This window comes from Oryzias latipes, chromosome 18 (genome assembly GCF_053564925.1).
Source record: "Oryzias latipes strain Hd-rR chromosome 18, Olatipes_Hd-rR_3.1".
In the NCBI taxonomy this organism is placed as follows: domain Eukaryota; kingdom Metazoa; phylum Chordata; class Actinopteri; order Beloniformes; family Adrianichthyidae; genus Oryzias; species Oryzias latipes.
Window position 1 is genome coordinate 4,686,745 of NC_136254.1, and position 144,179 is coordinate 4,830,923.

Consider the following 144,179-nt stretch of genomic DNA (forward strand, 5'->3'; position numbering starts at 1 on the left):
ACACTTAATCTATGAAACTAAAACTTCAAGTAATATAGATAAAACAGAAAACGTAATAAAATAAGACAGAGAAACCCTTCTAAAGTGAGGACCAAAAATATAATTTCCTTCAGTTCCCTCTCTTGGCCTCATGAAGTGAGGCCACACAAAAAATAAAAACACATCATCACATCATGCAATCAAAACATATCGGCATACATTCAGACAGAAACATTCTTGTATATTATAGTATAAAAAGTATAAAATATAAAAAGAGAGCAAAGACAATCAAAATAACACTTCCTGTAAGAAAAGAACACCTGGAATTAAGGGGAGAAATTGAGACATATTAAGGCAGAATCAAAAATCACACAGGCAACGAAAGAGTAAAAATAGAAATGTTAAACATGACATCAAGCCTAATTCAGAAAATTTCTTCCATGTCCTCCATGGGGGTCCCATCGGAGAAGCTGCAATTCATATGGCCCACATAAATAAGAATAGCAATATTCTTAGTTAATATTCTTAGTTAGTTAGTTAGTTAGTTAGTATTGCAACAAAATCCAAAAAGTCATTCAGGGCCTTGACCACTCGTGTCCTCCTCCTGCATGTCCCACAAGCTCTGGCAAGCTTGGACCTGGCCCCCTATGGACTTCTGAATGAGCCTGGTAATTATTCCATCTGACACATGTGATACAACAGAACGTTTGAAAAGAGCTTGGGGTGTCTCCCCAAGATGAGTCTGCTGTGGATCTAAATATTGATTAGGGTTAGGGTCAGAAACTTAAAAAATAAAACAAGATCAAAAGACAATAATAAAATAAAACAATGACAAAACACGACAAGACAAGAATAAAAATGCACAGAAGAGATGTGATGGAAATGTCCACCACTTTGTCCTCTCCATAGTCTGCTTCTCCTCGTGCTGTTTTCATGGAAAACATAGGTGGGAGTATGCAAATTCAAGATAAAGACAAGTTTATTAGGGGCTGTCGTCTAATGACCCATGTGGTGGATTCTAACTCCACCAGCATTCCTTATCACCTCAGGACAGTGTGGTAAAACCCCTTCATCCTCGCTGTGGATGAGATAACCAGATGAACAGACACACAAAGCTCTAAAAGGTAAAAAGGTCTATCAAAATTAACATTTAAACCTTCTTTCTAAACAAATACATTCAAACGATGATAATTGAAACAAAGATAATTGAAACCATGATAATACTAAAACAATTTCCTGCAACGAATCATTAATACCTCCTTTCCACCCTCTCTTGGCCTGGGGGAAACCCCAGGACACTAGTTGGGTGAAACCATGCAGATCTAAACAAAGATAAGGCATAAATACACAAACTAGAGCAATTGAAAGTAAAAATATAGCAAACAGTTTTGTGCACCGGTAAGGTGAACAAGCTGTTTGTCCACATTCCTATGGAAGGCAAGATAACAACAGAAAGAAATGGAACCACGTATTGTCATTGCCTTACTGCCGTAAGGTTAGTCACACCCTCGTCATTTATCATCAACCTCAAGGGGTCCATGTGTTTCACAAAACAAAGAAGTGTCTACTACAACCACAAGAAAACCAACATGTCCAAACTATGTCCAGATGTTTATGCTGCAAATTAGACATCCTACGCTCTATATACATTGAACAACCTATGCTAAAAACAGTTCTGCCTAAAAATGAGACTTCCCTTCTGCTAAAGTGCAAATTCCTGTTGCATTTCAAAACTCAAACATACAACTGCAACAGAAGATCTGTTATTACTCACAGGCAGGTTTCAACAGTCTGTTCAGCTAGCTGCTACCCTCTAGTAGCACAATATCTTGTCAGAGAGACTGCAAACAGTGACTGAAAATGCCAGGAAATTTTATTAACACCTATGTACTAAAATGCGAATAACTGTCTGCTATTTTCACGTAATGGAATGCAAAAATAAGGGTTTGCTAAATCAATGGCAGTGAACAACACACATTGTTGAGCTAAAGTTGACAACATGCAATATGGATCAGGTCTTCTGTCTGCTGCGATGTTTGTCAATACAGAAATGGTCCAGAACTCAGGAATTTGTCGTTGGATGAACGGTTAACCTGTACATTTTTATTGAGGGAAGAAAGTGAACACCTGAAAAAACACAATTCTACCAATGTGTGTTGTTAATTCCCCACTTAGTCATAGGACTGAGTTGCAGAGCCTCATGACCAGGGGGTGCTAATCCTATGTGGGATACAGCTGTGTCTGACAGCTAGTATCATTGCATTTGTGAGTGTATGAATGCACAATAAGCTTCTCGCCCTCAGGGCTAATATATGTCAGTGTAGTTCAAATGCCACGTGTGGCCTTTTACCTGCTGAAATATTACCGTGTACTGTCAATCATAGAGTGTACAGGTCAGACCATTCGGAGGCGGAAATAGAGCTTTGAGGACAGGAGTCATGGCTTTCACGCCTGAAACCCATGAAACCACCTGGCGTTTCAGGGCCCTCTGGTTGTCTGCAGTGGGGGTTGGCTGTGGGGTCTGGCATGGCATCCAGTCTGCTGGCTCCTGTTTTTGACAAGACTGTCCCATCCCAACAGATTCACAGGCGTGTTTGGTGAATGCACGCATGACTGTTCCACCATCTGGTCAAAAGTCAGTCGGATGGTCTTTTGCAGGTTTTGAGGAGTCATTTGTTCATTTGTCAGAGCAGGTAGTGTCCACTAGAGTCATCAGTGGTTACCTCTCATCTTGGAAAAGACAATGGCTCCTGCATCATCAAGTGGTATTGTCCGACTTGCCCTGTGGTCCTCGCCACGGTGGAGGAGGGGCTTGGGGTGGTCGTGGGTACTGTTCATTTTTCCTCCAGACCCTCTGCCTCTGGGTCCATGCATTCTGCTGTTGGGTACCTCGTTGTGGGCTATCACATGCCCAAGGGTTTGGAGTGCCACAGATGCCATTTCCAGATGCTGCTAGGGTCTCCTGGGTGGCTCACGTGTCCCAGGGTTTTCACCATGTTCTCCTGTCCCCGACTTACGAATGGCTGAGCATGACACGTCACTTCTGCTGTCTCTGAGGGCATCAAAACTCAAAATTCATGTTATTATTTTTAAACACCATTTATCATGTGTGGATTTTTCAGCTGCTCAACTCCTCCCTTTCTCCTTTCTATTACCTGCAAATGTGCAGTAATACTTTACATGATTGAAGTAGTTATCTTAACCTCAGGGTCAGTCACCTCTGACTGGGCCCCCTTCTGGCTAACTGAGGTCCTTTTGGGGGAGGTGTGAGCATCTGCTCATGCTCTTGTATCCCTTAGGCAGAAGAATGTTCTGCATGAAGATTTATGAGGGTTAAGGAGGGGTCTGGACTTCACTCTTATCTGGGCTACCTTTCCTGCAAACATAAAGTTATGTGCTTCTAAGGACAAAAAATTTAGAAAAATCATTAGTGTTTTGTTCAGGCTAAATGCCAACACCGTGACTGCAAAAGGCAGTTGATCAGCGACAAAAGTCTATTCAAGAAAAAATCCCTAAATCTGTCTGTGACCAATATAACGGGTGCGGAGCAAAATGTTCAAAAATACACTTTCTTAGACACATTCTAACTGCTATTTATTCAGTTCTTTATCAAAAAGCAAGATCAATTGAGCATTACAGTTTAACATTAACACCCTTAGTTCGACTTGTCCTGAAGGGCTTGCTGGTCCTAATAAGAATCTAGATAATCGCTAAAAATAACAATCTGACCAATCCAAACTTTTCCTTAAAGCTGCAGAACCTACAATTGCTAAAATACAGTAACATCTTTATCTTTCAAACTTGAATGCAAACCAAAACTGAGTGCCTCTTAGTACTAACCACCACAGTTCATACTGTGGCAGCTGATCGCAAAAATTCTACAAAGTGTAAATGTTCTAACACACAAAATGTCCTTTATACTACAGCACTTTTATGACCTGCAGATCATCCTACCATCCTCCATGCCACAGATGGGAACTGCTTACAGAGGGGAAAAAAGGGGGGGTGTTACATGGGGGGTCATCATGTCGTGTAATTACTTCTTTTTCCTGCTAACAATTAAAACACTTCTCTTACACTGTCATAGAAGGCCTTTTTTGTTCAATGCTGTTGCTGAGCACTGTCCATGTTCTATATACAAAATTGTACACCTTTCATTCTGATCATCATGGGGATTAGGAATTCCAATTAGTGTAAAATGAATGTTACAACATTGGGTAATGGTTAAACCTCCTCAAATAGTTTTGGGTGGAGCTGCACTCTTCCCATCAACCCTCTGCTCTTTGTCACCTAGAAGATGACAGCACCAACTTCTTTCTGTGAAAAATGAACTGCTTAAACCTTTCTATTCTCCTAATTCTTTATTCAGTTTTCCTTATTTAATCAAAAAACACAATTCACACTCTAAACCACAACAGGTTTATTAAAACACAGACAATCAAGACGCAGACAATAACTTCTAACAATTTTCTCAAAACCAAACCAAAAGACAAAACAAATTAGGTACCTTACAGATAAAAAATAAACCATTTCACTGAAATGAATCTTTTCTAACTAGTGTTAATATTTCCCCTTCTCTTTCCTCATCTTTCTCTTATAACAATTTTCAAATATTCCTGATTCTGATTCAAACGAACAAAACCGCCAGTCATGAGCTTCACATTCAAACATTCACAGCTGAGCACTTCACAAAAATCCTAACGATCTGGGAAATATCAAAACAAACATACAAACAAAATCAAACATTGCAAAAATTCTGTTTTAAGGGAGTCTGAGTCTAAAAGAACCAAATGCTTATAACTAATTTCAATAAAACGTCTTTGAGCAAAACTGAACTAAATCTTGGTAATTAGGAAATACAAATAAATGAGAGAAAGATATTCAAAATACAAAAACCGAAATAATTTCAAAATTATTTTACACAAAATGTTTTAGACCGATGCTACCTTACCATGTTTTTGAAAAGATTTGGGGAACCTCCCGAGAAAGTAGTTTTCGTTCGACCAGAGACGGCTGCTGCATGCAGTCATCTCCTCGCCGTGGTGACAGAGGCTTCCGTCGGAGGCGCAGCGCTACTTAAAAACCTTTTTCTGCGAACTGAAAACCCACTGAAATTTGTTTTTAAACGACGTCTTACAACCGAGGTCATGACCACGCTCGATAACGACGATCCCCGCCATGATTTTACCGCAGATTAGATCCCAAACTCTAACTGTAAAAGTCTAGCGTGTTTCGCCATTACGATTTCCGGGGACGCCGGCTCGCCGGCCACGTGGTACTAACAAAGCCAATCATAGACATCGACACATTCGAAAGCAACTAAAACCTCCAGTCATTGGTTCATTCGACGTAAACAAGATGGCTGCGGCCATAGACACAATAAACAAGGAAATGTGGAAATAAAGTTTAAATTCACAGATTTCAAACACTTTTTCATCCCATTCTTTCCAAAATCTCATACATTCCATTCCATTCATCCACATTCAAGTCATTTTCACCGCTGTTGTCAAGTCAAATCGTCACCGTCGTCCGTCGTCGTATTGTCTGTTCCACCCCAGTCGTATTTTGTCCGGACAAAATGCATCATATACCTCATATTTGCCTTTGATGTTAATTTCGAATCCTTCTTTGGTCACTCTCCATCTAAAAAAATAATTTGTCGAGGCCGCTGCCCCGTTAGTGTCTTCCAAATTACCTAAACGCGCAAAAATTAGTTCCTAAACTACACTGTTTTTACGCCTTGGGCGTCTCTAGGACAAACAGACGGAACCTTATGCATTTTAAATACATTTCTTCAAACACAACCGATAAACCTAGGATACCTTTTCTGTACTGTTGTTGCACACTAGGTGTCACAAACTAACAGTCAACCATCCCTTTAAAGTTTGGGTCAACTTTTATTTATTTATTTATCTATTTATTTATCTATTTATTTATCTATTTATTTATTTATTTATTTCTTTATTTATTTTCGGGGGAAGCTCTACCGCCCACTCACTCGAGATCTCGTTCAATTTGAGTTATTCAACAATGAGATAACTTAATCAATATGCAGAATTTTGCAGCAGGCTTCTGCTTACCTGTTTTGTATGCGGCCGCGTGAGAAGTCGACCAAGTGGACGGGAGGAAGCGTGCCCAGACTTTACACTGAAAGTCTCAAAAAATACGAAAATACGTCACCGGCTCGATCCATGTACCGTTCCCCGACTTCACGTATCGGGTCACCAAGTTTGTAGGAAAATATCTTTCGCTCTGAGATTTTTCCACGCATGTTCTATTAGTCGGGAGAGATATAAGACCAAGATTCAGCCGGATAAAGTCACAGAAGGTTTATTCCCTAACAAAAGTTCTAAGACAGAATAAAAACAGATCTGGGTCCTCATTTTAGAAGGCCTTCAAAACGCAAGAAGTTACAGGCGTTTTACATGAAAGGCCACAAGAGAGAAGAAGACAATAAAATTATGCTCTGCTCAGACTTTTAAAGACAATTCGGGTTTCCCTCCTCCCGCGGAAAACATGACGTCGAATCTCCGCCCTGGAACACTTGCATTGGCTGATCGATGATCCGTCTCCTCCTTCAGCCAATCGTAGAGGGTCATTCTCCGTGACCAGTTCCTCTCCTCAGGGAATGACTTCAAAGGGACACCTAGTGTTGCAGTAAACTCCGTCCCTTCCTGTCCACAACAAATCAGATTGACAGCAGGAAATCCATGGAGGTTCTGGGTCAAAGTTCAGTCTTTTGTTCTTCTTGAGAACTGGACATCCAGATTGATTCTCACAGCTATAATCTATTCCTCGTGGTTTAGATTAGACATTTCTGCTGACTGCTGTTTGACCAATGCCCCGAGAGGTCAACATCCCCCTCCTCTGTAGGGGAAGGGGTGCAGCTGCAGTCCATAGGTCACATCTCAGGAATGTGAGGTCAGAATGCACACAGTTCTACACACTTAATCTATGAAACTAAAACTTCAAGTAATATAGATAAAACAGAAAACGTAATAAAATAAGACAGAGAAACCCTTCTAAAGTGAGGACCAAAAATATAATTTCCTTCAGTAACCACAGTGATCCATCTGGGTTAGCTCTTTATATTTCTAAGATCTACTTTTTCCTTAAGGCTGAATCCATTGGAAATCTGCAAGAAAAGTTCAGTCTCTGAGTCAGAAATGTATAAATCTATATTACTATAATAGCCTAGTATGCTGTATACAGGTTCAGCAAAATAAAATGTACATTTATGTCGACAGCAAATTATACGTACATCATGAAGCATGTTGATAATAGCCCTGCAGCATCATGCATGTCAACATGTGTATGATTAATGAAGCCCCTGCAGCATTAAAAGAAAAAAATTATAGTACTTACCTGTGAAATGATATACCTTCCTCCTTCATGGACTCAGTTCTCTGATTTTGGCAGTTGAAACCCAAACAATGAACTGGTATTATGCAAAAAATGTGTTCAAATGCATTCACTGGAGCAGTAACTTGACCTCACCAAGATGGCGGTGCTCTCCTCCCATGAGGAACCACGGGATGTCTCCTCTAGTGATATAACTCATTGGCTGGCTCTGTGCGTGCGAGTGTTGGGAATTTTCCGTCTTTGTAAGTTGATTATACATTTTTTATGTTTCTTAGGAAGTTGCTTAGCTGTTTCTTGTGTAGTTTAAAGTGTTTCTCACAAGCTGTGAATTAGCAATTGACCTGTCATACCTTCTTATGGAAAGCTAATGTCTGTGAACACATTTTTTCTGTTTTATTTCAGTTACAAATAATAATATGAGTATTGTTCAAGATGAAGATAAATTAAAGAAGCAACTCAAACCAACTTGGAAGTACTCGTATTTGTTCGCTGGCTGTCTAGCAGCATCAAGTCACATGTTGTGAAGACAGTACAGCGATCATGTGAACACTTGAAGATCAACCCAAGACTTCAAACATAGAAAGGAGCAGAAACCTAATTGGAGACACTCTTTATGGACAAGGATTAAGTGCTAAACTCCAGACTCCAGACGGAAACTGATTTAGCTGTGACACTTCAGGAAGTTGTGAAAATAATAGTTCAGCAGGGGAAGGCCATAGGTTTCACAGTTTTAGGTTCTTTGCTTTTGTGTTCAAGTTGTTTTTTGTTCTGTGGTGTTTTGAGTTTAACTTCCTGTTTTATTTTGCAGGTCTTCCTGTTGTGTACTTTGGTTTTGAGTTTTACTTTGGTCCCCATCTTTCCTGATTGAGTCACCTGTGTCTCGTCTGTCCTGTATGTATTTAAGTCTTGTCATTCCCTTCCTTCTGTGCTGGTCCAAAGGTTTTTATTAAGATGTTTCTGTGTAGCTTGCTGTTTCGAGTGTTTTCTAGTGTTTTGAGTTTTGCCTGCCAGTTGCAGTAGTTTTGTTTTGTAGTTTTGTTTAGTTTTTGAGTATTAAAGCTTCCATTCCCTGCAGCCTCCTGCCTCCTCTCCTCTCTGCGCCTGGGTACTTCCCTTTCCCCTCGTAACAATAGGAGAGTTGACCAACGCTGTACTGTATATGAGCTAACTACCCATAAAGCTCAGTTTAGTGGAGCTCACTTTACCAACAAATCCAAAGTGATCCCCAGATACACCTATCAGCCTATCTACCTAAAGTGTGAAGGAGTAGGACATATGGCTAGACAATGCACTGCATGGAGGAACCAAACCCGGACCAGTGCACCCACTGCTGCGGTACAAGGAAACAAGAACCCCCGGTTAATGGGAGTCAGGCAATGCGAGGCAAACCTGAAGGTTCACCAAAAATCTTAACCCAAGAAAGTTTCTTAGAAAATGTGGTTGGTAGAGATCCAAATAGGTGGCATTCCCCTGAAGGAGGAAGGTGTTGGTACTGACCCAGATAAAATAAATGCTGTTAAGGCCTGGCCAACTCCATCTCCTCTTAGGTTTCTGCAGCTATTACAGGAGGTTTATTGAGGTATTTTCACAGGTTGCAGGATCTCTTAATGACTTTGTAAATGCATGCATCAGACCAAGTAGCCCAGCCAAAGCTGACAGGCCAGTATGTCGTCAGGAGCGGGAGGAGGTAACAACATGGCGGCCTGACGGTCCTAGCTCGTCTCATGTGCTTTGGTAAAAAAGGGTTTGACAGATTTTGGTGCAGTACTGACATAGTCGGCAGCCAAGGCCAATCAGTTGTTCCAGCCTGCTTGGTCATCAGCATGTTCAGAGGCTTTTGAATTACTGAAAGACAGGTTGACCAAAGCACTCTTGCTGGGGTATGCAGATTTTAAACTTCCTTTTGTTCTGGAGACTGACGCTAGCAACCTTGGGTTAGTAGCTATGTCAGGTTAAAGAAGGAAAGAGAAGTGTTATAGCCTATGCGAGTCAAAGACTTAGAGGAGCTGAAAAGAATGACCGGAACTACAGTAGCCTGAAGTTGGAGTTGCTTGCATTAAAATGACGATTTATCGTATTTCGGGCAGATACTCGCTGCAGTGTTTTACAGGTAAATACCTAGGGCAGTTCAGTCAATTAACTCACCTGCTCTGCGTCCTATTTAAGCCCAGGTGCGCAGTTGTTCATTCTTTCTTACCTTCAGCGCTCATTCTTCGCCGGTCTCCGTGCCCACGGGTCTCCTTCTCTTTTGGCGTCTTGCTGTGTTCCCCCCGTTCTTCGGATGGATGATCCCCATTTTTCTGATGTGGGGTTTTCGTTTCACCGCGTCTGCTCTCCTTTTGCGGCGATCGGCGGGCGGCTGACGGCGCACAGCGCGTTCGTCGCGTGCATCTGCAGGGGGTGTGCTTTCCGCGATGTTCGGGATGTCCGTGGCCCGCGATCAGGAGCAGTTCGGGTCTTCTCGTCTGCCGTGGTCAGCCGAATTTCTACGGTGAGCGGCATGCGGTCCTTTTCCCGTGTAGTTTTCTAAGGCTGCGTTTTGCTTCCTGTTTACTTTGGTGACGTCATGCCCCTAAGGACCCTGGGAATTGTAGTTTTGTCTCCGGGTCCTTCATGATGCACTTCTGATTCCGTTTCTGCTGCGTAGTTCTGCGTCGTCCGGTTGTTTTTTCATGGGTTGTGGGGTCCTTTCTGTGGTTGTGAAGGCTGGCGGTCCTCGTTTGGACAGGTTTCTCATGCTGGCTGAATTTATTGTGGCTTTTAGCATTTGTTTTCTGTTGCTGTTTTGTTCTTTGGGAGCTGAGTGTGAATCTTTACTATCTTTAATTTGATGCTGGCTTTATTATTATGGTTGTTTTTCTGTTTATTTTCCTCGTTGTCGTAACTGCTGGTTAGTCAGAATGTGAATTAGTCTCTGTTGGACCCGTCTGTGCTCTGTGGACATTTTCCCTATGATTGGTCTCTCTTATGCAGCGTCTATGGCTCATTTTATTCACTCAGCGATCGTCGTTCGTTGCCCCCGCACGTTCTTCATCTGGTTCTGCTCCGCCTGTTTTTTCCCCGCTCTGTGTACCCCAGTGGGTCCTGCCCTGGCTTCAGGGACTTGCGTCAGTGATATAAGGCTGAGGATGACTGTTATCGCTGATGGTCTCACTGTTCTGCCTCTATGCCTCTCAGTGGCGTCTCTTAGCATTCAGTTGGCGCTCGAAGTGTTTGTCGGTTTACCTTTCAGCTGTCGTGGCAGTCCTCATAATATCTACCTTATTATCAGAAGCCCTGTACTGGATATTTGTAGGCGATGGGTGCCCTTCATTTTGCGAGTTATTGATGATTTCTTGGTGGCCAACTTTCCTCTGTATCCCTGGTCTTTTGAATCTCTGTGGAAAAAACTTTATTTTTCGAATCTAGGTTTCCACGTTGTCTATAATGTTTGGTCCTCCACCCGTCCAGATTTATTTTTCTTCTATGGATCTGGATGGTTTATTGGTGCTTGTCTCTCCCCATTATGTCATCTCTAGCTTTTGTGCAGCATGTCATTTATTCAATTTTTGGTTGAATATGATTTGTCAATGATTGGGCCACCTGACATTTGCTGTGGCTTTGGTCCTATGGTCATCCGTTCATCTTGTGTTCTGGGTAGTTCGATCCTGGGCCCCGTGTTCCTGTTCTGGATTTTCATGTTTTGCGTTTGATCTTTCCCTCTCTATGCTTGGAGTGGTTTGTGATGACTGTCGTGTCTTCAGGCTCCCTCCACTTGTTCTTCTGTGTCTGCGCCTTCTGGTTTGGGGGAAAAGGATTTAAGAAGAGTGGTTTGTGTTTGTCCAGCCGCCAGAATCCACAGCTCTGATGGTTTTTAAGGGGTCGTCCGGTTATTTCATCCTTGGAGATTATATCAAGGCTGTTTCAATAGTGAATGATAGTATTGTGTCATCGGTTGACTTGGTTAATGTTTAAATAACACCTTGAGCAATTTCTACCCTGACCGTAGGAAATATATCACTTGCGCTCTCTAGCTTAGTTCAAGAGTTAAATCTTGTGTCCACAAGTCAGTCTTCTATCTGCCTTGTTTAAGCAGATGACACCCTGCTAGATGCATTCCCATTTAGAGGCTTGTTATACTCTGCCTCTAAATGCTTAAGGTTCAGTCTAGGAAAAAATACTATCAAAACTTATGATCCCTCATGGCTCTCATGTTCTCTTTTGCAGTATCCAGACGCCTTTGGCTAATTAAAATTTCAGTAGTCTGTACTTTGTTGTCCACCAATTTGAGAACCACTAATATCAAATCCAGCCGAGCTGTAATCCTTTGCTACGTGGGATGTTGACCTTCCTCATCTACAAATCTCATTGGCTACTCTTCCCATCACCTACTCCTCGATGGCCTCCTGAAGGTGCGTCCCTCTGAAACTATCAAAGGTTACGTTTCTTATCATTGGAGTATATGAAAAAAAAAAAAAAATTGGTGTTAAGATTTCGTGCAGGTTATATATTTCACTGTTGGAATTTGTCATTATGGTGGTTTCTAGGGTGCGATAAATCCACAATGGGTCTTTACCTTAACTCTCTACTAAATTTCACTTTCTCAGATTTGTTCTTTAAAAGCACTGTTATTTCATTTATCTCAATCATTTTGAAACTGATCAGTTTCTGGGTTATTTGTATATTCTTGTCAAGACTAATACTGCTTTGTTTTTATCTATGCATCGCATCCTGAGCCTGCAAACCCCTACGCCCCAATCAGCTTCTCCGTTTCCAGGAAATGTCACCCATGCATTCCTTGATCTGGTGCTGCAACGACGACTGCTCGAAGTACCTATTGCGGCACTGAAAGTGACGGGGCGGTGGACCTCCTCTGCATTCCAATGACATTTCTGACTGAATTAATCAATGTCAACAGCAGAATGATTGTAAATTCTTCGATAATAGATGTTAAAAGAAAATTATAGCCAGGTGGAAACCTCAAAATTTAGGTTGTTCTAAGTTGTATCATAGTATGCGTGGAGCTCGAATTTGGTTCTTAAGCTCATTTGTTTGTAGTATGCCAATGAAGCATAGTAATTATGGGCGTTGAACTTGTTCTTAATATTTGGATGGAACCTCAATTAAATGATGTTCCTTGAGCGCTTATAATTGGTATGCCAAATGAAGAAAATTATGGCTATTAAGCTCGTTCGTTGTACTGTCGTTGGGAGCTTCGAAATAATGGATGTTAAGCTTGTGTGTATATATAGTTGCCAAAATGGAAGAAGTTTATGGCCATCAAGCTTGTTCTTAGTTTTATAAAAGTTTGAATAATGGCTGTTAAGCATGTCATACGCCATCGGAAGCTTTGGATTGGATGTTAAGTTAGTGTATCATACGGGTTGTTTGGCGGTTTAAATTATAGTTCCGCACAGCGTTTTGTGGAAGTGAGCTTACGTTCTAATCAGGTATGAGTAATTTTATGTTGGCTCCCCTTTTATTTCTTTCCCTCTCTCTTTCAGATAGTATGTTCCTCTAGTGGTTTCCATGAACGGGAGCGACCCTACGGTCAATGGTGCCGGGTCACACATAGCAGATCCACTAGATAGCATGTTCCCTTCGTGGCGCTGTACTCGAACGGGGGCGGCCCAACGGTCAATGGTGCCGGGTCACACATAGCAAATCCACTAGATAGCATGTTCCCTTCGTGGCGCTGTACTCGAACGGGGGCAGCCCAACGGTCAATGTTGCCGGGTCACACATAGCAGATCCACTAATTAGCATGTTCCCTTCATGGCGCTGTACTCGAACGGGGGCGGCCCAACGGTCAATGGTGCCGGGTCACACATAGCAGATCCACTAGATAGCATGTTCCCTTCGTGGTGCTGTACTCGAACGGGGGCGGCCCAACGGTCAAAGGTGCTGGGTCACACATAGCAGTCATACTGGGAAATGAAATGAAAATGGAATGCTGCCGAAAACACACCCCATTTTATTACACACTGATTATACATTCACATTTTTCTTCTTCTGGATGATTTTAGTGTTGGGGGTTTTGTTACCCGAAAGTTTTATGGAAATTTCTCATGGAATTGAACGGAGCCTTATGCCAAACGAAAAGATGTGAATGCCAACTTAAAGCATGTGGAAAATTAAGTATGTCAAATAGATATTTCTTACTGCAAGTGTTGTCTGACTGAAATGACGATTTATCGTATTTCGGGCAGATACTCGATGCACTGTTTTACAGGTAAATACCTAGGGCGGTTCAGTCAATTAACTCACCTGCTCAGCGTCCTATTTAAGCCCAGGTGTGCAGTTGTTCATTCTTTCTTACCTTCAGCGCTCATTCTTTGCCCCACCCTCCTCCCCGGCTTCCACCTGTGGGCTCCGTAAAGGGGGGTTTTGTTACCCGAAAGTTTTATGGAAATTTCTCATGGAATTGAACGGAGCCTTATGCCAAACGAAAAGATGTGAATGCCAACTTAAAGAATGTGGAAAATTAAGTATGTCAAATAAATATTTCTTACTGCAAGAGTTGTCTGACTGAAATGGGCAGTAACGGAAAATTTCAGGAGTTATCTGCTTGAGTCTAAGTTTACAATTCTGACTGACAACAACCGGCTATGCCATCTGTCCACTTCAAAGTTGGGGGCTACTCAGCAGCGCTGGATTGCTCAATTAGCTGTGTTTGAATTTGAGGTTAAGTACAGGCCAGGTCGTTGCAACTCAGCAGCCGATGCCCTCTCCAGAAGGCCTGGGTTAACTGAGTCAGATGCCAATGATGAGGACTGACTTTGATGGTTCTATCACCATCTGCAACAGTCTTAAAACATTTACCGTTATAGGCTCAGAGATGCAAGGCAAGAGTCCTATCAGGTGAGACAGTTGAATGTTGCAGACCCTGATCAGGAGGACAGTGCTACATTACTCATCAACACCCCGCACTCCCAAGTTACACAAAAATGGAACTCCAAACGTTCCAGTCATCTGACCCCACACTCAAAGTTTTAAAACAGTTCTGGGACAGAAAATAAAAACCTTCGTTTAAATAGAGACAAGCCCTGTGTACACCGGTATGGTCACTGTTGAAACAATGGTCCAGGCTGGTAGAGAAAGATGGACTCCTCTTTTTTGAAGTTAAAGATGTGAACCTTGGCACCTGTCATCAGTTGTTGCTACCTGCTTGTCTCAAAGAGAAGGTCCTAACCAGCATGCACAATCAGATGAGCCACCAAGGCATAGAGCTGACACTTGGACTCTTTAATCAACAATGTTTTTGGGGAGGTATGCATGAAGATGTTGAGCAATGGGTTAAAAATAGCCAAAGATGCATACTAAATAAACTGCAGCAACCTAAGGATCCTGCAGCTCAAGTCCCATTTCTAGCCACCTGTCCTCTTGAAGTGGTAGCTGTAGACTATACAACTCTTGAACGTGGAAATGATGGCCGTGATAAATGTCCTGGTGATTACAGATGTTTTCACTAAGTTCAGTCAAGCATTCCCCACACGAAATCAGAAGGCTGACACAACAGCTAAAGTTATACTTAAAGAGTGGTTCATGAAGTATAGAGTGCCAGAGTGCTTTCACTCAGATCAAGGGAGAACTTTGGAAAGTGCAGTGATTGCAGAACTCTGCCGGTTATACCGGGTGAAGAAGACCCACACCACACCCCATCACCCACAAGGAAACCCCCAGTGTGAGAGGTTTAACCGGACCTTGCATGACCTCTTGAGAACACTTTCCCCTGAGAAAAAAATACTGCTGGCTTAAACACTTAGCAGAACTTGTTTATGATTACAATGCCACCCCTCACTCGTCAACTGATCGAGGGGCTGCACGGTGGCGCAGTGGTTAGCGCTCTTGCCTCACAGCAAGAAGGCCCCCGGTTCAAGTCCCGGCTGGGGGACATGAAAAACACAATATCAATGGGGGACCTTTCTGTGTGGAGTTTGCATGTTCTCCCCGGTGCATGCGTGGGTTTTCTCCGGGATCTCCGGCTTCCTCCCACCGTCCAAAAACATGCTTCATAGGTTGATTGGCAACTCTAAATTGACCATAGGTATGGATGTGTGATTGTGAATATTCTACCCTGCAACAGACTGGCGACCAGTCCAGGGCATCCCTTGCCTGCGCCCAAGTGGCCGGGATAGGCTCCGGCAACCCCGTGAACCCGAAAGGGAATAAACGGTAAAGAAGATGAATGAAAAATAGCAAAAGACTAAGAAGATTAATAGATAAAAAGATTCATAATTTAAAAACAGTGGGTATGCAAAATGAAATAAAAATAAACAAAAACAAGAATTATAAAAAATCGCTTCTAAGATGCACTGCCAAAGAGTTGTATTGCCTGATGGCACGAGGAACAAAAGATTTCTTCAGTATTTCTGTGGAGCAGCGCTGGGACAGCAGTCTGTTGCTGAATGTACTCCTCCTGTTGGTGAAGGCCTCATGCAGGGGATGTGAGATATTCCTCATGATGGGCCTGAACCTGGTCAGAGTTTTCTGTTCTGCCACCTCCTCCACCAGATCCAGCTTAAGTCTCTTGATGATTCTGTTGAGCCTGCAGATGTTCTTCTTGCTGGTATTACACCAGCACACAGCAGCATAGAGGAGAGCACTTTCCACCACTGACTGATAAAACATGTGGAGCAGTATAGTGCAGATGTTAAAAGAGCGCAGCCTCCGGAGAAAGTACACCCTGGATTGGGTCTTCTTGTAAAGCTGGTCCGTGTTGGTAGTCCAGTCCAGCTTGTGGTCCAACAGAACCCCCAGGTATTTGTAAGTCTGTACCATCTCCACACTTTCTTCTTCTATGTGCACGGGCTGAGGTGTTCGGGCTTTCCTTCTGAAATCCAGAACCATCTCCTTGGTCTTCTGGATGTTCAGCTGCAGCTGATTCTCCCCGCACCAGGCCACAAAGTCCTCCACCAGCCGCCTGTATTCCCTCTCCTCTTAGATCCATAGATCCAATCTACGCCTCTGTGTTGTGCCTGTATCACCCCCAAGACAGTGCTGCGAGACAGCTCCCCTCCTCCATGAACCTGAAGCCGAGTCAGACTCTTAGGGCGGACCCAGTGAGTTAGAACCTGAGTTCTTGTTGATTGAACAGACCCATAAACCTATCGGTTCGAGGTTAGAAGACTTGGCCAGTCATTTAGAGAGCAACTACAGTAGTGAGGCTGAAAGTGAATCACTTCCTGATCTGGAAGGTGACAGGCCCATTGAAAAATCCTCTCCTGACTCGTAACCAGTGGGGACAAGGCAGAGTTCAACTGATGAACTCCAGACAGGGCCAGTACCAGCGCCGCGGCAGGGGGTAGAGCAGCGAGATGGAGACAAGCCCAAGCCATCCCCGCATAAAAGTGTCCGAACGACTGCCGCTAAAAGTAGAAACCCATTTAGGTTATCTATGACCGCATGTAAAAATGCTGTTTTACTTCCGTCTGATGAGCAGTCCCAGGTGTTAGCTGGAATGGTCCATTACACGTCAACTGATAACCAGGTCAAGTGAGTTACACTAATTTAAAATGGTTGATGCTGGGAAGGACCACTAAGTAGCACTGCTGTTTTTTTTAAGCTTTGTCAGGAAGTTTTTTTCCAGTGACTCAAAAATGGATTGTGGGCCTTTGTGGAGGTTATAGTTCTTAAAAATCTTACAAAACCAGAATAACGTGATCTGCAAATAGAGCGGAAGGCGTGTTCCTTCTAAAACTGGAATCACCACCAACCTTTTGGTCACCTGAAGCAGAGCCAGTGAGCACGTTCAGACTGAAAGAAAGCAGGATTCTCCAGCAGAGACAGCAAAAGTCAGACCTGCACAGCAGCAACAGTCTGAACAGAAGAAACTCTGAGAATTGATTTTAGTTCCTAGATTATTCACAGGATGTGGACAGAAATGTTTGACAATTTGATTATGGTTCTGTAAAAAAACATTAGAAATTGTTAGTAGAATGACTGTTCTTTTTTTAAATGGAACTGATCAAACAGTTTAACCTTCTGTTTGATTTCTGTTCTTTTTGAAACTTAAAGCTTTTGCTTTAATTTTCATTTTAGTTTGTGATATAAATTCCTTTTCTTATCTCGAAAAACTGTTGCATCATGGTCCTTCAATGCATCTGTTATGTTTAATGGATGAAATAAATGTAGAAATCTGAACCACCTGCTGATGATGACACATTTCTCTGATGAGACACAGAGCATTTGACAAATATGGTTCTTTGGTTTATAGATCATGATCTAATAGCCTTCTTCTCTAAAGTTCTCCTCTTTCTCATCTGCAGCTCCTCCTCTGTCATGATGGGCGTCACCAACAGGAAGAGAAGAAAGAAGCTGATTGGCTGAACTCACAGTGAAACCATCTGGTTGAAGGATCAGAGTCAAACCGGTTTCTGAGGAAGTGAAACTCTCACAGTCTGTGTGTCTGAGAGGAGAAATGGCGCAGAAAGGAGTGGATCTGGATGAAGAAAGCTTCAGCTGTTCCATCTGTCTGGATCTGCTGAAGGATCCGGTGACTATTCCCTGTGGACACAGCTACTGCATGAAGTGTCTTCAAGGATTGTGGGATGCAGAGGAGAAAGTCCACAGCTGTCCTCAGTGCAGGAAGACCTTCACACCGAGGCCTGTTCTGGGGAAAAATGTCATGTTAGCAGCTTTAGTGGAGCAGCTGAAGAAGACCGGACTCCAAGCTGCTCCTGCTGGTCTCTGCTATGCTGGACCTGAAGATGTGGTCTGTGACGTCTGCACTGGAAGAAAACTGAAAGCCATCAAGTCCTGCTTGAGCTGTCTGGCCTCTTACTGTGAGAAACACCTTCAGCCTCATTTGAAAGCAGCTGCATTGAAGAAACACAAGCTGGTGGAACCCTCCAAGAACCTGCAGGAGAACATCTGCTCCCGTCATGATGAGGTGATGAAGATGTTCTGTCGCACTGATCAGAAGAGCATCTGTTATCTCTGCTCTGTGGATGAACATAGAGGCCACGACACAGTCTCAGCTGCAGCAGAAAGGACTGAGAAGCAGAGAGAGCTGGAGGAGAGTCAGCAACAAATCCAGCAGAGAATCCAGGACAGAGAGAAAGAGGTGAAGCTGCTTCAACAGGAGGTGGAGGCCATCAATCACTCTGCTGATCAAAGCGTGGAGGACAGTGAGAAGATCTTCACTGAGATGATCCGTCTCCTCCAGAAAAGAAGCCGTGATGTGGAGCAGCAGATCAGATCCCAGCAGCAAACTGAAGTGAGGCGAGTCAAAGGTCTTCAGGAGGAGCTGGAGCAGGACATGGCTGAGCTGAAGAGGAGAGACGCTGAGCTGAAGCAGCTCTGCCTCACAGAGGATCACAGCCACTTTCTGCTCAACTACCCCTCACTGCCACCACTCAGTGAGTCCACCCCCTCAGCCAGCATCCATGTCCGTCCTCTGACATACTTTGAGGATGTGACAGCAGCTGTGTCAGAGCTCAGAGACAAACTGCAGGACATTCTGAGAGAGGAATGGACAAACATCTCACTGACAGTCTCTCATCTGGACGTTTTACTGTCAGAACCAGAACCAAAGAGCAGAGCTGAATTCCTCAGATATTCATGTCAAATCACACTGGATCCAAACACAGCACACAGATGTCTGTTACTGTCAAAGGAGAACAGAAAGGTGAAATTGATGAAGAAACCTCAGTCTTATTCTGATCATCCAGATAGATTTACTTATGGTTTTCAGGTTCTGAGTAGAGAGAGTCTGACTGGACGTTGTTACTGGGAGGTGGAGAGGAGAGGATACTGTGTTTGTGTAGCAGTCACATACAAGAACATCAGCAGATCTGGATATGAAAGTGGATTTGGTTTAAATGATACATCTTGGTTATTATATTGTCATCCAAACAGGTTCTCATTTTACCACAACAGCATAAAAACCTCCATCTCAGCTCCTGTTTCCTCCAGAGTAGGAGTGTACCTGGATCACAGAGCAGGTGTTCTGTCCTTCTACAGCGTCTCTGAAAGCAGGACTCTCCTCCACAGAGTCCAGACCACTTTCACTCAGCCGCTCCATGCTGGACTGTGGTTGGGTTATGGAGACACAGCAGAGTTGTGTAAAGTGAAATAGTTCCTGAAAGAAGTGAAATGTTTGTTTTCAGTGATTTCTCTGCTTTGGATCATTTAGAACTAAACGTTTAAACTGTTCAGATTCTGTGGAGAAATGTTTGTAGTCAGAAATAGAGAGAAATGAAAATCTCTAGAATGTGGATTGGAGACATTTTTGAACATGAATGTCAAACTTTTGGGAGTCAAATCTGTTTTCTTTTGGTTTCTTGGAATTCAAATTTCACACACATGTTTTTGTGTTGTTGTCATGGGAACTGAAAGAAGCTGCAACACAAATGGAATCAGTGAGGTCACAATCCCAGACTTTCTCTGGTTTGTTCTCCACAGAAACGACAAGAGAAGAAGCTGAAGGAGAAGATTGTGTTTGTGGAAAGAAGAACATTTACAACTTTGTTTTCTTTCTGCTTCATTTGACAACTTTGGATTGAGGATTTGTGTTTTCATGTCTCTGTTCTTCAGAGACATGAAAGTTATAGGATCAGCACAAAGCAGATTTAGAATCACTTTATGACAAATAGAATTCAGTTGCATGTTCTCCCCGTGCATGCGTGGGTTCTCCCTGGGATCTCCGGCTTCTTCCCACCGTCCAAAAACATGCTTCATAGGTTGATTGGCAACTCTAAATTTACCATAGGTATGGATGTGTGATTGTGGACATTCTACCCTGCAACAGACTGGTGACCAGTCCAGGGCATCCCTTGCCTTCGCCCAAGTGGCCGGGATAGGCTCCGGCAACCCCGTGAACCCGAAAGGGAATAAACGGTAAAGAAGATGAATGAATGAATGAATTCAGTTGAAATGTTCGTCAAACACCATCGTCCAATCAGTGATGTCCAACAGTTCCTATCGTTTCTAGTTTCTTCTTTTTTTTTAACATTTCCTTTAGATTTCTGGAAATGACTTTTATTTCCTAAAATGTTTAATTTTTATTTTGTTTAATTTTTTAGGAATTGTGTTTTGGTTTCTGGATTTTTGTTCTAATTTTTGTTCTTATTTTTTTAAAATGTTGTGATCTTTAAAGTCCAACTCCAATCATCTTCTGATCTACTTCAGTACAGTTTAGATCCTGATTCCAGCTCAGACGAGGAAAACAAAGACGTTCATGGATCTATTTGTCTGTAAGTGGATGCATCAGAATGGAGCAGAGCAGGAAGCTAGTATGTTGTTGTATGATGTATGTTGTAGTTTCTGTCACAACTACAAGTTTTTTCAAACTGTATGTTTGTGCAGCTCCATATTCACAACGATTTGATTAAAGACATGCCTTGAAATGCGTTTTTAATCTTAATTTTCTTTACTTATTCTTTAAATATTTTTACTGGGATTTTAAGATATTGCTTGGTAATATTTAGACCTAAACAAATGTTCAAAAAACTTGATCAGTAGATGTAGACCAGGTGTGTCCAAACTCGGCCCGTGTGCAAACTGCGGCCCGCGGGTCTGTTTTTATTGGCCCGCAGCAAATTTTGAAAATATAATTGAATATGGCCCGCACATGGCGCTTGAGCTTAACTCTGTTGCATTTCTCAGTTTTAACACTAGATGGAGTCGGTCACAGAAAGGTGTGTTGCGGAGTGTGCGTGTGCTGAGCGGGGCGCGTGCCACGAGAGAGAGGGGGAGGAGCGCGTGCAGGCGGAGATGGGTATGTGAGCATGGAGCGGAGGTGTGGGGGGTCCATATATTGTGTGTTCGGAGGACGGAGCATTTTAATAAATAGAAGGTGTTCCCCTCAGAATAACTATTTGGAGTCGTTCTTAATACTCTCTTAATCGCCTTCGGCCCTGGAGGAAATCTCCCCATCGCTTCTGTCCACGGTCGGAAAGAGAGAAAAGCAAAGAGAAGTCCCGCGCAGGAAAGGTTCAACAGGTGCTTCTCCTTTAAACAAAATTAAGCAAAGAAGAATATTTACCACGAGTCACCAGAAATGGCAGCACCAAAGAAACGCAAGATATCAAGTTGAGTGTAGAAGATTTCAAACTTGGTGGGAAAATTAATATTTCTTTAAGGAAATCAACGGAAAGTGTGTCTGTTTGATTTGCACTGAAGATGTTGCTGTGATGAAAGAGTATAATGTCCGTGGACACTATGAGACCAAGCATCAGAGCAGCTACGCTTCGTATACAGGTGCCGAACGAGCACAGAAATTCAAGCACATGCCAGCTAGCCTGCGAGCTCAACAACAGTTTTTTTCCCCATCACGGTGAGTCAACACACGCCGTCCATCCAGGCCTGCTTCACTATATTCCTTGTGTAATTAGCAGCGTTACACAAGGGGTTGCTGCCTGCCTGTCTCTCCTAATAATGGCCATCACGTCTCCCCACAGGCTTCATAAGAGCAACAGTCTTAGGAAGTAAAGGAAGCTCCTATGAGCCATCTCCGTCTGACACCTACAAGGATGCTGTTTGCAAGGCCATGTTTCATGCTTCACAGAGATAGAGTGAACCTAAAAGGTGAAGAAAATGCATTCTGAACTGTGAAAAAATATTCCCTTTATGTAAAAAAGAACTTCTGTTTTTGGAATTTTATTTCTTTGTACATAGCTGCTGAAGGAATTTATTTTTTGTGGTTCTTATTTCTCCTAGGTTTTTATCTTATCTTTCTTTATTTCATTGAAGGTTTTCTTTCAGGTTTACTTTGTGTGTGTTCCAGTCATTTCAATTAAAAGGGACTTCCTGATAATTGCATATGTAAAGAGGTTTTGATGCTACAGCTGCAGACTCATCCCCCTCCAGGAGAAAACAGTCTTTGATCTTCTAAGACCATCTGGAAGCCTTAACTGTAGATCTGACATGGACCAGAATTAAATTATCTCCAGGATTCAATTCTAATCATGGGAAATCCTGAAGGTGCCAACTCGCATGAGAAGGACAAACAGTTGGGACTGACTGCCTGTGGAGAAGGATCCGGCGACTGTGCTGGACCCCCATGGGGACACAGTTGGTGGTCGGACGGAGGTCCGTCTGTGAAATAACCCCCCTAGACGTTTGAAGCAGGAAGCCAGGACCAAATGCTGTGATTCCAAATATGGACTGACGGAGGTAGGCAGGCTCCCTGCCAGCCAATCCGAGCGTCCAGAGGAGGAGGCTGAAACCGACATGTTAAAACAGCTGGACGGAGGAACTTTCGTTGTTCCCAACAGGCTGACACGTTAAGACGTTTGTAATTCGGCGCTGTGTAAGCTCTGAAACTTTGGGAACCCAGATGATCTGTTTTATTTTGTTTTACTCTGTTTTTAGAAATATTGTCAGGGAATAAATTTGTTAAACTTAATCCGGTCGAATCCCGTGGTTTTCTCCTTCTCGACTTTATTGAACATGCAACAAGGAAAGTAATCTCAAAGCGACAGATTATATTTTCCAACACTGCATATTTTGTCACAGAGTGTAATTTTAAAATGAAGCTTTTTAAATTGTGTTCGTTTAAAGTTATAAATTGTCCTCGGTGGTCACCCATAAGCCTTTTTTTGGTCTACTTTTCTGAGAAAACAGTCAACTCTTTATAAACTACAAAATCGTGCACTCTGCCAGTCAACCACACTAACGGCTACGTATGTAAAGATCTGCTGGCTTCAGCTGCTTAATAAACCCGTTCTGAACTGCCTGGTTGGAATGAGGTTTCATTATCTGAGTGAATGTTTCATTTTGACGTGCGCTTGTTTTATATGGCACAGATCAGCATCACTGCTCCCACTGAGAGCAACGTTCTCCACATTATAGGTGAGAAAAATACACAGTAATCATGTGTCAATATGTCACCTCTTGTGTGCGGCCCGGACCTTTGCTCATTTTTCTGTATTTGGCCCTCACTAAAAAACTTTGGACACCCCTGGGCTAGAGTGTCACTCCGCTTCTTCTCTACCTGTGCGTCAATAACGTGGCAGTTTAATATGTACACGTACGTAAAACAGCTTGCCAAATTTACATTAGGTACTTGCAAATTCTCTTACAATTTCGAGTTTCTCTAAAACCCATAGAAAAAAGAGCGACAACAAAAACTGCCTATGACTTTGTTCTTCTCCCGAACAAACACAGCTGCACCACGGGCTTCAAAAGAAGAAAACATTGCAGAGTGGAGTCAGGATGCAGCGGCTCAGTCTGAAGAGCAGTGAAATACACCTGAGTCACTATTTGTCTGAATTTTTTTCATAATCGTTTTAAATTTTCTCCCATTTAATCCTATAACTCGGATCACGGTGGGCGGGGCTAATCTCTGCAATTTGAAGCCTTCTGTTCACATTGATGATCAAACTTATTATTTGACTACAGTACAGAAGTTATTTGTTGAAAAAAAAACGTTTTTAAAGTACTTTTATTTGTGAAACAAATGCTTGAGCCTGTAAAATGGTTTGTACTTTATTTTCAATGTATAATAGAGTGTTTAATTGTATAATAATTGTAAAAAAAATAGAGGTTTCCACTTCACAGATTTTGTCTATCACGGGTTCTTTTTGGAACGTAACCCCCGCGAAAAACAAGCGTTTACTCAAACTGGGTCTAATTGTTTTTAACCGAATGTGCACATACAAGGTTCTGCTAGCCATCGGCGGAAGCACTGTTTCGGACCATTTTCTGAGGAATGTACCAGTTGAGCTACGTGAATGCGGTCTGCTCCGGACAGAGTGCAGGCGCCACAGGCAGTGCATGAGGAAGCAAGAGAGGGGGAAGCGCGGAGGCATCCGTTCGAGGCTAGCGGCTAGTCCTCTCCGAGTAGCTATCCCAACAATCACGCTGGTCAACGTACGATCTCTGGACAATAAACTGGACTATATCCGCCTGCTCCACACATCGCCCAAGACTGCGAGGTAGTGCTGTCTTTGTGGAAACTTGGCTGACAGACAACGTCCCGGACTGTGCCACTCTGACCGCTTCAGAGACAGCAGTGACACCAGTAACCTGTGGCGGGTCATTCAGACCATCACAGATTACAAGCCCGACCCACAGGCCTGCGACAACTCAACCCCTCTGCTGGACCAGCTAAACACATTCTTTGCCCACTTTGAGGCAGACAACAGCCCCCCAGCACAGAAGACTCCTCCCCCTCCCAGTGACCTGGTGCTGATGCTATCACGTGACAGCGTGATACGCTCACTGGGAAGGATAAAGCCACAGAGAGCCCCAGGACCTGATGAAATTCCTGGCTGTGTCCTGAGGAACTGTGCTGATGAGCTCACAGATGTCATCACCGACATCTTCAACCTCTCACTGAGCCAGGCTGTTGTCCCCCCATGCTTCAAAGCCCCCACCATCATCCCGGTCCCAAAGAAGTCATCTCCCTCCTGCTACGACTACCGCCCGATCGCTCTCACCCCCATTCTCATGAAATGCTTTGAGCGGTTAGTCTTGCATCACATCAAGTCCCCCCCCCCCCCCCCACACACACACACTCTGGACCCCTACCAGTTTGCATATGGGTCTAACCGATCGACCATCTACACATCCCTCCATTTAGCCCTCAGCCACCTGGAAACAAAAGACTCTCATGTCAGAATGCTGTTCATTGACTTCAGCTCCGCCTTCAATACAGTCCCCCCCCCCAGCAGCTCATCCACAAGCTGGACCAACTTGGACTCAAAACCTCCCTGTACAACTGGCTGCTGGACTTTCTGACAGGGAGACCACAGGCAGCTCGTGTCGGCAACCTCCAGCACCGTCACAATGAACACAGGGGTCCCCCAAGGATGTGTGCTGAGCCCCCTTCTCTTCACTCTGCTGACTCACCACTGCACCCCAACATCAAGCTCCAACCTCTTCATCAAGTTTGCGGATGACACAACAGTGGTGGGTCTCATCAACAACAACGATGGGACCCCCTACAGGAGTGAGGTGAGCAGGCTGGCTCTGTGGTGCAAAGACAACAATCTCCACCTGAATGTGGAGAAGACAAAGGAGATGGTTGTGGACTTCAGGAGAACTCACTCCCAGCACGCTCCACTGATCATCAATGGGGCTGCCATCAGGGAGGAGACTGCAAAGTCTTCAGGCCAGAACCAGCAGACTCAAGAACAGTTTCCTCCATCAGGCGATAAGGAAACTCAACTCCCTCCCTGCCCTCCCCCCTCTGCCCCCTCCACTCCCTGCTACAAACTCAGACTGAAAACATTTCACTCCTGTTCAGAACATCATCTTCACCAAAGACTGCCATCACAGACTCATCTACTTACTGTCCTCAGCACTGTTGTCACTTTAAACTGCCACTTTAACCATCTCATTGCTCTTTTGCACTGTTTAGATTGCTGTTATTCTTCTTATTTGAACTGTTATTTGATCTATTTTCTTTTATTTTATAAGCTGCTTGCACTGTGGGGCGAGAGGAAAGTAATTTCATCTGTGCTGTATGTCTTGTGTATGCAGCATATTTGACAATAAAGCTGACTTTGTCTTGACTTTGATGTCCACTCAGAAGGATGTGTTGATTTTAGAGTTTTTATCCGCTTAGGCATGTTGGTCAGAGTGGTCAGGGGAAGTGAACAGGTGTTGGAGTTGGTAGGTGTAGTTTTTGTCCTCTTCTTCACCGTCCTCCTCATCAGCCAGCAAGTGAGCCGTTACTTTCCGGCTGTTCCGGTTCGTGGAAGGCCACATCTATGATCCGTAAGATGACTCCATGAATGCACGGAATGCAACAGCATCCACACAGGGTCAGCAGGGCTGCAGAAACCAGTAGAGTGTGAGGTTTGTCTACAAGGCAAATGTACTGAAAGCAGAAACAGAGAAGGAGATGTCAGTGCTAAAGCTCCATTAGAACCAGGGAGGCCCTATTGCACCAGAATCATTTGAGGGCTACAGATATGCCATCACTCTCACTGATGAATTCCCGCCCAAACCTGCCGGTGAAACGCCACGGCTCCACCGGCAGAAAGAGTCCAGAGTCTGCGGGTGGACGCGGGTCTGAACCCACAAACTTACGTGTCTGTGCAGAGCCGGACGTAACTACAGCTGTTGGCTGACCGATGCCGCTGTCGCTACCCCATCTGTCCACGCATGAGCAGACACTACGTCACTTCCTCTTTGTGACTAACATCTCCACAGTTACGCAATTTAACTCAGATTTATTCCTGCAATTCGTAAATTTATGTATGTTTGTTGTTGTCAACCTGATAATTCGACGTAAAAGAAAAATCCCTTTCTCAACGTCCTCAACAGACAGCTCACTTCTGGATGTTCAGAGTAAAAGCTTCTCCTCTATTGGATGTTTTTTTTCCTCTGCAGGTTGTGAACCCTGAGCTGTCTGGAAATCACGCTGCTGTCAGTCTTTGATGGGAATCATTAGAAGTAAGTATTTTATATTGTAAAAATAAGCAAACACTTGTGGAGGAAAACGTTGTCACTCTTCTTCAAGGAAGGATGAATATCAGCTTATAACACAGAATGTATCAGTAAACGCTGTCGTACTAATATTAGTACTACTTATAATACTTAATAATACAGCTACTAAGCATTTCTATAAATAATAAGAAAAGCAACAGCTATTTTACAGATGATGAGGTCCGCTGCTGTTCAGCTGATCCGCCACTAGATGGTGCTTTTGTAACAGCCATGATTTGGTTCTGCAACCAGCATTGTCAGCAGCTGCTTCACATCTGGAGTCATTCTCCATCCAGTACGATCAGGACAAGTGTGATTTTCTGTTTGTTGCTAAAAGCCAACACAAGACAGACTGGACTCCATCAGAATTTGATAAACAGATGTCCTCTGAGTCACCGCACAACGTGACTGACAGCTGGGGCATTTGCCCTTCAACCCTGCAGCCACAGCTGTCTGCAGGCCCAGAACTGGACAGTTGTTGCTCTCAAAGCTAGATACCATTTATTTAACATCCCATCCCAATAGAAAGAAGGTTGACCACCATGGGTATCTGCTGTCCTTGTGTTTCTCATTTAGGGATTTTACAGAATCAGACATTTTGTTCTGCAGTGCTGCTTGATTTCAGCGGCTGGACGGCTCTGTTTAGCACATAGAAGGGTTTGATTCCCAGGGAGTGTGATGAGCTTCATCCAGTGTGGTTCTTTGGGCAAGACCCTCCACACTTCTACCTGCTTATGTAGCCACAGGGGGCCCGAGTCTGGGTCTCCCTGTGCCGGTCCCCAGTCTGGATAAAATACAGGTTTGTGTCGGGAAGCGCATCCGGCGTAAAGCTCTCTGCCAAAGCACCTGTGTGAATCTGTGAAAGCTAATTGGCTGTAGCGACCCCTTAAGGGATATGCTGGAAGGTGAGTGACTGCAGTGCTGCTTGAATTTCAAACTCAAGGATCCCATTTGTTGGTTGTGTTACCATAAGGAGTTCTGAACCTCTGTCATGCAAAGCATCAACATGATCTTAACTCATAACGTTCATCTATTTTTCCAGCTCAACAATCTCATATCAACAGAGGCTCCCTCACCACATTTTCAGAAGACCCTGTGGGAGTGTGGGGTAAACTCAGCTTCAGCTGTTCATCCATCTGATGATAAAAATGTTTGTTTTTGGTAAATCAGGATTCTCCTTTAGTCTGATCTTTCCTCCAGACAGGAAGCAGAGCTGGAGGTAGCAGAGATGAAGATGCTGAGGTTCTCTTTGGGAGGGAGCAGCATGGATCAGGAATGAGGACATCAGAGGGACAGCACATGTTAGAGGTTCTGGAGATCAAGTCAGTCTGAGATGGTTGGGACATGTCCAGAGGAGAGACGGTGAATCTATTGGTAGAAGGATGCTGAGTCTAGAGCTGCCAGAGGTCTAGAGGAAGTCCAGAGAGGAGGTTCTGGATGCAGAGAAGGAAGACATGAAGGTAGCTGCTGGTAGAGGATGCAGGAGACAGACGGAGGAAGCTGATTGGCTGTGGAGACCCTGAAGGGAAACGCCCAAAGGAAAAGTAGAAGTCTGATCTTTCCTCTGTAGGTGCTTATAGGAGCAGCAAATAAATCATTGAATGTTTCTTCCAGCTAATGGACAAGTGTTCATGCTGTGAGGACTTAAGGACTGCATCTGATAGGATTTTTTTTCTGCTCAAAATATTTAATAGGTTAAAGCTGCAACTGAAACAACCACGTGTCAGTAACCAGCAGTGAAGAACCCAAACATTCAAGAGACCTGGCTTATGTTTAACTTGAATATTTTGCTTTAGCTACAAAAAGTGTGAATGCTTCAAACCTGAGTCATTGCTGAAAATCTAGAAACAGTTCATTTGGGACAAAAAATTGAAGGATTTAAAGTTTCTTTAAACAGAAATAAAAATGTCTGAATCTCTTTACTGAAAGAGCTGCAACCCTTTGCTTAATGCCACAATAGATACAGCAGCTAAAGTTACCAAAAGCATAAAAGAAGATGCTGAACTCCAAGTTCCACTCATTCATCCACTCATCCGGGTTTTGGGGGCAGCAGTTTAAGCAAAGATGCCCGGACTTCCCTCGCCCTGCCCACTTCCTCCAGCTCCTCTGGGGCATCCAGACCAGATCCCAGAGCCACCTCAGCTAGCTTGATTTGAAGGAGATTTCTCCAGGTGACCAAGCTTCTAATCTTATCCTTAACCCTTGTGCTATCCTAGGCACTTTAATTTAGGGAGTGGGGTCATCTAGACCCACTAGACAGTGCGCTGAACCTTTTTCTTCAGTGATTTGTCATCATCACTAGTGTCCATGGATTACATGAAATCTTTCCACATTTATCCACCTTTGTCATGGTAGGGAGAACACGTCAATGGTCATCTTGACCCCATAGGATAGCACAAGGGTTAAGGCAAACCTTGTTCACCCTATGGAAGCTAATTTCAGTTTCTTTCATTCAGGACCTTGTTCTTTGGGTCATGACCCATTTAGAACTCTCCACCCACACAGAGAGGGCAAACTACTATTCTCTGGTCCAGAACCATTGCCTCAGACTCACTCCGCCTTCTCCATCAACGCTGACCACCATCATTTCTGCACGGTGACCCTCATCAGTGAACAGACCGTTGCTGCATCTTCCAGGTCACGGCGGTGTCTTGGTGTGGGTGGAGTCACCATCAGTCTGTCATTCCAGTCAAAGGGGTGGAGTCGGTTCTGATTGTTTACTCTGGAAACTTGAGTACCCCTCCCATGTGGTTGAAAGGGCCTGCAGCTGTGTGGCGTTTGTTAAACCAGGTCAGAGGTCATAGGTTCTGGTCATAATGTTGGTCTGTCACTGGGGGGGCTCCTCTATTGGGTCGGTCCCAAACTCTGACAGTAGTTCTGGGTCTTGATCCAAGTCTGCAGATGACACTTGGAGACAAGTTCACCTGCAACACCTGACTGTCTGCGACCAACGTGAATGCGCTGTGGTCTGGTGGAGCTGCTCGCCGTTCAGCGGCTGTTAGGAATATTTGGAAACAAAATAGTTAGAAACTCTCTTTTACATTTTATTACACTAACTTTTACTTTTTATCACATTAATGGTTTAAACTTGATTCACTATTTATTATCATCTTAAAATTATATTAGAAAGCACAGCCAAGACTATTGTCTCGTAACATTCCTTCAGCATCCTCCCCTTTCATCTTGTGTGTGTGTGGTGTATGCGCTCTGGCAAATGTCTGTGATAACCTCAGAGAGATCTGACACTTTAGGCCAGGGGTGTCAAACTAATTTTGGTTCGGGGGCCACATTTAACCCGTCTGATCTCAAGTGGGCCGGACCATAACATAAAAGCAAAATAACAGCTTTGTTTTAGTTTTTTACTCACTTTGAAAAATGCCTCAACCAACATAGTAGCCTAATCACTTGGGGCCAATGGATCTCAAATAAAATTAATTTCAATTAAAGAAAAGTTGTTCTATTCAAATGAATACAGACTGAATATTTTACATCTGACAAGCAATCCAGAAACTGTTCTTTATGGTGAGTCTCTTAGTGGTGCTGAATTTCATATTGTTTGAGCACTGCGATGTTGATGACATACAAAGCATTTGGATTTTGCATTCAGCTTCATGAAAGAAAGAAAAAACTCTGTCCATTTTTCCTGGAAGGCTCTTCACTCCACTTCACATTTGACAAAATTTTTTGGTCATTAGGGTGTCGCTAATGATCATCCTTATAGCAACATAACAGTGGTAAGGCTCATAGGGAACCAAAGTGCATCCTACCCAGACGCAGAGCTGTTATGTTTTGCTTTTGGCACGTGCAGAGATCAGCTGTTTCAACTGTTTTTCCTTTCCTTTGCTCCCCCTAGTGGCGGAATTGCACATTTTGGTTACTTCTTTAAAAAATCATAACTCGCCACAGGAATGGACTAGAAACTTGCTTTCTTTTTTAAACATCCTTGTGATTTTTACTCTTCATGTGTGGGCCGGAGTAAACCATCTGGCGGGCCAGATAAGGCCCGCGGGCCGTATGTTTGACACCCCTGCTTTAGGCTCTCTGACCTTCCAACATCTAGCCTGCAACAACTTGGGGGTGGATTTTTCACACCACTGTTCATCGGGTGATCTTCTGAATATGCAAATGCAGGGCTTATATGCCAAGCCCATTTTCCTGTTTTCTTTGTTCGGACTTTGATGCAGCAACCCTGTTCATCTGTCTGTAACCCTTTGTACAAATTTTTCCCTTTTGTGCGGAGTAAATCTTCACTGAAGCTAAGTTTTGCCTCTGAGTCATTATTCATTCATTTCTGTGTGCAAGAAACTGACGGGGTACGAACCTAATAATTTTATCAATACAGTCCTATCTAGCAGATCCAGTTTTTTCACATGGCTGTTAGAACTTGGAATGACTTACTGACTAAATCAGCTGTTTAGACCCACAGAATGTTGATGAAAGATGGAAAAGGTTTTTGGTTAGAATTGTTTGGTTTTGGTCCCAACAAGTACCTGAACACAGAGAGACATCATGAGGAAAATACTGAATGCAACAGTATCTTCAACTCTATGATAGCGGAGAACCAGTCTTTAGTCACTCAGTCATATGCAGGACGCTCCTCTCTGAACCTTCTTCACGTTGAGGTTGTGGGTCAGAATCGTCACCCGTAGAAAGCGCCTTACCTCCAGGAACCATCCAAATGAAGCCAATCCAGTCGCCGTTTTCCTGCTAAACGGACGTCGCCATGTTGGAGCCAGACGACTGAGGTTGGTCTGAGTCGGTCTGAGTCAATGTTTCTATGGCAACTACTGTCACCAATCAGGAGTGAGCTTGTTGGAAGTCCACACCCCTTCCCCTGAGAGTGGCTCGGTAGAATCTGTCAATCAAATATTTGAGGTGGGGGCAGCATGTGTTTGCAGACACCCCCAATGCACCCCCAAAAATGTGACATCCTTACCTTATCATGAGTAGTGTCAATCAAGCCACAAAGGTGCATCTCCTTAAATAAGTAAACAAACAACATAGTGGGAATTTTCTTTTGCCCCCCTGGGGCTATTGTGGTTCTGCAGGACAAATGTTGGGGCTTTCTCATCCAGCAGTAATATTTCCTGACAGGTAAACGGAGTCATTCCAGTGCAAAGCTGAAATAACTCTCACATCTGCTGTCATCCTCATGCGTGCTTCCTAAAAAAACATGAAAACGGCCCAGGGGCATCATGGGAAAACAGAGACACTGGAATCTGCAAACCTGGACTCCAACATGAAGAAGCTGTGGAAAAGTGTTAGAAAGGTCTTTCTTTTATTTTGTGGGTTAGAGAAATATTTCCAGAAGCTGGAAGGAGCTAATCTTTGCTTTAAGGTTAATATTTGTTGCCATGTGGACTTCCTGTATGTGATTTAGAAAAGTAATTCCTCCTTCCTGTCAAAGCTTTACTCTGTCTTCACCACACAGCAGGCTTCAGAAATGGAGAAAAAGGAAAGAAACGTCAAGAAGAAAGAACACAGAATGACACCAAAGATGTTAGACGACTATCTGTCTGTCATTTCCCACAAATGAAATCCAACCTGCAGCGGCCCACATGTCCACAGAGGAAGGCAGACCGAGACAGAGCTAGAGACTAATGAGTCCACATTGGACAGATCTGTTGATGCAGAAACCAAAACCCTGAACCAAATAGTTCTTCCTGCATAAATCAAGCCCACAGAATCTTCCTTTTTCTCTTTCAGGTCTGTAAACTTTCAGCTCAGTCATTTTCATCAAACTTTTTTCCATTTGATGCATTTCTTTTTCCCCAAGGTCTTTCCGATTGCTGTTGTTTTGGCTTCCTGTTGTCATGATCCTGTCCCAGTAAGTGACTTTTATGAATGAAAATCCTGGCTTTAGTTTAGTTTCTTCAGCAACAATCTGACTCATCACCAATCAAGCAAACATATTTCCAACTCCTAAAATTCGGAGTGTTTCAAACATGAAGCTGTGGAAAGAACAACAGGTCTTGTTGTCCTTTTTGTAGCAGCTGACAGTTCTCTTCAGGTGTGTTTCAGCAGCTGAATCCCCCTCCCTCATGAGAGCTGCAGCTTTAAAGGGCCTATACCATGTTATTCTGCAGCCTTTTACAGTGAACCATATCCATAGATGGGATAATACAGGCCTGTTACCTTTGGAACACAAAAGAACCATTTTTTAAATCAAATTTGAGTTGTTTTCCTGAACTCTTTTCCAACCTGGAAGTAAGACGATCCATCTCTGAGGCTCCGCCTTTTGCTTTGTGTGGGTCCCGCCCATTTCATGACGTCATCCTAAAGACGGCCTTGGCTGAGTGGCTTCGTTTCACCCACAGAAACTGAATATTATAATACACTTAAAAGCTCAAAAGAAAGATTTAACGTAGTATAGGCCCTTTAATGTCAATGATATTGTAGCCGGTTCCTCTGCAGGTGCGTTCCACGACGGCAGAAATGAGAGTGAAGACAATTGAAACGTTCAAGCCCTTTTATTTTTATGTTGTCAGACCAAAGCAGCGGCACTGCAACCAAAAGATGATGACACACAGTAATGTGATATACACAAAAACACTGAAAGAAACAGGTGAAACAATAAACACACTATATATATGAATGTGAAAACAAACACACACCATGAACAGTAACCCCAAGACACACCGCAAAACCGGAAACGGCCAAGTGTTACATCCCACACACACAAACACACACACACACACACGCACACACACACACACACACACACACACCCACACACACACACACACACACACACACACACACACACACACTCACACACACACACACACCTGTTCTCCTTATATACGCATCACGCCCGAACCAAATCCCCATTGGTCACAATATGTAATGACAATAATCCAGAACTTGATGTTTTAAGGCTGTTTTTGTTGTGATTTAATATGAAATGTTCACCTGGAGGCAGAATTAGGACATTTCTAGTAAATCTGTCCTTGTTTTCTCAGCATGTTTGAATTTGAGTTTACAGTTAGATGACAATAAAGACGTGTTCAAACCATTAATAAATTACCCTGAATTGCCTTTTCTTAAAACAAAAAAATCAGAAAAAAGTTCAAAAAATAAAACATCTAAAGTATTTCTCTGTAAAATAGTGATAGAATTTGTCTGGAAGTTTTTTTCCCAGTGACTCAAGAATGTATTCTGGGCCTGTGTGGAGGTGTAAGTTCTTAAAAATCTGACCAAACCAGAGTAACGTGATCTGCAAATAGTGCAGAAGGCGTGTTCCTTCTAAAACTGGAATCACCACCAACCTTTTAGTCACCTGAAGCAGAGCCAGTGAGCAGTTCAGACTGAAAGAAAGCAGGATTCTCCAGCAGAGACAGCAAAAGTCTGACCTGAACAGCAGCAACAGTCTGAACAGAAGAAGCTCTGAGAATTGATTTTAATTCCTAGATTATTTACAGGATGTGAACAGAAATGTTTGACAATTTGATGTTTGTTCTGGAAAAATATTAGAATTTATTAGTAGAATGACTGTTCTGTTTTTAAATAGTACTGATTTATTTATTTAACGTTCTGTTTGATTTCTGTTCTTGTTGAAACTTAAAGCTTTTGCCTGTTTTTCAGTTTAGTTTGTGATCTAAATGCCTTTTCTTATCTGTAAACTATCTGTTGCATCATGGTCCTTCACTGCATCTGTTATGTTTAAAGGATGAAATAAATGTAGAAATCTGAACCACCTGCTGATGATTACACGTTTCTCTGATGAGACAAAGATCATTTGACAAATATGGTTCTTTGGTTTATAGATCATGATCTAACAGCCTTCTTCCCTAAAGTTCTCCTCTTCCTCATCTGCAGCTCCTCCTCTGTCATGATGGGCGTCACCAACAGGAAGAGAAGAAAGAAGCTGATTGGCTGAACTCACAGTGAATCCATCTGGTGGGAGGATCAGAGTCAAACCGGTTTCTGAGGAAGTGAAACTCTCACAGTCTGTGTGTCTGAGAGGAGAAATGGCGCAGAAAGGAGTGGATCTGGATGAAGAAAGCTTCTGCTGTTCCATCTGTCTGGATCTGCTGAAGGAGAAGACTTTTGACGTCTTCTTGTCAAAGATTCAAAGATTTTTATAGTCATTGTATTTCTACAATGAAATTCTGTTGGCACTCAGTCAAAAAGAAGTAGGAGACATCAAAGAATAAAAAACAATATAAGAATATTAAAGAAAATCAGAAAATATATTAAGAAGTTTGAAATAAAAATGTCATAATAAATAAACAGCTTTATTGCACATTCATTTGCCCGGTAAGCAAACTGATGTTTGTCAAAGTTTGCGGGGATGTTATCTTTGATCTGTTCTAAGACGATCCTCTCAAAACATTTCATCATCAGCGGGGAGAGGGCAACTGGACGGTAGTCATTGAGTGCTGTGACAGCAGGTTTTTTGGGCACAGGAACAATGGTTGTGGATTTGAGGCAGGTGGGGACTGTGAACAGCTGTAAGGAGAGGTTGAAAATGTTAGTGAACACGCCAGCCAGCTTGTCAGTTCTTGTCAATAGGCGGCCTGTCACCGCATCCGGTCCAGCTGCTTTTGCAGTGCTGATCCTTTTCAGGGTGGATCTCACCTGATGCTGCTCAAGCGTGAGTGTTGGCTCCAATGAGTTATATCGCTGGAGGAGACATCACAGGATTCCTCATGGGAGGAAAGCACCGCCATCTTGGTGAGGTCAAGTCACTGCTGCAGTGCATGCATGTGAACACATTTGTTTTTACAAAATGCCAGTTCATTGTGCGGGTTTCAACTGCCAAAATCAGATAAAACGAGTCCATGAAGGAGGAAGGTATAACATTTCACAGATAGGTACTATAATTCTTTTCTTTTAATGCTGCAGGGGGTTTATTAATAGTACACGTGTTGACATGCATGATGCTGCAGGGCTGTTATCAACATGCTGCATGATGTACGTATAATTTGCTGTCGACATAAATGTAAACTTTATTGTTGTCACTCTGATCAGCGGAGGTGGTTTCCTTGTATGGAGTGATATTTCTGCCACCACGTTGCACACAAAACTTTCTAAGTTGTAAGTGAAAATATTAAATATTTGCTCTTCAATAACTTTTTATTCTGGAGCAAAATATTAGTAAAAAGTTTGACTTTCTTTAAGATCTGTTTGTTAAAACAAAATTAAAGATTTAAAGCACATATTATTTTATGCTTTAAGTGTTTGGGATCAGATGAACAGCAATAATAAGCAAAAGAATGATACCTCACCAAAGGAGACTCAGTGTCTTTAACAGAAGAAGCATTTTTAAATTTTATGTTAATTTTCACAGTGTCTTGTGTTTTAGAACTCGTCAGCGTTTGTCCAAATTAAAAAAAAAATTACTCATGAAAAAATGCTATTTTCTCTTCATATTACAACATTTATTGATGAAAATTAAACAATAGTTCAGATACAAATCTTAAAAAGTTTAACTTCCTGTTGTACGGAGTCGGAGCTCTGACATTTTTTTTCTGCTGCAGACATTTTAAACACGTTGGTCACTACACTGACATCAATAAATACAAAACTCTGTTTTATTTTAGCTGCTTTGCTGCTCCTTCTGGGTTTTACTCTGAGAGAATCGGGCCAGAATGGTTGAAAACGGCAGAATCCCGTACGAACAGAACCGACACAAAGTCCATGTCTGCCTCCAAGTATCGTCATTTTGAGAGACGCCTGATTGGTTAGAATCTGGACCAATCAGCAGCTGTTTGATGGAGTTTTTTATTTTTTTATTGAAATATAATCATTACACAACCACACAATGATGCAAGGCACAGCTCTATACAAAAACAAGGATAAACAAAACCAAACAAGAATGTACATATATATAAAAATATAAAAAACTTTCAGCATAAATTAAAATACAAGGCAAACAACAATCTGGACCCCAGATTTGTAACCATTCTGTAGCAGATTTACAAATGTCATCAATGAAAGGATTTGAGTGGTGAATACATTTCAATGATGATAAATACAGTCTGACTTCATTTTGAAAACAGGAAATTCAGACGATCTTTTTTCCACTTTTTCTTATGAATATATTTTCCCCAAATCAGGAGGATGTTCACTCATTTTGTTGTCTCTTTTGGCAACTTACTGTTATAAAACAAAATATCTTTCTCTGTGAATTGTATGTTGTTAATTTTCTGACTAAGCCACTTATGAAATTCTTGCCTGAATCTTTGGATCACTGGACATGAAAACAACAGGTGTCTGGTTGTTTCTGGGGCTACATGACAGAAATCACACGGATCAACCTCAAAGCCAAATCTACTTCTCAATGTCTCTGTTGATGGGTAATAATTGTTTATCATTTTGAACTGCATTTCTTTAATTTTGGTGACCACTGGCCATTTGATGAATTTCCATAGTTATTTTATGTTTCACTTTTCTATTAAAGTCATGGTATAATTTACCTTTAAAGGATTTGTTTACGTGTTTATTATCACATTTTCTCACTAAGTTTTATTTCTCCTATTACTAAATTTGGTAGTTTAATTTGAACATATTGTATAAAGCAATTGGAATTTCTCTGCAGGTTTTCTGAAATTCCTTGGTTGATAATTCAATATCATATTTACTTGCCGAGTCTCTTAACTGAAGAATTTCTCCATTTGAATCAAGAATATCACTTACAAAAAGGATCTTGTGGTCAAACCAATTCTGATGAATCATTGTCTTCCTGTTTGTGGTAATTACTCTGTTGTTCCACAGGGGGGCGCACTGAGGGGTGAAATTGTGGCTAAATATCATTTTCCAGTGGAAAAGTACTTGTTTGTGAAATTCTGAAATCTGTATAGGAAGTTTGGAAATTTCAAAGTCACATCTCAGCAAAAAATCTAATCCACCAACTTTTTTGAAGATGTTTTTGGGAAAATGAAACCATATTGAGTCAGGATTAGCCAGAAAGTCTTTTAACCATTTTATTCTAAAGGTTCCAACCATTGATTCAAAATCAGTCGTCTCTATACCTCCCAAATTATATTCCTTAAATATATTCCTTTATATTTTAAAAGCCAATATTTATCATTTTAATTTGCAACTTAGAAAGTTTTGTGTGCAGCATGGTGGCAGAAATATCTCTCCATAGCCTCGCTGTGTCCTGGAGCGTGCAGCGCCTCTCACATGAGCGCGCAGCAGCCTGCGTGCGCTCAGCACGGAGGACGATGCACGCGCGCCGTTACCAGCTGAACTCAATGAAGGCAATCAGCGCGTGAGCTGGAAACACTTCAAACGGCGTTTCACCGCCATGTGTAAGATCTGAGCTGGAGGACGGCAGCTTCTCTATCAACTTGGACGTTGAACTCAAACCACTGAGTGAGTGGGACTTGGACTTTAAAGAGCTGCTGGTAAACTCAATGCTGGACTCCTCTTTTAATATGTCACATTGTTGGATTGTTAAAGCAAAGAGAACAATTCATTGTTTTATAATGTCCTGCAAAGGTTTGTATTGAAGATGGTACATACTTGTTAGCCTGAAAAAGGATATAATTATTTGTAAAATAATGTACTTAAGATATACATTGTTTTTAAGTTTCCTACAATTTAACTGAGTTGTTGGTTTAATTTTCTTGGTCACAAATTGTTGGTTTAGTTTTCATCTAAATTTCTTCACCTGGTTTACCTTATGTTTGATTTAAATATACTGAACTGTTTTATTCTGTTTTGATTGTTTAAAGGTTTTTCCCCAACTGCCAATATCTGCTGCTACTGTTGCTAATAAAAACTTGGACAGAGTGAAATCCTGGGTCCAGTCCTGTCCCTTTACAAGTGTGGGAGCACGCAGTTCACAAATACACTTGACAATTGTGTTAAACCTATACAGCATACTAGGACTAGGCTGTTATAGTAATATAGATTTATACATTTCTGACTCAGTGACTGAACATTTCTTGCAGGTTTCCAATGGATTCAGACTTAATGAAAAAGTGGGCCTTAGCTATCAACAGAGCTAACCCAGATGGATCACTGTGGTACCAACTAGAAATACAGTCTGGATGTTCAAAACATTTTGTGGAAACACATTTTGATAAGACTGGCCAGACTGTTTGCTTGAAACCCGAAACCATACAATCTGTGTTACACAAATTGATCACTGACATGAATCAGTAAATCTATTGTTTTCCTTTGTGTTTTCCTTTTTAGGGTAAATCTATTGTTGACTAAATGTTGATTTATTATTAATTATTGACTTATTGATTTATTATTGATTAATCATTATTTTAATTTATTTATATATTTTTACCCTTTGTGCCCTCACTAGGATTTATGAGTAAGCCTGGCTGCAGCCTGCAGAAGTGCTTAACATCGTGGAATGCTGGAACGCTGTGGAATGTTAACCCCGCCCACGTTGAGCCCGTGCATTTGATTCCCCTTTGTCAGTGCAGTTGTGATTGCAGGAAAGGGGAAGAATCAGTGGAGAACATTTTGTCGTTGTGTATTGTATGAGGAAGAGAGGACAGCTGGAGAATAGAGTACAGTTGATAAAGGGTGAACGGCTGAGTTTGAAGAAGTTCTTGGGAGGGGAAGAAAATTTGAATGGTGCAATGGTTTTATTTATTTATTTTCTATTAGGTAGTCCCCCACTTTGACCCATACTCCAACACAATAGGTGATGGTAATGCACCTCGTGGTTGTTGCCCCCCCCCCCCCCCCCCCCCCGCCATTTTAACTACAAGAAGTCAGTGCAGTTCTTCTGTTTCCACGCGCAGAGAAAACGTCAAAATGGAGGGACGCATCGACAAAAAACGGTAAGTTAATGAAAACTCTTGTGATTATTGTTCGCTTTTCCACCACAATTATTCCATTACACTGCAGATGAGGCTATTTTGAATTTTAAATGTGTTTTTTTTTTTTTTTTTTTTTTTTTTCCTGCCTTTCTAATTACGTGGTTCAGGTTTTACACGAAGCTAGTTAGTTTTAGGTTGCTGCTCTCCTCTGGAAGTTTCTGTCAAGCTATTTGTTTCTTCCAATGTCGGTAAAACTTTGTTTCACCTGCATTATTTCTGTATTTAGAGACACGTTACGGTTTTAGTCGACGGTGACAAGCCAACGCTGAGAAAACAAAACGTTTTCTATTGTCCTTTTTTGCTGTTACAAGAAGGATGCAGAGCATGCAGTGGCCCTCCACATGGAAACCCATTCTTCCGTGAAACACAAAGGTACATCTAGTGTCAGAGTTCCCACCCTAATCCCTAAAAACTTTAGTTCAGGACTATCTGTACTGCCCTGGATTTTGTAAATTAAAATCTAATTCTTGAGCGTTTTGCAGGACGTTGAAGTTGGCTCCCGGTAATTGTTATAAAACCACAAGACCTGAAGTGCTCAAACCTGGATTAAATTATAATGTAGATAGTAAATAATACATTAAACACAGTTTCTGATTCAACTTCAGCGTCGTCCTTAGGCTTATGAATGCAAAGAGTGTAAGACAGAAGTAAATATTTTCCCGTCATTCCTCCATTTAGAATTCAGTCATCAAATGTGGCTTAGGATGCCGACGTACATCGCACTTTCACTGTTGCTATTGTCCAGCAACATTGGTCAATAGATCAGTTTTTAAAGCATTTGGGATCAAGAAGAAACGCCTAGATGGAAACCAGAGGCCAGAACAGTGACTCCATCACAGCACCTTCCGCCACCACCACAGCCCTCAGAGCCCCCATCGCAGCAAAAACAATTAAAGGAAAGATGTAAGATGCAAACAATTACTTGTCCTCATTGCAAATTGGATTTAAAAAAGAAACTTCACAATGCATTGCAGGAGGAAACACACACAGCATTTTGAATCAGTTTCCCAAGAAAGATTTTTACCCAGTCAATGTGTGGATGTAAAAAATGGTGTTGGCTGTTGAGAAATCATTCTGTGGTCTATCAAAGCCTGTACATGTTGTGAAGAAATCCTGGGGGGTGAGTCATAAAATTGTGTATGAGGTTGACCAGTGCCAGCTCAATAGGGACTTTGCCCACAGAATGCTATCCTGTGAGTGCCACCATGTCAGATCTTTACAGTACTGCCCACGAGCTGACAACCAACATGTCCCTCTATCTGAGGAGACCTTGGAAAGCATGGTAGAGCAGAAGTGGTTTGGGGAAGAGTGGAAGGCCAGTCTGTTGCACTGTTAACAAAAAAAAAGGCAGATGCTGAGGGTGTGCCCCTTTCGGTGCAGCTGTCTGTGGGTGGTCCACCATCAAAAATTCATATCTGTCTTTGACCCAAAAATCCCATATTATGGTAGATTGGGGTGATTGTTGCATATGACAAAAAAAAACAGCTGGCATTGTTCATGCTCTAAAGCAAGACAGTCCTGAAACCATAAAGCCATTGCAAAAAGGCACCTCTGTCACAAATGGGGGGGGGGGGTTGTTTCAGAAGGTGAAAAGTACTGAGGCAGAGTTACCTGACCAATCTCAGGATTCCAGCAAAGATTCAAGCAGCAGCACATTCAGTTATCCACCAAATGACAAGTCTATTTTAAAAATGCTCAACTACCTTTTGACATACAAAAAGCTTCCAGCAGAACTACCCAAGGCTCTCATTGAACAGTCTAGAGATGGGAGAACACACGACAGCTTTCCAAAATGCCTAATCCCAGCAGAAACTAAATGCGTCGAGTGTGAATACCCAAATCATAACCTCAAAAGCCAGGATCCTGACAAGCACAGGTGTAGTTGAAGGTAAGTACTGTTACAGGTCCATCCATCATCTTGTCATCTTGGGTGTGTTTCAGTACATGAGTCTTAATTAATTGGAAATTGCATATAACCAATAACAATAGTGTATTGTTTCTGTTTTAGGTGTATCAACACACAGAAAGTAATGTCTCAGGTGTGGTATGATATATCAATACCAGCGGTGGGAGGATGGCACCCACAACTGACCACGTAATCTTGTCTTTACCTGTGCCTCATGATGAGAAATGCTTTACAGGTGATTATATATTCTGATTATTTGCATGCTTGGAAAAATGTTAATTGAATAAAACTGTTTAATATGAAATAGAATCATATCACCCCTGTCATGTTAATTTATTTCAGACACACACGGCTGTCGGTAAAGTCATAGAAATCATCGAGACCACAGAGAGGGTGTCCTTTCCCAGCAAGGAGAGGGTACTTCATGCCTATCTTCACTTTGAGGCACTCACAAAACATGAATACACGTTGGCGTGCGTATCATGTGGATACAGTCCAGCTGTCGTTGGAATGGATCTTCACAAAAAAGGTGTCTTCAGTTTGCCAGGTGAGTTAATTAAGCTGTTATATTCCCTTATACATGATCATTTAAAACGTGCTCATCTCTAAGTTAATAATATAATATATTAATATAATAAATAATAATACTGTTTAACAGTGAGGGAAATCCAAAGCCACCCGGATGATTATGATGATGGTAATGTTGACATAGTGGACTTTTGGGATGCTGTGGCCAGAGAGATGGTAAGACGTGGTTTGATCCCAGGTAAGAAGTTTAAATACACAACAGTGTAAATACACAACAAGTGTCATGTTTTCTGCATTGTTGGTGCTACAAATGGAGAAATAATCACTAATACTCATCCCATTTGATCCCAAAGTTAGTAGGACGAACCCTTTCATTCTGCCCCCAAGCTATCATCACTGGTCACCATGGATTGGCCCACACACCAGTCTAGATCAGTCCTGAATATGAAAAATTAAAATAGCCAAGGAATGTAACAAAGAGGAATATGACCAGATTAACAAGGAGCGTCTATCTGATGAACTTCTTAACTTAGAGGTAAATTAATATGTGCAAAATCCACCTGCTGACCAAAAATGATCATGATGTATTTAGCAGATTCTTAAATAATTACTGTCTTTTCAACACAGGTGCAGGAAGTGAGGGCACTTTGCAAACATTTTAGTGTAGACAGCAAAGGCTCCAAAATGGATTTTGTCCTTAAACTGTGGGAGAAGATGTCTAATAGGTCCAACTACAACAAGGTGTTTGAGAAGGTTTGGGGTGCCTCTGGTATGTTGAAGAAAAGCTTATTTGATCTTCAAATTTTCCTTTACTACTTTCAGTTATGATGGTAATAAGTTTCTCTACATAGTAGGAATGCCATTTTATTTTTTTTACCTGTTCCATTGGACAACTGATGTAAACATGATATATTTGGTCTGTTATCTTACAGGTGGATGGGCTGTGATCACTTGTCCGTGTGGAGTTGGGTACTCAGTTAAGTTTAACCTTTGAGCGGAGAGTCCACGTGACTTTGTTGACATGTTGCTGTCATGGAAGCACTTCCCTAATGTTTTAGTCTATGACTATGAAGCGCGGGGACTGGCATTGCATGCTAACCGCAGGCAGCCAGGAATTTTTGGACCTTTCCATGGAAGGTTGCTGGATCCAACTCCACAGAACATCCAGCAGGTCTCAGAGGGCAAGGTTTTTGTAAACATGCCGTGGCTGAGATGTTCACAGATGCCAGCTGACAAGGATGGACACCCTCTCACCGCATCCTCACAGCATTTTGCTTTAAATGTTTTCCATCAAGGCAACAGCAAAGACGAAACAGACGCTCTAAGGAAACTTGCGCTTGTGCCTGAGCTTGCTGGACTGCCGGAGTGTCAGTAATTGCCATTTACATATTGAACAGAAAAATTGAAATTTAAGAACTAATTTCCATTTCATTGATATTTTTAGTAAACACCATAAATGAGCAGAAGGATGTCACCAGTATCCATGGCTTGTTACCTGACATTGCATACTGGGGTTAGAAACTTGTTGAGGAACAGGAACAAATGTTAGTTTACCTGCGGTTAACATCCACACACGCCTCCAACACGTTGGCAAGCTTTCCAACAAATAGCCACGTACTAATGGAGGCTTTTTATTGTAACCCCGTCCTGAGTGTGTTACAGACTTCACTTTAATCATTTGTGATTATTCTTTTTATTTTTATTTTGTCTGTTTATGTGAGAAAATATGTTGAGTTTTGCAGTGCCCTTGAAAATTTTCTTGACATTCTGTGATGAATTAGAAATTTTTAAAAGTTCTATTCTGGTTATAACTTACACAGGTTATAGCTTTTGAAGAGTTCTTTTTTTCCTCCACTAGTTGAACCAGGTCCTGGAAAAGCGCAAGAGTCCAAGAGACCACATTGCAATGGTGGACAACACGATTTTGACTCGTTCTAACTTTTGGAGTTTGGGTTTAGAACGGGATGTTGATGGGATGGTAGGCATAGAGAATACGCTGTGATAATTATTCATATAAAAATATTAGTGTTTTAATGTACAACCCTTGTGTTATGTACTCTATTAGATCCTCAACAGTTGTCTCAAGGTCATTGAGATGGTAATTAAGGTCTTTCAAGGAATTTAAGTTAAGTGACAATCACACTTTGTCCATTACAGAGAGTGGAGCATGTTTTTGCTGCTAACAGTCATGTCACTGCCACTTGTTGGTTCCCACCAATATCAGCAAACCCGATGGAGCACCTTCCGGTAATTTGCCACTTACTTACTTAGGGCCTGTGGTGGTGGTGGTGGTGGTGGTGGTGGTGGTGGTTGTTGTTTCTTCTCCCCCTCTGTCACTTCAGGATGATGCTTCACTAAAAAGATGCGATCTGAATCCATCTCAGAAGGTACTATTGCAGCTAGAGCTGTTGGACACATACAGTCTTTCTCTGCATGCCTTCAGCGTCTGATAAATTATTTGGGTGACCTGAGATGCCCCTTCAAATATAGTATAATATTGTATTTACCATAATTATAAAAGTTTAGGAGATGGGATGTCCAGGATCTCTTATTAGTGTATTTTCTATCTTTTCATTCTATTGTCTTTGTAGGGGAAGGTGACATGACAACCAGCAGTGGGACAGGAAGGAATGTATGGATCCTTCTGAACTCAACATTTGTTGCCATCTCCAGTATCTACTCTAAGAATGACCTTTTTCTTTGCAGGAAGAATATGCTTCACTACACGGCACCATTGAAACAGCCAAATGGTGCAAGTTGCAGTCCTTTAAAGGAAGATGTTCCCTGCCAGATGTTTTAATGGTGAGGGAGCTTTTCACTTTTTCTGTTCAGTGACTTTGAGGCCTTTTGTTTGGAAATTATGGACAGACAAAAATTAAAGGTGTATGTATGTTTTCAGGAACAATAAATCGCAGTGTCTGCTGTTTTTGTTTTTTTTCTATGTTTTATCTATATTTGTATGTCTATAATGCTATATGACTGTAGCATTACATTCCTTCATCTTCTATTCAGTTTCATTCTTTTGGGGTCATGGGGGTTCTGGAGCTTATCCCTGCCACTTGTGGGTGAAGGCAGGGAACATCCTGGACAGTTTGCCAGCCTGTTGCAGGACCCAAATCATACACCCATACACTCTCACATCACACTTATGGACACTTTAGAGTGACCAGTTTACCTATTAAGCATGTTTTTGGACAGTGGCAGGAAGGCCCGGAGAAAACTCACATGTCTAGCATGGGGTCAGGGGTTTTACTTTCCATGTTCAACCCACCTGAGACTATACACTCCTTGAGTTGTGTGAGAATGAGCATAAATGCAAAACGGTTATTACACAATGTCTGTGCAACCTAGGTGTGAAATTATATATTTTACATTGTTATATAATTTTCAATAGAACAAACCTTTGATCAATAAATGACAGGTACAGTTAAACTTTATTTCCAAGAGACTGTAGAATAAAACTGTTAGTCAGCAGCTTTGCTCAGTCTGCCCTTTTCTCCTGTAGCCATAAATAAAAGGGAGCTTTTTCCTAAAGAAAATGGATTGTACATATCCTAAAGGCAGTTAATTGCATTTATTTACGTACATTCAAACACACAAACTGGTGGAACTTCACATTGGTCGCTCGTAATGCATGCAGAAACGATGCACATCGCTCCACTGCCCGCACGCATTTTAAGTGCGTCCAAGGATAAGTCGGCCACACATACTTTATCCGGGTCTGTGAGGCCATATAAAAGGTATTAACTCCCTATTACATGCACATGGAAACTTGTAAAAGGCACAAGAAGACGGCAATCAGGGTATAAATTCCCTAATTCAATAATTGTTTTTTTTATTTAGCGCAATTTCAAACTACAGACGTCTCAATGGGCTTTGGACCGGTAATTGTAAAGTAAACATACAATCAAAAAGGGATCATGAATACATAAAAGGCATTAGAATAATACTAAACTTGAACAAAACAAACTAAACTAAACTGGCATTCCTGCCTCCCATTACAAACATGGCTGAGCAATATCCCGTCATGCATCACACATACCCAAGATGCATTTTGGCCAATTACCGTGTCCCTGTAATTGAGGTGTAACAAGACTAATGACTGGCTGATTGAAATGCATCTTGGGTATGCGTGATGCATCTTGGGATATTGCTCACATCCATCTTGGGCTGCAGCTATCGATTCTTTTTTTTAATCGATTAATCGAGCACTTAATTGATCGATAAATCGGATAAAACGATTTGTGTTTTTGAACAACCAAAACAAATCATGCATAACAAAAATGATGTGGCTGTAAAATGAACAAGCATTTGGCTTTTATTTCTCAACAGAGGTATTTATTTCCAAGTCCAAAAGTTTGGCTCCAAAAGTTAAGTGCCAAGTTGGCATTGCCAACAATTATAGAACAATGTACAGTTAAGTGAACTTACTGTAACATGTACTGTAAAACTAATATGAATATAAACTTAGTTTTTGCCTTCTTAATACACAACATTACAAAAAAGGATTGCACCTTCTGCAAATTTAGTTTAGTTAACTTGAGAACAAAACATGAATATAATATCAAGCCAAACAGGTACACAATGTATAAAAAATATGTAAAAACAATTATAAACAATTATAAATGAGCTGTAATCTCAAATCAAACATCAAAATGTACGTGTGTGAATGTGAGAGAGAAAGATTTCAGATTGATTCTACAACGGCTTATAGTTGCAATGGAGAAACGTCAACATATCCACATGCTCAGCACTCAGGCTTGCCCTGCGTTTTGAGGCAATGTTCCCAGCAGCAGAGAACAGGCGCTCTGAGGGTGTTGATGTTGCTGGGATCCCCAAGAAAGACTTTGCCAGCTGTGCCAAGGTTGGATATCTTGCCTCATTTATTCTCCACCATGGCAGTGGATTCTCCTTCTTGGAAATAGGCTGTTCACCAAAATACTCCAAGACCTCCCTCTGCACCGCTCTGCTCATCTGCTCGTCCTCATCATGATCCTCTCTTTCATCCTCATCCTCTGATGATCCCAGGATACTTTTCTGATGTGATCTACCTTTAGTGTGTGTAGCTGATGTGGTGGCAGTGGCTTTCTCTACCGTTACATGTGTTTGTTTTGAGTCCTTTCTGGCAGCTAGTGCCATTGATTGAATACTAGTTTGAACCTTTAACACTTCTTCAGCAGGCAAGAACTTCAGTTTTCTAAACCTGGGGTCCAAAGCAGCAGCCAGAAGGACAGGGTTGGGAGCACCAGATTCAGGTAGAAATTGATACAGCCCTTCCCACCTCTCCATAATCTGCTCTACAGCAGAAGCCTGAAATGCCTTCACTGGTGCAGTTTCAGGTTCTGCATTCAGTGTGGACTTTTTAAGGTTTTGGACCAGCTGTGGAAGGACAGAGAGGGTGAAATACTTTTCTCCACTAAAACATTCTGGAGCTCCTTCAAATGGCCCAAGGACCTGTGTCAACTCCTCACTGATGTGCCACTGCTCTGGCTTTAGATCCAGGTAGTGGTGTTTACCTCTTGGATTGACTGCTGGATCGGAGAGAACTGCAGTCACAGGCCATCGCTGTTCCAGGAGTCTTGATAACATGTGATACGTACTGTTCCACCGGGTACTGACATCCTCTATCAACATGTGTGGTGGCTTTCCCATCTGCTGTTGTTTTTCTTTGAGCTTAGTGCAGGCCAGTTCACTCTTTTTGAAGTGTTCCACTAGGCACCTAGCAGAACCCACACAACTAGCAATTGTTTTATTGTTTTTGAGTGTGCTCTGCACAACTAAATTTAAAGTATGCCCTGCACATCTCACAGAAGCCCACCCATGCCTCTCTAAGAATTCTTGCTGCTGCCACCACATTGGCGCCATTGTCATGGACAACTGCCTTTACCTTTTCAAGTGGAATCTCAAATTGGGCAGTTGTCTCCTCTAGCCAGTCTGCAATGTTGGCTGCAGTGTGTCTCTCTTCTAGGGGCATTGTGGTTAGGGAGAGGGACTTCATCTCCCAATCTTTCCCCAAGAAGTGGCGTGTCAACCCCAGGTAGGCCTCTGTTGCCACACTGGTTCAAATGTCAGTTGTCAGGGAAACACACTCTGTTTGCTTTAGGACAGCTTTCAATTTATCTGTAATGTCTCTGTGTTTCTTCTCCATCAGTTGTGTGAAATATGTTCTTGATGGCAGGCTGTATTTAGAACTGAAAGTTGAGATCATGTCTCTAAATCCCTTGTCCTCCACCATGTACAGTGGCCTCATATCGGTCACAAGCATTTTCAAAATGCTCTCTGTAAAAATGGCGGCCTCTTGAACAGTGCATGACTGAGCTGGGCGAACAAAGCTGTCCATACTCCGTTGTGAAGAGCTGAGAGGGAGAAAAAGAGGAAAAGCCATTTAATTTATGAATATGCACAACAGCTTTCATGCTGTATTCTAACCCCGATATCAAAGTAAATATCTGTTTTATGTAGATTTCTACACCTGCAGCATTTACCATTAGGCTGATTATAACGTCCTCCCCAAAAGTACGATTCGATTTGGAGAAGCAGGCCGTGTTGGAAAAATACACTTAACAGAGTTACATTAAACTTAATAGTTACATTAAGCTTTAACTATTTCAGTTAAAGCTGTTATAAGTTATACATATTACATATACTATAAGTTATAGTATGCAAGTGAGTTATAAAGCCATCTCATACGTGAATTTCTCCTTTAATATGTTATAATATAACTACTAGGTGGAGCTCTAAGCATAATCTATTCTGGTAGTTTAACGCTGAAGAAGAGCTGTAATGTGACTTGCCGTTGAACACGCAGTAAATGCTGACGCACTTTTTGTTCCGTGCATTTTAACTGAAAAATGAGTACTCCGAGTCTTTATTAAAAACCAACAGGCTGGGGAGTTACATTTTTTGTTGTTGTCTGTAACTATTTGGCAGACGTGACATACAAACAAGGTCTCGCAAAGACTGCAATACAATATTTGTTCCTCCATCACGTCCCGATGCATACAGTGAATGCATGCTGAAATTATTGTTGCGTGGCTACATAAAAGTTTAAGCATATGTGATGCATTGCTGCAATTGGTCTGACGTGTGTGTGTGTGTGCGTGGGTGCGTGTGTTTGTGTGTGTGTGAAGGGCTTCTTTTTTTTAGGCTACTCTCTTGCAATTGAATGTGATAGTAACGTTTACTACTTTAAAACGTCATCAAAGTTAAACATCATATCTAGTCAAACCGCATCACAACATCGCTACATATGCAGTATGGGATTAAAATCAGCGAACATCAATAGGCTTAGACTACGTTAACTTACCTTGTATCAGCGATGCTTGGTGAAACAGCATAGAGTGGATGTCTTCTGTTCAGATGCTGAAGCATGGAAGATGTGCTGTTGTGGTATGCCAGCTCTATTTTGCAGTAGAGACACTGCACCTTGTTCTCGTCTTTACTGAGTGTGTAATGATCCCACACTTCAGAAAATTTCTGCCGTTTATTTTTAGACCTATTCTCCGCCATCGCGCCAACTAAATTCTAAAAGTCTGCCAAATCTGCAGCTAATCCATCTCAAAACTCTTCACAGAATTTACTACACTGGACAGAGGATGTTCAAGATGGGTCTCAGTAACTCAGACATTTGCGAGCACTGTGATAATAATCTACCCGACAGCTACATGCACGCACTGTGGTTCTGCACTCCTGTCCAGGCTCTCTGGCAGCAGGTATGTGCCGATTTATCAGTCTGGCTTAAGGTTTCAATCACTGCCTCACCGTCACTTTGTGTGCTTGGTGACATGAGTGCCATCGATATAGAAGAAGGATTAGCTTCTATCATTTTCATAACTCTTTGTATTGCCAAAAAAACTATTTTAATAAATTGGAAAAACAAGAAAAATATAAACATAAGTCAACACAGAAATCTGCTGTTTGATCATATCAGCTTGGAAAAAATGTCAGCCCAAAGCTCAAGTAACTTTGAAAGAATTCAGTCTCTCTGGTCTCCTGTGGTTGACTCCATGACTTAGGGGGTGGGGGGGTTGGTCATCGCTGCTCCTTGCCCTTCTGCCGTGGTTTGGGGTGGGGGTCGGGGCTTCCGGTGCCTGGCGGGGGCGGTGGGGGGCTCCGTTGGTCGGGGGGTCGGGTCCGGTGCCTGGGTGGGGCGGGCTGGGGCGCTGCGTGGTCCTCTGGGCTTGGGTGTGGGGGTGCGTGGTGGGGGGGTGGGGTGGTGGTCTGGCTTGGCTTGGGGGGGTGGTCCCTTTGCCTGTGCTGGGGGGGGTTGGCGGGGGGCCCTGCTCGGGTGGGGGGGGCCCAGCGGCGCCGGATGGGCTGCCCATCTGCACCTGGGGCTGGGATCGGCCCTTCCCTGGCTCTGGGGCGGGACGGGACAACCCTCTCGGGGCCCCCGGTCGCTCTGGGTGTCACCCGCTTCGGCTGCGGGGTCTGGGGTGGGGTGGGGTGGGGGGCTTGTCGGCCCTGTCCTGTGGGGGGGCGTTCTGGGGGGGAGGGGGGGCCCATTATTAGTACGGGTCGGGGGGGCTAGCGGGTCGGGGTCTCCGCTGAGGCAATCAGTGGTTGCCTCGGCCGGTTGGCCTCCTCGGTCCCGTCGAGGCCTGACCAGAGCTCTTCTAGGGCCGGCGTCTGGGGGTGGGGGCCTGGGCTTGCTCCGGGGGGGGGCGACGCTTTCTGGCTCCTCTCTCTCTGTGTGGGGTGGGTGGTGCCGGGCCTGGGGTGTCGGCGCCTCCGGGGGTGGGCCCCTGGGCTGGGTGGCCCTGGCCCCTTTGCTGGGGGTGGGCTGGGGGACGGCTGTTTGACCACCGGGGGACAGTCTTCCAGCTGTCCCCAACTTACCCCCTTCCTTATATAACCTCATATTAGGGTGAGGGGGTGGGGGGTCTAGCCTGCGATGCGCCTTGGGGGGGGGCTACTTGGGAGTGGCCCCCCTCCTATGGTTGCCGTATGGAGTGGGCCCCCCCTCTTTCGGTTTTATTTGCACCTTAGACATGTAGGGTCCTTGGTAGGGGGGGTGCTTGGACATCACTGCAAGCAAGCAGCAGATGTCCTCCTGGCACCCTACCCGCCAATTTTAACCGCACCTTAGACATTTAGGGCCCCTTGGTGTGGAGGGTGAGGGGACATCACTGTGAGTAATCAGGAGATGTCCCCTTAGTGCCCTACTCGCCAATTTTAACTGCACCCCCCTTAGTACACACACCCCTCCCCCTTCAATATATACATTCAAACATAAACACACACACATGCACACAAACACCCTCTCAAACACCCATACACGCACACACATTTTACAAGGAAGGTGGGACCTGGGTCCATCTGTCCCCTACCCCTTCCCTGGTGGGGGGTGCGGGCCCCTTGGCGATGGCGGCCGTGTCCCTTGGGTGCCGGCTCCCTGGGCCCGGCGGTGCTCTCTCCGCACGGTGGGGGGGTTCATATTACACCTGAGCCGGGGGTGTTCGTGTCCCTGGGGGGTGGGTCCTGGTCCTTGCCCCTGGGCGCTGGGCCCCGCCAAACTTCCAACATGGCCGAGCCTGGTCGGGCCATATTTATAACATCCCTTGTGGGCCGCCCTTTTTTCCCCGGGGTTCCCCCCTCCTGGGCGGGGGCGGCGGGCCCCTGCCTTGCTCCTACCTGGACCAACCGTGGGCCGGGTGGGTGGCTGCCTGGAGTGCGGAGCGGGTCTCCCTTGGGGGGTCCTGGCTCGTACCTGGGGTCGGGGCGGGGGGATGCCCGGAACTCCTGGGTGGTGGTGGGGTGCTCGTCTGGGGCTGTGGGCGTCCCTCTCCGGTGGGGCCCTGCGTTGGGCTCTTCCGGCGCGGCGGGGGGCTGCTTTCCTGGCTGGGCTGGGGCGGCGCTCTCTTTCCCTCTGCGCCTCCCTGCTCTCTGGCTCTGGGGGCCTCGCGGCGGTCCGGCTGGCCCTGGCCTGGGTGGCGGTCTTGGTCGCCCGGGGGGCGGTTGTTCCCTGCCTGTTCCCGTGTGGCGTTGGGGGAATTCCGGCTGCCGCTGCTGCTGCGGCGGGGGTATGGGTGTGGGGGTGGCTGGGCGCTCCTCCTCCTTCTTTTCACATTCCACCATCCATTTTAGAAGAACATAAACACTCACCTGAGCACAGGTGTTAGCTCACCTTTGCACTAATAGTTTGCATGATTGAATGAATGAAAGATTTCACACTAGTTGGTTTAAAGGCATAGGTATGCGTTCGTGAACACTATCTGTTTTGTGTGCATGTTGACATGTGGACATTTTTGCGGCTAGCAGGTGTGTTGATAATATTTGAGTGTGTGTGAACAGGCCCCGCCCTTTTTGTACTACATTTGAACCGTACCGTAACGATAAACAACCAGTAAACCTGTCTGCTCTATGCTGCTTCATGGTCTTACCCCCCTTCCCCTCCTATTATCACCCTCCTACCCCCCCCTCTCTCTAACGTCCCTCTCTCTTCTTCCCCTCTTTCATTTTCCGTCCGGTCCAACACCAAAGATTTTCAAACATGATTGAAATTAATAAAGTTTGGCCTCAATTACAAAAGGGGTTTATTCAGACATACCTTTGGTTTGTCTGAAGATGAATAACCCCTCTTGTTAAAATAAAATATGTCCAACACAAGAGGCCCTCAGCTCTCATCTGTTTGCCTAGCTGTTGGACAGGACAAGTTAAAAAAAAAAAAAAAAAAAAAAAAAACTAAATTCTAAAGGTCCGTGTGAATAAAAGGTCCATGTGACGCAATCAAATCCCTGCGCCGCGCTTATAGTGCGCGTCACAGGAATTTATCGAGGCTTCGAGGCAGAGTTTTTGCCTCGAGGAATTTTTGTAATCGAGTAACTCGAATCGTTTCAGCCCTACATCCATGCCTGTGTCCGAATTAGTTCATAAAGAATGACATTATTAGCATGAGCTGAGTCATTTAAAGGCATGCAATCATCCTGGTGTTGCGTAATCCAGGCAGTGCTCCGCGTGCCCCGTTCCACCTGACAGACTGAGCCCACACCACCCCTCCCTTTGCAGCCGCGTGTGACACGAGACGGGAGCGCGGGGCTGCAGGGACGGCAGTTCACAGGTTTCAGGCTGTAAACTGTGATAGAACAGATAATAGGAAATCAATATTGGCACAGAGTTTTTTCCAAGTGGAGAAATTTGCGCTATGGACAATTGCCCGTATTACCTGTACCTAAAACCGCCATTACTGCGCGCCCCCCCTGGCATCGCATCGGCGCGCCCCACTATTTGAGAAGCACTGCTTTTGGGTGTCAACAGCGTGATGGGATGAGCAATGCAGGGATACCCACCATCTCCCACCATGTATCCTTCAGGTGGGTATGTTTTATTTGTGTAAATTGGGCTGTTGTGCAGAACCCGTGAATCATGGACTGATCCAGGATAGCCTACAAAAATGTCTAAAAATTTGGCATTCGAGTCACAAAAAGCCTGCATCTGAATGGAATAAAAAAACTTCCTGTTAAAGTAAGAAGCTGCATTTTCTTTTGGGGCCTTGCTTCTTTTGTGGCAGCCATCAATGCTCCCCATGACCTTTTGGAAGGCAGCAGACCCAGCGAGCTGCTAAAAACCAGAGGCGACTAACGGCAGTTCATTACTACTGGGAAGCCGGATGACCCTGTGCATCAGCTGAAGGATGCGGTCTGCCATCCTGTGGACAACGTGTGAGGAGTGTGAGGAACCCGAAGCTGCTCCACCAGATGCTCGATCGTCCTGCGGGTCAACCGAAAATCCGGTATTGTGTCAGACTGACCGTCAGCATAGGGGGGCCACGACGTGGAAGACCCTGTAAAATAGAACATTATTTCATCTTGGAAATTAAATCTCACTTTTTGAATGTTTCTATTTATTTTGATGTCTTACATTTTAGTTTATAAAGTATTTTTCAATGGTGGAAAATCTCATGTTATTTTGGCTGGGTTTTTGGGTTTTCATATTAATTTTTAATAATGAAAGTATTTTTGGATAAAACAAGTGTGCTGTAAATCTTTTTTCTAAATAAACTGCTATAGAATACTTTGTGTTGAAGGCTGATATGGTTTGACTCTGAAGAAAAAATACATGACTTTCTCTGAACTCATAATAGTGTTACATGGATTTAGACTATACAACTTGTACTTCAATGTTAAAAAAGAATGTTAAATTCTTGCCCAGTAGATGGCGTACCCCCCAAATGCTAAAGTTTATCTCAAGTTGTTCATGTCTGGCTAAGGCAGCCAGAGGAAATCTTCTGAATATGAGACGTCGGCTTGTCCTTGCTGCTGTGAGACGCCTTGTCCTCCTCCTTGCGGCCCTGTGCAGCATATCAACTTGTTTTTGGACTGATCTCACAAAAAACAATCCAATTATTGCCAACAGGAGAACGGCCAGATTAATATGCGCCATTTTCAGTAAGAACAAGTAAGTGGAATAGAAAGAATGCCTCCTCGCACGAGACAGTAAAGGGTTCAGTGGCGCCAAAATAAATATAAACATTGCCATGATGGACTAGTAACTTGCCGCTTTATTTCTGAACAAATACATTAAATCCACACCAATGCATCTGTCATTTTATTATTTATAAATCAGTCACATTTTCCATCATCAGAACACAGATTCATAAATGGTCTTCGTAAAATGTTTATATATGTATTTTTTTTACTTTGGAGTATTGGTTTCGTCCTAATCTGTATTAGGATCCGGTGGCTATTCCCTGTGGACACAGCTACTGCATGAAGTGTCTTCAAGGATTGTGGGATGCAGAGGAGAAAGTATAAGTAGTTCACCTCCAGACAGTGGCGGTAATGCGCCAGTTTGTTTTCTTGTCAAGCGCCAAATGAACAAGACCTGAAAGAGAAAAGTAGTGAGCATGGGTGTCCGAATTGCTTATAAAATCCAGAGAACTTTATAGTGCTGCACTATATAGGGTTTTAGTAGTTAGGGATTAGAGTAGGAATTCGGACACAGCCCATGTTTGTGATGCTATGAGTTAAGGCCGGTAGGCGAAGCAGCCAGCCTAATCTTATGATATTTTTCTCATTTTCATCGATGCAATAATAGATCGATCCTTCTTGCTTTTATTTGTACCCCTATTGAATGCTCACAGAGACACGGAAGTAGCGGCTTTTGCAGCAAGATGGACGGAGAGCGTACCAGGATGTGAATGTGAATGAACGTGATTACAGATGCTTTTGTGCTATTAAAAAAAATAAGTCTGATCTCTAAACATCCTCGGTGTCTTCAATGAAATGTAATGAGTCACACACACAAATGTGAATGTATCTGCTGTAAATCTATGACGTAAATAACAGGATAAATGATCGGCTAGTTAGTTAGCATGTAGCCTGCTAGCCTTCGAATGTAAAGCGACTGCTAAAGAGTATGTTAATGAAAGACAAGTCCTGAATATTATTATTCCTATATTCGACCCTAACTTCAATATCAGTTGGCTGTCTGTCTACCGACCAGCCAGCTGCCCGAATGCCAGCAGGACAAGCAAAGAGTTCTGCAGCTAAGCTAGTAATAGCTCTGTGTCCGATGAATCATATGGCAAAGTAGCAAGCTTAGGAATCATAAATCTTATCATATTTGTCTTATATTCATTGAGACAATAATAAATTGATCATTCTTGTTGTTCAGTTTCCTTTCTTGAACAAATCCGGGTCACAGAGACAATTGGTTAATGTTGTTGGATCCACAGCAGAGTTGTGTAAAGTGAAATAGTTCCTGAAAGAAGTGAAATGTTTGTTTTCAGTGATTTCTCTGCTTTGGATCATTTAGAACTAAACGTTTGAACTGTTCAGATTCTGTGGAGAAATGTTTGTAGTCAGAAATAGAGAGAAATGAAAATCTCTAGAATGTGGATTGGAGACATTTTGGAACATGAATGTCAAACTTTTGGGAGTCAAATCTGTTTTCTTTTGGTTTCTTTGAATTCAAATTTCACACACATGTTTTTGTGTTGTTGTCATGGGAACTGAAGGAAGCTGCAACACAAATGGAATCAGTGAGGTCACAATCCCAGACTTTCTCTGGTTTGTTCTCCACAGAAACGACAAGAGAAGAAGCTGAAGGAGAAGATTGTGTTTGTGGAAAGAAGAACATTTACAACTTTGTTTTCTTTCTGCTTCATTTGACAACTTTGGATTGAAGATTTGTGTTTTCATGTCTGTTCTTCAGAAAAAAGTTGTTTCTGATCATGTGACAATAAAAACCTCCTGATTCTTTTGTCTTCATTCCAGAGTTTGAGTGAAATGTGATGAAGAAAAGTGGGAATAATATGAGGGAAGAACTGAGGCAGTTTTCCTGGAACTCCAGAAATGACAGAGTTCATGTTTAGAGCAGAAACATCTGTCAGTCAGTCTGAGTCCTTTTAGCTTCATTATTGGTAGGATTATTATCAGCTCATGAGTTTCTAAATATGTTGGCCAGAGCTTTATTCCTGGTTGAACAGACCCAGAAGAAGGGTTAGGATTAGGCTAATCCGTGCCAACAACAACATTTAGCTTCTGTCTATGAAGACTCTCATTCATCCAGGTTGATTCCATCATATTAGTAGGTTTAGGGGCTGTCATCTCAACAAGTAGCTGTCTTTGTGGCGAGTGGTTTGGTTCGCATTGTCCTAAAGCGCCGTCCTGACGGGAGGAGGCTGAAAAGGCAGTGTCCAGGATGAGAGGGGTCTTTTACGATCCTGCCAGCCCGCTTCCTGGCTCTGGATAGGTACAGATCCTGAATGGGGGGAAGGCTGGAACCAATAATCCTCTCAGCAGATCTGATGATTCTCTGTAGTCTGTTCCTGTCGTGTCTGGTATCTGATCCAAACCAGACCGTGATGGATGCGGTAAGGACAGACTGGATTATTGCCGTGTAGAAGATGGTCAGCAGCTCCTGAGGCAGGTTGAACTTCCTGAGTTGTCGCAGGAAGTACAACCTCTGCTGAGCCTTTTTCCGGACCAAGTCAATGTGAGCGGTCCACTTAAGGTCCCGTGAGATGGTGGACCCCAGGAACCTGTGTGAGTCTGTTGAGGGGACAGTGCTGTTGAGAATTGTGAGTGGGGGGGGAGTGGTGGTGGTGTTCCTCCTGAAGTCCACTGTCATCTCCACTGTTTTAAGTGGGTTCAGCTCCAGGTGGTTCTGGCTTCTCCAGAGGACTGATCAACATGATCTTTGACTGACAGTAAAACCAATAAATGTTACTGAGTTGCAGTAAATCTTCTGTGAAATCCCAGACTGACAAATGTGACAAAGTGTGACAAAGCCGCCATCAAACAGCTGCTGATTGGTCCAGATTCTAACCAATCAAATCTCTGTATTTATCTAACATGGTGTCTTCTACCGAGGCTCAGAAACTAAACCAGCACTTTTTACCCTCAATTATGTCTTTTTGGATGAAGACGTTTCATTAATAAAAAAATCATTTTAACTATAATTCATACTTTCTTTTTTTAGCATTGGTTAATTTTTATTAAGTCAGATTTGTGAATTTATGGCTGAGGATCTCCTGAAACTGTAAAGTTTATCTGCTGAATCCACAGGCCTGTGTGTGATCTGGGAATCTTCTGGAGCAAAATATTCGTAAAAAGTTTGATTTTCTTTAAGATCTGTTTGTTAAAACAAAACAATAAAAGATTTTAAGCACATATTATTTTATGCTGTAAGTGTTTAATAAGCAAAAGAATGACGGCTCACCAAAGGAGACTCAGTGTATTTAACAGAAGAAGCATTTTTAACTTTTATATTAATTTTCACAGTGTCTTGTGTTTTAGAACTCGTCAGCAATTGTGCAAATTAAAAAAAGTATTCATGAAACATTTTTTTCTTCATATTTCAACATTTATTGATAAAATTAAACAATAGTGAATATGAATAATAATGAATAATGAATTATGAATATGATATTTTCCCCAAATCAGGAGGATGTTCTCTCATTTTGTCGTCTCTTTTGGCAACTTACTGTTATAAAACAAAAAGTCTTTTTCTGTGAATTGTATGTTGTTCATTTTTTGGACTAAGCCAGTTATGAAATTCTTGCCTGAATCTTTGGATCACTGGACATGAAAACAAACAGCTGTCTGGTTGTTTCTGGGGCTACATGACAGAAATCACACGGATCAACCTCAAAGCCAAATCTACTTCTCAATGTCTCTGTTGATGGGTAATTACTGTTTATAATTTTGAAATACATTTCTTTAATTTTGGGGACCACTGGCCATTTTATGAATTTCCATAATTGATGTGACAGGTGTGTCAGTTATTTTATATTTCACTTTTCTATTAAAGTCATGGTATAATTTATCTTTAAAGGATTTGTTTAGGTATTTATTAACACATTTTTTTCACTAAGTTTTATTCCTCCGATTACTAAATTTGGTAGTTTAAGTTGAACATATTGTATTTTCTACTAAAAGTTTTAAAGCAATTGGAATTTCTCTGCAGGTTTTCTGAAATTCCTTGGTTGATCATTCAATATCATATTTACTTTTGAAGTCTCTTAACTGAAGAATTTCTCCATTTGAATCAAGAATATCACTTACAAAAATGATCTTGTGGTCAAACCAATTCTGATGAAACATTGTCTTCCTGTTTGTGGTAATTACTCTGTTGTTCCACAGGGGGGCGCACTGAGGGGTGAAATTGTGACTAAATATCATTTTCCAGTGGAAAAGTACTTGTTTGTGAAATTCTGAAATCTTTATAGGAAGTTTGGAAATTTCAAAGTTACATCTCAGCAACAAATCTAATCCACCAACTTTATTGAAGATGTTTTTGGGAATATGAAACCATATTGAGTCAGAATTAGCCATAAAGTCCTTTAACCATTTTAGTCTAAAGGTTCCAACCATTGATTAAAAATCAGTCGTCTTTATACCTCCCATATTATATTCTTTAATTAGTTGAGATTTTCTGATGTAATGGGTCTTATTTTTTTAGGCGGCTGTGTCACGTCAAACTGAAACTTAATTTAGCGAAATCAAAGATAGAAAAAAAGGGAGATTAAACACAATGCATGCGGAAACATGTTTTGCAAACGAAAAAAAGAGTTTTCGAAAGCAAAAAAAAGAATCGAAAGCAAACTAAAAAATAATTGAAAAGCCAATATTTATCATTTTAATTTGCAACTTAGAAAGTTTTGTGTGCAACATCAAATCAAATCAAATCAAACTTTATTTATAAAGCACTTTTCATATAAAAATATAACACAAAGTGCTTTACATTAAAACAACAAAATATAAAAACAAGCAAGCATTAATAAATAAATAAATAAATAATAGGGCCCCCCTCCCCGTACCTAGCCCCCCACGCCTTTCACACCTCCCACTCTCTAACTGATGGAAAATGACAATGAAAAATAGGCTGTAAAACATGCTGAGCACAAAAACATGATGCGGGAAACGCTAGTACCGGTAATTGGAACCTCCCCCCCTGTGAACAGCCGCATAGACAGCCAAATGCAACATCACAGGCGGGGACCACTCCACCACAGCTAAGCGGTGATGCAGGTCCCCACCCAGAGCCGCAGTGGCTGAACAGCAGCCGTCCCAGAGGGAGAGGTTCTAGCTGAGGAAGCACCGGAAATAGAAATGAATAAAAATTGAGAATCAAAAAGTAAACATATTGATAAAAACGATAAAACATTGAAATAAGGTAAATTAAAATAACACGTTAAAAATCAGGTTCAAGTTCATAAAACAAGATAAAATGGATAAAGAAATAAAATAAAAATAGAAAATACATATAGATAAATAACAATAAATAAATAAAAGTAGTAAAATAAATAAATAATAAATAAAAATTAGCTAAAAGCCAGGTTAAAAAGATGGGTCTTGAGCTTTTTTTTAAAAGTATCAATGCTCTCTGCGGCTCTCAGGCCCTCTGGCAGACTGTTCCATAAGCGGGGACCATAGTGCTGAAATGCAGCTTCACCATAGGTTTTAGTTTTTACAGTTGGAATGGTTAACAGACCAGTGCCAGAGGATCTCAGGGTCCGCGAGGGTTCATATCTTACTAAAAGATCTGATAAATAAGAAGGCGCAAGACCGTTAAGACATTTAAAAACATGGTGGCAGAAATATCTCTCCATAGCCTCGCTGTGTCCTGGAGCGTGCAGCGCCTCTCACATGAGCGCGCAGCAGCCTGCGTGCGCTCAGCACGGAGGACGATGCACGCGCGCCGTTACCAGCTGAACTCAATGAAGGCAATCAGCGCGTGAGCTGGGAACACTTCAGACGGCGTTTCACCGCCATATGTAAGATCTGAGCTGGAGGACGGAAGCTTCTCTATCAACCTGGACGCTGAACTCAAACCACTGAGTGAGTGAGACTTGGACTTTAAAGAGCTGCTGGTAAACTCAATGCTTTTTGAATATGTCACATTGTTGGATTGTTGAAGGAAAGAGAAAAAAATCAGTGTTATACAATGTCATGCAAAGGTTTGTATTGAAGATGGTACATACTTGTTGGCCTGAAAAAGGATATAATTATTAGTAAAATATTGTACTTTGTTTCCTACAATGTAACTCAGTTGTTGGTTTTAATTTTCTTGGTTACAAAGTGTTGGTTTAGTTTTTAATCTAAATTTCTTCACCTGGTTTACCTTATGTTTGATTTAAATATACTAAACTGTTTAATTGTTCTGTTTTGATTGTTTAAAGGTTTTTCACCAACCGCCACTATCTACTGCTACTGTAAGCCCATTTTAAGCCTTATAATAAGGCAACACATGCAATGTGTGTCTATATTAGCTATATTAGCCTACTATCAAAATGACTAAGTCGCTACAAACACTTTAACGATCAAATTTAGAATTTAAAGTTATTTGCCCTGCAGTGCATACTGCGGAGAATGACGCGTCACGTGACTGCTCTGTTGTGCAAGTTCAACTTCATTAACAAATGAAATTCACAAAACTCCAACTTATTAAAACTTAATAGAAAATCAAATATTAATAGAACAATTCAAAATAAAGAACACAACAGCTCAATGAGGGTGATTATGGAAAGTCAGAGTCTTTATCCGTCTGAGAAGGACCTCTTTGCACCAAATCCATTCTTACTGGATCAGAGAGTGTGGTTGGTCATTCAGCTGGACCAATTGGATTTGAGGTTGGAGGAATTTTGGATCCAGTTGGTTCCTCTTCCAGACACGCCTCTCTTGGAGCCTCTGGAGCATCAGAAACAGAACTTCAACAGCAAACAGGGAAAAGTCCAACAGTCCAATCAAATCTACAGAACAGTTGCTGTGATGCTGGAAGCAGAATGTTGGAAAGGTGTGTGTGTGTGTGTGTGGGGGGGGGTGGGGGGGGGGTGGGGGGGGGGTGGCTGTGTGCAGGTTTTTCACAATTCCGTAATTTTTTTATATATTTGAGAGATTTATTGGTTGATTGTATATTTGCCCAAGGTCATATTTATTTATTTATTTATTTATATGAACAGTTTGGGACTCCATTCTCTTCAGCTGCTGTTTATAAAAAGGGGATAATGCAGACACTGTTTTTTTTTTTTTTTAATTAATTTACAAGCCATTAAAATGACCTGAAATCACATCTTCAGTGATGTGAGGAACATCTTGGGATGTGGACGCTGCACCACCTCCAGCACTTTTTGATACTTTTTGAGAGCAGAAGAAACTGTGGAAAAACATCATCATTATGTAAAACCAAAACTGCTAAATACAAATAAATGTACTCATTTATAAATAATAAATGTGAACACTAATTTGAGTATAAATGGAAATATAAGCATTTATACACTTCTCTATTATTTTGTATGTTCATAATTTTAAAACTAATACATTTGTCTTGTTTGTCATTTATTAATGAAAAGCTTAATTTCCTTTTTGTATTTGGCAGTTTTCATTTTCCATATTTCATGCCAATACAAGATTTTAAGACACATTCATTGTTGAAAAAGTCAGACTACCTGACCTGCTGTACAGAGTAACAGCAGTTTTTTTACTGACATAAACCGGAAAATTCAGAACGCACTAATATGTGTTGGCATAACAAAACCATAATGTGAGTTCAAACATTTATCAGCCATCATACCATCATCATCATTATTTACTTTTCTCTGCTCTCCGCCGTTTTTGGAGGTCATGTCTGACCTCATCTTAGATACTTGGGTATCAGAATTATTTTTGAATTTTCCATTGGAAATTAATTACGACAAACTTGGTCGTTTATGTGCAAACTTTACCTTATATCGATTAGTATTTTACGTAAATTGCGCAGCTCCACCGAAATACTGGATAATGTAAAAATAACTTACCTTGTGATTGGTGTTGAAGTTCTTCATCTTTTTTCAGCTCCTGATGGATAAAGTCTCTGTGGCATAAATTTCTCTTGTTACTTTGATCAATGTGACAAAATGCGCTTGTTTTTTTTTCTCCCCAACTTTATTGTAAATGCACAGTGTCAGGCTCAGACCCAATGATGTTGACAAATCGTTGCTAAGGGTGGTGTAACGTCATTATTTGGATTGCCAGATTGGTTCAGGTGTGTTGAGGGGGGGGGGTCATTTAAATGCAGGCAACATTCTTTTGCACCACATTTTGAGCGCACGTTGGTACGGAAGTGCTATGAAATGGGTTGCCAGATTTGGGTCTTTTTTTTTTTTTCTCTTTGTTTTTATTTCATGTTGCTGTTTTTCAAAATGACTGATTTACTTCATGAGGAGCTTTTTCAGGAGAATGTCTCTGTCTGTCAATCAGTGAAAGTGGGCGGGATCTAAACGCTCATTGGCTGATCCATGGAAATGACTCATATTCCTCGATACCCGCTCAGCAATGTTCCAGTCAGGGAGATGACATATTTCAGCGATATCTGCACGGCTTTGCTGACATTAGAGGATCAAATGGAGTGGCTTCTTTCACGTCCTCATCTCTCTCCGTACCGTCCTCATGCTGTTGTCTCCTAGATCCTCTTTACTAAAGTCTCACAACAACACATTAGGGCCGCTCTGAACATTTTGGAGAAAATGTAAGACTTTCACGCTATGGTTGTGAAAGAAAATGTGATAAAAGGCAGAGAGCCTGCAGCTCAAGGTCTGCCTGTCAAGGGCTGCCTGTTAGCCCCCCCGGCTCTGAAAAATGAAAGTCATGCCCCCAAGTGACAACCACACCCCTGAATACTGACCCCAAAGTGACTGTGTGGTGGTTCTGTTGGAGTCAGAGTACTGATTCCCCTCCAGATGCTGGGGGGGTGGGGGGGTGTTGTTGTTCCTAAAGAGTCCCTCTATCTGTTGTCTGTAGTTTTTCTCTTTCTTAAAGGGTTAACAGATCAGGACTCCTCTTTCTCATCTGCAGCTCCTCCTCTGTCATGATGGGCGTCACCAACAGGAAGAGAAGAAAGAAGCTGATTGGCTGAACTCACAGTGAAACCATCTGATTGGAGGATCAGAGTCAAACCGGTTTCTGAGGAAGTGAAACTCTCACAGTCTGTGTGTCTGAGAGGAGAAATGGCGCAGAAAGGAGTGGATCTGGATGAACAAAGCTTCTGCTGTTCCATCTGTCTGGATCTGCTGAAGGATCCGGTGACTATTCCCTGTGGACACAGCTACTGCATGAAGTGTCTTCAAGGATTGTGGGATGCAGAGGAGAAAGTCCACAGCTGTCCTCAGTGCAGGAAGACCTTCACACCGAGGCCTGTTCTGGGGAAAAATGTCATGTTAGCAGCTTTAGTGGAGCAGCTGAAGAAGACCGGACTCCAAGCTGCTCCTGCTGGTCTCTGCTATGCTGGACCTGAAGATGTGGTCTGTGACGTCTGCACTGGAAGAAAACTGAAAGCCATCAAGTCCTGCTTGAGCTGTCCGGCCTCTTACTGTGAGGAACACCTTCAGCCTCATTTGATAGCAGCTGCATTGAAGAAACACAAGCTGGTGGAACCCTCCAAGAACCTGCAGGAGAACATCTGCTCCCGTCATGATGAGGTGATGAAGATGTTCTGTCGCACTGATCAGAAGAGCATCTGTTATCTCTGCTCTGTGGATGAACATAGAGGCCACGACACAGTCTCAGCTGCAGCAGAAAGGACTGAGAAGCAGAGAGAGCTGGAGGAGAGTCAGCAACAAATCCAGCAGAGAATCCAGGACAGAGAGAAAGAGGTGAAGCTGCTTCAACAGGAGGTGGAGGCCATCAATCACTCTGCTGATCAAAGCGTGGAGGACAGTGAGAAGATCTTCACTGAGATGATCCGTCTCCTCCAGAAAAGAAGCCGTGATGTGGAGCAGCAGATCAGATCCCAGCAGCAAACTGAAGTGAGGCGAGTCAAAGGTCTTCAGGAGGAGCTGGAGCAGGACATGGCTGAGCTGAAGAGGAGAGACGCTGAGCTGAAGCAGCTCTGCCTCACAGAGGATCACAGCCACTTTCTGCTCAACTACCCCTCACTGCCACCACTCAGTGAGTCCACCCCCTCAGCCAGCATCCATGTCCGTCCTCTGACATACTTTGAGGATGTGACAGCAGCTGTGTCAGAGCTCAGAGACAAACTGCAGGACATTCTGAGAGAGGAATGGACAAACATCTCACTGACAGTCTCTCATGTGGACGTTTTACTGTCAGAACCAGAACCAAAGAGCAGAGCTGACTTCCTCGGATATTCATGTCAAATCACACTGGATCCAAACACAGCAAACAGAAATCTGTTACTGTCAGAGGAGAACAGAAAGGTGACAGTGATGGAAAAACCTCAGTCTGTTTCTGATCATCCAGACAGATTTACTGATTATAGTCTGGTTCTGAGTAGAGAGAGTCTGACTGGACGTTGTTACTGGGAGGTGGAGAGGAGAGGAAACAATGTTAGTGTAGCAGTCGCATACAAGAACATCAGCAGATCTGGAAGTGAAAGTAGATTTGGTTATAATAATAAATCTTGGACATTAGTTTGTTATCCAGACAGGTTCTCATTTTTCCACAACAGCATAAAAACTTCCATCTCAGCTCCTGTTTCCTCCAGAGTAGGAGTGTACCTGGATCACAGAGCAGGTGTTCTGTCCTTCTACAGCGTCTCTGAAAGCAGGACTCTCCTCCACAGAGTCCAGACCACTTTCACTCAGCCGCTCCATGCTGGACTGTGGTTGGATTGGTTTGGAGACACAGCAGAGTTGTGTAAAGTGAAATAGTTCCTGAAAGAAGTGAAATGTTTGTTTTCAGTGATTTCTCTGCTTTGGATCATTTAGAACTAAACGTTTGAACTGTTCAGATTCTGTGGAGAAATGTTTGTAGTCAGAAATAGAGAGAAATGAAAATCTCTAGAATGTGGATTGGAGACATTTTTGAACATGAATGTCAAACTTTTGGGAGTCAAATCTGTTTTCTTTTGGTTTCTTTGAATTCAAATTTCACACACATGTTTTTGTGTTGTTGTCATGGGAACTGAAGGAAGCTGCAGCACAAATGGAATCAGTGAGGTCACAATCCCAGACTTTCTCTGGTTTGTTCTCCACAGAAACGACAAGAGAAGAAGCTGAAGGAGAAGATTGTGTTTGTGGAAAGAAGAACATTTACAACTTTGTTTTCTTTCTGCTTCATTTGACAACTTTGGATTGAAGATTTGTGTTTTCATGTCTCTGTTCTTCAGAGAAAAGTGGTTTCTGATCATGTGACAATAAAAACCTCCTGATTCTTTTGTCTTCATTCCAGAGTTTGAGTGAAATGTGATGAAGAAAAGTGGGAATAATATGAGGGAAGAACTGAGGCAGTTTTCCTGGAACTCCAGAAATAACAGAGTTCATGTTTAGAGCAGAAACATCTGTCAGTCAGTCTGAGTCCTTTTAGCTTCATTATTGGTAGGATTATTATCAGCTCATGAGTTTCTAAATATCCGACCCTCCAGGCCTGGAGGGCCGGCCTCCTGCTGGTTTTCCTGCCTTATCTGCTGCTGATTACCTGGATCAGGTGTGTTTAGCCAATAAGGATCTTCAATGGCAGCTCGGTTGAAAAAAAACATGTAGGACACCGGCCCTCCAGGCCTGGATTTGGGGACCCCTGGTTACATGGGGAGTGAAATACCTACAGGTCCCAAGGATAGTAGTTGACAATATATTCTGTTATTTTCTGCTGTAGTCACAGGAAGTTCTTTTTTCATAATTAAATCAGCTCACATTCCAGACACTCCTTTCTTCTCTGGTGAATTGATCATTTCTACAAATGGCAATTGGAAAAATCCCAACACAACAACTTTAATTGTGTAAGACAAACAGAACATCAAAAACTGTCTTAAAAACAGCAGTTGGAATGATAAATACATTTTTGCAGTGGACTCATCATGGCAACATCCAGTGTTAGGAACTGGTGGAGGACCCAATACCGGCCAAACAGATCAGAGAGGGGATGTGAAAAGTCCTTGATGATGCTTTTTTCCTCTAAGGCAGCAGGAGGTATAAATGTCAATCTGGATGGGGTCACCTCCAATGACCTTTTGAGCGGACACAACAACTTCTTCCTGTCTGCACTGGTGCAGTTATCAAACCCTATTGTGATGCAGGAGTAGAAGACAGAAGGTCAGGAGCACGCTGGTTTAGAAATTGTCCTTCCTGATGACTCAGAGGAAGAGAAACCACTGCTGAGCCTTTCTGGTAGATTGATCCCTAAAAGCCACTTCATCACAGCCTTGTTATGAAACATGATTGCTTTTTATTGTATTGTGTTGCATTGAAGGCAGTAATCGATACGGTTGATCTTGAAAGATTACTATAATTAAAAAACTGGAGGATGACCATTGCAGAAATATAATACTTCTTAGATGATCTTATGAATGGTGACTTGAGGAGATGAACTGGTTTAAGGGAGGAAACTGAGAAACTTCAGCAAAGGTTGGAGATGTCCAGGGTGAGATGTGGCTAGAAATGAGAGAGAGGATAGTCCAACATGAAGCTCCAGCTCCAGGAGAGGGGTACGGTGGCCCTGAAGTGCCAATCTCTCAATGCAAAAGCATGTTAAACTTCACAACGACAAGTAAAAAAGCAAAACAAATAATTAAAAAACATTACATTTTGAAAACCAAACCTAATTCCAAGAAGATGAAACAAAATAGAAATTTACAGTTAAAGTCGATTCCAGAAATCAAACTGAGATGTAAAAAAATGAAACACAATAAGAAATCAGAAAAAGTAGGAGATCATGGAACATAGATGATTGGATGATGACGTTTGATTTGTGAGTTTCTCCAAATGCGTCTTAATTGTCCACACACTTATAAAAGTTTTAGCATCAGTACAAAGCAGATTCAGAATCACTGTATGACAAATACAATTCAGTTGAAATGTTTGTCAAACACCATCGTCCAATCAAGGATGTCCAACAGTTTCTACCGTTTCTAGTTTCTTCTTTTGTTTGTTTTTTTAACATTTCCTTTTGATTTCTGGAAATGACTTTTATTTCCTAAAATGTTACATTTTTATTTCATTTCATTTTTAGAAATTGTGTTTTGGTTTCTGGAATTTTGTTCTAATCACTAAAATATAATGTTTTTAAAAATTATTCTGCTTTTTTTTAAATGATGTGATCTTTAAAGTCCAACTCCAATCATCTTCTGATCTATTATAGAAACATTTCCTGTGGTCTTTCAGTTATGATGATACTGTTTTTTTTTTTTGCCAAAATCAACAAACCTTTATCATTTTTAGGATGAAGTTTCTGCAAAGCGACAGGAGTTTATCAGAGATTCACCTCTGAGTTGTGGGCAGGAACCTTGGTGTGGAGTGAGCCTGCTTTAATTTCCCATCATCCCTTTGTTTACACGCACTCCTGCTAGCTTACTGCCCCTCACACCCCCAACCTAACATGAGCTGTGCAACAAAAATGACGAGCAACATTGGAGCTATCCAGCCGTACAGTTTAGATCCAGATTCCAGCTCAGACTGCCTTTAACTTTTATTACACTAATGGTTTAAACTTAATTCACTGAGCATGTATTGTCATCTCAAAATTATATTACATTTGAAGAAAGCACAGCCAAACTATTGTTCTAACAGTTTCCTCTCATCCTCCCTCTTTTCTGTGCATGTTTTCTGCTGAGCAGGCCTCAGACTTATCTTCACTTTAGCCTTGGAGCTCCTCTCCAGCAGTAACCTGTGGGCGTGATTTTCACACGAGGTCCATCGGACGATCTTCTGAATATGCAAATGCAGGGTTTTTATACCAAAGCCCATCCCTGAGCTCGTTGGTTCAGACTTTGAATGTACTATGTTCATCTGTCTGTCCCCTTCGTGTTTGTGCGAAGTAAAACCTCCACAAAAGATAAGTAACTGTCTCTGAGTCATTATTCATTATTTCTGTGTGTAAGAAACTGACAGGGTAACGAACTAAAATTTAATACAGTCCTTTCTAGAAAATCCAGTTTCTTCACATTTGGTCCTTCGAGCTGGCCGACTGACAAATAGATCCATGAACTGACGTTCATGGATCTATTTGTCTGTAATGCATCAGAATGGGACAGAGCAGGAAGCTAGTATGTTGTAGTGTGATGTATGCTGTAGTTTCTATGTCAAGTTTTTTCAAACTGTATTTTTTGCAGCTCCTCATTCAACGATGTGACTAAAGACATGCCTTGAAATGCAGTTTTAATCTTAATTTTCTTTACATATTCTTCACACATTTTTACTGGGTTTTTAAGATATTGGTTGGTATATTTACATACATAGACATAGCGCTCTATGTATATTATACGTCAATCCCAGTTTTTGCGTGCATATAATACTTAATTTTAATGGTAATAATGGCGTACATGCTTTGCAGTTTCCTTCTCTACTCGACTTGATCACATGATCAGATTTCCCCTAGGTGCTTTATAAACGGAATCAGTTATTCCAAACACGTAATAAAACACCGTAAGTTCAATTTATATTACAATACATTTTTATCTTACTAAAAAGTTGAATTATTTCCACAATAACTAGTTTGTTTAAAGAGTCTGATATGCAGTTTTCAGCAAGAGTTACTTCTTTTAAAGAAAACAAAAAATGCAACTTTTTTTCAAATCTGAGCTAATTCAAGTTCTGCTCACACATTTTAGATCCCTCTTCTTTAAACTGCCAGAAAATTAGTTTTTAAGTGTGTTTTTGTTTGATATGTTTGGAATTTGGTCTTTCTTAATCAACATCTTGTCAGATCCCTCAATGCTTGACTTCAAGTTTGCAAACTGAAGAAGCGTAATCCTCTTGGACGGCTTTGCAAGTATTCCACAAAGCCTGGTTGAGATGATGAGCATAACAAAACACAAAGATAGTCTCAGCATGGAGCCTTCTAAAATGTGTTTGAGGGTTATGACTGGTGACATTCAGTTGGATTTACAAAAGAAATGATGAAGGGCCAACATATACACTATAACATGTGCTGGTCTAAGCTTTACTATTTGAAGTCTCTACGTCTCTTCTGGACCAAAACTCTGTGACTTTAGCATCAAAGTCAAGTCTGATCTTCTCTCAGTATCAAGGATTTGTTGGTCCGGTGTTGATCATTCAGTATTTATTACTTCTCATTTTCATTCAAAATTCAGGAGGACATTGATCTGATTCTACTCTATGTTGCTTTTGGACTCCACCCACTGATGAAGTCATCACCATGCCAAGGGCCAAAGCTGAGTCTCTAATTGGTGGATGTGACGTGTTTTCTGTGCAAAAGTTCATATATTTGAACTTTGAACACACATTGTGTCACCCAAAATGCACTGCTGCCTGACAGACGCGCCACATCAGATGCCCAAATGGCGCCACAGGACCTCTGATGGCGTCTGTAACTGAACGTTGAAACTATTCCCCCATGCTTCCAAATTACATTTGGTCTGGACACAGCTTAGCACTGTATAGATCCAACAGATGATTACTAACAGTTTATACACTCCTATTCCTGGCTTTATATAGAAATTGTCTGCAATTATTGTACTTAAAAATAAAAAAGTCATTGTTGTGAAGGAAATTGTTTTATTTTTATCATTGTTTAAATGTATTTGGTTAAATGTATGTTTAAATGTTAACTCAGATTGACCTTTTTAGAAAACAGTTGTGTGTTCATTCATCTGCTTCTCATCCCCAGCTAGGAAGAGGGGGTTTTACGACACACTGTCCTGAGCTGATAAGGGATATTGTTTGAACTTAGAATCCAACAAATGGGTCATTATACGACACCCCCTAATGAACTTTTTCTCTTTGTCTTGTGTTGTGTTTGTGGCCTTTGGTGCTGCACAAATCAGTCATCAGGCGGACTTGGAAGCTCAGTTCGTTTTTATTCTGTTCCACAGCTTCAACATACACTTGTTCGTCTTGCTGAACAGCCCATCTGGAAGCCCACCGGCGCCCCCTTGTGGTCGCCAACATAATAACAGTTCTAACACATAACATCTCCTCCCCACTTAGAGCATGTAGTAAAAGAGTAGCTTAAACTTATCTTCAACAATAAACATAACTGCAACCCGTTTTTTTTTTTTTTACCGTAAAACTGCTACGCACAATATCTTGCAGGTGGTTTAGTTTTTCTCAGTGGATAACGTCTCACATGCTCTTTTAAAGGAGTGCCTTCTGCCTGAGGTAACTCAGGTGCATCAACCAGCCCTGTCTTTGTGGATCCTAGATTTTTATCCTGTCCTTGGTCAGTTGCTACCATGTGATCGGGAGTACCCACAGTGTGACTTGAGGGTAACTGCAGCTGACTAAATGAAGATTTCACAGCAGAGTCTTGCCCCTCCTGATTCACTGGTTCTGAACGCGACAGCATCTGATCAGCGTGACGTTGCCACAATCCTGTTTCTCCAACTTTCACTTGGTACGACACAGGCCCGGTTTGCTCCTGAACTACTCCATCTGTCCACTTTTCCTCCCCCCTGCGGTAGTCACGAACTAAAACTGGGTCACCCACACCAAACTGTCCCTCTCTGGAGTGACCTTGACGACGTAGTAGTTGAGAATCTTGAGACACCCGCACCGCTCCTCTCACATTTGGCTTAATGAGATCCAGCCGAGAGCGCAACCTACGCTTTAGAAACAGCATTGCGGGAGCCTCCTTAGTTGTGGCATGGGGAGTGTTGCGATACGTCAACAGAAAGGTGTCCAATCTCTGTTGAACCGAAGCCATCCCTCTCAGTGATTTTAATGCATGTTTAAATGTCTGAACAAAACGCTCTGCCAAGCCATTGGTGGCAGGGTGATAAGGTGCTGAGCGAATGTGCTTGATGGAGTTGGACCTCATAAACTTGTCGAACTCCTCCGAACAAAACTGTGGTCCATTGTCACTAACCAGGATTTGGGGAATGCCATGGCGGCTAAAAAGACTCCTTAGAACTTGAATAGTTTTTCCGGCAGTGGTGCTGTCCATTATTTGCACTTCTGGCCATTTGGAATGAGCATCCACCACCACCAGATACATGTGTCCTTCAAATGGTCCAGCAAAGTCCACATGAATCCGTTCCCACGGACTTGATGGCCAAACCCAAGGATGGAGAGGGGCTAAGCGTGGTTCTCTTTGTAGCTGCTGACAGGAATGACACGATTTTACTTGAGACTCAATCTGGGCATCAATGTTAGGCCACCACACATAACTCCGTGCTAAGCTTTTCATTTTTACCACACCTGGGTGAGCGGAATGCAGCTCTTGTAACACACATGGACGAAACTTGTGTGGTACTACAACCCGACTACCCCACATCAGGCATCCCTGCTTTATTGTGAGCTCATCTCTGCGCAGCAGAAAAGGTGCTACTCCACAGCAGCTTTAGCAGCTGGAAAACATCCTGTCGTAACCATCTCCATCACTCTTGACAGAACAGGGTCAGACAAAGTCTCCCGTCTGATCTCAGCGCTGCTAATTGGCAAAGTTTCTAACTGCGACGCATAGAACACCTGCACCGTGTCTGTCTTTGTTTCCTCAGAATGAGGGAGTGGCAACCGTGAGAGACCATCTGCGTTAGCATGAGCCTCACCTTTGCGGTACTCGATGGTGTACTCATGAGCAGACAACAACAAAGCCCAACGTTGCATTCTAGCAGCAGCCATTGATGGAATACTTTTTAGAGGGCTCAGAATAGAAGTCAGAGGCCGGTGATCTGTAAGCAGAGTGAACTTGTTACCATACAGATAATGATGGAACTTACGGACCCCAAAAACTATCCCCAGAGCCTCTCTCTCAAGCTGTGCATAATTTTGCTCTGCCTTACTCAGAGTTCTGGAAGCAAAAGCTATAGGTTTTTCCTCACCACTTGGCATCACATGTGAGAGTACTGCCCCCACCCCATAAGGGGAAGCATCACAAGCTAAACGAAGCGGCAGTTCAGCATTGTTCCTGCAGGACTTGGAGATCTTTTGTCAGCTATTATTTTAGACTACGATCGTATTTTAATTCTTGGTGACTTTAACATTCATGTGTGTTGTGAGTCCAAGCCACTAACAAAAGATTTCATGGACTAGACCGGCTCTTTTAGTCTGAACCAGTTAGTGCAGTCTCCCACGCATGCAAAAGGACACACACTGGACTTGATTTTAACTCTTGGGTTATGTGCAGAGGTTAAAGAGGTTTGTGATGCCGGGATTTCTGATCATTTACCCGTTTTATTCGAGTTCGAACTTTTAAAGCCTGTACCCGGCTCGCGCCCTTCTGCGCGTCCACGTCGCCTGATCAATGCACAGACGGCGTCGCACTTTGTAGCTGGTCTTAATGAATGTACATTTCTTTTAGATACACAGCAGCATGGAAATGTTGATCAGCTCTTAAATGATTTTAACTCTGTGTGTGAGAATATTTTAGACACTATTGCCCCTTTTAAAACGAAGCGCTGTAATTCAGCATCAGAGCCGTGGCTCAATGAACACACCCGGACGCTCAGGCGCGCTCTCCGACAGGCTGAGAGGAGATGGAAGAAGGACAGGCTCCACATTTCTTTGGAGATTTTAAAAAACTGCTTATCTGAGTATCAGGCAGCTGTCAAAAGTGCCAAGGCACAGTTTATTTCTTCTTATGTGGCGGAGAATCTCAGTAAGCCCCAAATTCTTTTTAACTCTTTGAACTCTCTTTTAAATCCTCAAGATTCATCATCATCATCCTTGACTCCTTCTTCTACACTCTGTGAACGATTCTTAAGATATTTTATTGATAAAGTAAGTGCTGCCAGGCTTTTATCTGTATCCTGTACCCCAGATCCTGTTATTGTATCTGCACTTTCTGCTGTTTTAGATCATTTTGAACCTGTGACTCTCTCAGAAACTTCTGAGATAGTTCAGCACCTGAGACCCTCTTATTGTCCAGGGGACAGTATTCCCCCCAGACTGCTGAAGGAAGTATTCAGTTCTATCGGTCCCTGGGTGGTCAGTTTTATTAATACTTCTCTTCTTTCAGGTTGCGTTCCAGCTGCCTTTAAACATGCTGTGGTGCAACCACTTCTTAAAAAGAGCAGCTTGGATCCTTCTGTTCTCTCAAACTTTAGGCCCATATCCAAGCTGCCTTTTCTGTCGAAAGTTTTAGAGAAGGCTGTTTACCTTCAGCTACAGGACCATCTAGAGCTCTATGGCATCTTAGACAAATTCCAGTCTGGTTTTAGAGCACGTCACAGTACGGAAACATCTCTACTCAGGGTATACAATGATTTGTTTTTAACTGTCGATTCTGGAGCTTCTGCTGTTTTAATCCTTCTTGACCTTACCGCTGCTTTTGATACGGTGAATCATGATATTTTACTCTCTCGATTAGAGCAATCTGTTGGTTTGAGAGGCACAGCGCTTCAGTGGTTAAAGACCTATTTATCCAATAGGAGTTTTTCTGTCCAACTGGGACCATTCTCATCCACAATGGTCCCACTCGGACATGGGGTTCCTCAAGGCTCAATTTTAGGTCCTATTTTATTTTCTTTATACCTGCTTCCACTTGGCTCCATCTTTGAAAAACATAATGTCTCATATCACTGTTATGCAGATGACATCCAGATTTATCTACCCTTAAAATCTGGGGGAGTCCAGTGTGTAGAGAACTTACAAAGGTGTTTAGAGGAGGTTAAAGCCTGGATGAACCTAAACTTCCTCAACTTAAATGAAAGTAAAACCGAGGTCCTTCGGTTTGGGAAAACGGACCTCCTGACAGGATGCAGCAGTGCCATTGGGTCATTAGACTCTAACCAGTCTTTTATTAGGAATCTTGGGGTCATTTTAGATTGTCATTTTAAATTTGACAAACAAGTTAGTGCAGTGGTCCAGTCCAGCTTTTATCATCTGAGATTAATCAGTAAAGTGAAGCCATATCTCCCCCATGACACCCTGGAAAGGGTTGTTCATGCATTCATCTTTTCCAGACTGGACTATTGTAACTCCCTTTATTCCGGGATCGACCAGTCTCTCCTCCACCGTCTTCAGCTGGTCCAGAACTCCGCTGCCCGACTTCTAACGGGGACAAGACGGCGTGATCATATCACACCAATACTGCGCTCTCTGCACTGGCTGCCTGTTTCTTTTAGAATTGATTTTAAAATCTTACTCTTGGTTTTTAAATGTTTAAATGGTCTGGCACCTCCTTATCTTTCTGAGCTCCTGCAGAGCCATTGTCCTCGTAGAGCTCTGCGATCTGTAGACCAGATGCTCTTAGAGGTTCCAAGGACTCGACTGGTGACCAAGGGGGACAGAGCGTTTTCAGTGGTTGCTCCCAAACTCTGGAATCGTCTCCCCCTGTCTATGAGATCTGCCAGATCCTTAAACGATTTTAAATCTCTGCTAAAAACTCATCTTTTTACATTGGCTTTTAACACCAGAGAGAATGATAATTAGACTTTTTTTTTTTTTTTTTTTTTTTTTTTTTTTTGTGTGTGTTTCTTTTATTGATGATTTTATTATCATTTTACTGTGTTTCTTTGAATTTTACCTATGGTTTTAGTGTAGTTATACGTGTGCAGCACTTTGGATGTCTGGAAGATGTGAAAGTGCTATACAAATAAAGATTTGATTGATTGATTTGATTGTAGTGGGTTAACACATCCTGTGACACCAGCAATGCCTTTGCTTTACCAAATGCCAACTCACAAGCTTTAGACCAAGTCCATTTTTGACCCTTCTGAAGCAAAGCATTCAAAGGTTTTAGAACTGTGGTGAGGTCAGGAATGAAACGCCCATAATAATTTATCATTCCCAAGAAAGAACGAATCTGCCCCACATTGCTGGGTGATGGCGCCTCCACGATAGCACGCACTTTTTTCAGGTGATTTGTGGAGCCCTGCAGCATCAATAATGTGGCCCAGGTACTCCACCGAGTCCTGGAAAAACAAACACTTGTCCTGCTTAACATGCAAACCATATTCTCCTAACCTTCTCAACACTGCATCCAATGCTCGCAGATGAGTCTCTTCATCTGGTCCACTGACCAAAATGTCATCCAAGTAACAGTGGGTAAATGGTAACCCCAAGAGCACCTGATCCATCGCTTTCTGAAATAACGCGGGTGCAGAAGCGATCCCAAATGGCAAACGATTGAAACAGAACAACCGTTTTTCAGTTGAGATGGTTAGCAACTTCTTTGACTCCTCCTCAACTTCCATCTGCAGGTATGCATTTGATAAGTCCAATTTGCTGAAGCGTTGGCCTCCAGCCAAGGATGCAAACAAATCCTCAATGCGTGGAATTGGGTATTTGTCTACGCAGAGAACTGGGTTGATGGTTACTTTAAAGTCCCCGCACAGCCTCACAGTGCCATCCTTCTTGCTGACTGGAACCACGGGCGTGGCCCAGTTACTGTGATCGACAGGGGAAATGACACCCAGACTAACCACGCGTTTAAGTTCAGCTTCCACCTTTGGTTGAAGAGCATACGGCACCTTACGTGGGGGATGAAATTTGGGCACACAATCATCCTTTAGCGTCACTCTTGCTTTAATTCCCTTTAGCGTGCCCAACTTGGTAGAGAAAACTGCAGCATGTCTCTTTAATACACTTTGTAAGCTTTCTTTCTCACCTTGTTCTACCATCAACACTGACTTTAAGTCTTTCCAGTTCAGTCTAATGGCTCTGAGCCACTCTCTACCAAAAAGTGGTGGAGCATCAACCTTCACAACATACAACGGCAGGGTTGCCAACTGATTATTTAGCCTTACTTTCACTTTAATGACACCCTCCGGTGTAAGCGGCTCTCCCGTGTTAGTTTTCAGGATTACATCAGTGGACTGTAGTGGCACTTGTTTCAGTTTGGTTTCATACAGTGTCACAGGGATCAAAGACACTTCAGCCCCTGTGTCCAGCTCCATTTCCATTTCTTGCCCATTTACTGTAGGCAACACTGTGATCCGACTGTATTTCTTATTACTTGTGACAGAGTTTAGTGCCAACTCTTCATCAGTGTGACTTTCAACTTCTTCGCTTTCACCCTCATTTGCATCAACTCGATACACCCTCTTCTTATCTCGAACTTTGTACTTGGTCGATTTACCTTTAAAGACTTGTTTATTCTGTTTTTGTTTCTTTGCAACTTCTGAGAAGCCTTTACTCTTACACATCCTACTAATGTGACCCTTATTTCCACACTGGTGACAGTCACGGTCCTTGTACCAACAGTCATCCTCTGTATGGTTTGTTTTACCACATCTTCTGCACTTCATGGTGGGTTTCTGGGAAATTACAGCATTCACTTTCAATGACCCGCTCAGCTGCTGTGCATCCCGTGCCACCGTCTCAGCTGCCACCGCCAAGTTGACTGCCTTCTGGAAAGTGAGGTTTTCTTCAATCAGCAGGCGCTTCTGCACAGTCTCCCCTTTCAGACCGCACACAAATCTGTCCCGCAGTGCATCTTCCAGATATGCGCCAAACTCACAATGTTCGGAAAGTCTCTTCAAAACAGCCACGTACTGCGATGCCGTTTCTCCTTCCTCTTGATTTCGCATGTGGAACCTGAACCTCTCCGCGATGACCAGTGGTTTCGGAGCGAAATGGTTCTGCAACACATCTGTAATGTCTTTATAAGTCATTTCACCAAGCTTCACTGGAGCAATCAAGCTGCGCAGTAATCCATACGTCTTCGGACCCATCACACTCAGCAACACCGGGACTTTCTTGGCGTCCTCAATGCCGTTTGCGAGAACAAAATGCTCAAACCTCTCAATATATGTCATCCATTGCTCCCCGGACTCTTCAAATGGGTCCATGTGTCCAATCATTCTTGCCATGATGCGTCTGTCTTCCTAGACGACGGGTCTTTGATGTCGAAGACACGTGCCCCACTCCCAGCTAGCTCAATAGCCGTTATCTCACAGCGTGGACGTCCGTCAGTCACCAGCACTCGGCGTATCCGTCACTTCCACCGCATAGCAGACACTGGAGTCACACCTCGTCGCCAAAATATGTTGTGTTTGTGGCCTTTGGTGCTGCACAAATCAGTCATCAGGCGGACTTGGAAGCTCAGTTCGTTTTTATTCTGTTCCACAGCTTCAACATACACTTGTTCGTCTTGCTGAACAGCCCATCTGGAAGCCCACCGGCGCCCCCTTGTGGTCGCCAACATAATAACAGTTCTAACACATAACATCTTGATTTTGTCACCTCCTATTTATGTTCTCAATAAAAGCAGCACGAGGAGAGGCAAACCTTTGAGAAGAGAAGTGTGGTGGTTGTCTTCTGTCACACTGCCTTCTTCTCCCTTGTGCATGAGAAAATTGATTCTTGTTGTGGTCTGTTGTTTCTAATTGTGTTTTTCTTTAATGTCTAGATGCATTTATCTGACAATTTTATAGGAGCTTCATAATATTTTAGGAAGGTTTCAGACCCCTAAAACAGGCCTGAGGCTACCTTTACATGGCTGCATCGACTGGTCATCTTCAATGAAAAGTGTAGGTAAACGCACGTCAACCTGATCTTCAAGCTATTGCGTCCAGAATGCCGGTCACAGACTCTACGTAAAACTTTGGTATTTATTGATCACACGCTGGAAGTTAAAGCGGTTTAAGTTCTTGGCAGCTGGAACGCAGCAACGCTGAACGGTGACCAATCAGAACTTGGATTTGGTAGTGACGTGTTCATAGCTTCATTTTGAAAACATGGCAATGCCAACCATTATAAACATGATCAGGAACTGTGCTAGTAAAAGGAAAAAAGACCAAAGAAGAGGAAGCCCCTTCCTGTGTGTCTGGTGTGAACAGGATGGTGTCTGCTGAAGCCCCAAATGCAGAAACTCAGGAGTTGAAGTTGAACTTTTTGCTCAGACTGCACTAACAATGTTGGTCCAGCAGATGGCGCCAGACTCCAAAGCCTGGTGGACACACAGACAGCAGGAAGGTGGGCTGTGGTCAACAGGTATTCCTCTGTATTTATTCTGTAGAATTCTCTGTGAAGTTTGATGCTGGTCCGTCTGTAGGTTATTCAGGGGCTCCCATGGGGCTCCTCCCTTCTCATTTACCCCTCCTAATGTGTCACAATCTTCTCTTGGTGAAGTTTGCTTTGCAGTTCATCAGAATCTGAACCTGGAGATGAGAGCTTCGTTTCAGAATGCCCTGGTTTCTGTCCCATCAGACATATTTGATTGATCCTGAAAGTCTGAGCCAAACTTTGCTGTTTTTTACGAGGATCTCTGAATTTTCTTTATTTCTAAAGTTTGTGAGTAAATGTGCTGTGAAGTTATTTAAAAAGATAGAAAAGCTGAACATAATAGAAAAGTCCTTACCATGAACTTTGACCTGGATTTGGCCCTAAATACCAACAGAAGGCAGGGGGAAATGTATTTATGGATCTGTGTATTATATGGATCTGTCTACATTTGGGGATTTCAAATGTCTTTTTCAACAACAGAAACAAACAAATGAAAATAAAAGTAAACATTGATTTAAGAAAACAAAACAAAATTTGCAATAATATCATCTGGTTATATCAGTCTTTGTTAAAAAAGGCAACTTAGTTTTTTTTGTTTTATTATTATTTAGTGATATAAATAAAGAAAATATATTTTTTTATGATTTAGAAGTAGATTTTTGTTTGAAATGTGGAAACAAACAAACAGTAGGTTATAAGATCTTCAGGCCATAAATGATGTTTATATTCCCCAATTTCACGTTTCCTAGAACTTAGTTTCACAATTGGCCTCCAGCATTGAACATGGTGGGTAACCTCTATAGCCTGTAATACAATGGCTTGTTAAAGATATATGTACATGATCAATAAGGTTCTATAGCCAATGATAGGATTTGTTCTCAGTATTGTCACAGAGTAGGGTATCTCAATTTTAAAATTCTTTTAATGGTTTATTAATGTCATTATGGTCTTGGGCCTTCTTATGTAAATGATATTCTAAAGTATGAGCCCTCGTGGACCCTGAGGTCCTCTGGCACCGGCCTCCTAGTTGTTCCTAAGGTGAGGACCAAGACACACGGTGAGGCTTCATTCCACCATCACTGTCCTCTCCTGTGGAACAGCCTGCTGGAGAACCTCAGGGCCGCAGAGACTGTAGAGGTTTTTAAGAAGAGGCTCAAGACCCACCTATTTAGTCTGGCTTTTACATGACTTAGGTAATTGTCTTTTATTATTTATCTATTTATTAATTTATTTATTTTATTTACTTTTTTAGGAACTCTTATTATTATATTTATGTTTTTAATATCCTACTCTCTTTATTTTCATTATACTTATGATATTTAAGGTTATGTTTTAATCGTCTTATGTATCTTATTTCTTTATTACTGATATTGCTTTATCCTATTTTATTTATATTGTTTTTATTTTATTATAAGTTCTATTCTGATGTTTTCTAATCCAGTAATTCCTCTTAGGGATCCATAGTTCTGGGGACTACCAGCTTCACCTGTAGGGGGTGCTGTTGCTGCGGTGCCCGTTCTCATTAGGCTGGCTGGGGTCCCGCTCTGTGGTCTAATAGCCATGGAGTGGGCCCTAGGCTGCTCTGTATTGGGGGGGGGGGGGGGGGTGCTGTGGTAATGACCCCCAGGGTCGAGCTGGGCCTTGGAATAAATGGATTCCCATGATGTGATGTTTTTGTTCAGGGTTTTACTGGGGGAACTGACTGAGGGGGAGGGGACCTGGTGAGGTAGGGGTCCCATCTTTGTGTGATTGTCCTGTGTTTTCTGTTTTTAATAATTTTCATTTGTTATGACTATTTCATCTGCTTTTATATTAAGCACTTTGTGTTTTTAACTGAAATGAAAGGCGCTATAGAAATCAATTCAGTTTGAGTTTGATCTGTTCTAAGACGATCCTCTCAAAACATTTCATCATCAACGGGGAGAGGGCAACTGGACGGTAGTCATTGAGTGTTGTGACAGCATGGTTTTTGGGGCACAGGAACAATGGTTGTGGGTTTGAGGCAGGTGGGGACTGTGGACAGCTGTAAGGAGAGGTTGAAAATGTTAGTGAACATGCCAGACAGCTGGTCAGTGCAGGACTTCAATAGACGGCCTGTCACCCCATCCGGTCCTGCTGCTTTTGCAGTTCTGATCCTTTTTAGGGTGGATCTCACCTGGTGCTGCTCAAGCGTGAGTGTTAACACTCTGAAAGGGTTAACAGATCAGGACTCCTCTTCCTCATCTGCAGCTCCTCCTCTGTCATGATGGGCGTCACCAACAGGAAGAGAAGAAAGAAGCTGATTGGCTGAACTCACAGTGAAACCATCTGGTTGGAGGATCAGAGTCAAACCGGTTTCTGAGGAAGTGAAACTCTCACAGTCTGTGTGTCTGAGAGGAGAAATGGCGCAGAAAGGAGTGGATCTGGATGAAGAAAGCTTCAGCTGTTCCATCTGTCTGGATCTGCTGAAGGATCCCGTGACTATTCCCTGTGGACACAGCTACTGCATGAAGTGTCTTCAAGGATTGTGGGATGCAGAGGAGAAAGTCCACAGCTGTCCTCAGTGCAGGAAGACCTTCACACAGAGGCCTGTTCTAGGGAAAAATGTCATGTTAGCAGCTTTAGTGGAGCAGCTGAAGAAGACCGGACTCCAAGCTGCTCCTGCTGGTCTCTGCTATGCTGGACCTGAAGATGTGGTCTGTGACGTCTGCACTGGAAGAAAACTGAAAGCCATCAAGTCCTGCTTGAGCTGTCTGGCCTCTTACTGTGAGGAACACCTTCAGCCTCATTTGAAAGCAGCTGCATTGAAGAAACACAAGCTGGTGGAACCCTCCAAGAACCTGCAGGAGAACATCTGCTCCCGTCATGATGAGGTGATGAAGATGTTCTGTCGCACTGATCAGAAGAGCATCTGTTATCTCTGCTCTGTGGATGAACATAGAGGCCACGACACAGTCTCAGCTGCAGCAGAAAGGACTGAGAAGCAGAGAGAGCTGGAGGAGAGTCAGCAACAAATCCAGCAGAGAATCCAGGACAGAGAGAAAGAGGTGAAGCTGCTTCAACAGGAGGTGGAGGCCATCAATCACTCTGCTGATCAAAGCGTGGAGGACAGTGAGAAGATCTTCACTGAGATGATCTGCTCCTCCAGAAAAGAAGCCGTGATGTGGAGCAGCAGATCAGATCCCAGCAGCAAACTGAAGTGAGGCGAGTCAAAGGTCTTCAGGAGGAGCTGGAGCAGGACATGGCTGAGCTGAAGAGGAGAGACGCTGAGCTGAAGCAGCTCTGCCTCACAGAGGATCACAGCCACTTTCTGCTCAACTACCCCTCACTGCCACCACTCAGTGAGTCCACCCCCTCAGCCAGCATCCATGTCCGTCCTCTGACATACTTTGAGGATGTGACAGCAGCTGTGTCAGAGCTCAGAGACAAACTGCAGGACATTCTGAGAGAGGAATGGACAAACATCTCACTGAGAGTCTCTCATCTGGACGTTTTACTGTCAGAACCAGAACCAAAGAGCAGAGCTGACTTCCTCAGATATTCATGTCAAATCACACTGGATCCAAACACAGCAAACAGAAAACTGTTACTGTCAGAGGAGAACAGAAAGGTGACAGTGATGGAAAAACCTCAGTCTGATTCTGATCATCCAGACAGATTTCCTTTTCTTCAGGTTTTGAGTAGAGAGAGTCTGACTGGACGTTGTTACTGGGAGGTGGAGAGGAGAGGAAAATATTTTGGTGTAGCAGTCGCATACAAGAACATCAGCAGATCTGGAGATGAAAGTTTATTTGGTTCTAATGATAAATCTTGGGCATTAGTTTGTTATCCAGACAGTTTCTCATTTGTCCACAACAGCATAAAAACCTCCATCTCAGCTCCTGTTCCCTCCAGAGTAGGAGTGTACCTGGATCACAGAGCAGGTGTTCTGTCCTTCTACAGCGTCTCTGAAAGCAGGACTCTCCTCCACAGAGTCCAGACCACTTTCACTCAGCCGCTCCATGCTGGACTGTGGGTGTGTGTTTATGTTGGAGACACAGCAGAGTTGTGTAAAGTGAAATAGTTCCTGAAAGAAGTGAAATGTTTGTTTTCAGTGATTTCTCTGCTTTGGATCATTTAGAACTAAACGTTTGAACTGTTCAGATTCTGTGGAGAAATGTTTGTAGTCAGAAATAGAGAGAAATGAAAATCTCTAGAATGTGGATTGGAGACATTTTGGAACATGAATGTCAAACTTTTGGGAGTCAAATCTGTTTTCTTTTGGTTTCTTTGAATTCAAATTTCACACATGTTTTTGTGTTGTTGTCATGGGAACTGAAGGAAGCTGCAGCACAAATGGAATCAGTGAGGTCACAATCCCAGACTTTCTCTGGTTTGTTCTCCACAGAAACGACAAGAGAAGAAGCTGAAGGAGAAGATTGTGTTTGTGGAAAGAAGAACATTTACAACTTTGTTTTCTTTCTGCTTCATTTGACAACTTTGGATTGAGGATTTGTGTTTTCATGTCTCTGTTCTTCAGAGAAAAGTTGTTTCTGATCATGTGACAATAAAAACCTCCTGATTCTTTTGTCTTCATTCCAGAGTTTGAGTGAAATGTGATGAAGAAAAGTGGGAATAATATGAGGGAAGAACTGAGGCAGTTTTCCTGGAACTCCAGGAATGACAGAGTTCATGTTTAGAGCAGAAACATCTGTTAGTCAGTCTGAGTCCTTTTAGCTTCATTATTGGTAGGATTATTATCAGCTCATGAGTTTCTAAATATGTTGTCCAGAGCTTTATTCCTGGTTGAACAGACCCAGAAGAAGGGTTAGGATTAGGCTAATCCGTGCCAACAACAACATTTAGCTTCTGTCTATGAAGACTCTCATTCATCCAGGTTGATTCCATCATAGTAGTAGGTTTAGGGGCTGTCATCTCAACATTTAGCTTAGGATGCTCTGAAAATTCATGCGGGCAATGCCACAATGTGCATCTTGGTACGACGCTGAAGTTGGCTTCTGATTGGTGAGGACACTAAAGGAACATTCCACTGCATTTTTCACACTAAGACCACATAGAACCGGGTCCTGTTCAGAAACCACAGGACCTGGACTGCTCAAACCTGGATTAAATTAGGATTTAGATAGTAAAGATTACACTAAACACAGTTTCTGATTTGTGAATCCTTTATTTCAGAAAAAAAAAATCTTTACACCTGGTCTGAGGTGGTGTCAGTGTGTGAAATGTGATAAAATCATCTTATTTCACATTTTCACAAATCTAATAAAGGTTTTTGTGTAGCGTCCTCTCTGGGCCGCTAGACGGGGGGATTGGGGGCATAACAAAGGTTTTACAGAATAAGTGAAGATACAGTTTTACAGAATAAAGCAGTGTTTTTCAACCTTTTCTGAGCCACGGCACACTTTAACCTTAAAAAAAATCCCGCGGCACACCAGCATCCAAAAATTAAAAAAAAAGGACAAACTCATAGTCTGTATTGATCTACAGCCCCTGCACAATCTCACATGCATTTTTGAGATAATTGTTACAGAAAAAGCTGGAAGCTGCAGCTGTTTTTTCTAAAAGATGCAATAAAAGTTAAGTTAGAAGATTTAAAAACAGTTTGATGTGTGTTCGTTAGTTTCAATACGTTTAACAACAGATCTCCTTTTGCGCTGTCACTCTCACAACCCAATGCATCATGGGAAATGTAGTGCATAAAACGGCCGAAGATCGGTTTTCGGAGCTTCATTGTTTTGTTCACTTGTTCCACGGTCTGACATCGGATTCTGTGGAAAGCTACAGCGCTAAAGACGAGCTTTAGCTGGTATTTTTGTTAGAACTGAGCGACTTTACGAGCTAAATCGGGACAAGGAAGTGAAGACTTTAAGCACTTCTGATTGGTCAGACCGATGACATGTGATTAACCCCCCCAACACGGGACTTTTCCAAAATACAGCCGAAGGTGCAGCTGAATCGCGGTACTCATTCTTATCAAAATGTCTTTAATAAAATAAAATAAACGCAAAGAAAAAGTATTTTACGATCTTTCATATTCCTAACTCCTCAGTGTTTTATCAGGGCCTGTTTGGATGAACAGAGAGCTAAAATCCTGGAGATGGGAAATGTTTTTAGATCAGTTAATGAGGGCAATTTCCCACGGCACACTTGGCCATCTCCCACGGCACACTAGTGTGCCGCGGCACACTGGTTGAAAAACACTGGAATAAAGGACAGAAAAAAAGTGATTCATTGTCCTAGAGCAGGGGTGTCCAACTCCAGGCCTGGAGGGCCGGCCTCCTGCTGGTTTTCCTGCCTTATCTGCTGCTGATTACCTGGATCAGGTGTGTTTAGCCAATAAGGATCTTCAATGGCAGATTGGTTGGAAAACATGTCGGACATCGGCCCTCCAGGCCTGGATTTGGGGACCCCTGTCCTAGAGTGTGGTAACTCCAACAGGAGGCTGGGTAACTGGGTTGGATTAGGGCAGGGGTCGGCAACCGGCGGCTCCAGAGCCGCACGCGGCTCTTTCCTCCCTTTGCTGCGGCTCTCTGTGTTTTAATAAAATAACTATCATGTTCTCAGATTGTCGTGGTGCCTTTAACACCGTCGGGCAGAAGGAAGAAAACAGCGTGAATGTGCTGATGGGGCGTGTCTGCAGCTGTGAATGCCGACCAGAGTATGTTATGGGATGGAAAGTTCTTCTAAAAAGACAGTCAGTGGTAATCTCGTAGGGGACACATGAGCGCCCCCCAAAAAAAGCCTATTTTTTCCTAGATTAAAGCCACCCATTTCCGCCTAAAATTAATTAAATTTGCGTTAGGACGCGCCTACTATCCTGTCACCTGTCTGCTATGACGACCGTATGTTTCGTGGTCTGTGTAGAACACGCTGGAGGGGGGGGGTTGCACGCGGGGGAAAACAACGAACAGGTAGAGAGAAGGGGGCGGGGCTTAGACTCACCGCTTATGATTCCAGACCCGTAACAAACTTACAGCTGCTTCATAATAAAAAATAGTTGTCATCCATAAAATTAATATAATTTATTGGGTTTACTGGATTTAAAGAAAATAAATAAAAGGAGTCTGCATCAAAGTGAATTTATTTCCATCATCTCATTCATCTTAACTCTGGGTGTTTGACAGACAGAAAAGTCTATTCAAGGTTGTGGAAAATGGACAAAAGATCAAAGGAAACAACGCTCATAAATATTTAAAATAACTAATTAAATAAATATCCTGACAGCTTTTGGAATCAATACAAGTATTGCCAAATGAACTATCGAGCATTGTTCATGCTCTAAAGCAAGTCAGTCCTGAAACCATAAAGCCATTGCAAAAAGGCACCTCTGTCACAAATGGGGGGGGGGGGGGGGGGGGGTTGTTTCAGAAGGTGAAAAGTACTGAGGCAGAGTTACCTGACCAATCTCAGGATTCCAGCAAAGATTCAAGCAGCAGCACATTCGGTTATCCACCAAATGACAAGTCCATTTTAAAAATGCTCAACTACCTTTTGACATACAAAAAGCTTCCAGCAGAACTACCCAAGGCTCTCATTGAAGAGTCTAGAGATGGGAGAACACAGGACAGCTTTCTAAAATGCCTAATCCCAGCAGAAACTAAATGCGTCGAGTGTGAATACCCAAATCATAACCTCAAAAGCCAGGATCCTGACAAGCACAGGTGTAGTTGAAGGTAAGTACTGTTACAGGTCCATCCATCATCTTGTCATCTTGGGTGTGTTTCAGTACATGAGTCTTAATTAATTTGAAATAGCATGTAACCAATAACAATAGTGTATTGTTTCTGTTTTAGGTGTATCAACATACAGAAAGTAATGTCTCAGGTGTGGTATGATATATCAATACCAGCAGTGGGAGGATGGCACCCACAACTGACCACGTAATCTTGTCTTTGCATCTGTGCCTCATGATGAGAAATGCTTTACAGGTGATAATATATTCTGATTATTTGCATGCTTGAAAAATGTTAATTTAATATAACTGTTTAATATGAAATAGAATCACATTAGCCCTGTCATGTTAATTTATTTCAGACACACACGGCTAAAGTCATAGAAATCATCGAGACCACAGAGAGGGTGTCCTTTCCCAACAAGGAGAGGGTACTTCATGCCTATCTTCACTTTGAGGCACTCACAAAACATGAATACACGTTGGCGTGCGTATCATGTGGATACAGTCCAGCTGTCGTTGGAATGGATCTTCACAAAAAAGGTGTCTTCAGTTTGCCAGGTGAGTTAATTAAGCTTTTATATTCCCTTATGCATGATCATTTAAAACGTGCTCATCTCTAAGTTAATAATATAATATACTAATATAATAAATAATAATACTGTTTAACAGTGAGGGAAATCCAAAGCCACCCGGATGATTATGATGATGGTAATGTTGACATAGTGGACTTTTGGGATGCTGTGGCCAGAGAGATGGTAAGACGTGGTTTGATCCCAGGTAAGAAGTTTAAATACACAGCAGTGTAAATACACAACAAGTGTCATGTTTTCTGCATTGTTGGTGCTACAAATAGAGAAATAATCACTAATACTCATCCCATTTGATCCCAAAGTTGGTAGGAAAAACCCTTTCATTCTGCCCCCAAGCTATCATCACTGGTCACCATGGATTGGCCCACACACCAGTCTAGTTCAGTCCTGAATATGAAAAAATTAAAATAGCCAAGGAATGTAACAAAGAGGAATATGACCTGATTAACGAGGAGCGTCTATCTGATAAACTTCTTAACTTAAAGGTAAATTAATATGTGCAAAATCCACCTCCTGACCAAAAATGATCATGATGTATTTAGCAGATTCTTAACAATAATTACTGTCTTTTCAACACAGGTGCAGGAAGTGAGGGCACTTTGCAAACATTTTAGTGTAGACAGCAAAGGCTCCAAAATGGATTTTGTCCTTAAACTGTGGGAGAAGATATCTAATAGGTCCAACTACAACAAGGTGTTTGAGAAGGTTTGGGGTGCCTCTGGTATGTTGAAGAAAAGCTTATATGATCATCAAATTTTCCTTTACTACTTTCAGTTATGATGGTAATAACTTTCTCTACATAGTAGGAATGCCATTTTATTTTTTTTACCTGTTCCTTTGGACAACTGATGTAAACATTATATATTTGGTCTGTTGTCTTACAGGTGGATGGGCTGTGATCACTTGTCCGTGTGGAGTTGTGTACTCAGTTAAGTTTAACCTTTGAGCGGAGAGTTCACGTGACTTTGTTGACATGTTGCTGTCATGGAAGCACTTCCCTAATGTTTTAGTCTATGACTATGAAGCGCGGGGACTGGCATTGCATGCTAACCGCAGGCAGCCAGGAATTTTTGGACCTTTCCATGGAAGGTTGCTGGATCCAACTCCACAGAACATCCAGCAGGTCTCAGAGGGCAAGGTTTTTGTAAACATGCCGTGGCTGAGATGTTCACAGATGGCAGCTGACAAGGATGGACACCCTCTCACCGGATCCTCACAGCATTTTGCTTTAAATGTTTTCCATCAAGGCAACAGCAAAGACGAAACAGACGCTCTAAGGAAACTTGCGCTTGTGCCTGAGCTTGCTGGACTGCCGGAGTGTCAGTAATTGCTATTTACATATTGAACAGACAAATTGAAATTTAAGAACTAATTTCCATTTCATTGATATTTTTAGTAAACACCATAAATGAGCAGAAGGATGTCACCAGTATCCATGGCTTGTTACCTGACATTGCATACTGGGGTCAGAAACTTGTTGAGGAACAGGAACTAATGGTAGAGTGCACCTGCGGTTAACATCCACACACGCCTCCAACACGTTGGCAAGCTTTCCAAGAAATAGCCACGTACTAATGGAGGCTTTTTATTGTAACCCCATCCTGAGTGTGTTACAGACTTCACTTTAATCATTTGTGATTATTCTTTTTATTTTTATTTTGTCTGTTTATGTGAAAAAATATGGCGAGTTTTGCAGTGCCCTTGAAAATTTTCTTGAAATTCTGTGATGAATTAGACATTTTTAAATGTGCTTAAAAGTTCTATTCTGGTTATAACTTACACAGGTTATAGCTTTTAAAGAGTTCTTTTTTTTCTTCCACTAGTTGAACCTTGTTGTTGTTGTTGTTGTTGTTGTTGTTGTTGTTGTTGTTCCCTCTGTCACTTGAGGCTGATGCTTCACTAAAAAGATGCAATCTGAATCCATCTCAGAAGGTACTATTGCAGCTAGAGCTGTTGGACACATACAGTCTTTCTCTGCATGCCTTCAGCGTCTGATAAATTATTTGGGTGACCTGAGATGCCCCTTCAAATATAGTATAATATTGTATTTACCATAATTATAAAAGTTTAGGAGATGGGATGTCCAGGATCTCTTATTAGTGTATTTTCTATCTTTTCATTCTATTGTCTTTGTAGGGGAAGGTGACATGACAACCAGCAGTGGGACAGGAAGGAATGTATGGATCCTTCTGAACTCAACATTTGTTGCCATCTCCAGTATCTACTCTAAGAATGACTTTTTTCTTTGCAGGAAGAATATGCTTTACTACACGGCACCATTGAAACAGCCAAATGGTGCAAGTTGCAGTCCTTTAAAGGAAGATGTTCCCTGCCAGATGTTTTAATGGTGAGGGAGCTTTTCACTTTTTCTAGCATTACATTCCTTCATCTTCTATTCAGTTTCATTCTTTTGGGGTCATGGGGGTTCTGGAGCTTATCCCTGCCACTTGTGGGTGAAGGCAGGGAACATCCTGGACAGTTCGCCAGCCTGTTGCAGGACCCAAATCATACACCCATACACTCTCACATCACACTTATGGACACTTTAGAGTGACCAGTTTACCTATTAAGCATGTTTTTGGACAGTGGCAGGAAGGCCCGGAGAAAACTCACATGTCTAGCATGGGGTCAGGGGTTTTACTTTCCATGTTCAACCCACCTGAGAATATACACTCCTTGAGTTGTGTGAGAATGAGCATAAATGCAAAACGGTTATTACACAATGTCTGTGCAACCTAGGTGTGAAATTATATATTTTACATTGTTATATAATTTTCAATAGAACAAACCTTTGATCAATAAATGACAGGTACAGTTAAACTTTATTTCCAAGAGACTGTAGAATAAAACTGTTAGTCAGCAGCTTTGCTCAGTCTGCCCTTTTCTCCTGTAGCCATAAATAAAAGGGAGCTTTTTCCTAAAGAAAATTCTGGTACATATCCTAAAGGCGGTTAATTGCATTTATTTACGTACATTCAAACACACAAACTGGTGGAAATTCACATTGGTCGCTCGTAATGCATGCAGAAACGATGCACATCGCTCCACTGCCCGCACGCATTTTAAGTGCGTCCAAGGATAAGTCGGCCACACATACTTTATCGGGGTCTGTGAGGCCATATAAAATGTATTAACTCCCTAATACATGCACATGGAAACTTGTAAAAGGCACAAGAAGACGGCAATCAGGGTATAAATTCCCTAATTCAATAATTGTTTTTTTTATTTAGCGCAATTTCAAACTACAGACGTCTCAATGGGCTTTGGACCGGTAATTGTAAAGTAAACATACAATCAAAAAGGGATCATGAATACATAGAAGGCATTAGAATAATACTAAACTTGAACAAAACAAACTAAACTGGCATTCCTGCCTCCCATTACAAACATGGCTGAGCAATATCCCGTCATGCATCACACATACCCAAGATGCATTTTGGCCAATTACCGTGTCCCTGTAATTGAGGTGTAACAAGACTAATGACTGGCTGATTGAAATGCATCTTGGGTATGCGTGATGCATCTTGGGATATTGCTCACATCCATCTTGGGCTGCAGCTATCGATTCTTTTTTTTAATCGATTAATCTAGCACTTAATTGATCGATAAATCGGATAAAACGATTTGTGTTTTTGAACAACCAAAACAAATGATGCATAACAAAAATGACGTGGCTGTAAAATGAACAAGCATTTGGCTTTTATTTCTCAATAGAGGTATTTATTTCCAAGTCCAAAAGTTTGGCTCCAAAAGTTAAGTGCCAAGTTGGCATTGCCAACAATTATAGAACAATGTACAGTTCAGTGAACTTACTGTAACATGTACTGTAAAACTAATATGAATATAAACTTAGTTTTTGCCTTCTTAATACACATTACAAAAAAGGATTGCACCTTCTGCAAATTTAGTTTAGTTAACTTGAGAACAAAACATGAATATAAAATCAAGCCAAACAGGTACACAATGTATAAAAAATATGTAAAAACAATTATAAACAATTATAAATAAGCTGTAATCTCAAAACAAACATCAAAATGTACGTGTGTGTGAGAGAGAGATTTCAGATTGATTCTACAACAGCTTTTAGTTGCAATGGAGAAACGTCAACATATCCACATGCTCAGCACTCAGGCTTGCCCTGCGTTTTGAGGCAATGTTCCCAGCAGCAGAGAACAGGCGCTCTGAGGGTGTTGATGTTGCTGGGATCCCCAAGAAAGACTTTGCCAGCTGTGCCAAGGTTGGATATCTTGCCTCATTTATTCTCCACCATGGCAGTGGATTTGTCATGGTGCCTCTGTCAGACTCCTCCCCCTCCAGCTTGGCTCCACTCTGCTCCTGATTATTCTCCAGCTGCCGTTACTCAACTCATCAACCTCTGCTGCTTAAAAGGAGACCCAACGCCAATAATCAGCGCCAGATCGTTGCCCATTATGGTGACTAGCCTGGTCTCGTCCAGCTCTAGTACATCTGGTTGAATTTCTAGTTCTAGCACTTAATCTTGTTTCCTTGTCCCAGGAATCCTGTCCAAGAGTGACGTCAGCACAGTCTCCAGCCTGCTGTCAGGAAGGATCAGAGAACTGCCGCGTCCGCACCTCCAGCCGTGCCACAGACTATCCATCTGGATCACCTCTCACCAACCCTCTTTGCCAGCCTCAAAGAAAATAATAAACCCTTCTTACCTGCCACGTCCCGGACCTCTTTCTGGGTTCCAGCATCTGGGTTCGCCCTGCCTTGAAATCATGACAGAACGATCTGGCCAAACCCCGGACCCAGCTGACCCGGAGGGACTCCGCTACGCGGTCAGCCAGCAAGGTATCGCGTTAGGGCGTCAAGCCGACGCCCTCTCTCAAGTTGCGTCCGCCCAGCAGGAACTGTTTCAGCGCCTGGATAGTTTAACGCAGACTTTAATGGATTTATCTGGTCGGGTAGCTAGCCCCGCTGCTACGGCTACACTTCCGGCTCCTAGTAACGCCGTCACTTCCGTTTCCTCTCCAAGTCCGGAAAACTTCCGGTTGCAACCTGAGCCATTCTTCGGCAACGTAGAGGCATGTGGTGGCTTCCTACTCCAGTGTCGTTTGTTATTCCAACAAGCTCCTAGTTATTATCAGTCCGACCTTAGCAAAATAACCTTGGTTGTTAATTCTCTTCGCAACAAAGCCTTACAGTGGGCTCAGGCGTTCTTAGCAGTCAACCCTACTTCTCACCTCTCTTTTGAACATTTCATACGGGAGTTTCAGCTGGTTTTTGATCATCCTAAAAAGCAGGAAGAGGCCACACGTAAGCTGCTAACCCTGAAACAACGTAACCGGTCCGTCAGCGACCATGTCATAGATTTCAGGATCCTGGCAGTGGAGGCAGGATGGACCGATCCCGCGTTACGAGGAGTGTTCTATCAATCCCTGAATGATGACATAAAGGACCATCTATGTACGCAACCGGAGACGCACTCGTTTGAGGATCTCGTCACCGCTGCCCTGCGCTCAGACACCCGCCTAAAAGAGAGACGTCATGAACGGACTTCAAATCCCCGCAAAAGTCCCGTGCGTTCAGCCCAAGGTAATGCGCCGCACTCTTCACCTGCTCACACGTCTGAACATTCCAGCAGTCCTCCTGAGGAACCCATGCAGATCGGGCACTCCAAGCTCTCTTCCGAGGAGCGGCAGAGACGTCGAGCTGAAGGTGCGTGCTTCTATTGCGGTAAAACTGGACATCTTATCAATAAGTGTGCAGCACGTTTAAACTTTGCAGCCCCCCGCTAGACGACAGGCCGCGGGCGGGTGATAGATCCCCTGTTTCCAAGCACTTCCTCTATGTTCCTGTCAAGTTATGTCATGCATCCAAGATTGTTGAGTCCCAGGCCCTCATTGACTCTGGAGCTGAACAGAGTCTCATAGACCAAAGCCTTGTTTCTCAGCTGTCTCTGCCCACAGAAGAACTTCAAGTCCCGGTCAAAACCGCTGGTTTGGGTGGTCAGCATCTGTCTATCATCACTCACCGTACCAAACCCGTACTTCTCGTCACCTCCGGCAACCATCGTGAGTCCATCCAGTTTTTTGTTACCCACTCCCCTCAGAACCCAGTCGTATTGGGGTTTTCGTGGTTACAACGTCATAATCCTCAGTTTGATTGGAGTAATCACCGGCTTACTGATTGGAGCAGATTCTGCCTCGCTAACTGTATGCTCTCTGCCATTCCTTCAGTGGACGTCACCCCGGTGATTACTTCTGAGCAGATTGATCTTTCTAACGTCCCTGAATGTTACCACGATTTACGCACTGTCTTTAGCAAATCCAAAGCCAGTTCGCTTCCCCCCCACAGGCCGTATGACTGTACCATCAACTTACTGGAAGGCGCCCCCCTTCCTAAGGGTCGACTATTTAATCTTTCCGGGCCCGAAAAGGCCGCCATGGAAAGTTACATACAGGAGGCCCTCACCTCTGGTCACATTCGTCCCTCATCTTCCCCCGTCGGTGCCGGGTTTTTTTTCGTACAGAAAAAAGACAAATCTCTCAGGCCCTGTATCGACTATCGTGAACTTAATCAAATAACCATCAAAGACAAGTACTCTCTTCCTCTCATTAGTTCCGTTTTCGACTCCATCCAGGAGGCCCGCATCTTTTCCAAACTTGACTTACGTAACGCTTATCATCTGGTCCGGATTAAGGAGGGGGACGAATGGAAAACCGCGTTTAGTACTCCCCTGGGTCATTTTGAGTATCTTGTCATGCCCTTCGGCCTTACTAACGCCCCCGCAGTTTTTCAGCGTCTTGTCAATGACGTTCTCCGCGACTTTATCAACCGTTTCGTGTTTGTCTATCTCGATGACATTCTCATCTACTCCAAAGACCCCAGTCAACACCCAGCTCATGTTCGTCAGGTTCTGCAAAGGCTCTTAGAGAATCAGCTATTCGTCAAGGCCGAGAAATGCCAGTTCCACTCATCCGTCATTCCATTTTTAGGGTATATTTTCGAGGCAGGCGGTATCCGTCCAGATCCAGCTAAGATTGAAGCAGTTTCCCAGTGGGAACCCCCCACCACACGCAGAAAACTACAGCAATTTCTCGGATTCGCAAACTTTTACCGTCGTTTCATTAGGAATTATAGTAGTATCGCCGCTCCACTCACCCAGCTCACATCTACCACCAGATCTTTTCAATGGAACACCATGGCCCAGCATGCTTTTGACACCCTCAAGAAACTTTTTGTGTCTGCTCCCATTCTAATACAACCTGATCCTACCAGGCAGTTTGTGGTAGAGGTCGACGCTTCGGACACTGGGGTTGGGGCGGTCCTGTCCCAGCGGGAGGAGAAAACCGGGAAGCTCAAACCCTGTGCTTTTTATTCTAAGAAACTCACCCCCACAGAAAGAAATTACGACGTGGGAAACCGAGAACTACTCGCTATCAAACTTGCTTTGGAGGAGTGGCGGCACTGGCTGGAGGGAGCGGCACAACCATTTATAGTCTGGACGGATCACAAGAATCTTGCATACCTCCGTACTGCTAAAAGATTAAACTCTCGTCAAGCCGCTGGTGTTTGTTTTTTGACCGTTTTAATTTTTCCATTACCTACAGACCAGGCAGTCGCAACATAAAACCAGACGCCCTTTCCCGCAAATACAGCTCCTCCGACGATCCCGACTCCGCTACCAACATCATCCCCTCCACATACATAATTGGGGCACTCACCTGGGACATCGAGACTAAAGTCATTCAGGCTCAAGGTGAGGATACCGACCATCCTGATCCTCCTCCTGGTACCTTGTATGTGCCTCGATCCTTAAGGTCCGACACTATTACCTGGGCTCATGCGTCTCGCATCGCCTGTCATGGTGGTGTAGCCAGAACACTACATCTTCTCCGTCGACGCTTCTACTGGCCTTCCATGGCCAAGGACGTCAAAGAGTACGTGGCTGCCTGTCCGACCTGCGCCCGCTCAAAAACTTCCAACCGTCCTCCATCCGGTTTGCTCCATCCACTGTCCACTCCCAGCCGTCCTTGGTCCCACATAGCTGTCGACTTTGTCACTGGCCTTCCCGTCTCTCAGGGTAACACTGTAATCTTGACTGTCATTGATCGTTTCTCCAAGTTCGTGCATTTCATTCCCCTCCCTCAGTTGCCTACAGCCACAGAAACTGCTGACGCTCTGGTTCACAACGTGTTTCGCCATCACGGGCTGCCATTGGACATCGTCTCAGACCGCGGACCCCAGTTCGTGTCTCAGGTCTGGAAGGCCTTCTGCACAGCCTTGGGCGCCACCATCAGCCTTACTTCCGGATACCATCCCCAATCTAACGGGCAGGCTGAGCGTGTCAATCAGGAGCTCGAGGCCTCCCTGCGCTGCCTCGTTGACCGTAATTCTACGGACTGGTCAAGGTACTTAGTTTGGGCTGAATATGCGCATAATACTCACCCTTCCTCCGCCACAGGTCTGTCTCCGTTTGAGGCGGCCCTCGGGTACCCACCACCGCTGTTTCCCTCTCATGAACTAGACTTGGCAGTGCCCTCGGTTCAGGACCACCTCAAGAGATGCCAAGACATCTGGCATCTAACCAGGGCTGCTCTCCTCCGCACCAAGGAGAGCAACTGCCGGACAGCCAATCGTCGCAGGGTGGTGGGCCCTACCTACCAGCCAGGTCAGAGGGTCTGGTTGTCCTCACGGAACATACCCATTCATGCCACCTCTCGGAAGCTTGCTCCTCGTTTTATTGGTCCCTACACCATCGAGAAGGTCATCAGTCCCTCCTGTGTCCGGCTACGATTGCCTGCGGCTCTCAAGATTCACCCTACGTTCCATGTGTCTCAGCTCAAGCCTGTTCAGGACAGCACGCTTTGCCCGCCTTCCACGTCCCCACCACCCGCCCGGCTCATTGATGGTGCGCCTGCCTATACGGTCAGCCGCATTCTGGACGTCCGACGCCGGGGTCGTGGCCACCAGTTTCTGGTGGATTGGGAGGGTTACGGTCCGGAGGAACGCTCTTGGGTCTCCCGTTCCCTCATCCTGGACCCTTCCCTGATCTCTGACTTCTATCGTGCCCACCCGGATCGGCGTCCGGGACCGCCTGGAGGCGGTCGTTGAGGGGGGGGTACTGTCATGGTGCCTCTGTCAGACTCCTCCCCCTCCAGCTTGGCTCCACTCTGCTCCTGATTATTCTCCAGCTGCCGTTACTCAACTCATCAACCTCTGCTGCTTAAAAGGAGACCCAACGCCAATAATCAGCGCCAGATCGTTGCCCATTATGGTGACTAGCCTGGTCTCGTCCAGCTCTAGTACATCTGGTTGAATTTCTAGTTCTAGCACTTAATCTTGTTTCCTTGTCCCAGGAATCCTGTCCAAGAGTGACGTCAGCACAGTCTCCAGCCTGCTGTCAGGAAGGATCAGAGAACTGCCGCGTCCGCACCTCCAGCCGTGCCACAGACTATCCATCTGGATCACCTCTCACCAACCCTCTTTGCCAGCCTCAAAGAAAATAATAAACCCTTCTTACCTGCCACGTCCCGGACCTCTTTCTGGGTTCCAGCATCTGGGTTCGCCCTGCCTTGAAATCATGACAGGATTCTCCTTCTTGGAAATAGGCTGTTCACCAAAATACTCCAAGACCTCCCTCTGCACCGCTCTGCTCGTCCTCATCATGATCCTCTTTCATCCTCATCCTCTGATGATCCCAGGATAGTTTTCTGATGTGATCTACCTTTAGTGTGTGTAGCTGATGTGGTGGCAGTGGCTTTCTCTACCGTTACATGTGTTTGTTTTGAGTCCTTTCTGGCAGCTAGTGCCATTGATTGAATACTAGTTTGAACCTTTAACACCTCTTCAGCAGGCAAGAACTTCAGTTTTCTAAACCTGGGGTCCAAAGCAGCAGCCAGAAGGACAGGGTTGGGAGCACCAGATTCAGGTAGAAATTGATACAGCCCTTCCCACCTCTCCATAATCTGCTCTACAGCAGAAGCCTGAAATGCCTTCACTGGTGCAGTTTCAGGTTCTGCAGTCAGTGTGGACTTTTTAAGGTTTTGGACCAGCTGTGGAAGGACAGAGAGGGGGACATACTTTTCTCCACTAAAAAATTCTGGAGCTCCTTCAAATGGCCCAAGGACCTGTGTCAGCTCCTCACTGATGTGCCACTGCTCTAGCTTTAGATCCAGATAGTGGTGTTTACCTCTTGGATTGACTGCTGGATCGGAGAGAACTGCAGTCACAAGCCATCGCTGTTCCAGGAGTCTTGATAACATGTGATACGTACTGTTCCACCGGGTACTGACATCCTGTATCAACATGTGTGGTGGCTTTCCCATCTGCTGTTTTTCTTTGAGCTTAGTGCAGGCCAGTTCACTCTTTTTGAAGTGTTCCATTAGGCACCTAGCAGAACCCACACAACTAGCAATTGCTCTGCACAACTAAATTTAAAGTATGCCCTGCACATCTCACAGAAGCCTACCCATGCCTCTCTAAGAATTCTTGCTGCTGCCACCACATTGGCCCCATTGTCATGGACAACTGCCTTTACCTTTTCAAGTGGAATCTCAAATTGGGCAGTTGTCTCCTCTAGCCAGTCTGCAATGTTGGCTGCAGTGTGTCTCTCTTATAGGGGCATTGTGGTTAGGGAGAGGGACTTCATCTCCCAATCTTCCCCCAAGAAGTGGCATGTCACCCCCAGGTAGGCCTCTGTTGCCACCCTGGTCCAAATGTCAGTTGTCAGGGAAACACACTCTGTTTGCTTTAGGACAGCTTTCAATTTATCTGTAATGTCTCGGTGTTTCTTCTCCATCAGTTATGTGAAATATGTTCTTGATGGCAGGCTGTATTTAGAATTGAAAGTTGAGATCATGTCTCTAAATCCCTTGTCCTCCACCATGGACAGTGGCCTCATATCGGTCACAAGCATGTTCAAAATGCTCTCTGTAAAAATGGCGGCCTCTTGAACAGTGCATGACTGAGCTGGGCGAACAAAGCTGTCCATACTCCGTTGTGAAGAGCTGAGAGGGAGAAAAAGAGGAAAAGCCATTTAATTTATGAATATGCACAACAGCTTTCATGCTGTATTTTAACCCCGATATCAAAGTAAATATCTGTTTTATGTAGATTTCTACACCTGCAGCATTTACCATTAGGCTGATTATAATGTCCTCCACAAAAGTACGATTCGATTTGGAGAAGCAGGCCGTGTAGGAAAAATACACTTAACAGAATAGTTATATTAAACTTGTGTCTATAAGTTATACATATTACATATACTATAGGTTATAGTATGCAAGTGAGTTATAAAGCCATCTCATACATGAATTTCTCCTTTAATATGTTATAATATAACCACTAGGTGGAGCTCTAAGCATAATCTATTCTGGTAGTTTAACGCTGAAGAAGAGCTGTAACGTGACTTGCTGTTGAACACGCAGTAAATGCTGACGCACTTTTTGTTCCGTGCGTCTTAACTGAAAAATGAGTACTCCGAGTCTTTATTAAAAACCAACAGGCTGGGGAGTTACATTTTTTGTTGTTGTCTGTAACTATTTGGCAGACGTGACATACAAACAAGGTCTCGCAAAGACTGCAATACAATATTTGTTCCTCCATCACGTCCCGGTGTATACAGTGAATGCATGCTGAAATTATTGTTGCGTGGCTACATAAAAGTTTAAGCAGATGTGATGCATTGCTGCAATTGGTATGACGTGTGTGTGCGTGCGTGTGTTTGTTTGTGTGTGAAGGTGTTCTTTTTTTAGGCTACTCTCTTGCAATTGAACGTGAGTAAAGTTTACTACTTTAAAACGTCAAAGTTAAACATCATATCTAGTCAAATCGCATCACAACTAGAGCTGTGACGGTGTCGAATTTTTCATCGACGCGGTGATGAACCACCAGGGGGCGCGGTGTCGCAGTTAACCGCAACGCCCCCCCCCCCACCCCCCCCCCCCCCAAAAAAAAAAAAACCCACAAAATCCCCCGGCGGCCACATCGGAAATAAATACAAATACAATGTACTATTCTTTTTTAACAAATAACAAAAACAACTAACAACTACATATCTAACTGGTGAACTATCTATAGGTGTTGCAGATTGACTGTGCGTGTGAGCGCAGAGTGTCTTGTGTAGGTATAGGAGGAAGGTGCGCACACGTGTGTTGGGGGTGTGTGTTGATTCATCTGCAGCGGACCGCTCTGGAGCTGCATGCAAGTTTCACCTGTGCTCTCTGGTACAGACATCTTCTCAAAATATTATGTATTGCCCAGTAATAAGCAGACTGCAGACACCTCGTCACCTTTCAGGTAGCCGTGAAGCCTGACACCCATGAAGAACGCGGAGCAGGAGGCTCCGCCTTTGTTTATACAGACAGGTAACGTTACGCTGCAAAAAATAGTTCCCAAACAAAACATGTAGAGATTTCCATGGAAATCTAACAGCGCGCGTTCATGTTTGGTGTCACTAATGCCAGTAGAGCTTGTTGTGCCCCCAACGCAAAATCCTCCAGCGGGCGGCCCTGTCGCGCACTTAAGAACGCACGCAGCTTGTAATGGAAATGAATACAATTGAATGTGTTTAATGTGTTTATTATAGTTCCAATCACGCACAATATGCAGAACGTAAAAAAAGTGCGTTAAAAAAAGTGCAGTGATGCGGTTATCGTCACAGCCCTAATCACAACATTGCTACAAATGCAGTATGGGATTAAAATCAGCCAACATCAATAGGCTTAGACTACGTTAACTTACCTTGTTTCAGCGATGCTTGGTGAAACAGCATAGAGTGGATGTCTTCTGTTCAGATGCTGAAGCATGGAAGATGTGCTGTTGTGGTATGCCAGCTCTATTTTGCCCTAGAGACACTGCACCTTGTTCTCGTCTTTGAGTGTGTAATGATCCCACACTTTAGACAATTTCTGCTGTTTATTTTTAGACCTTTTCTCCGCCATCGCGCCAATTAAATTCAAAAGGTCCGTGTGAATAAACGGTCCGTGTGACCTATAGTGACTTATAGTGCGCGTCATAGGAATTTATCGAGGCTTCGAGGCAGAGTTTTTGCCTCGAGTACTTTTTGTAATCGAGTAACTCGAGGAATCGTTTCAGCCCTACATCCATCCCTGTGTCCGAATTAGTTCATAAAGAATTACATTATTAGCATGAGCTGAGTCATTTAAAGGCATGCAATCATCCTGGTGTTGCGTAATCCAGGCAGTGCTCCGCGTGCCCCGTTCCACCTGACAGACTGAGCCCACACCACCCCTCCCTTTGCAGCCGCGTGTGACACGAGACGGGAGCGCACGGCTGCAGGGACGGCAGTTCACAGGTTTCAGGCTGTAAACTGTGATAGAACAGATAATAGGAAATCAATATTGGCACAGAGTTTTTTCCAAGTGGAGAAATTTGCGCTCTGGACAAATTTCCGTATTACCTGTGCCTAAAACCGGCACTACTGCCCCCCCCCGGCATCGCATCGGCGCGCCCCACTATTTGAGAAGCACTGCTGTTGGGTGTCAGCAGCGTGATGGGATGAGCAATGCAGGGATACCCACCATCACCCACCATGTATCCTTCAGGTGGGTATGTTTTATTTGTGTAAATTGGGCTGTTGCGCAGAACCCGTGAATCATGGACTGATCCAGGATATCCTACAAAAATGTCTAAAAATTTGGCATTCGAGTCACAAAAAGCCTGCATCTGAATGGAATAAAAAAACTTCCTGTTAAAGTAAGAAGCTGCATTTTCTTTTGGGGCCTTGATTTTTTTTTTGTGGCAGCCATCAATGCTCCCCATGAGCTTTTGGAAGGCAGCAGACCCAGCGAGCTGCTAAAAACCAGAGGCGACTAACGGCAGTTCATTACTACTGGGAAGCATGATGACCCTGTGCATCAGCTGGAGGATGCTGTCTGCCATCCTGTGGACAACGTGTGAGGAGTGTGAGGAACCCGAAGCTGCTCCACCAGATGCTCGATGGTCCTGCGGGTCAACCGAAAATCCGGTATTGTGTCAGACTGACCGTCAGCATAGAGGGGCCACGACGTGGAAGACCCTGTAAAATAGAGCATTATTTCATCTTGGAAATTAAATCTCACTTTTTGAATGTTTCTATTTATTTTGATGTCTTACATTTTAGTTTATAAAGTATTTTTCAATGGTGGAAAATCTCATGTTGTTTTGGCTGGGTTTTTGGGTTTTCATATTAATTTTTAATAATGGAAGTATTTTTGGATAAAACAAGTGTGCTGTAAATCTTTTTTCTAAATAAACTGCTATAGAATACTTTGTGTTGAAGGCTGATATGGTTTGACTCTGAAGAAAAAATACATGACTTTCTCTGAACTCACAAGAGTGTTACATGGATTTAGACTATACAACTCGTACTTCAATGTGGAAAAATGTTAAATTCTTGCCCAGTAGATGGCGTACCCCCCCCCCCCCCCCCCCCAAATGCTAAAGTTTAACTCAAGTTGTTCATGTCTGGCTAAGGCAGCCAGAAGAAATCCTCTGAATATGAGACGTCTGCTTGTCCTTGCTGCTGTGAGACGCCTGGTTCTCCTCCTTGCGGCCCTGTGCAGCATATCAACTTGTTTTTGGACTGATCTCACAAAAAACAATCGAATTATTGCCAACAGGAGAACGGCCAGATTAATATGCGCCATTTTCATTAAAGTGGAATAGAAAGGCCTCCTCGCACGAGACAGTAAAGGGTTCAGTGGCGCGTAAATAACTATAAACATTGCCATGATGGACTAGTAACTTGCCGCTTTATTTCTGAAGAAATACATTAAATCCACACCAATGTGTTTGTAATTTTATTATTTATAAATCAGTCACATTTTCCATCATCAGAACGCAGATTCATAAATGGTCTTCGTAAAATGTTTATATATGTATTTTTTTTACTTTGGAGAATTGGTTTCGTCCTAATCTGTATTAGGATCCGGTGGCTATTCCCTGTGGACACAGCTACTGCATGAAGTGTCTTCAAGGATTGTGGGATGCAGAGGAGAAAGTATAAGTAGTTCACCTCCAGACAGTGGCGGTAATGCGCCAGTTTGTTTTCTTGTCAAGCGCCAAATGAACAAGACCCGAAAGAGAAAAGTAGTGAGCATGGGTGTCCGAATTGCTTTTAAAATCCAGAGAACTTTATAGTGCTGCACTATATAGGGTTTTAGTAGTTAGGGATTAGAGTAGGAATTCGGACACAGCCCATGTTTGTGATGCTATGAGTTAAGGCCGGTAGGCGAAGCAGCCAGCCTAATCTTATATTTTTCTCATTTTCATCGATGCAATAATAGATCGATCCTTCTTGCTTTTATTTGTACCCCTATTGAATGCTCACAGAGACACGGAAGTAGCGGCTTTTGCAGCAAGATGGACGGAGAGCGTACCGGGATGTGAATGTGAATGAACGTGATTACAGATGCTTTTGTGCTATTAAAATAAATAAGTCTGATCTCTAAACATCCTCGGTGTCTTCAATGAAATGTAATGAGACACACACACAGAAATGTGAATGTTTCTGCTGTAAATCTATGACGTAAATAACAGGATAAATGATCGGCTAATTAGTTAGCATGTAGCCTGCTAGCCTTCGAATGTAAAGCGACTGCTAAAGAGTATGTTAATGAAAGACAAGTCCTGAATATTATTATTCCTATATTCGACCCTAACTTCAAAATCAGTTGGCTGTCTGTCTACCGACCAGCCAGCTGCCCGAATGCCGGCAGGACAAGCAAAGATCTCTGCAGCTAAGCTAGTAATAGCTCTGTGTCCGATGAATCATATGGCAAAGCAGCAAGCTTAGGAATCATAAATCTTATATTTGTCTTATATTCATTGAGACAATAATAAATTGATCATTCTTGTTGTTCGATTTCCTTTCTTGAACAAATCCGGGTCACAGAGACAATTGGTTAATGTTGTTGGAGACACAGCAGAGTTGTGTAAAGTGAAATAGTTCCTGAAAGAAGTGAAATGTTTGTTTTCAGTGATTTCTCTGCTTTGGATCATTTAGAACTAAACGTTTGAACTGTTCAGATTCTGTGGAGAAATGTTTGTAGTCAGAAATAGAGAGAAATGAAAATCTCTAGAATGTGGATTGGAGACATTTTTGAACATGAATGTCAAACTTTTGGGAGTCAAATCTGTTTTCTTTTGGTTTCTTTGAATTCAAATTTCACACACATGTTTTTGTGTTGTTGTCATGGGAACTGAAGGAAGCTGCAGCACAAATGGAATCAGTGAGGTCACAATCCCAGACTTTCTCTGGTTTGTTCTCCACAGAAACGACAAGAGAAGAAGCTGAAGGAGAAGATTGTGTTTGTGGAAAGAAGAACATTTACAACTTTGTTTATTTCTGCTTCATTTGACAACTTTGGATTGAAGATTTGTGTTTTCATGTCTCTGTTCTTCAGAGAAAAGTTGTTTCTGATCATGTGACAATAAAAACCTCCTGATTCTTTTGTCTTCATTCCAGAGTTTGAGTGAAATGTGATGAAGAAAAGTGGGAATAATATGAGGGAAGAACTGAGGCAGTTTTCCTGGAACTCCAGAAATGACAGAGTTCATGTTTAGAGCAGAAACATCTGTCAGTCAGTCTGAGTCCTTTTAGCTTCATTATTGGTAGGATTATTATCAGCTCATGAGTTTCTAAACATGTTGGCCAGAGCTTTATTCCTGGTTGAACAGACCCAGAAGAAGGGTTAGGATTAGGCTAATCCGTGCCAACAACAACATTTAGCTTCTGTCTATGAAGACTCTCATTCATCCTGGTTGATTCCATCATATTAGTAGGTTTAGGGGCTGTCATCTCAACAAGTAGCTGTCTTTGTGGCGAGTGGTTTTGGTTCGCATTGTCCTAAAGCGCCGTCCTGACGGGAGGAGGCTGAAAAGGCAGTGTCCAGGATGAGAGGGGTCTTTTACGATCCTGCCAGCCCGCTTCCTGGCTCTGTGTGTGTGTGTGTGTGTGGGGGGGGGGGGGGGGGGGGGGGGGGTGAAGTAATAATGACACAATAAGTTTGATTTGGTTTCCATATTGGGTAGATTTGAACTTACCATCAGCATCAATATTTTCCCTTTCAACAGATGATGTGGTGACAGCAGTTTCTTTTGCAGCTAAAAAAACAATAATTATAATTATACAATAATCACTGATAAAGCTAATACCATAACTATAGCAGAATACTAATAATATAGTGTCTCATTTAAAATCTGTGTGCAGGTTTTTCACAATTTCGTAATCTTTTTATATATTTGAGAGATTTATTGGTTGATTGTATATTTGCCCAAGGTCATATTTATTTATTTATATGAACAGTTTGGGACTCCATTCTCTTCAGCTGCTGTTTATAAAAAGGGGGTAATGCAGACACTGTTTTTTTTTTTTTTTAATTAATTTACAAGCCATTAAAATGACCTGAAATCACATCTTCAGTGATGTCAGGAACATCTTGGGATGTGGACGCTGCACCACCTCCAGCACTTTTTGATACTATTTGAGAGCAGAAGAAACTGTGGAAAAACATCATCATTATGTAAAACCAAAACTGCCAAATACAAATAGAAATAAATGTACTCATTTATAAATAATAAATGTGAACACTAATTTGAGTATAAATGGAAATATAAGCATCTATACACTTCTCTATTATTTTGTATGTTCATAATTTTAAAACTAATACATTTGTCTTGTTTGTCATTTATTAATGAAAAGCTTAATTTCCTTTTTGTATTTGGCAGTTTTCATTTTCCATATTTCCTGCCAATACAAGATTTTAAGACACATTCATTGCTGAAAAAGTCAGACTACCTGACCTGCTGTACAGAGTAACAGCAGTTTTTTTACTGACATAAACCGGAAAATGCAGAACGCACTAATATGTGTTGGCATAACAAAACGATAATGTGAGTTCAAACATTTATCAGCCATCATACCATCATCATCATTATTTACTTTTCTCTGCTCTCCGCCGTTTTGGGAGGTCATGTCTGACCTCATCTTAGATACTTGGGTATCAGAATTATTTTTGAATTTTCCATTGGAAATTAATTACGACAAACTTGGTCGTTTATGTGCAAACTTTACCTCAAATCGATTAGTATTTTACGTAAATTGCACAGCTGCACCGAAATACTGGATAATGTAAAAATAACTTACCTTGTGATTGGTGTCGAAGTTCTTCTTTTTCCAGCTCCTGATGGATAAAGTCTCTGTGGCATGAAGTTTTCTTGTCGCTTTGATCAGTGTGACAAAATGCGCTTGTTTTTTTTCTCCCCAACTTTATTGAAACAAAATGCGCTCGTAAATGCACAGTGTCAGGCTCAGACCCAATGATGTTGACAAATCGTTGCTAAGGGTGGTGTAACGTCATTATTTGGATTGCCAGATTGGTTCAGGTGTGTTGGCAAAGTGCAGACAACATTCTTTTGCACCACATTTTGAGTGCACGTTGGTACGGAAGTGCTATGAAATGGGTTGCCAGATTTGATTTGGTTGCCAGATTGGGGTCTTTTTTTTTTCTCTATTTTTATTCGCCACTTCGGCGCCCTGGTGGTGACAGGTATGGAGTCCTATACTGTTCATAATTAAATTAATAAATATTTAATTAAATAAATCAATATGACCTCATGCAAATACACAACCAATAAATCTCTCATAGATATAAAAAGATCATGAAATTGTGAAAAACCTGCACACTGATTAGCCATTTGCACAATTAGCCATTATATTATTCAATATATTTCATTTTGCTTTAGAAACTTGTTCATTATTTTAAAACAGCATTTTAAAATATTCATTTTTAATCATGTGGAACATTACTATAATGCTGCATCTTTTTTCAGAACCTTAGATTTCAAAATCAATATTTTTCAAAGTAGCTTTGTTTTTATTTCATGTTGCTGTTTTTCAAAATGACTTATTTACTTCATGAAGAGCTTTTTCAGGAGAATGTCTCTGTCTGTCAATCAGTGAAAGGGGGCGGGATCTAAACGCTCATTGGCTGATCCATGGAAATGACTCATATTCCTCGATACCCGCTCAGCAATGTTCCAGTCAGGGAGATGACATATTTCAGCGATATCTGCACGGCTTTGCTGACATTAGAGGATCAAATGGAGTGGCTTCTTTCACGTCCTCATCTCTCTCCGTACCGTCCTCATGCTGTTGTCTCCTAGATCCTCTTGACTAAAGTCTCGCAACAACACATTAGGGCCGCTCTGAACATTTTGGAGAAAATGTAAGACTTTCACGCTATGGTTGTGAAAGAAAATATGATAAAAGGCAGAGAGAGAGCCTGCAGCTCAAGGTCTGCCTGTCAAGTGCTGCCTGTTAGCCCCCCGCTCTGAAAAATGAAAGTCCCGCCCCTCTGCCTCGCCGATAAGACATGCAAATTTCGGCCAATCAGAAATGTTCATGCCCCCAAGTGACAACCACACCCCTGAATACCGCCCCCAAGTGACTGTGTGGTGGTTCTGTTGGAGTCGGTCAGAGTCCTAATTCCTCTCCACATGCTGGGGGGGGGGGGTTGTTGTTCCTAAAGAGTCCCTCTAACTGTTGTCTGTAGTTTTCTCTTTCTGAAAGGGTTAACAGATCAGGACTCCTCTTCCTCATCTGCAGCTCCTCCTCTGTCATGATGGGCGTCACCAAAAGGAAGAGAAAGAAAGAAGCTGATTGGCTGAACTCACAGTGAAACCATCTGGTGGGAGGATCAGAGTCAAACCGGTTTATGAGGAAGTGAAACTCTCACAGTCTGTGTGTCTGAGAGGAGAAATGGCGCAGAAAGGAGTGGATCTGGATGAAGAAAGCTTCAGCTGTTCCATCTGTCTGGATCTGCTGAAGGATCCGGTGACTATTCCCTGTGGACACAGCTACTGCATGAAGTGTCTCCAAGGATTGTGGGATGCAGAGGAGAAAGTCCACAGCTGTCCTCAGTGCAGGAAGACCTTCACACCGAGGCCTGTTCTGGGGAAAAATTTCATGTTAGCAGCTTTAGTGGAGCAGCTGAAGAAGACCAGACTCCAAGCTGCTCCTGCTGGTCTCTGCTATGCTGGACCTGAAGATGTGGTCTGTGACGTCTGCACTGGAAGAAAACTGAAAGCCATCAAGTCCTGCTTGAGCTGTCTGGCCTCTTACTGTGAGGAACACCTTCAGCCTCATTTGAAAGCAGCTGCACTGAAGAAACACAAGCTGGTGGAACCCTCCAAGAACCTGCAGGAGAACATCTGCTCCCGTCATGATGAGGTGATGAAGATGTTCTGTCGCACTGATCAGAAGAGCATCTGTTATCTCTGCTCTGTGGATGAACATGAGGGACATAAAATAGTCTCAGCTGCAGCAGAAAGGACTGAGAAGCAGAGAGAGCTGGAGGAGAGTCAGCAACAAATCCAGCAGAGAATCCAGGACAGAGAGAAAGAGGTGAAGCTGCTTCAACAGGAGGTGGAGGCCATCAATCACTCTGCTGATCAAAGCGTGGAGGACAGTGAGAAGATCTTCACTGAGATGATCCGTCTCCTCCAGAAAAGAAGCTGTGATGTGGAGCAGCAGATCAGATCCCAGCAGCAAACTGAAGTGAGGCGAGTCAAAGGTCTTCAGGAGGAGCTGGAGCAGGACATGGCTGAGCTGAAGAGGAGAGACGCTGAGCTGAAGCAGCTCTGCCTCACAGAGGATCACAGCCACTTTCTGCTCAACTACCCCTCACTGCCACCACTCAGTGAGTCCACCCCCTCAGCCAGCATCCATGTCCGTCCTCTGACATACTTTGAGGATGTGACAGCAGCTGTGTCAGAGCTCAGAGACAAACTGCAGGACATTCTGAGAGAGGAATGGACAAACATCTCACTGACAGTCTCTCATGTGGACGTTTTACTGTCAGAACCAGGACCAGAACCAAAGAGCAGAGCTGACTTCCTCAGATATTCATGTCAAATCACACTGGATCCAAACACAGCACACAGACAACTGTTACTGTCAGAGGAGAACAGAAAGGTGACATATATTAGACAACCTCAGTCTGATTTTGATCATCCAGACAGATTTACTTTTCTTCAGGTTCTGAGTAGAGAGAGTCTGACTGGACGTTGTTACTGGGAGGTGGAGAGGAGAGGATACTCTGTTTATATAGCAGTCGCATACAAGAACATCAGCAGATCTGGAAGTAAAAGTCTTTTTGGTTTAAATGATAAATCTTGGGCATTAGATTGTTCTCCAAACAGGTTCTCATTTGTCCACAACAGCATAGAAACCTCCATCTCAGCTCCTGTTCCCTCCAGAGTAGGAGTGTACCTGGATCACAGAGCAGGTGTTCTGTCCTTCTACAGCGTCTCTGAAAGCAGGACTCTCCTCCACAGAGTCCAGACCACTTTCACTCAGCCGCTCCATGCTGGACTGAGGTTGTGTGGTTATGTTGGAGACACAGCAGAGTTGTGTAAAGTGAAATAGTTCCTGAAAGAAGTGAAATGTTTGTTTTCAGTGATTTCTCTGCTTTGGATCATTTAGAACTAAACGTTTGAACTGTTCAGATTCTGTGGAGAAATGTTTGTAGTCAGAAATAGAGAGAAATGAAAATCTCTAGAATGTGGATTGGAGACATTTTGGAACATGAATGTCAAACTTTTGGGAGTCAAATCTGTTTTCTTTTGGTTTCTTTGAATTCAAATTTCACACACATGTTTTTGTGTTGTTGTCATGGGAACTGAAGGAAGCTGCAGCACAAATGGAATCAGTGAGGTCACAATCCCAGACTTTCTCTGGTTTGTTCTCCACAGAAACGACAAGAGAAGAAGCTGAAGGAGAAGATTGTGTTTGTGGAAAGAAGAACATTTACAACTTTGTTTATTTCTGCTTCATTTGACAACTTTGGATTGAAGATTTGTGTTTTCATTTCTGTTCTTCAGAGAAAAGTTGTTTCTGATCATGTGACAATAAAAACCTCCTGATTCTTTTGTCTTCATTCCAGAGTTTGAGTGAAATGTGATGAAGAAAAGTGGGAATAATATGAGGGAAGAACTGAGGCAGTTTTCCTGGAACTCCAGAAATGACAGAGTTCATGTTTAGAGCAGAAACATCTGTCAGTCAGTCTGAGTCCTTTTAGCTTCATTATTGGTAGGATTATTATCAGCTCATGAGTTTCTAAATATGTTGGCCAGAGCTTTATTCCTGGTTGAACAGACCCAGAAGAAGGGTTAGGATTAGGCTAATCCGTGCCAACAACAACATTTAGCTTCTGTCTATGAAGACTCTCATTCATCCTGGTTGATTCCATCATAGTAGTAGGTTTAGGGGCTGTCATCTCAACATTTAGTTTAGGATGCACTGAAAATTCATGCGGGCAATGCCACAATGTGCATCTTGGCACGACGCTGAAGTTGGCTTCTGATTGGTGAGGACACTAAAGGAACATTCCACTGCATTTTTCACACTAAGACCACATAGAACCGGGTCCTGTTCAGAAACCACAGGACCTGGACTGCTCAAACCTGGATTAAATTAGGATTTAGATAGTAAAGATTACAATAAACACAGTTTATGATTTGTGAATCCTTTATATCAGAAAAATAATCTTTACACCTGGTCTGAGGTGGTGTCAGTGCGTGAAATGTGATAAAATAATCTTATTTCACATTTTCAGAAATCTAATAAAGGTTTTTGTGTAGCGTCCTCTCTGGGCCGCTAGACGGGGGGATTGGGGGCATAACAAAGGTTTTACAGAATAAGTGAAGTTACAGTTTTACAGAATAAAGGACAGAAAAAAGTGATTCATTATCCTAGAGCAGGGGTGTCCAACTCCAGGCCTGGAGGGCCGGCCTCCTGCTGGTTTTCCTGCCTTATCTGCTGCTGATTACCTGGATCAGGTGTGTTTAGCCAATAAGGATCTTCAATGGCAGCTTGATTGGAAAACATGTCGGACATCGGCCCTCCAGGCCTGGATTTGGGGACCCCTGTCCTAGAGTGTGGAAACTCCAACAGGAGGCTGGGTAACTGGGTTGGATTAGGGCAGGGGTCGGCAACCGGCGGCTCCAGAGCCGCACGCGGCTCTTTCCTCCCTTTGCTGCGGCTCTCTGTGTTTTAATAAAATAACTATCATGTTCTCAGATTGTCGTGGTGCCTTTAACACCGTCGGGCAGAAGGAAGAAAACAGCGTGAATGTGCTGATGGGGCGTGTCTGCAGCTGTGAATGCCGACCAGAGTATGTTATGGGATGGAAAGTTCTTCTAAAAAGACAGTCAGTGGTAATCTCGTAGGGGACACATGAGCGCCCCCCAAAAAAAGCCTATTTTTTCCTAGATTAAAGCCACCCATTTCCGCGTAAAATTAATTAAATTTGCGTTAGGACGCGCCTACTATCCTGTCACCTGTCTGCTATGTTTCGTGGTCTGTGTAGAACACGCTGGAGGGGGGGGGGTTGCACGCGGGGGAAAACAACGAACAGGTAGAGAGAAGAGGGCGGGGCTTAGACTCACCGCTTATGATTCCAGACCCGTAACAAACTTACAGCTGCTTCATAATAAAAAATAGTTGTCATCCATAAAATTAATATAATTTATTGGGTTTACTGGATTTAAAGAAAATAAATAGAAAGGAATCTGCATCAAAGTGAATTTGTTTCCATCATCTCATTCATCTTAACTCTGGGTGTTTGACAGACAGAAAAGTCTATTCAAGGTTGTGGAAAATGGACAAAACACCAAAGGAAACACAACGCTCATAAATATTTAAAATAAATAATTAAAACAATATCCTGACAGCATTTGGAATCAATACAAGTATTGCCAAATGAACTATCGTGATATTTCGGCAAACCGATTTGTTTCTAACACCCCTAGTTGCGGCTCCCAGTGCTTTCATTTCTGTGTGAAACTGATCCAAATGGTTCTTTGAGGTTCAGGTTGCCGACCCCTGGATTAGGATGTTGTCAAAGTTATTTCTGAAAACACAAGACAGAAAACAGAAACCAAGAGCCGAGTACGATTTCTCATGAGGAGAGCTGGGAACAGACAACCCTTCAACACCTCTGCTCCAAACAGCTCTGAGGGTGTCTGCCCCCTCCTCACACCTTTATTCAGAATGGGGTCACCCTGGTTACATGGGGAGTGAAATACCTACAGGTCCCAAGGATAGTAGTTGTCAATATATTCTGATCATCCTGATGCAGCAAATGTTCTCTGATGAAAAATGTCAACAAGTCAAAAATGACATTTTCTATCAGTACAGCTTTAAGTCTACTGTGGTGAACCGTCATCCTTTTTCCTACTTCCTGCTGCTGTTCAGCTGAATAGAAACAAGACTACATTGTTTCAGGATCCAATAGAAACTCTATCAAGTTTAAGTACAAATCTAGATTTTTAGCTCTTCCTTCCTGAAATCTGATGGGATTTTCTGTCTTTTTTTCTCATTTTAGTGGCAGAAATATCTCTTCATAGTTCCAGAGTCTGTCTTAAATTCATTCTAAAGAACTTCTGACTGTTGTTGCTAAAACACAATAGTTGTTGATAACCATGAAGAACTCTGGACGTTGTCTCTTTCATGATCTTTGACTGACAGTAAAACCAATAAATGTTTCTGAGTTACAGTAAATCTTCTGGGAAATCCCAGACTGTCCTGGACTCTGATCCTGAAATCGTTCCTCCTGATGACAAAACCTTTGAAAGTCTTGAAGGGAAACAAGTTGTGAGGAAACCTTCAGTGCAGAAAGAACTGCAGCTTCTTCAACTGGAACTCTGCAGCAAAATGAGCAGAAAGGATCTGGATGAAGAAAGCTTCAGCTGTTCCATCTGTCTGGATCTGCTGAAGGAGAAGACTTTTGACGTCTTCTTGTCAAAGATTCAATGATTTTTATTGTCATTGTATTTCTACAATGAAATTCTGTTGGCACTCAGTCAAAAAGAAGAAGTAGACATCAAAGAACAATATAAATATATGTTATTATATAAATAAATTTCTATATAAATAATATAAAAAATCAGAAAATACGTTAAGACGTTTTAAATAAAAATGTCATAATAAATAAACAGCTTTATTGCACATTTAGTAGTGTGTTGTACTGAGCATCTTCCTTTTTTTATGGTGGTGTTTCCAAACCAGGCTGTTAGTCCGCTGGTGAGGATGCTTCCCACAAGCCCCCTGTAGGCTTGGGTGAGGGTCCGGCGCTTGAGACCAGCCTTCTTCAGCAGCCTGATGAAGTACAACCTCTGCTGGGCTTTCTTCACTGTGGCAACAGTGTTTCTTTCCCAGTTGAGGCTGTTAGTGATCTGCAGACCCAGGAACCGGTGGCAGTCGGTCCGCTCCACCACAGTCTCGTTGATGATGAGCGGCTGATATGGCGGTGCTTTCCTTCTGTTGTCCCAATTACTTCTTTTGTTTTCTCTACGTTGAGAACAAGGTGGTTGTCCTCTCCGTAGATGGTGATCCTGTGCACCAGGTCTCTGTATGCAGACTCGTCTCCTCCTCTGATGAGGCAGAGGACGGTTGTGTCGTCTGCAAAGTTGATGATAATGTTGTTGGAGTCGGGGGAGGTGCAGTCATAGGTGTAAAGTGAGAATAGTTTAAGACTGAGGCGGCACCCCTGTGGTGTACCGGTGCTGACTGTCAGCTCAGCAGAAACCTTCTTTCCCATCTTCACCACCTATGGTCGGTCAGTGAGAAAGTCAAGAATCCAGTTTCTGGTGGGTGTTGGTATTCCCAGTTCTGCGAGTTTTGAAGAGCCAGTGCCACCGCATCTTCTGTTGATCTGTTGGGGCGGAGGCGAACTGGTGGGGCTCTACTGATTCGTCGACCAGGGAGTTGATGTGGGACAGAACCAGCTTTTCCAGGCATTTCATTGCTGCAGGAGTGAGAGCCACGGGTCTCAGGTCGTTCAACGTTGCGACGTGGGTTTTCTTCGGGACCGGCACGACTTGAAGATACGGGGCACCGTTTCCTGCAATAGCGAGAGGTTGAAGATGTCTGTGTGCACCTCTGCTAGCTGCTCCGCGCAGGCTTTCAGAACCCTTGGTGAAACGTGGAATCGGTCCCGTCACCTTGTGTGGCTTCACCTGCTTCAGGACCCTGAGGACCTGTGTGTGAGACACCTGCAGGCAGCCTCTTCTGGGGCCCCGGAGGTCTTTTGGGGGACCTCTTTGTTGTTTTGGTCGAACCTTGCATAGAAGCTGGTAAGGCTGTCTGGCGGGATGTTATTCTGGAACTCTGATCTGATGGTGTTTGTCCTGTAGTTGGTGATCGATTTAATCCCCTGCCACAGGCTTCTTGTGCTGGTTTCCCTGTGGCAGCTCTGTGCTGTGACAGCAGGTTTGTTGGGCACAAACAGTGGTTGTGGATTTGAGGCAGGTGGGGACTGTGAACAGCTGTAAGGAGAGGTTGAAAATGTTAGTGAACACGCCAGCCAGCTTGTCAGTTCTTGTCAATAGGTAGCCTGTCACCCCATCCGGTCCAGCTGCTTTTGCAGTGCTGATCCTTTTCAGGGTGGATCTCACCTGGTGCTGTTCAAGCGTGAGTGTTGGCTCCAATGAGTTATATCGCTGGAGGAGACATCACAGGATTCCTCATGGGAGGAGTGCACCGCCATCTTGGTGAGGTCAAGTCACTGCTGCAGTGCATGCATGTGAACACATTTTTTACAAAATAAGAGTTCATTGTGCAGGTTTCAACTGCCAAAATCAGAGAAATTAGTCCACGAAGGAGGAAGGCATAACATTTCACAGGTAGGTACTATAATTCTTTTCTTTTAATGCTGCAGGGGCTTCATTAATAGTACACGTTTTTACTTTTTTTTAAATAGTACACACGTTGACATCCATGATGCTGCAGGGCTATTATCAACATGCTGCATGATGTACGTATAATTTGCTGTCGACATAAATGTAAACTTTATTGTTGTCACTCTGATCAGCGGAGTTGGTTGCCTCGTATGGAGTGATATTTCTGCCACCACGTTGCACACAAAACCTTGTTTATGATTTTGAACTGCATTTCTTTAATTTTGGGGACCTCTGGCCATTTTATGAATTTCCAAAGTTGATGTGACAGGTGTCTCAGTTATTTTATATTTCACTTTTCTATTAAAGTCATGGTATAATTTACCTTTAAAGGATTTGTTTACGTGTTTATTATCACATTTTCTCACTAAGTTTTATTCCTCCTATAACTAAATTTGGTAGTTTAATTTGAACATATTGTATTTTTTATTAAATGTATTAAAGCAATTGGAATTTCTCTGCAGGTTTTCTGAAATTCCTTGGTTGATAATTCAATATCATATTTACTTTTGAAGTCTCTTAACTGAAGAATTTCTCCATTTGAATCAAGAATATCACTTACAAAAATGATCTTGTGGTCAAACCAATTCTGCTGAAACATTGTCTTCCTGTTTGTGGTAATTACTCTGTTGTTCCACAGGGGGGCGCACTGAGGGGTGAAATTGTGACTAGATATCATTTTTCAGTGGAAAAGTCCCTGTTTGTGAAATTCTGAAATCTTTATAGGAAGTTTGGAAATTTTAAAGTTACATATCAGCAACAAATCTAATCCACCAACTTTATTGAAGATGTTTTTGGGAATATGAAACCATATTGAGTCAGGATTAGCCATAAAGTCCTTTAACCATTTTATTCTAAAGGTTCCAACCATTGATTTAAAATCAGTCGTCTTTATACCTCACAAATTATATTCCTTAATTAGTTGAGATTTTCTGATGTAATGGGTCTTATTTTGTTTGATGGCGGCTTTGTCACGTCAAACTGGACTTTAACTCGGTAAAATAAAAGATAGGAAAAAAGTGAGATGACACAAAACGCATGCGAAAACGTCTTTGGCGGTGGCAATAGTGGCAGTTTTATCACGTTAAGTCGCCCTCAAAGAAGTCAGCGAAATCAAAGATAGCAAAAAGGCGAGATTTGACACCACGCAGGTGAAAAAATGTGTTTTGCAAATGCAAAAAAGGTTTTGAAACAAAAAAAAATAAAAGTAAAAGAAAAGATAATTGAAAAGCCAATATTTATCATTTTAATTTGCAACTTAGAAAGTTTTGTGTGCAACATGGTGGCAGAAATATCTCTCCATAGCCTCGCTGTGTCCTGGAGCGTGCAGCGCCTCTCACATGAGCGCGCAGCAGCCTGCGTGCGCTCAGCACGGAGGACGATGCACGCGCGCCGTTACCAGCTGAACTCCATGAAGGCAATCAGCGCGTGAGCTGGGAACACTTCAAACAGCGTTTCACCGCCATGTGTAAGATCTGAGCTGGAGGACGGCAGCTTCTCTATCAACTTGGACGCTGAACTCAAACCACTGAGTGAGTGAGACTTGGACTTTAAAGAGCTGCTGGTAAACTCAATGCTTTTTGAATATGTCACATTGTTGGATTGTTAAAGCAAAGAGAACAATTCATTGGTTTATAATGTCCTGCAAAGGTTTGTATTGAAGATGGTACATACTTGTTAGCCTGAAAAAGGATATAATTATTAGTAAAATAATGTACTTAAGATATACATTGTTTTTAAGTTTCCTACAATTTAACTGAGTTGTTGGTTTAATTTTCTTGGTCACAAATTGTTGGTTTAGTTTTCATCTAAATTTCTTCACCTGGTTTACCTTATGTTTGACTTAAATATAGTAAACTGTTTTATTGTTCTGTTTTGATTGTTTAAAGGTTTTTTACCAACTGCCAATATCTGCTGCTACTGTTGCTAATAAAAACTTGGACAGAGTGAAATCCTGGGTCCAGTCCTGTCCCTTTGCAAGTGTGGGAGCACGCAGTTCACAAATCCACTTGACAATTGTGTTAAACCTATACAGCATACTAGGACTAGGCTGTTATAGTAATATAGATTTATACATTTCTGACTCAGTGACTGAACATTTCTTGCAGGTTTCCAATGGATTCAGACTTAATGAAAAAGTGGGCCTTAGCTATCAACAGAGCTAACCCAGATGGATCACTGTGGTACCAACTAGAAATACAGTCTGGATGTTCAAAACATTTTGTGGAAACACATTTTGATAAGACTGGCCAGACTGTTGGCTTGAAACCCGAAACCATACCATCTGTGTTACAAAAATTGATCACTCACATGAATCAGTAAGTCTATCGTTTTTCTTTGTTTTTTCCTTTTTAGGGTAAATCTATTGACTTTAGAACTTATTGTTGACTAAATGTTTTTATTATTATTGATTAATCATTATTTTTATTTATATATTTTTACCCTTTGTGCCCTCACCAGGATTTGAGTAAGCCTGGCTGCAGCCTGCAGAAGTGCTCAACATCATGGAATGCTGGAAGGCTGTGGAATGTTAACCCCGCCCACGTTGAGCCTGTTAACCCCGCCCACGTTGAGCCCGTGCATTTGATTCCCCTTCGTCAGTGCAGTTGTGATTGCAGGAAAGGGGAAGAATCAGTGGAGCACATTGTCGTTGTGTATTGTATGAGGAAGAGAGGACAGCTGGAGAATAGAGTACGGTTGATAAAGGGTGAACAGCTGAGTTTGAAGAAGTTCTTGGGAGGGGAGGAATATTTGAATGGTGCAATGGTTTATTTTATTTATTTTTTATTAGGTAGTCCCCCACTTTGACCCATACTCCAACACAATAGGTGATGGTAATGCACGTCGTGGTTGTTGCCCCCCCCCCCCCCCCCCCTGCCATTTTAACTACAAGAAGTCAGTGCAGTTCTTCGTCTGTTTCCACGCGCAGAGACATTTTCAAAATGGAGGAACGCATCGACAAAAAACGGTAAGTTAATGAAATGAAAACTCTTGTGATTATTGTTCGCTTTTCCACCACAATTATTCCATTACACTGCAGATGAGGCTATTATTTGAAGTTTTTTTTTTTCCTGCCGTTCTAATTACGTGGTTCAGGTTTTACACGAAGCTAGTTAGTTTTAGGTTGCTGCTCTCCTCTGGAAGTTTCTGTCAAGCTGTTTGTTTCTTCCAACGTCGGTAGAACTTTATTTCACCTGCATTATTTCTGTATTCAGAGACACGTTACGGTTTTAGTCGACGGTGACAAGCCAACGTCGAGAAAACAAAACGTTTTCTATTGTCCTTCCTTTTTGCTGTTACAAGAAGGATGCAGAGCATGCAGTGGCCCTCCACATGGAAACCCATTCTTCCGTGAAACACAAAGGTACATCTAGTGTCAGAGTTCCCACCCTAATCCCTAAAAACTTTAGTTCGGGACTATCTGTACTGCCCTGGATTTTGTAAATTAAAATCTAATTCTTATGAGCGTTTTGCAGAACGTTGAAGTTAGCTCCCGGTAATTGTTATAAAACCACAAGACCTGGAGTGCTCAAACCTGGATTAAATTATAATGTAGATAGTAAATAATACATTAAACACAGTTTCTGATTCAACTTCAGCGTCGTCCTTAGGCTTATGAATGCAAAGAGTGTAAGACAAAAGTAAATATTTTCCAGTCATTCCTCATTTAGAATTCAGTCATCAAATGTGGCTTAGGATGCCGACGTACATCGCACTTTCACTGTTTCTATTGTCCAGCAACATTGGTCAATAGGTCACAGTTTTTAAAGCATTTGGGATCAAGAAGAAACGCCTAGATGGAAACCAGAGGCCAGAACAGTGACTCCATCACAGCACCTTCTGGCACCACCACAGCCCTTGGAGCCCCCATCGCAGCAAAAACAAATAAAGGAAAGATGTAAGATGCAAACAATTACTTGTCCTCATTGCAAATTGGATTTAAAAAAGAAACTTCACAATGCATTGCAGGAGGAAACACACACAGCATTTTGAATCAGTTTCCCAAGAAAGATTTTTACCCAGTCAATGTGTGGATGTAAAAAATGGTGTTGGCTGTTGAGAAATCATTCTGTGGTCTATCAAAGCCTGTACATGTGAAGAAATCCTGGGGGGTGAGTCATAAAATTGTGTGTGAGGTTGACCAGTGCCAGCTCAATAGGGACTTTGCCCACAGAATGCTATCCTGTGAGTGCCACCATGTCAGATCTTTACAGTACTGCCCACGAGCTGACAACCAACATGTCCCTCTATCTGAGGAGACATTGGAAAGCATGGTAGAGCAGAAGTGGTTTGGGAAGAGTGGAAGGCCAGTCTGTTGCACTGTAAAAAAAAAAAAAAAAAAAAGGCAGATGCTGAGGGTGTGCCCCTTTCGGTGCAGCTGACTGTGGGTGGTCCACCATCAAAAATTCATGTCTTTGACCCAAAGATCTCATATTATGGTAGATTGGGGTGATTGTTGCATACGACAGAAAACAAAACAGCTGGCATTGTTCATGCTCTAAAGCAAGACAGTCCTGCAATCATAAAGCCATTGCAAAAAGGCACCTCTGTCACAAATGGGGGGGGGGGGGGGGGGTGTTTCAGAAGGTGAAAAGTACTGAGGCAGAGTTACCTGACCAATCTCAGGATTCCAGCAAAGATTCAAGCAGCAGCACATTCGGTTATCCACCAAATGACAAGTCCATTTTAAAAATGCTCAACTACCTTTTGACATACAAAAAGCTTCCAGCAGAACTACCCAAGGCTCTCATTGAACAGTCTAGAGATGGGAGAACACAGGACAGCTTTCCAAAATACCTAATCCCAGCAGAAAGTAAATGCGTCGAGTGTGAATACCCAAATCATCACCTCAAAAGCCAGGATCCTGACAAGCACAGGTGTAGTTGAAGGTAAGTACTGTTACAGGTCCATCCATCACCTTGTCATCTTGGGTGTGTTTCAGTACATGAGTCTTAATTAATTTGAAATTGCATATAACCAATAACAATAGTGTATTCTGTTTTAGGTGCATCAACATACAGAAAGTAATGTCTCAGGTGTGGTATGACATATCAATACCAGCAGTGGGAGGATGGCACCCACAACTGACCACGTAATCTTGTCTTTGCATCTGTGCCTCATGATGAGAAATGCTTTACAGGTGATAATATATTCTGATTATTTGCATGCTTGAAAAATGTTAATTTAATATAACTGTTTAATATGAAATAGAATCACATTAGCCCTGTCATGTTAATTTATTTCAGACACACACGGCTGTCGGTAAAGTCATAGAAATCATCGAGACCACAGAGAGGGTGTCCTTTCCCAACAAGGAGAGGGTACTTCATGCCTATCTTCACTTTGAGGCACTCACAAAAGATGAATACACGTTGGCGTGCGTATCATGTGGATACAGTCCAGCTGTCGTTGGAATGGATCTTCACAAAAAAGGTGTCTTCAGTTTGCCAGGTGAGTTAATTAAGCTTTTATATTCCCTTATACATGATCATTTCAAACGTGCTCATCTCTAAGTTAATAATATAATATAATAAATAATACTGTTTAACAGTGAGGGAAATCCAAAGCCAACCGGATGATTATGATGATGGTCATGTTGACATAGTGGACTTTTGGGATGCTGTGGCCAGAGAGATGCTAAGTCGTGGTTTGATCCCAGGTAAGAAGTTTAAATACACAACAAGTGTCATGTTTTCTGCATTGTTGGTGCTACAAATAGAGAAATAATCACTAATACTCATCCCATTTGATCCCAAAGTTAGTAGGACGAACCCTTTCATTCTGCCCCCAAGCTATCATCACTGGTCACCATGGATTGGCCCACACACCAGTCTAGATCAGTCCTGAATATGAAAAAAATTTAAATAGCCGAGGAATATGACCTGATTAACGAGGAGTCTATCTGATGAACTTCTTAACTTAAAGGTAAATTAATATGTGCAAAATTCACCTGCTGACACTAAAAATTATCATGATGTATTTAGCAGATTCTTAACAATTACTGTCTTTTCAACACAGGTGCAGGAAGTGAGGGCACTTTGCAAACATTTTAGTGTAGACAGCAAAGGCTCCAAAATGGATTTTGTCCTTAAACTGTGGGAGAAGATGTCTAATAGGTCCAACTACAACAAGGTGTTTGAGAAGGTTTGGGGTGCCTCTGGTATGTTGAAGAAAAGCTTATTTGATCTTCAAATTTTCCTTTACTACTTTCAGTTATGGTGGTAATAAGTTTCTCTAAATAGTAGGAATGCCATTTTATTTTTACCTGTTCCATTGGACAACTGATGTAAACATGATATATTTGGTCTGTTATCTTACAGGTGGATGGGCTGTGATCACTTGTCCGTGTGGAGTTGTGTACTCAGTTAAGTTTAACCTTTGAGCGGAGAGTTCACGTGACTTTGTTGACATGTTGCTGTCATGGAAGCACTTTCCTAATGTTTTAGTCTATGACTATGATGCACGGGGACTGGCATTGCATGCTAACCGCAGGCAGCCAGGAATTTTTGGACCTTTCCATGGAAGGTTGCTGGATCCAACTCCACAGAACATCCAGCAGGTCTCAGAGGGCAAGGTTTTTGTAAACATGCCGTGGCTGAGATGTTCACAGATGCCAGCTGACAAGGATGGACACCCTCTCACCGGATCCTCACAGCATTTTGCTTTAAATGTTTTCCATCAAGGCAACAGCAATGACGAAACAGACGCTCTAAGGAAACTTGCGCTTGTGCCTGAGCTTGCTGGACTGCCGGAGTGTCAGTAATTGCCATTTACATATTGAACAGAAAAATTGAAATTTAAGAACTAATTTCCATTTCATTGATATTTTTAGTAAACACCATAAATGAGCAGAAGGATGTCACCAGTATCCATGGCTTGTTACCTGACATTGCATACTGGGGTCAGAAACTTGTTGAGGAACAGGAACAAATGGTAGAGTGCACCTGCGGTTAACATCCACACACGCCTCCAACACGTTGGCAAGCTTTCCAAGAAATAGCCACGTACTAATGGAGGCTTTTTATTGTAACCCCGTCCTGAGTGTGTTACAGACTTCACTTTAATCATTTGTGATTATTCTTTTTATTTTTATTTTGTCTGTTTATGTGAGAAAATATGGCGAGTTTTGCAGTGCCCTTGAAAATTTTCTTGACATTCTGTGATGAATTAGAAATTTTTAAATGTGCTTAAGTTCTATTCTGGTTATGACTTACACAGGTTATAGCTTTTAAAGTTCTTTTTTTCTTCCACTAGTTGAACCAGGTCCTGAAAAAGCGCAAGAGACCACATTGCAATGGTGGACAACACGATTTTGACTCGTTCTAACTTTTGGAGTTTGGGTTTAGAACGGGATATTGATGGGATGGTAGGCATAGAGAATACGCTGTGATAATTATTCATAAAAAATATTAGTGTTTTAATGTACAACCCTTGTGTTATGTACTCTATTAGATCCTCAACAGTTGTCTCAAGGTCATTGAGATGGTAATTAAGGTCTTTCAAGGAATTTAAGTTAAGTGACAATCACACTTTGTCCATTACAGAGAGTGGAGCATGTTTTTGCTGCTAACAGTCATGTCACTGCCACTTGTTGGTTCCCACCAATATCAGCAAACCCGATGGAGCACCTTCCGGTAATTTGCCACTTACTTAGGGCCTGTTGTTGTTGTTGTTGTTGTTGTTGTTGTTGTTGTTGTTGTTGTTGTTGTTGTTGTTGTTGTTGTTGTTGTTGTTGTTGTTGTTGTTGTTGTTGTTGTTGTTGTTGTTGTTGTTGTTGTTGTTGTTGTTGTTGTTGTTGTTGTTGTTGTTGTTGTTGTTGTTGTTGTTGTTGTTGTTGTTGTTGTTGTTGTTGTTGTTGTTGTTGTTGTTGTTGTTGTTGTTGTTGTTGTTGTTGTTGTTGTTGTTGTTGTTGTTGTTGTTGTTGTTGTTGTTGTTGTTGTTGTTGTTGTTGTTGTTGTTGTTGTTGTTGTTGTTGTTGTTGTTGTTGTTGTTGTTGTTGTTGTTGTTGTTGTTGTTGTTGTTGTTGTTGTTGTTGTTGTTGTTGTTGTTGTTGTTGTTGTTGTTGTTGTTGTTGTTGTTGTTGTTGTTGTTGTTGTTGTTGTTGTTGTTGTTGTTGTTGTTGTTGTTGTTGTTGTTGTTGTTGTTGTTGTTGTTGTTGTTGTTGTTGTTGTTGTTGTTGTTGTTGTTGTTGTTCCCCCTCTGTCACTTCAGGATGATGCTTCACTAAAAAGATGCGATCTGAATCCATCTCAGAAGGTACTATTGCAGCTAGAGCTGTTGGACACATACAGTCTTTCTCTGCATGCCTTCAGCGTCTGATAAATTATTTGGGTGACCTGAGATGCCCCTTCAAATATAGTATAATATTGTATTTACCATAATTATAAAAGTTTAGGAGATGGGATGTCCAGGATCTCTTATTAGTGTATTTTCTATCTTTTCATTCTATTGTCTTTGTAGGGGAAGGTGACATGACAACCAGCAGTGGGACAGGAAGGAATGTATGGATCCTTCTGAACTCAACATTTGTTGCCATCTCCAGTATCTACTCTAAGAATGACCTTTTTCTTTGCAGGAAGAATATGCCTTACTACACGGCACCATTGAAACAGCCAAATGGTGCAAGTTGCAGTCCTTTAAAGTAAGATGTTCCCTGCCAGATGTTTTAATGGTGAGGGAGCTTTTCACTTTTTCTAGCATTACATTCCTTCATCTTCTATTCAGTTTCATTCTTTTGGGGTCATGGGGGTTCTGGAGCTTATCCCTGCCACTTGTGGGTGAAGGCAGGGAACATCCTGGACAGTTCGCCAGCCTGTTGCAGGACCCAAATCATACACCCATACACTCTCACATCACACTTATGGACACTTTAGAGTGACCAGTTTACCTATTAAGCATGTTTTTGGACGGTGGCAGGAAGGCCCGGAGAAAACTCACATGTCTAGCATGGGGTCAGGGGTTTTACTTTCCATGTTCAACCCACCTGAGACTATACACTCCTTGAGTTGTGTGAGAATGAGCATAAATGCAAAACGGTTATTACACAATGTCTGTGCAACCTAGGTGTGAAATTATATATTTTACATTGTTATATAATTTTCAATAGAACAAACCTTTGATCAATAAATGACAGGTACAGTTAAACTTTATTTCCAAGAGACTGTAGAATAAAACTGTTAGTCAGCAGCTTTGCTCAGTCTGCCCTTTTCTCCTGTAGCCATAAATAAAAGGGAGCTTTTTCCTAAAGAAAATGGATTGTACATATCCTAAAGGCGGTTAATTGCATTTATTTACGTACATTTAAACACACAAACTGGTGGAAATTCACATTGGTCGCTCGTAATGCATGCAGAAACAATGCACATCGCTCCACTGCCCGCACGCATTTTAAGTGCGTCCAAGGATAAGTCGGCCACACATACTTTATCCGGGTCTGTGAGGCCATATAAAATGTATTAACTCCCTATTACATGCACATGGAAACTTGTAAAAGGCACAAGAAGACGGCAATCAGGGTACAAATTCCCTAATTCAATAATTGTTTTTTTATTTAGCGCAATTTCAAACTACAGACGTCTCAATGGGCTTTGGACCGGTAATTGTAAAGTAAACATACAATCAAAAAGGGATCATGAATACATAGAAGGCATTAGAATAATACTAAACTTGAACAAAACAAACTAAACTGGCATTCCTGCCTCCCATTACAAACATGGCTGAGCAATATCCCGTCATGCATCACACATACCCAAGATGCATTTTGGCCAATTACCGTGTCCCTGTAATTGAGGTGTAACAAGACTAATGACTGGCTGATTGAAATGCATCTTGGGTATGCGTGATGCATCTTGGGATATTGCTCACATCCATCTTGGGCTGCAGCTATCGATTCTTTTTTTTAATCGATTAATCGAGCACTTAATTGATCGATAAATCGGATAAAACGATTTGTGTTTTTGAACAACCAAAACAAATGATGCATAACAAAAATGATGTGGCTGTAAAATGAACAAGCATTTGGCTTTTATTTCTCAACAGAGGTATTTATTTCCAAGTCCAAAGGTTTGGCTCCAAAAGTTAAGTGCTAAGTTGGCATTGCCAACAATTATAGAACAATGTACAGTTCAGTGAACTTACTGTAACATGTAAGTATGTATATCTTGCCTCATTTATTCTCCACCATGGCAGTGAATTCTCCTTCTTGGAAATAGGCTGTTCACCAAAATACTCCAAGACCTCCCTCTGCTCCACTCTGCTCATCTGCTTGTCCTCATCATGATCCTCTCTTTCATCCTCATCCTCTGATGATCCCAGGACTGCTTTAGGACAGCTTTCAATTTATCTGTAATATCTCTGTGTTTCTTCTCCATCAGTTATGTGAAATATGTTCTTGATGGCAGGCTGTATTTAGAACTGAAAGTTGAGATCATGTCTCTAAATCCCTTGTCCTCCACCATGGACAGTGGCCTCATATCGGTCACAAGCATGTTCAAAATGCTCTCTGTAAAAATGGCGGCCTCTTGAACAGTGCATGACTGAGCTGGGCGAACAAAGCTGTCCATACTCTGTTGTGAAGAGCTGAGAGGGAGAAAAAGAGGAAAAGCAATTTAATTTATGAATATGCACAACAGCTTTCATGCTGTATTCCAACCCCGATATCAAAGTAAATATCTGTTTTATGTAGATTTCTACACCTGCAGCATTTACCATTAGGCTGATTAAAATGTCCTCCACAAAAGTACGATTCGATTTGGAGAAGCAGGCCGTGTTGGAAAAATACACTTAACAGAATAGTTATATTAAACTTGTGTCTATTATTATATTATAGTATATTATACTATAAGTTATAGTATGCAAGTGAGTTATAAAGCCATCTCATACATGAATTTCTCCTTTAATATGTTATAATATAACCACTAGGTGGAGCTCTAAGCATAATCTATTCTGGTAGTTTAACGCTGAAGAAGAGCTGTAACATGACTTGCTGTTGAACACGCAGTAAATGCTGACGCACTATGTGTTCCGTGCGTTTTAACTGAAAAATGAGTACTCCGAGTCTTTATTAAAAACCAACAGGCTGGGGAGTTACATTTTTTGTTGTTGTCTGTAACTATTTGGCAGACGTGACATACAAACAAGGTCTCGCAAAGACTGCAATACAATATTTGTTCCATCACGTCCCATGTCGTGATGGGGGGGGGGCGTGCGTGTGTGTGTGTGTGTGGGGGGGCGTGCGTGTGTGTGTGTGTGTGTGGGGGGGGGGGGGGGGGGCGCGTGTGTGTGTGGGGGGGGGGGGGGCGTGTGTGTGTGTGTGGGGGGGGGGGGGGGGCGTGTGTGTGTGGGGGGGGGGGGGCGCGTGTGCGGGTTCTTTTTTTAGGCTACTCTCTTGCAATTGAATGTGATAGTTACGTTTACTACTTTAAAACGTCATCAAAGTTAAACATCATATCTAGTCAAACCGCATCACAACATCGCTACAAATGCAGTATGGGATTAAAATCAGCAAACATCAATAGGCTTAGACTACGTCAACTTACCTTGTTTCAGCGATGCTTGGTGAAACAGCATAGAGTGGATGTCTTCTGTTCAGATGCTGAAGCATGGAAGATGTGCTGTTGTGGTATGCCAGCTCTATTTTGCAGTAGAGACACTGCACCTTGTTCTCGTCTTTGAGTGTGTAATGATCAAATCAAATCAAATCAAATCAAACTTTATTTATAAAATAGCGCTTCTCATGCACTTTGTGCAGCTCGAAGCGCTTTAACACTAAAAACAGTAAACACACAACATTACAATAAAAACCCCAACCCACCCTTCACCCTTCCCACTCCCCTCCATTAAACCACATGACCCATGGCTCCCACGTACAATGAAATATGACTATGTAACTGTAAAAGAATAAATAAATAAATAAATAAATAAATAAACAAGTATGGCTTAGCTCTGCTGTGAGGAAACAGTATCTGGGAATCCTTTCATACCAGGAGCCAGCCCGGCCACCGGAACATCGCCACAGTGCCCACCCAGACCGGAACAACACCGGGGTCCCCCTCACAGCCAAAAGCTGTAAAATTAGACCCCAGCCGCCCCAGCAAGGGCAACAACTGCAGCAACAACCGCTGACCAAGCCGGCAGTCCCTGGAGGAAAAGATCCCCTCAAGAAACACTGGGGCTAAAATCATAAGATGCTAAAATTAAAAACATAAAAAAGAAAAAACATAAAATTGAAAATAAGATGCATAAAATTAAAATAAATACATAAATAAAATAGCCTATACTCCCACACTTTAGACAATTTCTGCCGTTTATTTTTAGACCTATTCTCCGCCATCGCGCCAACTAAATTCTAAAGGTCCGTGTGAATAAAGTCAGTGTGACGCAATCAAATCCCTGCGCCGCACTTATAGTGCGTGTCATAGGAATTTATCGAGGCTTCGAGGCAGAGTTTTTGCCTCGAGGAATTTTTGTAATCGAGTAACTCGAGGAATCGTTTCAGCCCTACATCCATGCCTGTGTCCGAATGACTTCATAAAGAATGACATTAGCATGAGCGGAGTCATTTAAAGGCATGCAATCATCCTGGTGTTGCGTAATCCAGGCAGTGCTCCGCGTGCCCCGTTCCACCTGACAGACTGAGCCCACACCACCCCTCCCTTTGCAGCCGCGTGTGACACGAGACGGGAGCGCGCGGCTGCAGGGACGGCAGTTCACAGGTTTCAGGCTGTAAACTGTGATAGAACAGATAATAGGAAATCAATATTGGCACAGAGTTTTTTCCAAGTGGAGAAATTTGCGCTCTGGACAATTGCCCGTATTACCTGTGCCTAAAACCGTCACTACTGCGCGCCCCCCCTGGCATCGCATCGGCGCGCCCCACTATTTGAGAAGCACTGCTGTTGGGTGTCAGCAGCGTGATGGGATGAGCAATGCAGGGATACCCACCATCACCCACCATGTATCCTTCAGGTGGGTATGTTTTATTTGTGTAAATTGGGCTGTTGTGCAGAACCGAATCATGGACTGATCCAGGATATCCTACAAAAATGTCTAAAAATTTGGCATCGAGTCACAAAAAGCTTGCATCTGAATGGAATAAAAAAAACTTCCTGTTGAAGTAATAAGCTGCATTTTCTTTTGGGGCCTTGATTCTTTTGTGGCAGCCATCAATGCTCCCCATGACCCTTTGGAAGGCAGCAGACCCAGCGAGCTGCTAAAAACCAGAGGCGACTAACGGCAGTTCATTACTACTGGGAAGCATGATGACCCTGTGCATCAGCTGAAGGATGCTGTCTGCCATCCTGTGGACAACGTCACTCACAGTTGATTGTGTCATGTCAAAGGCTTTTGCTACCACTTAAGATGTGCCACACGTCAGCCAGAAAAGGAAAACCAGGACCTCAGTCACCTGTGCCCCCCCCTCCCCCGCCCCCCCAGAGTGCGAGGAACCCAAAGCTGCTCCACCAGATGCTCGATGGTCCTGCGGGTCAACCGAAAATCCGGTATTGTGTCAGACTGACCGTCAGCATAGGGGGGCCACGACGTGGAAGACCCTGTAAAATAGAGCATTATTTCATCTTGGAAATTAAATCTCAGTTTTTGAATGTTTCTATTTATTTTGATGTCTTACATTTTAGTTTATAAAGTATTTTTCAATGGTGGAAAATCTCATGTTGTTTTGGCTGGGTTTTTGGGTTTTCATATTAATTTTTAATAATGGAAGTATTTTTGGATAAAACAAGTGTGCTGTAAATCTTTTTTCTAAATAAACTGCTATAGAATACTTTGTGTTGAAGGCTGATATGGTTTGACTCTGAAGAAAAAATACATGACTTTCTCTGAACTCATAATAGTGTTACATGGATTTAGACTATACAACTTGTACTTCAATGTTAAAAAAGAATGTTAAATTCTTGCCCAGTAGATGGCGTACCCCCCAAATGCTAAAGTTTAACTCAAGTTGTTCATGTCTGGCTAAGGCAGCCAGAAGAAATCCTCTGAATATGAGACGTCTGCTTGTCCTTGCTGCTGTGAGACGCCTGGTTCTCCTCCTTGCGGCCCTGTGCAGCATATCAACTTGTTTTTGGACTGATCTCACAAAAAACAATCGAATTATTGCCAACAGGAGAACGGCCAGATTAATATGCGCCATTTTCATTAAAGTGGAATAGAAAGGCCTCCTCGCACGAGACAGTAAAGGGTTCAGTGGCGCGTAAATAACTATAAACATTGCCATGATGGACTAGTAACTTGCCGCTTTATTTCTGAACAAATACATTAAATCCACACCAATGTGTTTGTAATTTTATTATTTATAAATCATTCACATTTTCCATCATCCGAACACAGATTCATAAATGGTCTTCGTAAAATGTTTATATATGTATTTTTTTTACTTTGGAGAATTGGTTTCGTCCTAATCTGTATTAGGATCCGGTGGCTATTCCCTGTGGACACAGCTACTGCATGAAGTGTCTTCAAGGATTGTGGGATGCAGAGGAGAAAGTATAAGTAGTTCACCTCCAGACAGTGGCGGTAATGCGGCACTTTGTTTTCTTGTCAAGCACCAAATGAACAAGACCCGAAAGAGAAAAGTAGTGAGCATGGGTGTCCGAATTGCTTTTAAAATCCAGAAAAACTTTATAGTGCTGCACTATATAGGGTTTTAGTAGTTAGGGATTAGGGTAGGAATTCGGACACAGCCCATGTTTGTGATGCTATGAGTTAAGGCCGGTAGGCGAAGCAGCCAGCCTAATCTTATGATATTTTTCTCATTTTCATCGATGCAATAATAGATCGATCCTTCTTGCTTTTATTTGTACCCCTATTGAATGCTCACAGAGACACGGAAGTAGCGGCTTTTGCAGCAAGATGGACGGAGAGCGTACCAGGATGTGAATGTGAATGAACGTGATTACAGATGCTTTTGTGCTATTAAAATAAATAAGTCTGATCTCTAAACATCCTCGGTGTCTTCAATGAAATGTAATGAGACACACACACAGAAATGTGAATGTTTCTGCTGTAAATCTATGACGTAAATAACAGGATAAATGATCGGCTAATTAGTTAGCATGTAGCCTGCTAGCCTTCGAATGTAAAGCGACTGCTAAAGAGTATGTTAATGAAAGACAAGTCCTGAATATTATTATTCCTATATTCGACCCTAACTTCAAAATCAGTTGGCTGTCTGTCTACCGACCAGCCAGTTGCCCGAATGCCGGCAGGACAAGCAAAGATCTCTGCAGCTAAGCTAGTAATAGCTCTGTGTCCGATGAATCATATGGCAAAGCAGCAAGCTTAGGAATCATAAATCTTATATTTGTCTTATATTCATTGAGACAATAATAAATTGATCATTCTTGTTGTTCGATTTCCTTTCTTGAACAAATCCGGGTCACAGAGACAATTGGTTAATGTTGTTGGAGACACAGCAGAGTTGTGTAAAGTGAAATAGTTCCTGAAAGAAGTGAAATGTTTGTTTTCAGTGATTTCTCTGCTTTGGATCATTTAGAACTAAACGTTTGAACTGTTCAGATTCTGTGGAGAAATGTTTGTAGTCAGAAATAGAGAGAAATGAAAATCTCTAGAATGTGGATTGGAGACATTTTTGAACATGAATGTCAAACTTTTGGGAGTCAAATCTGTTTTCTTTTGGTTTCTTTGAATTCAAATTTCACACACATGTTTTTGTGTTGTTGTCATGGGAACTGAAGGAAGCTGCAGCACAAATGGAATCAGTGAGGTCACAATCCCAGACTTTCTCTGGTTTGTTCTCCACAGAAACGACAAGAGAAGAAGCTGAAGGAGAAGATTGTGTTTGTGGAAAGAAGAACATTTACAACTTTGTTTATTTCTGCTTCATTTGACAACTTTGGATTGAAGATTTGTGTTTTCATGTCTCTGTTCTTCAGAGAAAAGTTGTTTCTGATCATGTGACAATAAAAACCTCCTGATTCTTTTGTCTTCATTCCAGAGTTTGAGTGAAATGTGATGAAGAAAAGTGGGAATAATATGAGGGAAGAACTGAGGCAGTTTTCCTGGAACTCCAGAAATGACAGAGTTCATGTTTAGAGCAGAAACATCTGTCAGTCAGTCTGAGTCCTTTTAGCTTCATTATTGGTAGGATTATTATCAGCTCATGAGTTTCTAAACATGTTGGCCAGAGCTTTATTCCTGGTTGAACAGACCCAGAAGAAGGGTTAGGATTAGGCTAATCCGTGCCAACAACAACATTTAGCTTCTGTCTATGAAGACTCTCATTCATCCTGGTTGATTCCATCATATTAGTAGGTTTAGGGGCTGTCATCTCAACAAGTAGCTGTCTTTGTGGCGAGTGGTTTTGGTTCGCATTGTCCTAAAGCGCCGTCCTGACGGGAGGAGGCTGAAAAGGCAGTGTCCAGGATGAGAGGGGTCTTTTACGATCCTGCCAGCCCGCTTCCTGGCTCTGTGTGTGTGTGTGTGTGTGTGTGTGGGGGGGGGGGGGGGGTGTGAAGTAATAATGACACAATAAGTTTGATTTGGTTTCCATATTGGGTAGATTTGAACTTACCATCAGCATCAATATTTTCCCTTTCAACAGATGATGTGGTGACAGCAGTTTCTTTTGCAGCTAAAAAAACAATAATTATAATTATACAATAATCACTGATAAAGCTAATACCATAACTATAGCAGAATACTAATAATATAGTGTCTCATTTAAAATCTGTGTGCAGGTTTTTCACAATTTCGTAATCTTTTTATATATTTGAGAGATTTATTGGTTGATTGTATATTTGCCCAAGGTCATATTTATTTATTTATATGAACAGTTTGGGACTCCATTCTCTTCAGCTGCTGTTTATAAAAAGGGGGTAATGCAGACACTGTTTTTTTTTTTTTTTTAATTAATTTACAAGCCATTAAAATGACCTGAAATCACATCTTCAGTGATGTCAGGAACATCTTGGGATGTGGACGCTGCACCACCTCCAGCACTTTTTGATACTATTTGAGAGCAGAAGAAACTGTGGAAAAACATCATCATTATGTAAAACCAAAACTGCCAAATACAAATAGAAATAAATGTACTCATTTATAAATAATAAATGTGAACACTAATTTGAGTATAAATGGAAATATAAGCATCTATACACTTCTCTATTATTTTGTATGTTCATAATTTTAAAACTAATACATTTATCTTGTTTGTCATTTATTAATGAAAAGCTTAATTTCCTTTTTGTATTTGGCAGTTTTCATTTTCCATATTTCCTGCCAATACAAGATTTTAAGACACATTCATTGTTGAAAAAGTCAGACTACCTGACCTGCTGTACAGAGTAACAGCAGTTTTTTTACTGACATAAACCGGAAAATGCAGAACGCACTAATATGTGTTGGCATAACAAAACGATAATGTGAGTTCAAACATTTATCAGCCATCATACCATCATCATCATTATTTACTTTTCTCTGCTCTCCGCCGTTTTGGGAGGTCATGTCTGACCTCATCTTAGATACTTGGGTATCAGAATTATTTTTGAATTTTCCATTGGAAATTAATTACGACGAACGGGGTCGTTTATGTGCAAACTTTACCTCAAATCGATTAGTATTTTACGTAAATTGCACAGCTGCACCGAAATACTGGATAATGTAAAAATAACTTACCTTGTGATTGGTGTTGAAGTTCTTCTTTTTCCAGCTCCTGATGGATAAAGTCTCTGTGGCATGAAGTTCTCTTGTTACTTTGATCAGTGTGACAAAATGCGCTTGTTTTTTTTCTCCCCAACTTTATTGAAACAAAATGCGCTCGTAAATGCACAGTGTCAGGCTCAGACCCAATGATGTTGACAAATCGTTGCTAAGGGTGGTGTAACGTCATTATTTGGATTGCCAGATTGGTTCAGGTGTGTTGGCAAAGTGCAGACAACATTCTTTTGCACCACATTTTGAGTGCACGTTGGTACGGAAGTGCTATGAAATGGGTTGCCAGATTTGATTTGGTTGCCAGATTGGGGTCTTTTTTTTTTCTCTATTTTTATTCGCCACTTCGGCGCCCTGGTGGTGACAGGTATGGAGTCCTATACTGTTCATAATTAAATTAATAAATATTTAATTAAATAAATCAATATGACCTCATGCAAATACACAACCAATAAATCTCTCATAGATATATAAAAAGATCATGAAATTGTGAAAAACCTGCACACTGATTAGCCATTTGCACAATTAGCCATTATATTATTCAATATATTTCATTTTGCTTTAGAAACTTGTTCATTATTTTAAAACAGCATTTTAAAATATTCATTTTTAATCATGTGGAACATTACTATAATGCTGCATCTTTTTTCAGAACCTTAGATTTCAAAATCAATATTTTTCAAAGTAGCTTTGTTTTTATTTCATGTTACTGTTTTTCAAAATGACTTATTTACTTCATGAAGAGCTTTTTCAGGAGAATGTCTCTGTCTGTCAATCAGTGAAAGGGGGCGGGATCTAAACGCTCATTGGCTGATCCATGGAAATGACTCATATTCCTCGATACCCGCTCAGCAATGTTCCAGTCAGGGAGATGACATATTTCAGCGATATCTGCACGGCTTTGCTGACATTAGAGGATCAAATGGAGTGGCTTCTTTCACGTCCTCATCTCTCTCCGTACCGTCCTCATGCTGTTGTCTCCTAGATCCTCTTGACTAAAGTCTCGCAACAACACATTAGGGCCGCTCTGAACATTTTGGAGAAAATGTAAGACTTTCACGCTATGGTTGTGAAAGAAAATATGATAAAAGGCAGAGAGAGAGCCTGCAGCTCAAGGTCTGCCTGTCAAGTGCTGCCTGTTAGCCCCCCGCTCTGAAAAATGAAAGTCCCGCCCCTCTGCCTCGCCGATAAGACATGCAAATTTCGGCCAATCAGAAATGTTCATGCCCCCAAGTGACAACCACACCCCTGAATACCGCCCCCAAGTGACTGTGTGGTGGTTCTGTTGGAGTCGGTCAGAGTCCTAATTCCTCTCCACATGCTGGGGGGGGGGGTTGTTGTTCCTAAAGAGTCCCTCTAACTGTTGTCTGTAGTTTTCTCTTTCTGAAAGGGTTAACAGATCAGGACTCCTCTTCCTCATCTGCAGCTCCTCCTCTGTCATGATGGGCGTCACCAAAAGGAAGAGAAAGAAAGAAGCTGATTGGCTGAACTCACAGTGAAACCATCTGGTGGGAGGATCAGAGTCAAACCGGTTTCTGAGGAAGTGAAACTCTCACAGTCTGTGTGTCTGAGAGGAGAAATGGCGCAGAAAGGAGTGGATCTGGATGAAGAAAGCTTCAGCTGTTCCATCTGTCTAGATCTGCTGAAGGATCCGGTGACTATTCCCTGTGGACACAGCTACTGCATGAAGTGTCTCCAAGGATTGTGGGATGCAGAGGAGAAAGTCCACAGCTGTCCTCAGTGCAGGAAGACCTTCACACCGAGGCCTGTTCTGGTGAAAAATGTCATGTTAGCAGATTTAGTGGAGCAGCTGAAGAAGACCGGACTCCAAGCTGCTCCTGCTGGTCTCTGCTATGCTGGACCTGAAGATGTGGTCTGTGACGTCTGCACTGGAAGAAAACTGAAAGCCATCAAGTCCTGCTTGAGCTGTCTGGCCTCTTACTGTGAGGAACACCTTCAGCCTCATTTGAAAGCAGCTGCATTGAAGAAACACAAGCTGGTGGAACCCTCCAAGAACCTGCAGGAGAACATCTGCTCCCGTCATGATGAGGTGATGAAGATGTTCTGTCGCACTGATCAGAAGAGCATCTGTTATCTCTGCTCTGTGGATGAACATAGAGGCCACGACACAGTCTCAGCTGCAGCAGAAAGGACTGAGAAGCAGAGAGAGCTGGAGGAGAGTCAGCAACAAATCCAGCAGAGAATCCAGGACAGAGAGAAAGAGCTGAAGCTGCTTCAACAGGAGGTGGAGGCCATCAATCACTCTGCTGATCAAAGCGTGGAGGACAGTGAGAAGATCTTCACTGAGATGATCCGTCTCCTCCAGAAAAGAAGCGGTGATGTGGAGCAGCAGATCAGATCCCAGCAGCAAACTGAAGTGAGGCGAGTCAAAGGTCTTCAGGAGGAGCTGGAGCAGGACATGGCTGAGCTGAAGAGGAGAGACGCTGAGCTGAAGCAGCTCTGGCTCACAGAGGATCACAGCCACTTTCTGCTCAACTACCCCTCACTGCCACCACTCAGTGAGTCCACCCCCTCAGCCAGCATCCATGTCCGTCCTCTGACATACTTTGAGGATGTGACAGCAGCTGTGTCAGAGCTCAGAGACAAACTGCAGGACATTCTGAGAGAGGAATGGACAAACATCTCACTGACAGTCTCTCATCTGGACGTTTTACTGTCAGAACCAGAACCAAAGAGCAGAGCTGACTTCCTCAGATATTCATGTCAAATCACACTGGATCCAAACACAGCAAACAGATATGTGTTACTGTCAGAGGAGAACAGAAAAGTGGCACGGATGGAAAAACCTCAGACTGTTTCTGATCATCCAGACAGATTTATTAAATATAGTCAGGTTCTGAGTAGAGAGAGTCTGACTGGACGTTGTTACTGGGAGGTGGAGAGGAGAGGAAAATATGTTAGTGTAGCAGTCGCATACAAGAACATCAGCAGATCTGGAAGTAAAAGTCTTTTTGGTTTAAATGATAAATCTTGGTCATTAGTTTGTTCTCCAGACAGGTTCTCATTTGTCCACAACAGCATAGAAACTTCCATCCCAGCTCCTGTTCCCTCCAGAGTAGGAGTGTACCTGGATCACAGAGCAGGTGTTCTGTCCTTCTACAGCGTCTCTGAAAGCAGGACTCTCCTCCACAGAGTCCAGACCACTTTCACTCAGCCGCTCCATGCTGGACTGTGGGTGGGTTGGGTTTCTGGATCCACAGCAGAGTTGTGTAAAGTGAAATAGTTCCTGAAAGAAGTGAAATGTTTGTTTTCAGTGATTTCTCTGCTTTGGATCATTTAGAACTAAACGTTTGAACTGTTCAGATTCTGTGGAGAAATGTTTGTAGTCAGAAATAGAGAGAAATGAAAATCTCTAGAATGTGGATTGGAGACATTTTGGAACATGAATGTCAAACTTTTGGGAGTCAAATCTGTTTTCTTTTGGTTTCTTTGAATTCAAATTTCACACACATGTTTTTGTGTTGTTGTCATGGGAACTGAAGGAAGCTGCAGCACAAATGGAATCAGTGAGGTCACAATCCCAGACTTTCTCTGGTTTGTTCTCCACAGAAACGACAAGAGAAGAAGCTGAAGGAGAAGATTGTGTTTGTGGAAAGAAGAACATTTACAACTTTGTTTTCTTTCTGCTTCATTTGACAACTTTGGATTGAAGATTTGTGTTTTCATGTCTCTGTTCTTCAGAGAAAAGTTGTTTCTGATCATGTGACAATAAAAACCTCCTGATTCTTTTGTCTTCATTCCAGAGTTTGAGTGAAATGTGATGAAGAAAAGTGGGAATAATATGAGGGAAGAACTGAGGCAGTTTTCCTGGAACTCCAGAAATGACAGAGTTCATGTTTAGAGCAGAAACATCTGTCAGTCAGTCTGAGTCCTTTTAGCTTCATTATTGGTAGGATTATTATCAGCTCATGAGTTTCTAAATATGTTGGCCAGAGCTTTATTCCTGGTTGAACAGACCCAGAAGAAGGGTTAGGATTAGGCTAATCCGTGCCAACAACAACATTTAGCTTCTGTCTATGAAGACTCTGATTCATCCAGGTTGATTCCATCATAGTAGTAGGTTTAGGGGCTGTCATCTCAACATTTAGCTTAGGATGCTCTGAAAACTCATGCGGGCAATGCCACAATGTGCATCTTGGTACGACGCTGAAGTTGGTTTCTGATTGGTGAGGACACTAAAGGAACATTCCACTGATTTTTTCACACTAAGACCACATAGAACCGGGTCCTGTTCAGGAACCACAGGACCTGGACTGCTCAAACCTGGATTAAATTAGGATTTAGATAGTAAAGATTACACTAAACACCGTTTCTGATTTGTGAAACCTTTATTTCAGAAAACAAATCTCTACACCTGGTCTGAGGTGGTGTCAGTGCATGAAATGTGATAAAATCATCTTATTTCACATTTTCACAAATCTAATAAAGGTTTTTGTGTAGCGTCCTCTCTGGGCTGCTAGACGGGGGGATTGGGGGCGTAACAAAGGTTTTACAGAATAAGTGAAGTTACAGTTTTACAGAATAAAGGAAAGAAAAAAAGTGATTCATTGGGACTAGAGAACTCCAGGCCTGGAGGGCCGGCCTCCTGCTAGTTTTCCTGCCTTATCTGCTGCTGATTACCTGGATCAGGTGTGTTTAGCCAATAAGGATCTTCAATGGCAGCTTGGTTGGAAAACATGTGGGACATCGGCCCTCCAGGCCTGGATTTGGGGACCCCTGTCCTAGAGTGTGGAAACTCCGACAGGAGGCTGGGTAACTGGGTTGGATTAGGATGTTGTCAAAGTTATTTCTGAAAACACAAGACAGTACATGACTACAGAACTACAGAGACCCAGATGCTAAAACCCGGAATGAGACACAGGGCAGAGATGGCGTGGCGAGTAAGCAGATTTAATGATCAGGTATGGTTGAGAGAGCACAGTTCTGGAGGTCCGGAGAGCGAAAGGCAGGTTCTTGTTGCGTCACTTGATTCTGTGCCGCCATTCACCAGACTGCTGCCTCCAGTTCCCGGTTTGCTCTCTCCGCTTGGCCGTTGGACTGGGGATGATATCCAGACGTGAGGCTGACCGTGGCCCCCAAGGCCGTCCAGAAGGGCTTCCAGACCTGGGAAATGAACTGGGGACCACGGTCAGAGACAATGTCCATAGGGATGCCGTGGCGACGAAAAACATGGTTGACCATAATATCTGCAGTTTCAGTGGCGGTGGGCAATTGTGGAAGCGGAATGAAATGGGCCATTTTGGAAAACCGGTCGATGACAGTGAGAATGACGGTGTTACCTTTAGATGGGGGAAACCCGGTGACAAAGTCCATAGCCAAGTCAGACCAGGGTCGATTAGGCGTGGGAAGAGGGTGGAGCAACCCCGCAGGTGCCGAGGAGGACGTTGTGGATCGTGCACAGGTGGCGTACGCCGAGATATATTCACGAACATCCTTATCCATCGACGGCCAGGAAAACCTTTTGCGAAGTAGATTAAGAGTATGGTGGACCCCACCATGGCATGCCAAACGAGATGTGTGTCCCCAAGCAATAACTTGCAAGATGCAAGATGGCCGACAGTGCACCAGGGTTGACGTGAGCTCCGATAAAACCTCAGTCTGGTGCTTATAATTACCTAACCTGCTCAACTCTTACTTGGGCTGCTTTCATGCTTGGCTGATTCTTTTTGAATTTGTCCATTGAAATTTACATTCTAAGCTGTGACATTGTGCATTTTGACCACATGGACTCGGATATGGGTCAATCTGTGACAAACAAAACCTTGGTAGAGACTTTACAGCAGTTCAAGAATGAGATGTTATCTCATTTTTACGCTAAACTCGACACAATTCATAATAGCGTCCACCAGATGCAAGATTTGCTGAACTCAATGAAGACTACATTGGGTGAACTAAAAGGCCGCGTTGGTTCCAATAAAAATGAACTGTCTCGTCTGGAGACACGCATAAAAGAACTGAAGAAACAGAACTCTTACCTGGCGGAGAAAGTTGAAGATGTTGAAAACCGGAGTAGGGCCTCTAATTTTCGCCATCTTCATGTGCCAGAGGGTTCTGAGGGCCGTGACATGATCGGCTTCGTTGGTCAGCTTCTCATCCAACTTTTTGGTCAGGATAAACTTCCCTCTCCTCTTGTCATCGAAAGAGCACATCGCTCTCCTGGAACACCTAATCCCAATCCCAAGGTGGTCCACGGCCAATCCTTGTGAGGTTTCTGCACTTCCAGGACAAGCTCAACATTCTTTGCCTTCGCCGACAAAAAGGAGCTTCTGTTTAAATGAAATCGAGTGCATATTTATCCAGATTTCAGCGCTGGTTTAATGGGGGAACGCCGTCTGTTTACTACGGTAAAAAAAAAATTCCATGACCTGGATATTGAATATGCTATGCAATATCCTGCAACGCTTCGAATCCACGTCGAGGGGAAAAGGCTGTTCTTTTGCTCACCTGACGAGGCTGAGATCTTCATCCGTGATTTTTCCCAACAGTCCCCCTGAGTATGGACGGTAAAAATCTCTACTGTTTTTCTTTTGAACTACCTAAACTTCCTTAACTTACACTGACGGCTATATGAAACTTTGTTTGCCGTAAACTACTTCTGTAATGACGACATGTCGCAAGGCGCTGCTCCATCTGTTTTGTGCAGCTCTGAACATTTACATTAGCTCCATTTGTTGATGTTGAGCAGTTTTCTCCTTTTCTTTTTCTTCTTTATTTTTGGCAATACTCATTTCCTTATGGTGGTAATCTCCACTTGAAAATTACAACATTACTGACGTTTTTGTATTTTTTATTTTCTATTTCAGACTGAGGTTGTCGTGTTATCTTTATAAATTTTTTAGTTTTGAACAGCTATTTTCCAGCTTTTTCAATTATGTGTTTTGTTTGAATGTATGTGTATGTGTGCAACTGTTATTGAGAATCAGCACTAACAAGAATCAGCACCAATTCTAAATCTCTTATTGACTGGATTCTAGTAACACATCCAGACAGAATCCAGGACTTGGGTGTCTTATCAGATTGCTTCAGTGACCACTGTATCATATATTGCATTTGGAAAATAAAACTCCTCATCTTCCCCCAAAATTGGTTAAAGTTCGACAAACAAAAACATTAAATATTGATAACTTTATTGAGGATTTTCTTAATATTAATTGGGTTAGACTTAACTTAATACCTTTCATAAATGAAGCTTGGGACTATTTTTCTACTGAGTTACTGAAGGTTATTGATAAACATGCACCACCAACTGTGATCCAAATAAAAGGTAAACAAATGCTGTGGGTAAATGGAGAACTGATTAGTCTGTTCAGACAGAGGGATAAAGCCTGGGAGAAATTCCATCGTACTCAAGATCCTGCTGATTGGGATGCTTACAAACATTTAAGAAATATCTGCACTACAAGAACTAGAAATGCTAGATCGAACTATTACAAAGATAGTCTATCTAACAATGCTAATAATCCAAAGCAATTCTGGAGGCAAATTAACAATCTACTTGGAAAAAATGATTCTGCTTCAACTAATATGCTTAGTAACAATGTGTGTACAAATGATCCGGCTGTTATCTCTGAGGCATTCTGTCAGCATTTCTCAATATCACCTCATCTCCTTCTCACTCCATTTCTCATTGTGTTGACATGCCCAGTGGCAGTACCTTTTGACACAGTGTGGTGTTTTTCTGTTCTGTTTCCTGACTGCCTTTGTGTTTTATGAAATGAAATGAATATGAAATATCTTTATTGTCATTGTACATGTACAACGAAATTACAGTGCAATTTTTTTCCGGTGGAATAAAAAGTCAAGTAAGAGTAGAAAACTAAAAACTGCGAAATAAGACAATATAAGAAAGATATGTTAAAAAATATACAACAAAATATAAAAGGAGGTTACACCTTCTCCGGTTATTGCACACTTCCCTAATAAATAAACTTTACTTAGCAGCGTTTAAGGCCACGGTGGCTCTCGGATAGAAGCTGTTTTTTAATCTGTTTGTCCTTGTTTTAATTGTTCTGTATCTCCTGCCTGAAGGCAGCAGTTCAAACTGACCTGCAGTTTTGCAGGTCAGCTGTCGCTCCTCCTGGATGGCCCCTCCCTTTCCTGCCTGGTCTTCTCTGTGGAGGAGTGCACAGCTGCCTGCACTTTACAATCATGCTTATTTAAGTTGATGCTACTCAGTCCTCAGTATCGGTGCGTCCCTGTTAAGTCAGTGGTTTTCCTACTCAGCCGACACTGAGGTGTGTTTTGTCCTTTGGCCTTTTGTCTTAGCTTAATTGTTGCCTTTTTTTGCCTTTTGCAGTTTTCCCTCTCTTGTGGAGTTTTTTGTGTTTTTGTGATCCCACCTTGTGGTGCTTTCTGTTAGTATTAAATCGCTCCTAAGTGCATTCCTGAGTCTCAGCCTGATTCCTATCTGCACTTGGGTTTCCGTCCCTCCAGCCGTGACATTACGCACCGACCATGTCAAACCCAGCAGATTTCTTTCAGGCTTGTGACGTTCCACTGCCTCCAGCAGATGGTGACAGTAGTTCTGATGGTGGACTTGCCATCAGAACCTTGTCCTGGCTCAGGACTTGCGTGGCTGTATGGGGGGTATGTTGGAGCTTCATAACCGTTTAAGACATTTAGAGAGACCTACTCCTATGCCCCGACAGATGCGACTGGGACCACCTGAGCCGTATGGTGGAGATGCTGACGACTGTCAGGCATTTCTTGCTTTTTGTCAGCTACAGTTTGACTTCAACCCCTGCGAGTTTCCGTACGAGGAAAGCAAAGTTGCCTATGCTTTGAGTTTTTTGACTGGCAGAGCGAATCGCTGGGGTTTGGCTGAGTGGTCTCGGGGGGCACACCACTGTCACACTTTTAGAGCTTTCTCTGCCCTTCTACTAACTGTCTTTAACCCATCCACTCCCCATCCGGCAGCTGCCTCCCAACTTCTCCGGCTCTCACAGGGATCTCGATCTGTGTCCGATTACGCTGTGGAGTTCAGGACTCTCGCTGCCAGTACTTGCTGGCCAGAAGACGCCCTAGTGGATGTGTTTTGTAAGGGTTTATCTGGCTCCCTGAAGGATGAACTTGCAGCAAGGGAGCTTCCAGAATACTTGGAGGAGTTGATCGACTTAGCCACTCGGATCGATCGACGGATGAGGGAGAGACTCCAGGAACGTTCCAGCACCACCCATGGAGCAGGTCTTCCTCCAGCACCCATGGGCCCTGTTCCTGCTCATCTTTCCACTGTCAACCCTTCTCCTGTCTTCATCCCGTCTTCTGAACTGTCAACCCTTCTCCTGTCTCCATCCCGTCTTCTGAACTGTCGACCCTTCTCCTGTCTCCATCCCGTCTTCTGAACCCATGCAACTTGGTGCAGGCCGACTCTCACCAGTTGAAAGGCAAAGACGCATGAGAGACGGTCTGTGTCTCTACTGCGGGCAGTCCGGTCATTTCATCCGAAGCTGTTCATCAAACACCAGGGCTCGCCAGTGAGAGGGCAACTGGTGAGCCGCGTCTCTGCCTCCTTTTCGCCCTCTTGACCTCCTACAAGCCTCCTGGTGTCACATGATCAGCTAAAGGGTGAGTTTAACGCTCTTATTGACTCTGGCTCAGATGGAGAACCACTTCTCTCAAGAAGTGGTGGACAGACTAAGGATCCCCACTCACACCTTAAATACGGCTCTACATATTAATGCAAGCAATGGCTCTTTAATCCACAAAGTGACTGCTCGTACTGTACCTGTGAAAGTAACTGTATCCGGTAATCACAATGAACTTATGTCCTTTTTTGTGGTTGAGACCATGAGACCTCCAGTCATCTTAGGTTATCCGTGGCTGTGCAGACATAGGCCCCATATTGACTGGGTCTCAGGTAGAGTCTTAACCTGGAGTCCCTTTTGCTTGATGAACTGTCTAAATGCTGCCACTACACACTCCTCAGCCCTGAGTACCCAGTGTCCAGAGTCACCTAACCTCAGCAAAGTACCCTCTGTTTATTATGACATGGGTGAGGTGTTTTGTAAGACTCGAGCAAAGGCTCTGCCTCCCGCATAGACTGTTCTATAGATCTTCTCCCAGGTACTCAACCACCCAGGGGACACCTCTACCCACTTAGTTCCCCTGAACGTGAATCCATGGAGCAGTACCTTCATCAGAGCCTTCAAGCTGGCATCATAAGGCCTTCTTCCTCCCCAGCAGGAGCAGGATTTTTCTTTGTCGGGAAACGCGATGGTGGTTTGCGTCCCTGCATCGACTACAGGGGGTTAAACAATTTCACTGTCCGTAATACTTACCCTCTCCCTCTGCTTCATTCTGCCTTTGACCTGGTGAAAGGTGCCAAGATATTCAGCAAGCTGGACCTACACAGTGCTTACCATCTGGTACGCATACAAGAGTGAGACGAGTGGAAGACGGCCTTCAACACCCACAATGGACATTTTGAGTATTTAGTTATGCCCCCTTTGGTCTGACCAATGCTCCGGCAGTCTTTCAGTGTCTCATTAATGATGTTCTTGGGGACATGATTAATAGATTCGTGTTTGTCTATCTCGACGACATTTTGATTTTTTTTCTCCTGACGTAGAGACCCATGTGCAGCACGTCCGGGCAGTTCTTCAGCGTCTCCTGGAGAACCAGTTCGGCAAAGCAGAGAAATGTGAGTTTCACTCTACCAAGATCACATTTCTGGGCCATGTAATTTCTCCGGGTTCTGTTCACATGGATAGTGCCAAGGTTAATGCTGTCTTAGAGTGGCCCACACCAACAGGAAAGAAACGGCTTCAAAGGTTTCTTGGCTTTGCAAACTTTTATAGGCGCTTTCAGGGCTCCAGACTGCGAGCAATTGGTCGCATTTTGCGACCAAAATTTGAGTGTGCGACTGAATTTTACATCCAGTCGCACATGTGCGACCAGTAAATTTGCCTCCCCCACCCTTCGTATTTTTTTATACATTAAACGTGGAAGGGGCACGTCAATGATCAATGAAATAATCAATGAGACGCAAACGCACACGCACGCAGGCAGACACACACACTCGCGCACATACTCATGAAACGCGAGCACACACTCGCGTGATGCCTGTGTGTGAGGCGGCCACTGCGTGTGAGAAGAATAGGGAAAGTCACTGTGAGTGGCTAAAATGCGTGTAGGGGGAGGGGCCAGGAGCTGACCAACCAATCACAGTGGGGTATATGACTCTTGGGGGCGTGACAATGACAGGGTTTGAAAGCAGGACACCTGACAGCGCCCTCCCCGGACCACATGAAGGAGTTCCTTACTTTCCTTTAGAACGTATCTTTTCGCTCGTAATTTTCTAAATACATGCAGTCCGTGCTGAACTTTTCTCTGGGCCGCACAGACCCGGAGGAAGGTTTAGGTTTTGGTTACGGTTACAGCGGCGCATCAAACGGGTTACGGCAGCACACCGCTACCGCGGGAGTCGGGTCAGCTGAGGAGAATATGTCCCACACCTACATGCGTGACAGCTAACGGGGCTTGAACTTTAAACACGCTCGAGCAAAAACAACATTAGTTTTAGACACACTGAAAATACGTGTGGAAAATGCAACGATAGACGTTTTTTAAATGAACCAGCACCTCGCCTGGAAATGGAGTTGTCCTTAACATTCAGTTTAGTTTTAATATTCTTCTCCCCCTTAGTATGATCTGTGTTATTATATATTTTATGATTATTTTAATGTTTTGTGATGTATGTAGCCTTTTTTAATGAATTGGTATTTTAAATTATTTTGATTAATCCCTCCACTACAAAAACCATCAGGACACATGTCCCATAATGCATTGTTTTGTAGCCTGTAGGGCAGCTTTCAGTCAGTTCAGTTTCCAGCTGTGTCCGGGTAGGTTTGCCCCTTGCTCCCACCCCTTTCTCCTGAAATTTTTGTGATGATTGACAGTTAATGTTGGAGCAAAAACAAAAATATATGTCACACACCAGGTGATCTGCGCAGCGTTGAGTTCACCTGGGTGATCTCAAACACACTTATTGTGCATCTTGGCTGCACCTATTTGGTGTCACCAAGATAAATTTCCATCAGTTTTCTTAACTATTTGTACTGTCATGACAGCGATGCTTTTGTCAGTTTACCTTCTTGGTGCATCTTCAAAAGTGCAGATTAAAATGTGACACTGAATTTGAAACAGCACATTGTAATTTCTGCATCTATTATTAAAGTATTTATTAGTAATACAGTGGAAATTAGTAGATTTGGTTAGAATTTTGATTTACGATATGCGCCCCTAAATTTTCTAGTTGTGCCCCTAAAATTTTCAGTTAGGGGCCACTGTGCTCCTAGTGAAAAAAGTTAGTCTGGAGCCCTGGCTTTATTAGAAATTTCAGCGGCGTTGCTGCACCCCTGCACAAGTTGACTTCGGAAAAGGCACGTTTTGTCTGGGATGAGGGGGCCAGGAAAGCCTTTTCCGAGCTAAAGCGACGTTTCTTTTCAGTCCCCATTCTGGTTCAGCCCGACACCAGCAAACAGTTCATTGTGGAGGTGGATGCGTCTGACTCTGGAGTGGGGGCTGTACTGTCTCAGAGAGCGTCTGACAATAAAACTCTTCCCTGCGCGTTTTTCTCCTACAAGCTCTCTCCTGCAGAGAGAAATTCCGACATAGGGAACAGGGAGCTCTTGGCAGTGAAACTGGCTCTTGACGAATGGCGTCACTGGTTGGAGGGGGCCGAGCAGCCATTTCTCGTTTGGACTGACCATAAGAACCTTGAGTATATACGAACTGCTAAGACACTTAATCCTCGCCAGGCACGGTGGGCACTTTTTTTAACAGATTTAGGTTCTCCTTGTCCTATCGACCTGGCACAAAGAACATCAGGCCTGATGCGCTGTCGCAACAATTCCAGGATGATGTAGCTGTGGATTCTGCGCAGGACTCCACCATTTTGCTACCTGCCTTAGGGTTGGCCACAACTCGCTGGGCCTTGGAACGTAAGGTTAAGACTGCAGTGACTAACAACCTCTCTGTTCCTGCTGGCTGCCCAGCCGGTTGCCTGTTTGTCCCCTCAAGCCTGCGTCCACAGGTGCTCAAGTGGGGTCACTGCTCCCATTTGGCCTGCCACCCAGGAGTCACTCGGACTGCCTTTTTAGTGGCCCAGCGGTTCTGGTGGCCCACGATGTCCTCAGACATTAGAGCCTTTGTATCATCATGCCCTGTTTGTGCCAGTGTCAAGGTTCCCCGGAGACCCCCTGCCGGACTTCTTCAGCCTCTTCCAGTGCCCTCTAGACCTTGGTCTCATATAGCCATGGACTTTATCACCGGGCTCCCAGATTCTCAAGGTAACTCGGTAATTCTAACCATAATCGACCGTTTTTCTAAGCTGGCACATGCTGTGCCTCTTCGACAACTTCCTTCGTCT

General features: G+C 42.7%; 4 protein-coding genes, 3 long non-coding RNA genes and 1 pseudogene across 10 annotated transcripts; all 8 read left to right on the forward strand.

Annotated features, from left to right (window-relative positions):
- The first annotated feature begins 7,563 nt into the window (after nt 1-7,563).
- LOC144987340 (tripartite motif-containing protein 16-like) lies at nt 7,564-65,531 on the forward strand. Its single transcript, XM_078936679.1, has 2 exons — nt 7,564-7,583; nt 63,168-65,531. Exon 2 carries the CDS (start codon nt 63,356-63,358, stop codon nt 65,015-65,017), a length of 1,662 nt encoding a protein of 553 aa, XP_078792805.1. The 5' UTR covers nt 7,564-7,583; nt 63,168-63,355; the 3' UTR covers nt 65,018-65,531.
- Nucleotides 17,650-20,642, forward strand: LOC101175622 (tripartite motif-containing protein 16-like). Its single transcript, XM_004085354.5, has one exon. The coding sequence runs from the start codon at nt 17,741-17,743 to the stop codon at nt 19,397-19,399; it is 1,659 nt and encodes a 552-aa protein (XP_004085402.3). The 5' UTR covers nt 17,650-17,740; the 3' UTR covers nt 19,400-20,642.
- Nucleotides 65,532-80,338: 14,807 nt separating the features above from the next.
- Nucleotides 80,339-82,702, forward strand: LOC144987341 (tripartite motif-containing protein 16-like; annotated as a pseudogene).
- Nucleotides 82,703-86,178: 3,476 nt separating this feature from the next.
- LOC144987145 (uncharacterized) lies at nt 86,179-88,002 on the forward strand. 2 transcript variants are annotated; one of them, XR_013651018.1, is made up of 6 exons: nt 86,179-86,360; nt 86,472-86,579; nt 86,695-86,877; nt 86,972-87,097; nt 87,277-87,711; nt 87,789-88,002. It is a non-coding gene; the product is annotated as an uncharacterized LOC144987145 (long non-coding RNA). The 2 variants fall into 2 exon arrangements; XR_013651019.1 differs by having other exon boundaries at nt 86,472-86,557.
- A 7,162-nt stretch (nt 88,003-95,164) lies between these two features.
- LOC144987068 (uncharacterized) lies at nt 95,165-95,885 on the forward strand. The gene is made up of 2 exons (XR_013650930.1): nt 95,165-95,633; nt 95,716-95,885. It is a non-coding gene; the product is annotated as an uncharacterized LOC144987068 (long non-coding RNA).
- Nucleotides 95,886-106,046: 10,161 nt separating this feature from the next.
- LOC144987342 (tripartite motif-containing protein 16-like) lies at nt 106,047-108,300 on the forward strand. The gene has a single exon (XM_078936680.1). It carries the CDS (start codon nt 106,122-106,124, stop codon nt 107,787-107,789), a length of 1,668 nt encoding a protein of 555 aa, XP_078792806.1. The 5' UTR covers nt 106,047-106,121; the 3' UTR covers nt 107,790-108,300.
- Nucleotides 108,301-114,387: 6,087 nt separating this feature from the next.
- LOC144987147 (uncharacterized) lies at nt 114,388-120,865 on the forward strand. 3 transcript variants are annotated; one of them, XR_013651024.1, is made up of 10 exons: nt 114,388-114,633; nt 115,210-115,419; nt 115,562-117,990; nt 118,107-118,241; nt 118,348-118,552; nt 118,653-118,760; nt 118,860-119,026; nt 119,120-119,245; nt 119,422-119,856; nt 119,934-120,865. It is a non-coding gene; the product is annotated as an uncharacterized LOC144987147 (long non-coding RNA). The 3 variants fall into 3 exon arrangements; XR_013651025.1 differs by having other exon boundaries at nt 119,120-119,261; nt 119,422-120,865; XR_013651023.1 differs by having other exon boundaries at nt 119,422-120,865.
- An 11,402-nt stretch (nt 120,866-132,267) lies between these two features.
- On the forward strand, nt 132,268-134,547 carry LOC111949314 (tripartite motif-containing protein 16). The gene has a single exon (XM_078936681.1). It carries the CDS (start codon nt 132,369-132,371, stop codon nt 134,031-134,033), a length of 1,665 nt encoding a protein of 554 aa, XP_078792807.1. The 5' UTR covers nt 132,268-132,368; the 3' UTR covers nt 134,034-134,547.
- Nucleotides 134,548-144,179: the final 9,632 nt, after the last annotated feature.

Coding starts and splice junctions, on each gene's coding strand:
- LOC111949314 (XM_078936681.1), top strand. CDS start 132,369: ATGGCGCAGAAAGGAGTGGATCTGGATGAAGAAAGCTTCAGCTGTTCC.
- LOC101175622 (XM_004085354.5), top strand. CDS start 17,741: ATGGCGCAGAAAGGAGTGGATCTGGATGAAGAAAGCTTCAGCTGTTCC.
- LOC144987340 (XM_078936679.1), top strand. CDS start 63,356: ATGGCGCAGAAAGGAGTGGATCTGGATGAACAAAGCTTCTGCTGTTCC.
- LOC144987342 (XM_078936680.1), top strand. CDS start 106,122: ATGGCGCAGAAAGGAGTGGATCTGGATGAAGAAAGCTTCAGCTGTTCC.